Source organism: Hibiscus syriacus, unplaced genomic scaffold (genome assembly GCF_006381635.1).
Source record: "Hibiscus syriacus cultivar Baekdansim isolate YM2019G1 unplaced genomic scaffold, ASM638163v2 tig00110986_pilon, whole genome shotgun sequence".
Lineage (NCBI taxonomy): Eukaryota > Viridiplantae > Streptophyta > Magnoliopsida > Malvales > Malvaceae > Hibiscus > Hibiscus syriacus.
In genome coordinates, this window is record NW_024062940.1 from 58,323 (window position 1) to 202,501 (window position 144,179).

General features: G+C 34.9%; 12 protein-coding genes and 7 pseudogenes across 17 annotated transcripts in view; 9 read left to right on the plus strand and 10 right to left on the minus strand.

Moving 5' to 3' along the window:
- Positions 1-3,962, minus strand: part of LOC120148724 (ATP-dependent 6-phosphofructokinase 3-like) — a 3,975-nt gene extending 13 nt beyond the window's left edge. The window contains exons 1-13 of the mRNA XM_039161754.1: positions 3,390-3,962; positions 3,142-3,188; positions 3,014-3,053; positions 2,775-2,837; positions 2,544-2,681; positions 2,128-2,286; positions 1,959-2,012; positions 1,803-1,871; positions 1,557-1,686; positions 1,110-1,366; positions 956-1,004; positions 665-819; positions 1-294 (exon numbers count right to left, since the gene is read on the minus strand). The exon at positions 1-294 is cut by the window's left edge and continues 13 nt beyond it. Of these exons, the coding sequence (XP_039017685.1) occupies positions 130-294; positions 665-819; positions 956-1,004; positions 1,110-1,366; positions 1,557-1,686; positions 1,803-1,871; positions 1,959-2,012; positions 2,128-2,286; positions 2,544-2,681; positions 2,775-2,837; positions 3,014-3,053; positions 3,142-3,188; positions 3,390-3,500 (1,437 nt within the window). The 5' untranslated portion in view covers positions 3,501-3,962 and the 3' untranslated portion in view covers positions 1-129. The remainder of the gene's footprint in view (positions 295-664; positions 820-955; positions 1,005-1,109; positions 1,367-1,556; positions 1,687-1,802; positions 1,872-1,958; positions 2,013-2,127; positions 2,287-2,543; positions 2,682-2,774; positions 2,838-3,013; positions 3,054-3,141; positions 3,189-3,389) is intronic.
- Positions 3,963-11,920: 7,958 nt separating this feature from the next.
- LOC120148736 (NAC domain-containing protein 75-like) lies at positions 11,921-15,456 on the plus strand. 3 transcript variants are annotated; one of them, XM_039161767.1, is made up of 6 exons: positions 11,921-12,058; positions 12,156-12,333; positions 12,446-13,035; positions 13,154-13,453; positions 13,897-14,043; positions 14,980-15,456. In XM_039161767.1, exons 1-6 carry the CDS (start codon positions 11,936-11,938, stop codon positions 15,067-15,069), a joined length of 1,428 nt encoding a protein of 475 aa, XP_039017698.1. In that variant the 5' UTR covers positions 11,921-11,935; the 3' UTR covers positions 15,070-15,456. The 3 variants fall into 3 exon arrangements, with proteins under 3 accessions (XP_039017698.1, XP_039017699.1, XP_039017700.1); XM_039161768.1 differs by having other exon boundaries at positions 13,900-14,043; XM_039161769.1 differs by having other exon boundaries at positions 13,903-14,043.
- A 10,742-nt stretch (positions 15,457-26,198) lies between these two features.
- LOC120148732 (leucine-rich repeat extensin-like protein 4) lies at positions 26,199-27,335 on the plus strand. Its single transcript, XM_039161762.1, has one exon. It carries the CDS (start codon positions 26,220-26,222, stop codon positions 27,285-27,287), a length of 1,068 nt encoding a protein of 355 aa, XP_039017693.1. The 5' UTR covers positions 26,199-26,219; the 3' UTR covers positions 27,288-27,335.
- A 114-nt stretch (positions 27,336-27,449) lies between these two features.
- On the minus strand, positions 27,450-29,852 carry LOC120148740 (acid phosphatase 1-like). The gene is made up of 3 exons (XM_039161772.1): positions 29,363-29,852; positions 27,831-28,040; positions 27,450-27,729 (listed from the first exon to the last, which is right to left on the minus strand). Exons 1-3 carry the CDS (start codon positions 29,767-29,769, stop codon positions 27,552-27,554), a joined length of 795 nt encoding a protein of 264 aa, XP_039017703.1. The 5' UTR covers positions 29,770-29,852; the 3' UTR covers positions 27,450-27,551.
- A 1,959-nt stretch (positions 29,853-31,811) lies between these two features.
- Positions 31,812-34,758, plus strand: LOC120148742 (annotated as a pseudogene).
- Positions 34,759-37,125: 2,367 nt separating this feature from the next.
- Positions 37,126-38,750, plus strand: LOC120148765 (annotated as a pseudogene).
- Positions 38,751-40,736: 1,986 nt separating this feature from the next.
- LOC120148746 lies at positions 40,737-41,649 on the plus strand. The gene is made up of 2 exons (XM_039161775.1): positions 40,737-41,071; positions 41,184-41,649. The coding sequence occupies exons 1-2, from the start codon at positions 40,737-40,739 to the stop codon at positions 41,449-41,451; spliced, it is 603 nt and encodes a 200-aa protein (XP_039017706.1). The 3' UTR covers positions 41,452-41,649.
- Positions 41,650-43,770: 2,121 nt separating this feature from the next.
- On the plus strand, positions 43,771-45,825 carry LOC120148764 (probable pectinesterase 53). Its single transcript, XM_039161789.1, has 5 exons — positions 43,771-44,153; positions 44,448-44,637; positions 44,705-44,911; positions 44,987-45,222; positions 45,643-45,825. The coding sequence occupies exons 1-5, from the start codon at positions 43,795-43,797 to the stop codon at positions 45,788-45,790; spliced, it is 1,140 nt and encodes a 379-aa protein (XP_039017720.1). The 5' UTR covers positions 43,771-43,794; the 3' UTR covers positions 45,791-45,825.
- A 1,682-nt stretch (positions 45,826-47,507) lies between these two features.
- LOC120148763 (protein phosphatase 2C 56-like) lies at positions 47,508-51,681 on the minus strand. The gene is made up of 5 exons (XM_039161788.1): positions 51,199-51,681; positions 48,758-49,045; positions 48,514-48,619; positions 48,082-48,435; positions 47,508-47,749 (listed from the first exon to the last, which is right to left on the minus strand). The coding sequence occupies exons 1-4, from the start codon at positions 51,673-51,675 to the stop codon at positions 48,125-48,127; spliced, it is 1,182 nt and encodes a 393-aa protein (XP_039017719.1). The 5' UTR covers positions 51,676-51,681; the 3' UTR covers positions 47,508-47,749; positions 48,082-48,124.
- Positions 51,682-67,135: 15,454 nt separating this feature from the next.
- Positions 67,136-68,679, minus strand: LOC120148747 (annotated as a pseudogene).
- Positions 68,680-72,064: 3,385 nt separating this feature from the next.
- LOC120148748 lies at positions 72,065-73,566 on the minus strand (annotated as a pseudogene).
- A 1,581-nt stretch (positions 73,567-75,147) lies between these two features.
- Positions 75,148-79,177, minus strand: LOC120148758 (annotated as a pseudogene).
- A 6,549-nt stretch (positions 79,178-85,726) lies between these two features.
- LOC120148755 lies at positions 85,727-88,574 on the plus strand (annotated as a pseudogene).
- LOC120148756 (sugar transport protein 14-like) lies at positions 87,933-88,616 on the minus strand. The gene is made up of 2 exons (XM_039161784.1): positions 88,292-88,616; positions 87,933-88,208 (listed from the first exon to the last, which is right to left on the minus strand). Exons 1-2 carry the CDS (start codon positions 88,599-88,601, stop codon positions 88,099-88,101), a joined length of 420 nt encoding a protein of 139 aa, XP_039017715.1. The 5' UTR covers positions 88,602-88,616; the 3' UTR covers positions 87,933-88,098.
- Positions 88,617-93,108: 4,492 nt separating this feature from the next.
- On the plus strand, positions 93,109-94,437 carry LOC120148734 (E3 ubiquitin-protein ligase ATL42-like). The gene has a single exon (XM_039161764.1). It carries the CDS (start codon positions 93,120-93,122, stop codon positions 94,338-94,340), a length of 1,221 nt encoding a protein of 406 aa, XP_039017695.1. The 5' UTR covers positions 93,109-93,119; the 3' UTR covers positions 94,341-94,437.
- Positions 94,438-96,294: 1,857 nt separating this feature from the next.
- On the minus strand, positions 96,295-102,951 carry LOC120148753 (protein phosphatase 2C and cyclic nucleotide-binding/kinase domain-containing protein-like). Of its 2 annotated transcripts, none has more exons than XM_039161780.1 (15): positions 101,500-102,951; positions 100,934-101,065; positions 100,625-100,852; positions 100,416-100,541; positions 100,142-100,204; positions 99,791-99,873; positions 99,199-99,430; positions 98,782-99,098; positions 98,555-98,642; positions 98,389-98,455; positions 98,017-98,294; positions 97,840-97,905; positions 97,556-97,677; positions 97,014-97,170; positions 96,295-96,932 (listed from the first exon to the last, which is right to left on the minus strand). In XM_039161780.1, the coding sequence occupies exons 1-15, from the start codon at positions 102,541-102,543 to the stop codon at positions 96,687-96,689; spliced, it is 3,249 nt and encodes a 1,082-aa protein (XP_039017711.1). In that variant the 5' UTR covers positions 102,544-102,951; the 3' UTR covers positions 96,295-96,686. The 2 variants fall into 2 exon arrangements, with proteins under 2 accessions (XP_039017711.1, XP_039017712.1); XM_039161781.1 differs by having other exon boundaries at positions 98,555-98,629; positions 98,781-99,098.
- Positions 102,952-118,775: 15,824 nt separating this feature from the next.
- LOC120148767 lies at positions 118,776-121,710 on the plus strand (annotated as a pseudogene).
- A 2,458-nt stretch (positions 121,711-124,168) lies between these two features.
- LOC120148766 (casein kinase 1-like protein 3) lies at positions 124,169-128,966 on the minus strand. 3 transcript variants are annotated; one of them, XM_039161790.1, is made up of 14 exons: positions 128,741-128,966; positions 128,607-128,647; positions 128,385-128,454; positions 128,131-128,279; positions 127,865-128,031; positions 127,681-127,742; positions 127,534-127,597; positions 127,368-127,452; positions 127,157-127,283; positions 126,745-126,827; positions 126,510-126,567; positions 125,425-125,552; positions 125,048-125,229; positions 124,169-124,499 (listed from the first exon to the last, which is right to left on the minus strand). In XM_039161790.1, the coding sequence occupies exons 1-13, from the start codon at positions 128,814-128,816 to the stop codon at positions 125,056-125,058; spliced, it is 1,284 nt and encodes a 427-aa protein (XP_039017721.1). In that variant the 5' UTR covers positions 128,817-128,966; the 3' UTR covers positions 124,169-124,499; positions 125,048-125,055. The 3 variants fall into 3 exon arrangements, with proteins under 3 accessions (XP_039017721.1, XP_039017723.1, XP_039017722.1); XM_039161792.1 differs by lacking the exon at positions 124,169-124,499 and adding an exon at positions 124,529-124,739; XM_039161791.1 differs by lacking the exon at positions 124,169-124,499 and having other exon boundaries at positions 124,792-125,229.
- A 14,338-nt stretch (positions 128,967-143,304) lies between these two features.
- The window catches only part of LOC120148757 (aldehyde oxidase GLOX1-like), a 2,005-nt gene continuing 1,130 nt past the window's right edge, over positions 143,305-144,179 (minus strand). The window contains exon 3 of the mRNA XM_039161785.1: positions 143,305-144,179. This exon is cut by the window's right edge and continues 399 nt beyond it. Within this exon, the coding sequence (XP_039017716.1) occupies positions 143,387-144,179 (793 nt within the window). The 3' untranslated portion in view covers positions 143,305-143,386.

The following is a 144,179-nucleotide window of genomic DNA, read 5'->3' on the forward strand; positions in this document are numbered from 1 at the left end:
CCTGAAAATCAGCATGCTGAATAGAACACAACAGGATCATTTTAGGATGTATGGAAGAACACTAGGCAGCTGGCTAATTTACTTATTATAATCTACGCACTGCACGTGAGCATTGGTAAACTATCAACTTCAACTGGGGTTGCAGTTTCCATTATCCAACAATGGACTTGCTTCATCGACCTCATCTTCGATGATATCCTTGGGGTGAAAAAAGCTTGGTTGATTCGTTGAAGACAGAAGCCTTGCCCACATCCTATCTGTTATCACAACCTTGTTCTGTTTCTCAGTAATCCGCTGCACACAAAATATCAAACACGGTTTAAGGTCAGCTGCATCCATCTCTTAATTATATCCCCACCTTTATGAAGTCCATACATATATATATATATATACACACATAAATAAAGGCAAATTCTTTGGTAGAGACTTTTGATATAGCATAGTGTACAACGAAGAATTGAATGCAAGTGTTACAAGGAATACTAGAACCTGAACATTGGAATTAACTGACCACCATAAGAGATGATGCATTCAGAGAACCAGAAAGGTTCCACATTGCAGAATGGGTACTAAAATAACATTCTCCGAATACTATGTATTATAAAACATTGATTTTCTTAACTAAATTTCCAAATTAAAGCTCTTTATTTCATTTCAAACTCACGTAGAAAGGTATGTATGTCTGTCTGCCGTTGACAAGACCGCTTGTGTATCCGGTATACCCGGCCATTGCTCCATGAACAGCACTTTGAGCAAGAAGTGTGCAGTAAACATTGTCAGATGCATTACTTGGAATAGCACGAATCATATAAGTAGGATCTGCGAGAAGATGAAAGAAAAATGTTCAGCAACTTAAGCCATTACCTAGTAACTTCAACTGAAAAAGACCTATGGTTTCTTTTCCTCTTGAGAAATGAAATCTTCAAAGAGAATCTTAAATATTTATTCGACTGACCTATATATTTGAGGTTTATGGTCATCTTCCTTTCTTTTGAAAAGTGCTCCTGGAAATGACAGGCAAAAACCAATGAATGTCGCATCAAAAACTTCCATGTTCTAAATCATTACATGTATGTGAACTGTTGCAAAGTCGAAGCTATACGGCATACCTTGATCCTTTGTGATACCCATAGTCCAACATCCTGGAGAAGCTTGTTTCCTGAAGCATCTTTCTGTGTAATTGATTCAGCAAGCAGCTCCTGTTCTGCACCCTCTGCTATCACGAGAACCATGTGGCCATTTTCATTAAGTCGCCTCTCAATGTATTCAAAAAGTCCTCCGGGTCCTTCAAGATAAAAGGGTGACTCCGGTATCAAGCAACAATCCACATCTCTGCTTGCAAGGGTAGCATACATTGCAATAAAACCTGAATATAACTGAGGGTTAGATTGCACTAAGAATAAAAACAATGAACAATCTAACAGTTTCAGGAAACGAAGAAGTATGATAAAAAGGGAATGTAAACTCCTCTTTAGAACAAAAGCATAAATGAAAGGAACAAAACCATCAACTTCACAAGATTAACACTTCCAAGAGATACCAAACAAGAAATTTACCACTGTAGCGACCCATCAACTTCACAAGGCCAATGCCATTCTCAAAACTTTCAGCTTCAACATGAGCAGCATTAATGGCACGTTGAGCCTCCTCAACAGCAGTATCAAAGCCAAAGGACTTGTCAATAACCTATCATGCATGAAAAAGAAACAAATTTAAGAGACCGAGTGGTAACCAAATAAAATAGGTTGCAATTTCTAACAGGTTCTGGTTCAATAACATTTTATACAAGCCAAGAAGATTACCGGGACATCATTGTCAATGGTTTTAGGTATTCCAACAACTGAAACTTTAAGACCACGCCTTCTAACTTCCTGTAAATTATGGAATAAACTTTTTATTTTCAATACGCGTAAACTTGCCTAGAAAATCAATGTCTGCATATCCTATCATAGAATCACCTCAAAAATAACAGATGCTCCTCTCTGAGTTCCATCTCCACCGATAATGTAAACCTACGGTACCACAGACACTCATATGTTAGTTAGATTGGTATGTATTGATCATAATAACTAATTATAGTTCAAATTATTGGCAACACCCACAAATATCATAGTGTTTCTATCAGACCTGATTAATCCCTCGATCCTGAATGCTGTCAACAATCTTTGCGGTATCACGCCCACCTCGTGATGTTCCAAGGATTGTTCCACCACGTTTATGGATATCATTGACAACCTTGGGATCTAAATGCACAGTATTTTTAGCATAAAACCCCCTGTATCCTCCCTGCAAATGCACAAAATTCATTCAATGATGGAAGACATTTATTATAAAACATCTAACCAAGTGAAAAACATATCACCATGAAAATGGTAGGTTGACACATTTAATGAGGAAGTCCATAGAGCAAGTATCTATATGTTTTCATTAATTCATTTAGATGGGATGTTTTTATTAGCAATTTAAAGCCAGAAATTATATTAATGGTTCAAAAACTTCTCTTACTCCAAAAGGAACAAACTCGAGGCCAGATAATCACTTACATCTATCCCTATAACTTTCTTCACACCATACATGTGGTACAAGCCGCATACGATCTCTCTAATCACGGTGTTGAGTCCAGGGCAAAGACCACCACAGGTTACAATACAGGCATGTACGTCATCAGAGTGAAAATATACCTAGGAAACCATCAAATACCCAACAGATCATTGTAAAAACACGATTTAGAGTCCCACCATTCCACATTTCATACATTAGTGTTAAATGCATACCTTTTGACGTGGTCCAGCTCGTCGGAAATGCACTCCTCTGGGACTATCCTTGTGAACAACAATCTGTAAAGACACGAAAATATACGAAAACTACGAAAACTATATTAAAAGTACATACCCCATACGAGTATACTTCATTTTTTTTTTAATTTCTTCTAATATTTGGATTCATACCTATATCTGAATATATGTTGATATACATAGATATAGATATATCAGATATTGAATGAAAGGCTAACCTTTTGAGGAACGGTGTCATCTACATGGACAAAATATTGCCTGGTGGAACAGGGAAATTGATTCAATTAATAGCAGAATCGACAAAGAATATATGTATGTGTGTAAAGAGCTGTGAAATGAGGCTTACTTAACAACTGAGTATGCCGGATTGTCTTGCAACGGATTGGTATAAACCTTACATGTAAAAGGCGAAAGAAAATCAGATATAGACTTGTAGGAATTACTTTAGAAGATATAAATGCAAAAATGGAATCTAGAACTGTAATTTGTGCCCAGAAAAAAAAAAAAAGATACTGGGAAATCGAGCTTATGAAAAGTTAGTTTGCTTTTACTTTTCAAAAGCCATTTCACCAGCAACAAATAAAGTATACTCACGGGAAGATCAGGGATGTAATCCGACAAGTGAGGAACATCTTCAAGAACATAACCACCGGGACCGGTAATGATTTTAGGCTTAGGTGTCTCAGGCCAAGCGGAAGAAGCCATCGAACATTCAATCTTCAAACCACCAGAACTACTGCTGCTGCTGCTGCTGCTACTACCGCTCAAACAACGAAATAAGAACCGAAATTAACCGAACCAACTTTCACAAATTAAAGATACCCAGATTTAACGGGAGAGAAGAGAATCCATTCAACGGGACATGGGGACGAGTTCTTGGAAACGAAGGCAAAAACGAGAAAACCCCATATTTATAGGAGAATTAGCTGTTTGACTACGAGAAAACCTGGTTCCGCCCCTCTCGTGGATTGATTGTGTGGTTTTGACGCTTAGAGAAAAGCGAAAGAAGCTCACAATCGTAGGGCTTTGCCTTTTATTTTCCTTATTGGTTTCCTATCCCAGGTTGTGTTGACTGTACCATTCACAGTGATGAAGACGAAGGTTCGACTTTATTTCTTGGTTAGAAAAACTGGCTTCTTTTCGGGTGTGATTACGCACATTGGATGGACGTTCTTCTTCTTCCTGTAGCCATAGGCTATAGCCATTAGAATCTAAACCAACACCAATCATTGCTCACTACATGTTTAATAAAATGGAAAACTACACCTTTTTTTATTCCTCAATTTTGATCATGTTTATGTTTCAATCATTCAATTTTAAATTTTTTAATTTGGTTACTTACTTTTTGAATTGTTTTATTTTGGTAAAAAGGTATCATATATTCCTATACTTTTGCAAAGAAAATCAATGTGGCCCTTGTTTTATTTTTTTCTCTGAATGTAGTTCTCCAACTCAGAAAATAAACCCAATGTAGTATTCTGACCAACGTTTTTCGTCGTTTATCGGTACTGATGTGGTAGTTCACGGTATTGATGTAGCGATTCACCGTGCTGACATGATAGTTCATTGTGGTTGATTACGTGGAAAATGACATGTCATATGTGTTAAATTGGTAACTTAAACATGACAAATAGACTACCATGTCATCACCATGAACCACCACATCAGAACCATAACGTCAACAATGAAAAATATTGGTCAAAAAGTCACATTGGATTTGTTTTCTGAATTGGAGGGTCACATTGAGAGAAAGATAATAGGAGGGTCACATTGATTTTTTTTAAAAGTATATAGACCTCTGATGCCTTTTTGCCATTTGTTTTTAATCACCATGCCTATACTTGTTTTGGGTGTAATACACAAATGATCTCCGAATATAGAGAATTGTTTTGTTGAGTATTTCGACTATTAAAAGTTATAAGATGGTTCCTTGATTAAAAGATGTTGCTTTATTGAGTCTATCAACTATTAAAAGTTACAAAATGATCACCCAACTATTCATATATTATGAACTCGTCACTTTTTTGTTAAAAAATAATGACAATCTAAGTTAGACGTTCAACTCAAACTATCATCATTTTTAACAAAAATGATGAATTTATAACATATTAATAGTCATATGACCATTTTGTAACTTTTAATATAACAAAAAAGATAAAGCTCTATACTCAGAGGACTATTTCATAAAATAAGCACTTTCTATTAAATTATCGTAAAAGTAATTATTTATTTGTTTTTTAAAATATTCAAATATAACATGTATTAGAGTATACTAATCTCCATGCCATGATGAATTCTTTTTCTACATGGTCATTGTCCCATGGTCGTATGCTGGCATGCGTTTGTCCAATACAGGCAAATGAAATAGAGCTCACATGGTAACGTGACGTCTCAAATAATAATAATAATAATAATAATAATAATAATAATAATAATAATAATAATAATAATAATAAGGGTAAATTACATATGTCATCACTAAATTTTACTATTTCTCCTATTTCACTCACTGTACTTTAAATATGTTCAATTTTCTCACTGAATTTAATACAATTAGCATTTTTTATCACTCCGTCATTAAATATTCAACGGCGTTAAAACAATGTCGTTTTAGAAAAATAAAATTTTCACCAAAACGACATCGGTTTGCATCTATATAACAGTTCATTTATAATGTCGTTTATTGAGAAAACGACGGAGTGATCAAAAATACTAATTGTGTTAAATTCAGTGAGAAAATTGAATGAATTCAAAATACAGTGAGTAAAAAAGAGAGAAGTAAAGTTCAGTGATGATTTGTGTCATTTACCGTAATAATAAATAGCAGTCATTGACACACGTGGCTTCACGGAAGGGGAGATCAGTGACTTCAGGCCTCACGCTTAAGACCCACCTAGAATTTAGCAGTCACTGCATTTTAATTAGGGATACAATTTAATTTGAATTTGATGTTAAATCGATTTTTTTAGGATAAATTGCTTCAAATATCACTCCTCTTTATGTTCGGTTTCGTTTATACCGCTGACGTTTCAATTTTATCAATATTAACACTGATGTTTAAGTTTAATTGTAATTATGCCACCACCATTAATGATTTAACGGCATGATGACATGGTATCTCTGTGCCGTGACATTGCTGGTGTGGCTCTCTCACCAAAACGTCATTTTGGTGCAAATGTTTACAATCCTGAAAATAACAATAACATATACATTAGTTTTGTTAAGAATATAACAAGTTTTTAAGTTAACTTGGTGGTTAGGTGTTTAGTATTAGTTCATGAAGATCTTTTGTTCGAGTCCCATAAAAAACAATTTTTTATCAAATGACTAACAAAATGACATCGTTTTTTAACATCAAAAAAATTACGCCAAAACGGCATCGTTTTGAAACATCATCGTGTCATTAAACTATTAACAACGGAATAACATAATTGCAATTAAACTTAAATATCAGTGTTAAAATTAGTAAGATTAAAACGTCAATGACATAAACAACTTGCCAAGTTTGAGAAGAAACAACTTGTCACAACTTCATAAAGTGATTATAGTTTGTCGTTATTTTTAGTAAGCTTAAGTATACAAAAGGTGTCTAAACTATGTCGTTTTTTCAGTTTAGTGTTTAACCTTTTTTTGGTTCCAGTTTGCTGCCTAATGTTTCCTTCCGTTACTCAAAATGAGTCAATTCGTGACGGACCGTTAAGTTTGATTGTTAACCCATTAAAAATATCACTTGAGATATTTTTTAATATTAAAAAATAATTTATGGAAATAAGAAATTAATTAATCTATTTTAATTAATCTCTTCTTCCTGAAATGCAATACTCATCTCTCCAGCTCAAACACTCATTTCTTCTTTCTCTTTCGCTCCACTATTTTTTCCACAAAAAAATGGATAATATCGACGTTCTTCATGATCGACAATGAAAGTAGAGATTTTTCGTTGAAGAATATGGTTGTTGTTCTAACGATGGAAAACCCATTTTCGATTCAACCCACAAGAGAAAGGCTCGAACCACGATGAAGATTCACTTCGACGACCGTGCAAGGCGAAAGATTTCTAGCTCCACGGCGAATTCAGTTATTAGGACAGAAAATGAGTTTGGTTGGGTCAAAGGTTGTTGTGGGATGAGTGTGACGAACCCAATTATCCGGAAGATGAATTCAAGAAGGCATTTAGGATGAAAAAGTCGACCTTCGAGCTCATTTGCTCCGAGCTCAACTACGAAGACGACGAGAATTTGTTATGAGAAATAAAACAAGAGCTCAACTACGCATCGTTTTGATGCCCATGTATCTACGATGGTCGGACAATAATTCGTTACGAGAAATAAAACAAGAATAGTTTAAGAGTCATCTTTGTCTTTGTAATAGATCTAATTTATCATTTTCGTCTCTATCGTATTTTTATATCAAAATGAATATTAAATCAAAATGAATATTAAATCAAAAAATAATTTTTATTAAATGGTATTTAAGTAAAAACACATTGTTTACTTTTACCATGTATTTTTAGAAATTATTTCTAATATATATATGCAGGATCCAATTACATTGTTTTAATTTTACATCTTTTTAGGACCATTGAATGAAAAAAAAATTAAAGGTTAAGATTAATCATGGCAAACGTGAAGATATTTAATGAAAAAAATAAGGAGTTAATCTCAGCCATCAATTTCTCTCAATTCACGGTCTTAGAAAGATGTAAAACTAAAAAAAAATTTACATAATAGAAGTTAATATATATATAGGAGTGAGCAAAACTCGACTTGACTTGGAAAACTGATTTTTTCCGAATTGACTCGACTTGAAAAAACTCGACTCGAATTGACATTGAATTGTAATTTCATAAACTTGACTTGACTTAAAAAAATTCAAGTTCAAATCGAGTTGTAAAATACTACTCGAATAACTCGAAATTTTTAGTGATTAATAGATTAATTTTTAAGTTTGAGTCAAATCTCTCGACTTTGTATGATATATATAATTCACAAATGAAAAAAATACAAATATATATATGTATTGAAAATATTGTATATGATTATAAAATATCATTTAAATTGGAATAAAAATATCATAATATTGTAAATATTTACAATTAAATTTAAATATAAAATCAAAAATTTGACTTGACTCGAAAAAATTTCAAGTCAACTTTGAGTTATAAAATAAGACTCGTCAACTCGAATAACTAAAAATATTTTGAATCAACTTGACTTGATCGAACGATCACCCCTATATATATATTGGAAAATCACTAATCAAAAAGAGCTATTTAAGTCCCTCAATTGAAATTCCATTTGGGACAACCTAATCTACCTCTAAGCTTTGCTCACATCACACAACTTGACTTATTTTTGGCCCAAGCCTTAGGTCATCTCCGGTCCTCATCTTTACTCTACAACATCTCTATCTCTACTCTAAATATGAAACAGTAATTCATCTCCAGTGCTATCTCTACATTACCATCAATTCTACTTTATTCACATTATTTAACTATTATAATATTAATTTTGTAAATTTAAAAAAATAAAAAAAAATCAGAAAAATTACAAAAAAAAATAATAGTATGATTATTTATCTAATTTCAATGTATTTTTATCTATTTTATAATTTAATATATTTTAATTAAAAAAAAAATTCTAGCGCGAGCTACAGTACCACGCTAGATGTGGTGCGGTACTGTAACAATACTCTATACTGGAGATAGATGTGGTGCAGGGCTGGAGCACTCTACATTGGAAATATCTCCACATTATTGCAGCGTTGGTGATGCCCTTATTATTCTCCAAAAATGTAAAATCAAATCTTTTAAAAAAATAGTAGAGTTAATTGCACATAAGCATCCTTAAACTATGCCCATATGCTATTTTAATCCCCCGATTTTGAAATATTTTAATTTTTTCTCCGAACTAACAATATCATTTCAGATACTTCGTTTTTGTTAGTCTAACAAATTATTTGAGTATTCAATGTCAACTTAGATCCGACGAGAAACATATTTAAATTTCTCGAATCAAATTTTAAACACATGTCTACATGTTGCATGGATAGTTTGGATTTGTCGTGTAAAAAATTGACCGTTTGTAACATTTTATTTATTATTTTTAACACATCAAATCTAAGTTGTTCAAAATTTGATACACGAGTTTTAAATATGCTTCTCAATGTATCTATGTTGATATCTAATATTCAAATATTTTGTTAAATAATAATTGGATACATTATTAAAAAAATAAATACAAACAATTATAATCTATCGTCATGTACCCTTAATTATTTAATTGATGATATATTATGTTAGGATTAAATCGTTCGCGAAAATCGAATCATCGTTAATGTATCAAATAATAATCTTAGAAAGTAATTAAAAAATGGGGACAAAGAAGCAATTATTTTATTTTATTTTTATGTTTATGTTTATGTTTACTAGAATTATTCGGCCCTTGAATAAATGTTATGAACGTGAAGCCTTAACCATCATTTGATCTGTTATAAATTGGGCCCACTTAGTTGTTCCCCTTTCTTTCAAACTTCCCTTACAATTAGGGATGGCAAGTGGTACCATTAGGGTCGGGTTTTTATCAACCAGATCCGACTTAAAAATATCTATCATCCACTTAAATTTGATCTGATTCAAAAATTTTATATCTTACATCCGATTTGATTTGACCCGAAAATATATATCATTCACCAGATTCCAACACGATCAAGTATAAATTAAGGATTTAATTTAAAAATAATAATAAAATTTTAAAGAGATTATATTAGTGTCATCGAGTCGGATCGGGTCAGAGTTTTTTCACATTCCATCGGAACCCGACCTGACACGATTTCAACCCTTAAAAAATCCAACACAATTCGACCCGAACTTTTTTTTTAAAAATCCGACCCGAACCCATTTTTAAAAATATCCGACCCGATCAAATCTGATCGAGTCAAAACCCATCGGATGTGGATGAAATTTCCATCCCTACTTACAACAAGGTCTACTTGTAGTCAAAATTGACCTAATGGGTTAGACTAGTAAAAAAAATGGTATATTATGTCATCTCCAAATTAATTTAAGATTTACAATATTCTCTACAATAACTTGGAACTAATCACATGGGCATGACGAGTTCTAATAAAATATTTTTTTGTTGGAATTTGTCATCTTAATATAACAAAATCGAATAAAATGTATTATTTAGATAAACTCGTCGTGTGGACATGACGAGTTTATTTTGTGTTATAGTATTTGACGTAGATCCCAAATTAAGAGTTGACCTATTGAGTAAATTTTTTTACCCGCTTGGTTTATTGAACCAATTTTACCCTAATTATGCTATAAGGTTAAGGCTTGATCAGATCAAATCAGAAGATGGTTGGGCCTTGTGTAAAAGTTATTTATATTAATATAAAAATGTATTTTCGACACGTATAATATATACATTTCTTTTTTTTGATAAAATTTGTATAACTATTTATATTTTAATTTTTTTCTGTTTCTTTTGTTTTGATAAAATCTTCTAACAATAATAATATCACGTAAATAAAGACACGTTCGATAAAAAATATTTTTGAAAACACGTTTGGTCTATTGCTTATTTTACGTGATTAAAAAAAATATCAATTTAGAAATTAATTTTTAAAGAATATTAATTTAATAATAATATGACCATCGTATTATTTTTCTATCAATGACTCTCTAACTCAAAAAATAAATCCAACATGATCATTTGACTAACGTTTTTTTATTGCTCGTTACAATATTAGAGTGTCAGTTCACGATGATGATGTGATATTCCGTCTGTCATGTTTGAGTAGTCCATCTCCCATGTCATACATCATGTCAATATGCCACTTTAGACTGTCAAGTCAGCACCGTGAACCACAACATCAACACCGTAACGTTCAACGATAAAACCATAAGTCAAAGGGTCACGTTGGATTTATTTTCTTTAGAAGACCAGATTAAGAGAAAAAATAACATGAGGGTCATATTAGTTTTTTTAAAATAGTATAGGTACCCCTTGTCCTTTTTGCCGATAAAATATCCATCTTCGTTTCTTGTTTGAGGGTGTGCCGGTGGTGAACTGGTGATCCATCGAGTACACACACTGTTCCCTTGCCTTGTATATCAAGCAACCCCGTAATTCTCTCTCTCAAATCCAGTAATGGCGAAAGGAATAATCATCACCACTCCATCTCAAAACCCATGTGAGTTCGTTCGTTCTCTTTGCTCATCCTTGTTTCTCCCTTTTACTAAATCCCTCTTCTCATCATATGGTCTCTCTCTAATCTCCTAATTAATCACCTCTCTCTCTCTCTCTATATATATGTTAAAAATAAACAACTGTGGTTTTCCCCGTATATGTATGTATATATATATATATCGTCTTCCTCACTTAAAGGTTTTTTTTAATGCCACGTCCGTCATCATATGGTTTAACCAATGAATTCGAAGAGTATTACTCAATACTATATATATATATATATAAGCTTTGTTTTGTATATTTATGTATGGAAAAAGGTATATATATATGTATATATATTTTAAGTATATAGATACAGATAAGGGGAGCTGCCATGCTTTTGAATGTGTGCAAGTAACAGCTATGAAGACCGTTTCCTTCTTTTGCTTGCTTTACTAGTCAAGAGCTTAAAGAAACAAAGGTGATTGTATGAGAATCCTTAAGCTTTAGAGCAAGCCACCTGGGTTTTTTCAATTTTTTGTGTTTGTCTCTCTTAAACCGCCATGAGCTCACTTGATTCAGCAAAAGGGGGGCTGGATTGAGTGTTTGTAGCTGAGGAAGGGACAACTTTTCCCTTCTTTTTTGCTTCAGGTAAAGTGAGGGTATTCTGGTGTTTTTTGCCCCAAGTGGTTAAAGCATCAGCTGGCTTTTTATCTCTCTCTATATCCCACTGTGTCACGGTTTTCTTTCTCTCTCCCTCTCTATCTTTCTCGAGGGAAAGTGAAGGAAGATATCTTCTCTTGAACCGTAGTTCTCGTCTGGGTTTTGCTTAGATTTTTTTTTTGATTCGGTTTCGGTGTTTTCAATCTGTTTGATTGATGTGTTTTCTATAGAGAAGAAGATAACCGGGACATGAGTAGTTTACCATCGAATAAAGCCGGTTATTTCGCACAAGATTGAAGCGATATGAGCACGAGTAACTTGGGGTCCGTCAGCAGCTCCGATCTCATCGATGCAAAGCTCGAAGAGCATCAACTGTGCGGATCCAAGCAGTGCCCTGGTTGCGGTCACAAACTTGAAGGAAAACCGGTAACGATTCATGTTCTTTTTGCTTCAAAGCCCTTTTTTCCCCCCTTTTTGATCTTGAAGGAAACTTGTTTTTGATTGAAATCATGTAAATTTGCAGGATTGGTTAGGTTTACCTGCCGGAGTTAAATTTGATCCCACCGACCAAGAACTGATAGAACACCTTGAAGCTAAAGTTGAAGCTAAAGACATGAAATCTCACCCTTTAATCGATGAATTCATCCCCACCATTGAAGGAGAAGATGGTATTTGTTATACCCATCCTGAGAAACTCCCAGGTAGCTCAGAATATATATATATATATATAAATAGAATATGCATTGTTTGATTGTAGTTCGTTGCACCTAAGCGAACCTAACTTTGATTTCTTTTGGATTTGATTTCTTGTAGGAGTAACGACAGATGGGTTGAGCAGGCATTTCTTCCATAGACCGTCAAAGGCGTACACCACCGGGACACGAAAACGTAGGAAAATCCAGACGGAATGCGACTTACAAGGCGGAGAAACGAGGTGGCATAAGACCGGCAAGACGAGGCCGGTGATGGTGAACGGCAAGCAGAAAGGGTGCAAGAAGATCCTTGTCCTCTACACCAATTTCGGCAAGAATCGGAAACCGGAGAAGACGAATTGGGTGATGCACCAGTACCATCTCGGCCAGCAGGAGGAAGAGAAGGAAGGAGAGCTCGTGGTGTCCAAGATATTCTATCAGACTCAACCGAGGCAGTGCAACTGGTCCGATCGAACGACGACGACGACAACCGCCGAAGCATCCAATGCCATTGCCAGTGATCCGAATAGCATACGAGATAGTGGCAGCGGGAGTTGTTCTTCTTCAAAGGTCGACGCAATCTCTCCTACAGACGAAGTCGCCGGAGTCGCAGCAGCTTTATCGAGTTATGCCGCCGGTGCCACCGTGGATATCCAACAGTTAAAATTCGATCATTTCAGTTTCACCCCATTTAGAAAAAGCTTCAACGAGGTACCATTTTGCTTCATGCCATTTATCCATCAACTTGACAAATTCTATCTAGGGTTGCTTATATTTTTCTTTCTTCTTAGTGAATTGCTTACATTTCTTTTGAGGTATCTATTTACAGGTGGGGATCGGAGAAGCTTCGGCCGCTAGGGAAGCTTCGGTTCAAGGAACTTGCGAAGAGATACCGGAGCATCTCCGGCATCATCATATGGTTCACGATCATCATCAGCAACATCACCACCACCACCACCAACAACAACACATGCATCATCAGATGGCTACGGCGGCCTTCCACATTAGCACGCCGTCGCATCCTATCTCCACCGTTATCTCTCCACCTCCCCTCCACGACACCTCCATCATTCTCAACGACGATCCCTTCCATGTCTCCAGGATAATGCTTCAAAACGAAAGCTTCCGGGTAATACATACATACATATATCATAATTGTATATCAAATTAATTAACCTCCATTCCACCAACAGATTAAACAAGCTCAGTAGCTCACATTGTGTGCAAACAATATATCTCATGCACAATTCACTGTAAATAGTAACTTTCTCTAGAAGTCACAAATCTGAGTGGTACTTTGCCTTTTTTTTTAAAAAAAAAAAAACCCAGATTTCTGATGTAAATAATCTCCGTGTACTCAGCAGGAACAAAATGACAGTGTTTTACACATGCATGCCACATTTACATATTAAGTACGGTACTTATTAAGCTGAAGCTTTTGTTTTTCCACCTGTCTATTTCATTTCAATGTTTTACTTATAGGATGCATGCAGAAACTGAAACTCTGGGATTTTTACTTTTTTTAATCCTTATTATTCATTATATATATCTGTTCAATGAACAAAAATGCAGCAGCAGCAGCAACAGCATCATCAACAACAACAACAACAGCATCAACAACAGCAACAGCAGGAGCAACATTACAAGCTGGGAGGAAGATCTTCATCAGGTTTGGAGGAACTAATAATGGGTTGCACTTCATCTTCAGATATAAAAGAAGTGAGTATCAACTTTTTGACTCTGAAATCCATGAACTTTCTTCTTGTCATATAATACTCATATATATATGTGTGTGTATCATGTATGTATTAAATACATACATACATATCTATTGAAATAAAGAGAGAAGACAGAGTTCTTTTCTCTTTCTCGTTCTCTTTATCTCTTTTTTCTTTTTCTTCACCAGAGTTTTAGCATGGCATTCAGCATCCTGTAAAGAGATGCACGTAGCTATCATACTACAATAAAGTGCTGTCCAAGAGAGTGCACAGCTTTTTCTTCTCACATAATTAATGGCTTTATTCATGATTTTAGCCTTGGATTATTTAATCCATTTTCTCACTTTAGTGTTTAAACTTCTTAAACCCGCTTTGATACTCGAATTATCATTCTGTCTAAATATGTTCAGCAATTTTGATGGGATTTTTTTAGTAAGCGTGTTATGTATAAATCAAACATATCGGAATGTGAAACCATGAGGCCTTCAAATGAAATAAAACCCTGAAAACATATAGAATCTTGTTTTATATTTCTCCTTAGGACAAAAAAAAAAGCAGTTGGAGAACTAAAGCCTAGACTACTATCCCCTACACCTCCTTTGGTTTTCATTTGAATACATGCTGGTTTACAAGTGCTGTAAATTCTTGTTGGGTTTCAAAAGCAAAGAAAGCAGCTAGTCAGTGGATAACATTCTTTTGGTTGGATTTCATGGGACAGGAAATTTAAAGTGAGGATGATAGCAACATGCATGAAAAAACCCTATTATCATGTCTTGTCTGAGATAGATACACCAACAAACAGTTTTATTATTGTAAATGGGGAGAAGACAAGAAAAGGCAGCTTCTTCATTTTGTTGTGTTTAGGTTAAAACCCTAATTATAAGTTGCTATTTTTCATGATTTAAACATGGGGTTTTGTTGTTGTTTTTTGGAACAGGAATCATCCATTACAAACCCACAAGAAGCTGAATGGTTGAAGTACTCTTCATTCTGGCCTGATCCTGACAACCAGGATCATCATGGGTAGAAGCAAAAGAACGAGAAAATTCAAGACAGAACAAAGGAAATTCTTTACAGACATCATCATTATCATCATTATTACTTGAAGCCTACTGGTCAAGTTCTTTGCAAGGAGAAAGGCCAAAGGAAAAAAAAACATCAACTATATAGGTTTTTTCTCTTTTTTATTCTTTTTTAATGGGGGAGGACCAGAGGGACCTGGTTTACACGTCTTTCAAAGTCTCAAATGAACTAACTGTAAAACAGTCCATGTTGGAAAGAGAGAAAGAACAAAAGGAAAAAGAAGAAGAAAGAAAAGAAAAGAAAAGAAAAGAAAAGAAAAGAAGGGGGGGGGGGAAGGCTGATCTCTACTGACAAATAGGAGTGCCAAAAGCAAAAACAACCCCTTCCCTGCTGCATGAAAATCACCACCATTATGATGACTCAATATCATCTTTATATGGCTTTTCTTATTATTTTATTGTTTCAGGACTTCTTGTATAACTCTACCTTAATCTGTCTCGGTTACTGAAATAAATTTTATTTCGGATAATTACCGGTTATAGTATATAAGGTCAAACCTTTGTAATTTGATCTTCTCTCTTGTAAATTGATTTCCAAAGTCAATCCTTGAAAATTAACCATTGTTTTGATTAATATTGACTATAGATATTAATGTCAATGCTGGTTTTGAACTGAAAAAGTATGTGCTCGGATTATAGTGTCTCGATGAGAATCGAACCCGATCTTGATTTCTCTTAGTGGACCGTCGCTAAGATTGTTCTTAGGGAATTGAGTTTCCTACAAGTCGATTCTCCTCCCCAACTGTAAATCACAACGTCGAACAAACCAATGTTCTTTATACATTCCTTGGATTGAAGATATTGAGATGCTAAAGAAAGGTCTATTATCTCTCATTGTTTGAAGAAAAATCAAGAAAGAAATCTAAAAATGTTAAGTACCTTTTCGATTCTCACGAGACTTGATTGAGTTGTCGCTCAACTATCAGCTAATGAAAAGTTTAGCCAAACATGGTAGAAATTGTACTTGGTGTGTAGAAATAGAGTATAAGGAGAAGAAAAATAATTTTATTGAAATAAACTAAAACAGAAAAAAAAACCACAACCAGTTCTATACTGAATTGTAAACTTGTACCCCCTCTCAAGCTTTACCACTAAGGGGTATTTATAGTCTTGAGTTAACGTAATGAAAATAAAATACTAACTCTTAAAATATTCAAACTCTTAATTCTAACAAACTAAAAATCCTAAATGAAAATTCTATGAAAACTAAATTCCTAATAAAATAATAAAATCTCAAATGTTTGAATTCAATTACAACTTTTAAATTTCTAAAGAATTATGGTTCACCTTGCTTTTCTTCTTTGATTTTCTACTTGGAATATTTAATCAGAGTTTGTGCTTGGATCGAACTTTGAATATGATTGATACCGACTTTTCTCAAATAAATAGGAAAATATGTTTAATTTGCCTTTTAGTTGTTATTTCTTGAAAAATAGATTCTTGCACATATTCAAATTAAAACAACCCAAATTAACACTATAAAAAGGTAACATGATTAATTAATAGCAAAATATTAAACAAATAAAACACTCATCAAATTCTCCATCAATTACTGAATGTTTATCCTCAAGCATGCCTTAATCAATTGTAAAAATCTCAAATCATTAATTTTTTACCTCACAATGTACCAAGGAAAACCAAACAAGCTAATGATCACATCGAGTATCGAAAACAGTATGACAATTAAGTAATTAGGCATAACTAGTAAGAATTTTAAGTAAAAGCCAAAATATTCCAATCATCCATCAATTTCAATGTAATAAGACTCAATACCGAACAAAGATTCACTCAGTATCACTCAAAGTGTTTAGGGTAAAAGAAATTGCTCAAAACCAGGATTAATAAGGATATTACCATAGTCTTGTAAGAAAATAAAGTCTCCACCACTCGTTCGAGCAAGATGCATATAATCAAAGAGTCTTTAACAAGGTTGTAATGGGGCTTAGTTTGGGGTAGGGAAAAGGTCGAAAAATTAGGTTCAATGGTCAAGACAAGAGATGTAAAATATATGAGTTCATGCTACGAATCAAACAAAGTAAACACACTCAAGGAAGCGTAACCAAATATATTTTTTCTTTTTTTTTCTTTTTTTGTTCGATCCAATTTTTTCTTCGAACTGCTTTCTCTTTCTTCTCTTAATTTTTTGTTCATGGAGCAAATCTATCTCATGTCTCGACAAGGTTAACAAGATAGGAGAGAATAAATAAATAAGGCTTCGGGTTTTGTAATATGGTAAAAAAACATAGAAAAGGGTAAAAACTCAAAGGGGTTCACTAGGGGAAATGAATAAATGGGTAGGGAAATTGTTTAATCCTAAGTGCCTTAATTATTTTAAAGCATCAAGTTTCAATATGTGGTCTCGATATGCATTTAATCACAAGTTCTAGAATGTCAAGATCAATAAGACACACTAAATCAAACAAATAAGCAAGAATAAGAATGTATGCTCGTTTAGGCTCAAATCTCACAAGAAGTGGTAATGTGTATCGAGTCAAGAAACATGTCAACTAAAGGATTCAATGAACATTAAGATAAAAAATTTAAGGAAAAATACTAGGGTTGTAAATGAGATGAGACAGATCACGAGCTACTCGAGATCAACTCGATCAAGGCTCGATAAATACTCAGATCGAATGGACTCGAGCTCGAGTTCAACTCGAGTTCTTAACGAGCCGAAACGAGCTACTCGATATTCGGCTCTAAAAGCTAGTGAGCAGCTCGAAAATATAATATATTAAGATTTTATTTTTTAAAAAATAAATTATTAATAATATTAATATTTATGTATTGATTTTTTTAAAAATACATCAAGATTTCATGTATTTAAGGTTCATGTTCGAGTTTAAGTTTGAGGCTTCAATCGAGTTAAGTTTAAGAATTTTTTTTTCATTTCGAGATGCTCACGAGCTTCAGTTCAGGATTTTGAGTTCGAGTTGAGTTTGAAAATTTTAAGCTCGTGAGTTTTTGAGTCGAGTCAAACTTCATTTTAGAGTTTTCGAGTCGAGCTCAGCAATACTCGAGCTCGACTCGGCTCGTTTACACCCCTAGTCCCTACAAGATAATCACCCGAGGGGACACCACTGCAACCACACCATTGTATATGCTCTCACCAAATCAACATAAAAAGAAAAAGAAATAAAACTAGTACTATTGCTAATGATGCATGAAGAAAGTTGATGCAGTTTGCCTTTAGTGACAAACGGTGAAGAAATATTCTGAAATCAGGGCTCCTTCCCTTTGGAGCCATTGTATTGGTACTGATGTTTGCCTAATGAAAAAGTAAATGCACTTTACCTGGTTTTGGCGTTTAAAGGTTTAAAAAACATTGGGATTTTTGCCCTTGGTGACAACTGCAATTTACCCTTCAAAAAGCAGCCATCATTGACATCATTTTGAGGTGACAAATGGGTGTTGCCAATGCCACCATGCAAGTTTACTTGCATGTTTTCTTTCTTATCCATTGTTTCTCTAGGTAAATTACGCGTTTAGTACTTAAACTATCAATTTTAATCTATTATAGTATCTAAACTTTTAATTTTTTAAAACTATACCTAAAGTTTAATTTTTGTTTTATTTTAGTACCCTTGTTCAAAATTATTAGAGAGAGGAGAGAAGAGAATGTGGGGTTTCATTAAAATTCTTTTATTTCCCCTCTTTTCGAATCTTTCAATAGTACATAGCAGCATAAATCACATAAGTACCAGTCTTTCTATGTTCTCTTGCTGCTTGGGAAACTTCTGTACTGCTTTTATATCCAATCCTAGATTCCCTCTCTATATTGTACTACTATTATATTCATACACCCATGGACGAAGTCATGATTTAATCTTAACAAAGATCAGATCTTTTAACATGGATGAAGTTGAGATGTCGATAAGCATACAACTTAAAAAAAATTATTCCTCTATTTTGTTGCGAAGTGTTGTCTTGATGACATTCATTATAGAAAAAAAATCTTTCGTCACTTGTTGTAGATACTTAGATCATAGATTGTCAACGATTTTTTTTATATATGAATTCCTAGATAACTCTATCTCATAATGACATAATTCTGTTCGTAATTCATTCTTTATTCCATTTATATTGGTTTTGAAATTTTGAACGACTCCTATTAGAGTAAAGAAAAAAGTAAAAATTGTAGCAGTTTTTTTCGACTCCTACTAAAGCAAGCAAAAGGATTAAAAATTACAGCAGGGGCCGGGGTCCCCTTGGGCCCCAAGGGCCCTCCGTCTTTGCATCTAGGATGGACATGGGTCGGGTTAGGTCGAGTTTTTGGTCCATCCGACATGACTCGAGAATAAGAGAGCCTCCACCCGAGACCCGACTCGACCCGACCAAAACAAGGTTTCACCCGACCCGAATATAAGACATAGAAACCCGACCCAAAATAATAAAAAAAATATTTTTATTCAACAAAAACAGTGACTTAATTGAAAAAAATTATATATAGAGGGGTATTATTATAATTATCCCTAAATATATTGGGTAAAATTATATATTTTTTCGGGTCGGGCCGGGTCGGATTTTTTCACCATTAACCCGAACCCGACCCGACCAGAACACCACATAAAAAACCCGACCCGAACCCAATTTTTTTTAGAAAAATCTGACCTGATCAAGTCAGGTCGGGTTTAAATGCCCATCCCTATTTGTGTCTACCTAATACATCTGATCAGATCCGGTTAAATTGAGTGATAAAAAATTTGATATCTTCTTTTATTTAAAATTCGACCGAACATAACTTTAAATTTAAAGATAGATAGATAAATGGATAGATAGAAAAAAATTGCATATATGTATGTTATATTTGCCTTTCATGGGACATGCATGAAATAAGGCTAAACTGCATACGGAGGCAGCTTCGTTGTAGTTTCTGGGAGGGAATAAAACATGGAATACAAGGGAATGAGCATAGAGACAAGAATAACCTTTAGTGAAATGACCCTTCATATCTTATTGATAAGGTTATTTTTTCTTGTCATATTATAATATAATATATTTATATACACACACATACACTGTGTTATACTATATCATCTACATCCATTGGTAGTATAATTATTCCTAAGAATGAATGTACCTTAGTACATCATGTGTACATATATGCTACCCCATTTATCTGTTCCAATACAATATCTTTTGAATCAGGCATATATTAGTGACGGATCCAAAAAATATAATAATAGGGGTCTAAAATTTTAATTTTTTAGATAATGAATATGCAAAATATTTTATTTTTTTCTTTTTTCCTTAACACAATAAACTAAATTTAATTTTTTTTAAATAATAGGGATGCACTTACCCTACAAAAGATTAGTGCATCCGCCAATGGTATAAAGTGATATACCCTAAAATGAAAGGGGTTGCTCATTTGTACACGAAGCCTCCAAATATTATGCTACCCCATATCTTTTTTGTAATTTGTTAGAGTTGTGTGTTTCGAATTTTATATCATATATTTGCAAAGGAGGGTTTCAAGGTAATTAAATTAAGGTTGGGAGAATCTAAATATTGTGGTGGCGGACGATATATTGTTAAGTACAAGGACGAAACTAGGATCAAATATCGAAAAGAGACCATCGTTATGTTCAAAATAAAATAAAAAGAATTACCGGGAATTTCTTTTGAAAAAAATGAAGTGCCCAAAGACTAATTTGACTTAAATTTAAACTATCAAGGACCTGGTTACACATGCAAGGAAAATAGAAAAGAACATTGGCATATGTCTTGTTCAACCTATAAAAGGTGATATTCAATTTCTCTCACTTTTGTGTAAGATATTGGATGCTTTTAAAAGAAGGAAAGATAAAAAGAATTTGAGTGTATTTTAGCAGCACTGTTAGGGTTTCAGGTTTGCTGAGATTTGGTCCCATAAAGAAGTTGCAGGTTGAATTTGTGTATGGTTCAAATAAGGAATATCACATGGCAAATCTTGCCTTTTTAGGACCCTCTTCAACGGCAGCACCATGGCCTTACCAGCATGCTGCTTTTCCAATATACGATAATTAAATAATAGTTCGAAACAAAGTATAATACTACAAGAATACATATACTGCTAAATGATTTAACAGGTACCTGATGCTATATCTAACCATAATGAAGTTTCCTTATTTCCCTTTCTTCCTCTCTCTCTCTCTCTCTCTCTCTCTTTCCTCTTTGAACAGGTTCATGATCGTATAAAACAGGAAATAGGTCAACCTTTCATGTGACCAGATCCAGTGCTTTGAAGTTAATGGTCCGCATCGATTTGGTTTTATGTGGTGACATTTCAGCCTGGAAACTGCACGGCAGCTATTCGACAAGACGATTGTACCATGGAGCATCATGTCAAAATGAGACGGGTTTGGCAGCTTACAAGGTTCTACTGTATAATGCAACATTTCTCACCCCCTTTGGAAATACAGGTAAGCAAGAATCCAGATGACCTAAATGCAGAGTTGCTTTCTCTGAAACCGTTTCAGCTAAACAACAAAAGCCATGAAAACAGGGAAGTTTCAAGTCTGCTACTTCTTACCAGGCTAATCAGGACACCTGAAAACCGTAGAATCTATCATTTCTTGGTCCATGTCCACAAAGCATGTGTGTGTTTTTTTTCAAAAATGAAAAGTTTTTTTTTTTTCACGATTTAAACATTTGCACGTAAAACAGCAAAGCTGAATATTGTATAATTAAACTGCTCAACCTTTGAAGACCTGTTCCGGTATGCAGGTGAGAATGAAGATGACCCAAGTACAGAGGTGCTTTCACTGAACAGTTTCAGCTAAACAACAAATGAAATAGGCACCACATAGAATCAGGGAGGTATATACATGCGCTACTTCTTACCAGGCTAATTAAAACACTTGAAGCTGCTAGAATCTCTCATTTCTTGGTCCAGTCCCAAAATACATGCAAAGCATATGCTTTTTCACAAATGAAAAGTCTTTGTACAATTTAAACATGTGTATATAAAACAACAAAGCTGATTGTATAATAGAACATATGGCTGTACATATAAGCCATCATTGAATTAGTCTAAGCAGATAAAGCAGTAAAGGATAATCATACAACAGTACCGAGACTAAGGTGGTATTTGTTTTCACTGTGCAAGCTCTTCAAACCACTTATGTCTGCATCGCGCAGACCACGCGCAGACATTAGGTTTCGCAGACTGTTTGTTTTTTAGAAGACAGAAGCTCTTCAAACGTCTGCTCGAGCTCTTTTTGGTGCAGACTTGATTTTATGTCTTCAAAGGTCTTCAAACATCTTCAATAACAATTATAAAATATATTTATTTATTAAAATAATTTTAAATAATTTAATAAGGTTATTTATTTTAAAATAATTTATTTTAAAATAATTTATTATAAAATAATTTATTTTAAAATAAATTATTATAAAATATGGATTGATTTATTTTAAAATAATTTATTTTAAATAATTTATTAGTATTGATTGATTTATTTTGAAATATGGATTGATTTATTTTAAATAATTTATTAGTATGTATTGATTTATTTTAAATAATTTATTAGTATGGATTGATTTATTTTAAAATATGGATTGATTTATTATTGTAATTGTATGGATTGATTTATTTTAAATAATTTATTAGTATAGATTGATTTATTTTAAATAATTTATTAGTATGATTGATTTATTTTAAATAATTTATTAGTATGATTGATTTATTTTAAAATATGGATTGATTTATTTTAAATAATTTATTATTGTAGTTGTATGGATTATTTAAATTTCAGTATTGTAAAATTAAAATTATTTAAATCTCAGTATTGCAAATCTCTTTTAAGTTTAAAAAATTAGTTTATTTATATTTCAGTTCATTTTAACAGTCTGCAGACGTTAAAAAACAAAAGTATTCTTCTTGCAGACTGCAAACTTTTGATCCACCTCTTCTGCTGCAGATGCCTGCAGATATGGTCCGCAGACTGCAGACCTTTTATCTCTGCAAAAACAAACACCACCTAAGCAGTAAGCATTTATCTAGGAAGTATTTAAAATGAAAAACATGGCAGATTAGGGCTTAATTTGTCTAGTTTCGCCTTCGACTCTCTGGATTGGGAGTTCATCTTGTTGGTTTTGGCTTTTAGATGTTGGATTGAAACCTGCTTGACCTCTCCGCGTTTTTTCCATCTCGTTTAATGGGACCCTTGTTGGTCATTTTGTTGGGGTTAGGAGTATAGGCAAGGGGACTTCCTTTCCCATATCTATTTGTCCTTGCAATGAATGTTTTGTCCAAGGTTTTAGATTTGGCTGTGGTAAAGGGTATTTTTCAATTTCATCCTAAGTGTAGGAGGATTAACCTTACCCATCTTTATTTTGCGGACGACCTCCTCATCTTTTGCAAGGGTTCTTTAGACTCGATGATCAGGGTTGCTTGTGTTCTGGAGGAGTTCTATCGGCTTTCTGGTCTAAAATTGAATGCAGGCAAGAGCGAGATGTTTTCTTCTGGTATTTCCCCTGCTCTTTTGGATGAGATTCAGGGGGCCTTGGGCTTTAAGGCTGGTTGCTTGCCTGTAAGGTACTTGGGGGTCCCTATTGTGGCTCGTAAACTCTCAGTGAATGACTGTCAGCCCTTATTGGAAAATATCAAAACTAAGCTGGGTCAATGGTCTAATAGGCATCTGAGTTATGCTGAGCGGCTTCAGTTGATGAAGTCTGTTCTGATGAGTAAATGAATTTTTGGTACAGACAACTAATTCTGCCTAGTCGGTGATCAACAGGATTAATCAACTCTGTCTGCGTTACTTTTGGAAGGGTGAAGATGCTAAAGCTGAGAGGGCAAAGGTTGGTTGGTAGGTGGTTTGCTCCTTGAAGTCTGAAGGAGGGTTGAGGTTGAAGGATATCTGGTGCTGGAATAAGGCTTGTATCATGCAGCTCATGCGTAAGCTGCTTGTTGGGAAAGGCACCCTTTGGATGGCCTGGGTCCACTCCTATGTGTTAATAGGGGTTGACTTTTGACTTTCTATCTGTAGAATCAATGGTAACTGGTGTCTTCGAAAGATGTTCAAGCTAAGGAGTGAAGCTGTTCCAGTTCTCTCTGGTTTGGTTGGGCATGAGGTTAAGGTTACTTGGATTTGGATAAGATCAAACGTCAGGTTCCTCATGTCCCTTGCCAGAAGCTAATATGATACCCTGGGTATGTACGTAAGCACTATGTAATTGCTTGGTTGGCTATCTTTAGTAGGCTCAGTACTAAGGATAGATTGTTGCGTATGAATATTGTTGTGGGCCGTTATTGTATGTTTTGTTCTTTATCTGTGGAATCTATGGAGCATTTGGGATAAAGTCCTTAGGTTTTACAGTATTGGCAGGATCATTGTGGATTGGGAGCATGAGTTGACTTGGGCTAGCTCCTCAATGAAGGGTAAATCCTTGTTGGCTTTTGTTTATAAGATTGCTTGGGGTGCCCACATTTATAGAGAGTGGTTCGAGAGGATATGTACGTTTTTTTTTGGGGGGAGGGGAGGGCCCGTTCCGTTGACGAGGTCTTTAATGACATTAGAGAGGTTATTAGGATTAAAGGTAAGGGTCGTTGTATAGATTCTTTGAGTTTTATTTGCAGTAGGTATTGTTCTACCTAGGGTATCTCTTAGGTTTTTTTTTTGTTTGTAAAAGAGTCCCTTTTATACCTTGTACTTGGTAGCATCTTTATGTTTTCTTGGATAATATATCAGGGTTTTAAATCGCGGTCGCGGTCGCGTTTTTGGTTATTTCGGATTTATCGTGATTGCGGCCGTCGCGGACACTATTGAGCGCTATTACGGGTGTAGCGGGTAACTCAGACGATGACGAAACCACTATATTGCGGACGAAATCGCGATCGCGGAACGTTTTTTGAAACAATGTAATATACAATAACTTATCCAAAAAAAATGATGTGTCTAGTTTCAAATGTATGAGAATCTAAAAATAAACAATTGAACCCCCAAAAAAAATGAAGGGGACAAGACAGTTTATCTAGTTTAATAACTACGGGGACTAAAAATGCAATTGGCCCTAAAATGTTGGGGGCATATGCTCTCCCAGCTTACACGTGACTCTGTCTCAGATAATTATCAATTTTTATCCATGCATAGAAATTGAACCGCTCCGATAAAAGAAATTGATTTTTTTTTAAAACGATACGTTTGAAATATATGAGTATTTAATTAATTATTTTTAATAGTCAAGAATTCAATAATAAAACGTTTTACGATTAAGATAATTATTTTATAATTTTTAATAATCGAAATATCTAATAAGACAACACTTAATAAACGGGGATAATTTGTATATTTTACCCTTTTCTATCAAATGAATTCCAGCTTTAGGCCAATAGCCCATAGGGCATAGCCTCTTACAGTTGTGGTTGGTGACTCCTAAATGCTTCACCTTATTGAGCATGTGCACTAATTCAAAGTCCACCATAATTTGGTTGGATCCTATTAGCCTACATCTTCCCAGCTTCTCCCTTTGATTTTCCCACTGATTTTAATTATTTCAATTTAATATCACAACCATCATTCAAAGCATGTAATCGTCCAAACAAAATTATAAAAAAATAAGGTTTAAGATTCATTTAGATATATCTACTAATATTTGACCTATAGTATACTTAATTTATTATTTTTGTTCCTATCATTTTTTATATCAATTTAACCATCGAAGTTGTTCAATTGCATTATATTATATTTATCATAACTTAAAACGTAAACCCTGAATCTCGAATCTTAAACTCTAATTTAAGATTTATATTTTAAGGCTTTAAGTTAAATGTATAATATAAAATGATGCAATTAAACAACTTTACAAGTTAAATTGTTGCGAAAATACATGAGTAAAAATAATAAATTTGATATACTAGATGTACAAAGATAACTTTTAGACCTTTAAATATTCATCTAATACTCTAATCTATATTATTTTTTTATTTGTTTCGTCAAATAGAACGTACCATAAAATTTTCAAATTAAATCAAATGAAATTAACCACACTCCAACGCATCAGACAAAGAAGGGACCATTACATGTGAGCCTAATTAGCAACACAACATTACGAGAAAGCTTCACAGTAAGCGTCTCGCTGTCTTCATCATGGGGGGGGGGGGAAGAAGATGGGGAAGTTCTGGCTCTTTGCTTTTATCCTTTGGCAGATAATTCCAAAGCAAGCAGCCGTCACTTTCGGTGGTGGTGTCGGCATTAATATCGGCAATGCCGGAGGTTTTTGGATTGGTGGAGGAATCAACACCAACACCAACAACAACCCAACTCCATCAAACCCTTCAGTGTCAAAGCTGTCCACTGCTTACACTGCTCTTCAAGCATGGAAATCTGCCATCACAGATGACCCGTTGGGGATTTTGGAGACTTGGGTTGGTCCAGATGTGTGTTCTTACAAGGGTGTGTTCTGTGCCGGTTCTCAAGGTGCAATGCCTCCATTTGTTTCAGCCATAGACCTCAACCATGCAAATCTGCAAGGCACTCTGGTCAAAGAGCTGTCTATGCTTACGGATATTTCGATCCTCCACCTTAACAGCAACAGGTTCCATTGCACAATCCCTGAAACTTTCAAATATATTTCATCACTTCAAGAGTTGGACCTCAGCAACAATCATTTCTCAGGTCCTTTTCCTACTGTCGTTTTGTACCTTCCGAATCTTGTTTATTTAGACCTTAGGTTAAACAACTTATCGGGACTCCTCCCTGATGATCTGTTCAACAAAAGACTCGATGCAATCTTCCTCAACAACAACCGGTTCGAAGGTGAACTCCCTCAAAATCTGGGTAATTCCCCAGCCTCTGTTATAAACTTGGCCAACAACAAGTTCAGCGGGAACATCCCTGTGAGTTTTGGGTTAGCCAGTTATAAATTGAAGGAGATTCTGCTGCTTAACAACCAGTTAACAGGCTGCATTCCAGAAGGTGTTGGGCTGTTCTCGGAGATGCAAGTTTTCGACGTGAGCCGCAACTCGCTGATGGGTCGTTTGCCGGACACGGTATCTTGTTTAAGTGACATTGAGGTTCTCAATTTGGCACACAACAAACTATCAGGCGAACTACCTGATTTGGCTTGTTCGTTGAGGAGCCTTATGAATTTGACCGTTGCATACAATTTCTTCTCTGGGTTTAGCCAGGAGTGTCACAAGCTGCTCTTTAGGAACGCCGGGTTCATTTCTCGCTAAATTGCATACCTGGGAGAGACATGCAGAGACCGCGACCGGAGTGTGCGGTGATCTCCATGATCTCATTATAGTGGAAATTAATGTTTTTTTTTTGGCATCAGATTGGCAATCTGGTGGTCAATTTTCCCATTCATCAATTGCACAATCAAAGCTTCTCGAGAGTAAAGTGAGACAAAATTGCAAAATAAACTAGTCATTAAATTCGCACATCAGGAAGTGGAGTTACAACAATAAGCTGCAGGCAATTGCCATTTCTACATCTGTTTATGGTATGTAATACATTGGATTTGGCAATTTAAAGGAACGTTTTGCCACTGCAAAACCCAGCAAGTCACTCCATTGATCTCCAGTGCTCCCATGAATCCTGTAACCTTCATTTACTAGGACCGATCTCCTCTCCGATTTGTATACGGTCGCCGGTATCCCTACATCTGAAGCTCCTCTGTACCATAACCAAAATCCCATCACCCATTATAGTGTTTTTAACAGGTATGGTCATTAAAACCAGAATTGAGGAAATGCTTGCTTTAGAGCTTAACATACCTCAAGATAAGCCCTTCCCACCCGGCATAGCCAGCAAGCTCAAGATTCTTGCTGGTGTCCTGCCTCTGATGCTCACCCCGACCGGTAAGCACGAATATTTTAAACCCCATCTGCTTCAATGCATTATACAAGTTCAAACTCGATGGAATAGCTGGGGCCTTGGCTAATGCCACCCATTCATCCCAACAGCTCTCATTGAAGACTTCTGATCTACATTCATCACAAGATAGACCCAGCAACTTCAATGAGTGTAAGGCACAACACAGATTAAATTTTCGCACAATCGAAGCCGAATGCTGCGATGACTCCAAACATGATCTGTTAATCTGTTTCATTTCCATATACAGAGACCTTTGCACACGCCATAAGCACCACCCACCATATTAGCAATAGACAAACAGAACAAACAACTAGGACCATAGAACATGCATGTAATAACAGCATCATATTCCATTCTGAGATAGGATCCGCTTGCACGGTGAAACTCATTAGTTTTGCACGAAAATATAACTATAGGATGAATCTAAATAAATAACTGAGATTAAAACTTTATTATTCCATTTGTGTAAAACTGATGATTATTATACAGTGTAAGTGAATCCAAACCGATTTGTGAGTCAAAACTCCCAAAACATACCTTGCTCAAGGGATGTATCAAGCATCTTTTGATCACTATAATTAATCTATATTAAGATATATTTTACTTCCTTAAATGGCTGGATGTCCCTTGTTCCCATATGTAATGGGGTAAGGGGGAGGTAAGATAGTAGGCTGCCCCCAACATTAGGTTGAGAGCAGTTTTCGTAGAAGACCTCCAAATTATGAAATGCACTCGATCCCACGACCTCAATGAGCACATCTATTTATAATCATATAAAAGAAAGTTATCTCTCGGAAAAGAATCAGAAAGCATGTCAAGTACATTACATTTTAAGTTGAAGACAACTTAAAACATTTTTTCTTTAAACATTTTTCGATTGTTATAACATTTTAGGTTGCTAAAATATTATAATTTTTATAATATTTTAAATCTCTATCATTTCTTACTCTTAAATTAGTTTATTGTATAGTAGAACTACCAATAAACGTGACTAAAAAGCAAAAGAAAGTGCATCTATATCGAATCTTATCCGACATTAAAAAAAAAGATAAATTATGTATTTAGTACATAAATTATCAGTTTTGATCATTTTAGTACTTTTTATTACTAATATTTAATTTTTATTTTCTTTTAGTATGCTATCACTAAAAACTTAATACATTTAGTTAGTAAACTGTCTATTTTAGTCCGGTTTAATATCTAAACTTTTAATATTTTTTCAAAACTTAATGTTAAATTTTATACAGCTATTCAAATATTTTTTCAAAACTTAATGTTAAATTTTATACAGCTATTCAAATGAAACAAAAAACTAAACTTTACTTTAAAAAAAATAAAAGTTTATGTATTAAAACATATCAAAACCAATAAATTAGGTACTAAACAATTTATTTACCAAAAACTAAAAAAAGGAAAGGATCGATGTACATACCCGAACCCGTGATCCATATAGTATGGCAAATTGGTCAACAACGCCTCGTCGATGTCGAAGATCCAGGCGTCTTTCCCGTCGGGATCCATCTGGACGGTGGAGGCAAAAGAGAGGGAGAAATTCGCGACGACCTCGCAGTCGGAATCGTAGCGTTTACCGGTCATGTAATACTTGAAGTAGGAGAAGCAACGGGAGGGGATTTGGGTCCAAGCCCCGGCGTTATTAGTCTCGGCGGCTAAATGCCAGCTCGCGCAGTAGAGGCCCTCGCCGTCACTGTTGGACCGGCTGTCGACCGTCATCGTTCTCGTCGTCGGGAACCGGATAATAGGGTCGAAAGCGGCCGAGGAATCGGTAACGGAGCCGACGAGGAGGATGAGGAACACGGAGGTTAGCGGCCGAGAAGCCATCGGTGGTGGAAAAAAAATAAAAATTAAATCCGGTAATTCGAGCGGGAGAGTTTATTTATTCTCTCCCGTGGAGTGGGTAATGGTCTGAAGATCTGACAGCCGGCTGTCCTAAAATTTATAACATGAGCATCAATCATTGCTGTGTAGAGCGAAGCGGTGCCGTTTTGGGGGTTCTGTTTTCTTAGCCATACATTTCCTTTTCCTTTTCCTTTTCCTTTATTAGATTGTTTTGGTTTTATTGGTGTGACGATCCCATTGCTGTCGGGGCGGTATTTATAGGGTTAACTATATAAATGATCCTTACACTTTTAGTATTTTTAAATTTTGGTCAATGAACTTTTGAAACTTATATTACAATACATTATCTAAATCTTTCATGATTATAAAATGAATGATGTTACATATCTTAATTAGAGATGATAACGGATAGGGTTAGATTTAATTTTTGGAGAACTTAAATATAATCTAAAACTGATGTTCTTTGCCCATATTTGATCGATTGATCATCCAAGTTTAAGAAAATCTTATTCGATTTGAAATTCTAATTAACATTTTGGATCTCATACTTGAATTGTATATGTAATTCATATTTATTAAATAAAATAAATACCTACTAGAAAAAATTTGAAAGAATGATATTACAATTCTTCCTAAATATATAAAGGTTACTTTTTTTATTAAACTAAAGTGTTTACAAAGTATATATGTTCTAAGTACTATCAAGTCTCAACCATTTGACAATGAACGCTCAATCACCTTTGCAGTCACTGGTGATCGAATCTGTGACCTCTAGAATCAATAATGGTTCCTTTAATTACTGAATTAATTTGGTTCGTGCATATACAAAAGGTTAATTACAATATTACGTCATGTCAGATTAATTTTTTTTTACCCTAAACTAGAACTTGACTCAATATAGGGTTCTTGCATATCAAGATATTATGATTCTATATAATTGAGATGAGATTGATATTAATTCTAGATTGTTTGTATAGTGAGTAAACACAAGTGAATTTCCAGTTAGCTTGGTAATTCGAATATCGACAGTCATTAAATTTTGTATCCGTGTAGATATCGATCGGAAGCAAAGTTCTAATAGGTCGTCAGTGTAAGATTCGCAAGAGAGAACAAGAGTTTGGTAGTATCCATTGAGACCCAGGTGAGTACATGATATGAAGTGTAGTTATGTTAAGGAATTATGACTTGCGAGAAGTCTAATTCTAATATTAGATTATATGAGTAACCAGATGTAAGCATGTAGTGATATGATGTCTAGAGATATAAGAGTCCATGCATATGTCTAGATGTAAATGCATTGCTATGTTTGTGATATATGTGAATGCATGTATGTATGTTAATTATATGATTATGTGTAAAATGAGAAAAGCTATATGACTACAAGAAAATGTGAACATGTGACATAAGTTATGAACGACACAGATAAATAATATGAGATAAGACATAGGTGGTTACATGAGACATGATATGAAAAGAGTATAAGTATATGTGACAAGATATGTGAAAGTGAAATTATATGCGAATATGTTATGTGTAAGTGAACCATGTGATAAAGAGCTATGCGAAAGAACTATGTGATATGAATGTGTAATAAAATAAAAGATAATGCCCATGATATGAGTCATGAGAGCTATAGGTATAGTTGGCATGCCAAGAGTCGAGGGTTACCTATGTCCTTCGGGACATATGAACAATTTACATATGTATTCTGAGACATATGGATGTGGATGTGGATGTGGATGTGGTAAAATAAAGGGTTAGTCGATGAACTGCTCATATACTTTACCCTGAATTTAGCAAGGGTTAGTCGTGTGGATGTGGTAAAATAAAGGGGGAGGTGAACGGTAGTAAAGAAATGAAGTAAAACTCATGGCTTACAACACATCAAACCTTGTTCAAATCCCTTCTTCCTTTATTTCTTTACCGTCCCTTGTGAACAACATAAAAGACAAGCCCCATACCACAATCTCTCAGTCAATAAAAAAACAAACCAACTTCGTTACACAACAAGAAAGAAACAAAACATGCCATGGCAAACTTACGTAGATGAGCACTTCATGTGCTACATCGAGCACCAGAACCTTACCACCGCCACTATCATCGGCCATGCTAGCAGTGTTTGTGTAACACCCCTAACCCGTACCCGACCCGGATACGAATCCGAGGTGCCACATTGACTTTTCAAATCATAGAGAATTAACAAATAAGGATATATTAAATTTTTAATCAAAATAAAAAGGTAGAAAACCTTAATTTAATATAAGATAACAAATTCACGTTCATACTTACATAAAAGCTTTAATAATGTACATAAATACAAAATATGAGTTTACAAAATAGATCAGAGCTTTTCCAATTAAACGTATAATACATGCCAATAGTTTACAAAAGTTCAGAAAACCTACATTCAATTGGTCTTGATCTGATCTTCAAGGTAGTATGCTATCTTCGCCTAGCTTTAATCTTCTGTTTTTTTCAAACCTACGTGTGGAACAATCACACGCTAAGTCGATGACTTAGTGAGGCAAAAACTAAAGAGTATTAACTTTATAGAAGAAATCTTTATTTATTTTATCGAAACATTTCATAAGAATTCCAAAATTATTCTCCATAACAAGAAGGTATAGTTATGTATATTATTCATTTTATATAGATTTGTTTTCAAATGCCCAACGTATACTACTGAGAACTCTAGGTATTTGAGTACATTGAGGTTGTGCACTAATACTGTTACCATAACTCGTAATTTGCACCGAAGTGCCATATATTTGTCCCAAATGACCACATAGGTTTGCACCGAGTGACACATAATTGTCTCGAATGACCACATATGTTTGCACCAAAGTGCCACATAGTTTTGCACCGAAGTGCCACATAATTATCCTGAAGGACCATATAATTGTCCCGAAGGACCACTTAGAACCCTTGACTCTTGGCATGCCAACTATACCTATAATCCTCATACATATACCTTGGGCTTTTAACCACATAATTATTTATCATTCATTATTCAAAGTATTTCTTATTCACATATGCACTTTCACATTGGGTCTTTTCGGATACACATAATCATAAAACATAGCTTACATAATATAATTTAATTAAAACATTGTAAAATATAACATAAAGAAAATTGAAAGGTTTTTTGATCGAAAACATTGAGGTTGGCTTATCGCAAGCCTTCCTCAAATCTAATACAAAACTGAGAAGTTGCACTCAACTTTACCTCACTGAAGTCCTAACGAAGTCCTTAATACTTTTGATTGAAACTTATAATGTCGAGCTGACCAGAAATTGATTATGTTCAACAACTAAACAAAATAATCGAAAATCAATATCATACTCCGAATCACTTATATCCAATCATATTAACTTAAGCTGAAAGAAACACTTGTTTTTCTCATTTCATGCTTAATAGTATCGGTACTACCACTACAGTACCGATACTTCCCTTCAATGGTATCGATACCCCCTACGATACCAATACCATTTTAACATTCTGGAAATTTATGTTGAAAATGGTATCGATACTATACCTATGATATCGATATTTCCAACTCAATATCGATACCCTAATCAACCAGTACCGATACCATCCTTCGAATTCCACTAATTTACCCTTGAAGTATCGATACTATTCTTCCAGTACTGATACTCCATGCCCATAATTGCTATTTTCATTTCGAAAATCAACCAAAATCTTCCTAAATCTCTTAATTTTATCCCTCATTAAGCTTTTAAACTCAACCTTAAACATCCAAATCAATTTGTCTTCATTTACTACTCTTAAACATACAAAATCCCACTAAAACTCTTATATCTAAAAATCATACCATGATTTTAACCAAGTCTTTAATCAATCCTATTATTCCCAACTCTTTAGTTTGATCATTGATAAGTCAAATTCATCACTAAAACTTCAGAAACTACACCATATCAAATATTCATTTCAACCCATTTTACAAATCATTTTTAATTCACTCTTCTTGTTGTTTTAATCCTATACAAGTTTTCCTTAAGCTTATATAACCCCAAGCTTTCATTACCAAACCAAAAATTGAAAGAACCATCAAATTTACAAAACTTACCTTTGATGGTGGAGTTCACAGCAAGAAGAAGAGAGCAAGAAATGGGTTTCATACTTTTCCCTCTTATCCACGTGCTTATCCCTTACATCCTTTAACATTAAAACGACCATAATGTCGTTTCCACTAATCCAAAATTACTATCAAGCCCTCCACAAAAATTCCACATAAATCCTTGAATTTTTCAAACTATTATAATTCAACCATTGAGTTTAAAATTCTTACATTCTGGTCATTGACCCATTGATTGGGATGTTACAGTTTGGGCCAAGAGCGACAAGTTTCGTGACATACTCATCATATTCATGACAACCCCTTTCTTTCATTTCTTTTTCTGATCAGTTCTGATATGATCACTTTATTACTTATAATTGAAGAGTTGAAGAGTTGAAGAGTTGAAGGGTAATGAGATCAGTGACATCATGAAAGACTTCGACTCGTCGGGCCACCTTGCCCCGACTGGCTTACACCTCGGCGGAGTCAAGTATATGGTCATCCAGGGTGAGCCCGGTATGTTATCCGTGGCAAAAAGGTAATTAATGTTTGTCACTTCAGTTATAATTTTATTGTAACATGCAAGGATGAACATAAAATTTTGAAGGAGTATTTGTGCTCGTTAACCCCTCGGTCCATCCCGATGGTACATGTTATGAGGCGATTGATTTTGGGGTGGTGCAGGGATCAGGAGGGATCACGATCAAGAAAATGGCACAGGCGCTAATATTCGGGGTCTATGATGAACCGGTGACCCCAGGGCAATGCAATCTGGATGTGGAGAGGCTGGGAGATTACCTTGCTGAGCAGGGCATGTAGTGCACCTACCGAACCAATATTTTCCTTTTTTTTGCTTATTAAGTTTTGGGTTTCTATGTAATTTGCATCTTCTCCCATTAATAATCCAAATAATCAAAATAGTCCCTCCACTATAAGGTATTATTTTTAGTTATTTTTAATGATATTTAAAAAGTAATTGATATACTCTGTCTATAATATTAGGATAAAGTACACAAATGATCCCTCGATTATAAGATACTATTTTATAAAGTCCTTCAACTATTAAAAATTACAAAAGAGTCCTCCGACTATAGATTGTTACTTTGTTGAGTCCTTTGACTATTAAAAGTTACAAAATTGTCACTGAATGATTCATTATTTTCCAAACCCACCATTTTTTTAAAATAAAAATAGACGCTATTTTGAGCTAAGCATTAACCCAATGATTGTAATATGATAAAATCTAATCACATAATCTCATATTAGTCATCATGCTAACGTCCAACTTGAATAACCACCAATTTTTTTAACTAAAAAGGATGAGTTTGGAACATAATAACTAGTCAGGTGACCATTTTATAACTTTTAATAGTTGAGGGACTTAACAAAGTAACATTCTATAATCGAATGACTATTTTATCATTTTAATAGTCAAATGATTTAATAGAGCAGTACCCTATAATCAGAGGATTATTTGTGTATTTTACCCATAATATTAATAATTATTGTCATTGAATTAGTTCATCGTTACTCAATCGTAAATTCACGTCAATTATATAGATGCTACATCATCTAGAACATGACTCAATGAAAAGTACCTAGAGATTGATTATTTTATAAGAAACACTCCAATCTAAAAAAATAAGGTAAGTTATGCGTTTAATACCTAAATTATTAATTTTGATCAATTTTATTATTTAAATTTATAAAATTTTAAAATCATACCTAAAATTTAGTTTTTGTTTCATTTTAGTATCTATCATTGAGACTTTAGTTTTTGTTTCATTATAGTATCTCGTTCAAAATTTAACGTTAAGTTTTGAAAAAAAACTGAAAGTTTAGGTACTAAAACACATAATCCAGGTACTAAATGTGTTAAGTCTTTAACGATGGATACTAAAATAAAATAAAAATGTATAATTTTAAAAAAATTAAAAGTTTAAGTACTAAAATAAATTAAAATTAATAGTTTAGGTACTAAATATGTAATTTACCCGAAAAATAATGACACTTGAAAAAAAATTAGTTTTTAATCGAAATCATTTTTTTATTCCATTAAAATTTGATTCGGTCTTAAAATTTTAATGGGTATAATATGATTAAAAAATAGTTAAGTCTTGATTATTATCAAGTTTAAGCTTAAAATAATATGTAATATATTATTCCATAAATGGGTTAATAATAAAGATCAAATGTATTATTATATAAATTTATTTAATTATCAATTAACTATGTAACTTGATTTAAATCAATTTAAGAATTTAATGAAATAATTGATAAAAGCAATTATTCGATGAAAATAAAATTGATCTAATTGTTTAGTTGACATAATTGATAGTGTAGCCGAAAAGGGATTGTTTGTGGCTCAAATCTAGGGATGAGGTCCGAAGTCGATGGGTTTCACCTGACTTAACTCGATCGGGTTTTGATAATTTTATAAAAAAAAATTGGGTTTAGGTCGAGGTTTTTTAAAGTTATGCTAGGGTCAGGTTAGATTCGAGTTTAGGGTGAAAAATATATGATCCGACCCAAAATTTTTGTAATTTTACCTTATATATTTATGTATAATTATAATAGTAATCTTTTATATATTATTTTATTTTATTTCAATTAAATTTTTATTTTTATTAAATAAAAATAATATTTTTAATAAATATTTTATTTCGGATCGGATCGGGTCTGAATTTTATCTCAAAAATCTGGTCGAGTTCGAGTCAAGTGGAAGAAGTATATTTTTCGCGTCGGATTTAAGTCGGGCGGAGGATTTTAAATTTCTGAGTCGGGTCAGGTGGACTGAAAATCTAAAGTGAGCCGATCCATGCATATCTAAGGATGGGCATCAGACCCGAACCCGACGGGTTATGACCCGACCCGATCGGTCGGGTTTTTATAAAAAAAAAATTGGGTTCAGGTCGGGTTTTTTTAAGGTGATGTTCGGGCCGGGTCAGATTCGAGTTTAGGGTGAAAAATACCCCACCCGATCCAGAAAAAAATATAATTTTATCTTATATATTTAGAAATAATTACAATAATACCCTCTATATATTATTTTTTTCAATTAAATCATTATTTTTATTAAATAAAAAATAATATTTTTTTATTATTTCAAATCGAATCGAATCGAATTTGAATTTTATCTCAAAAAATCAGATTAAATTCAGATCGAATGAAGAATATATACTTTTTTTTTTTTTTTTTTTGAATTGAGTCGAGTGAAAGATATAAAATTCTCATGTCAGATTGACCCAAATCTAACCCAAAACCGACGCATCTATCTCTACCCAAATCCTAAACAGGTAAGAAAATTGAAGAAAAAGGAATATAGTAGATCTCGTTAGTCCTGCGCTATATCTTCGCCCTGCATTGTTGTTGTCCTTTCAGTCAAAACACTTCCTCACTTCCTTAATTTTTCAAAGCTCTACAAGAAGAAATCAAGGGAAGCTTAGGAAGAAGGAAGAAGAAGTAGAAGAAGAAGATGTCGTGGCGAGCTTATGTCGATGATCACTTGTTGTGTGATATTGAAGGCAACCACCTAACTTCCGCTGCCATCATCGGCCAAGACGGCAGCGTTTGGGCCCAGAGCTCCAATTTCCCCCAGGTTTTTCTTCTCCTGTAAATCTTCCCTTCTTTTTGTTTTTGGGTTTGGTTTCTCAAAGAAGAAGGTGGATCTGGTTCCCATGGTTGATTTCTCTCTTTAATGAAACTATTTTTTTTTGAAGTTGAAGTTGATTCTTTTGGGCTATGATTTAGTAGTTCATGTTGCTGGAGGTGTCGAAAGATTTGATTTTCATGCATAGGAAACCTGTATGATTTCTGGGTTTGTTTATCTTTGTTTAGATATCTTAGTTTTTCAAGCATTAAGCATTAATTGAATCAATTTTTTTCGATTTGAGAATTTAATTGATTTAATTTCTTGATTTGAGAGTTTAATTAGATGAAAAAGAATTGTTCAGATGGTTTTAGGCATTTAGACAGTAGAATGTGATGTTTATTTCCTGTTCTTTTTCCCCATCAACCTGTGCTTATTGGTTCTTGGTCTTATGTTTATTTCAGTTGAAGCAAGAGGAAATCACTGGCATCATGAATGACTTCAAGGAACCTGGATCACTTGCCCCAACTGGATTGTACATTGGTGGCACTAAATACATGGTGATCCAAGGTGAACCCGGCGCCGTTATTCGGGGAAGAAGGTGACGTTCTCCCTCGGTTCTTCGTTTTGCTGCGCTTGTGACACTAACAAATCTCATGAGCACATGCATTCTTTTACATATTGGTCAATGCAAATAGATTTGAAATTTATGCATTTAGATCCGAGTATAGTTTCTGGTTCAACCTTTTGATAAAATTAGTTACATCGATGCTGTGCTCTCGTATCTATTCGGTACACAGTTCGTCTTGTGCTTTCGTAGGAATGGCATTGAGGGGTATACGCATAACTTTCTAGTCGGTATCTCACGTGTGTGTGTCACGGTTGTATTCTAAGCATTTGCCAATTTAATTTCAGGGACCGGGAGGTGTTACCGTTAAGAAGACCAATCTGGCCTTGATCATTGGAATCTATGACGAACCAATGACACCCGGGCAGTGCAACATGGTTGTCGAAAGGCTCGGCGATTATCTCATTGATCAGGGTCTTTAATCTCTTTGGTGCGCCCCTTATTTGTTGGTTTCTATACAAAAGTGCACCTGCCGCCTCATATAGTAACGGTTTGAGTGCAGATAAATAATAGTACTTTCAAGTCATGGGATCCTTGTTCCGGTTACAGAATGGTTGGTGTTTGTAATATTAGCTATGCTTATCATCTCTTGCTTTGTCGATGTACTCGTTTCATGGTTGGTATGATTAAAGAATGTTCGAGTGAAATACTTTGTCTACGTTTACAATGGTGTATACAATGGATGTGTTTAATACATCCTCATTTCACAGTAAAAATCCGACTATATGGGATAAGAATGCAAAGATATGGTATGAAAGGTAAGGGTGTTAAAAAATATTCAACTCGAACTAATCGACTCGTTGACCCATTGATCTGGTATAAAATTATTACGTATTTTAGAGGAAAATATCTGATTTTGTGAGCCGGGTACCTGATCTGTTATTTTTTGTGGATTTTCGGGTCGGGCTCGAGTCGAGTCAAAAATTTATCTTTAACTGGGTACATGCCAACCCCCAACCCGTTGATCTAGTTTCCTTTTTCATTTTATTACTATTTTTTATTTTAAATTAGATTTTTCATTTCTAATTTCAAAATTATTTTATCTTAACATTCTAAATCTATATTTTTAAAAAATTATTTCACTTTATTTTAATTATTTTTTAAATTATTTATCTTAATCTTAAATTATTTAAATTTAATTGAAATTTTATTTTATTAATTTTATATTTTATTATATAATTTGAATTTATAAATGTTACGTTTATGCCATATATTATAAACTTTTAAATTTTATATTTTATATTTTTTCTATGTGATTTTTTTGAAAAAACAATATAAATTTAAAAAACAAAAAAACAAATTAATCGGATACCTGTGACTTGAAAATACATACACCAAAATTTTATGAGTACTCAAAAATCGAGTACTCGCCTCTTATAGGTTGGATCATAGGTTGAATATTTACGACCTAAAAATCTCGAATTTGAACACTACGTAATGAATTAAAGGGATAAAAATGCAAAGATATGGGGATCTACAACAAAATCGTAATGTGGCTGCCTGCCTATAAATTACACTACAAATGGCCACTTCCCATCATCATTTTGCTCTTAAGTCAACTGCCCTAGCCTAACTCATATGATGTCACCAACTTTAATGGGTAATTTACATTTTGATCACTGAGTTTAATTTTAACGAGAGCATTTGGCTTCCACGTTTTCTTCAAAGAATACACTAATCGTGTTTGCTTTTCGGACCATACAAAGTTAGATGTCCCTTAGGTAGAGGACACTTGTAATTACAATCACAGTTAAATATACTTTAAATAGTTTAAGGGGTAAAGTACATAAATGATCCTCCGACTATAAGATATTAATTTATTAAGTTTTTCGATTATTAAAAGTTATAAAATAGTCATCTGATTATAGAGTGTTACAAATGATCACCCGACTATTCATTATGTTCATAACTCACCCTTTTTCATTAAAAAAATTGACGGTATTTTAAGTTGAATATTAACATGCTGACTATGATATGATAAAATCTGATCTTAGAATCTCACATGATAGTCATATCTCAGTCATCATGTTAACGTCCAGCTCAGACAACCTATAATTTTTAATGAAAAATAATGAGTTTGGAATTTAATGAATAATTGAATAACTATTTTGTAACTTTTAATAGTCGAGAGATTTAATAAAGTACTCGATAGTCAGGGGACAATTTGTATATTTTACCCTAATTTTAATTATAATCACTTCTTATAATAAATTTTAAGAGAATGTACCTGCAGTAATATCCAAATTTAAAATCTCGCACGAACGAGATGTAATAAATGAATTGTTGTTATTTATCTAGAGTTCGAGCATTAGAAATATTAAGAGTGTGAACGTTTAATATCAAATTATTACGAATTATTTTTGAATATATATTATATTTTACTTACTCAGATTAATAAAAAAAACCTTTAAACAGTTGGGACATGTAGAATATTGTAATGGCTTTTTGAAGCAAAGTTACTAAAGATATAAACCTCATTTTCAGCTAAGAGAGAGTGAGTAGGATATGGATGCCTTCAAATTTAGATCTTATCCAATCTCCTAGTACAATGGGAAAGGTATATTCAATATGGACCACTAGTGTATACATGATAGTGACAAATCTTGGAATAAAGGGGCAAAAAAAAATCATTTTTAAAATACAATAAATTGATATGGTCAGGATTATCCTATGCTTACATGCCACCACATATATTTATATAGGTATATCCATATGCTCCCTCTTACAAGACCACATAGTTTCACTGGGTTTTCAGAACTCAGATCTTACTTTTGTTCTTGTTCTTGTTCCTGCTATTTCAAGCAACTTGATGATCATGCAAGGGGATGACTCTATATCCATTGAATCCTCCATAGGTGAAAACTCATCAGAAAACTCCATTTCTTCAACATCTTCATCAGACTTGGTTGATGATGCATCTTCTGCAACATCATCATCCAATGGACCTCTTTATGAATTGTCAGATCTCATGGCTCAGCTGCCTCTCAGGTAAGCAAACATAGACTGACATATCAGTACTTGTGAGATGGACCGAGGGAAGATCGGTCCTTTAATATAAAATCTTACATCCATCTTTAACTGCATCCGTCCTTAATTGCAGGAGAGGGCTTTCTAAGCATTACCAAGGGAAGTCTCAGTCTTTCACATCATTAGCAAGGGTGATGAGCATAGAGGATGTTCCAAAGAAAGTGGTCAGAGGAAAGGTGAAACAATGTAAGAGCCATGGTTGGGGACTTGATGGTGGTCAGAGAAGCAAGTCATGTAGTCCAAAGGCTACCATATCAAAGAAGGGTTGCTATAGTAGAAGCTTTTTCATGTCTTCTCTAGGTAAGACTAGTAGTAATAATGTAGTGATTAGTGAAAAGTGAAGGATTATTGAGGTATTGCTGTTTGTGGATTCAAGCGAAAATGGGATTTATCCGTGTAAAGTTATATTTGTCAAAGGTTTAAAGATGATTTATAACCTAATAAGGGGTTTTAAGACTACAGATTAGTAGTTTATCAGCAAACCAGAAGCTTAATTGTGTAAACCCACATGTGTATATGCATTTGCTCATGGCATCCAAGTATGCAACTACAATGGTTGCTGTACAATTTTGTGAAGATTTCATAGAAATTATAGAGGTATTGGTACAAGACATTTGGTGTTAGATTGGTACAAGCCTCTTTAGCAACATGAAAGATATTGTGTCAAACTAAACCTGGGTCAAGAAACCAAACTAGTTGTAGACACTAAATTTGTTGTTATTTAAGTAGTCCAAACTAGTTTTCCATGGAGGACCAAGGAGGCATGCCTGACAGATCCTAGCAACTCTCTAATCTTCATGATGTTATTTTAAACTGTGGTGGTTATACGAATGATTGTTATTTTTAGAAGTTTCAAATTCGAGTATCAGCGATTACATAGTGTTGTATTTGAATATTCATTTGAAAACGAGGGAGGGTTTTTAGAACCGATACTACTACTTGTACAATAATTAAAAATCATTTTAACATAGTTTAAGGATCAATTGTGTGCTTTATCCTAGTATTTTATCATTAATGTAATAACTTCATCAACTTCATCAAATTAGGTAAGACTTATTTCATGTCAATATTATAGAGGTTAAAAATGAAAATAAATGAATGATACACGTTAGGGGTGTTTAATGAGTTGAGTCGTTCGAATTTGACTTAATCAAAGTTTAGGAAAAATTCAACTCGGGTTGACTCGAGATCTTAACAAGTTGAGTCGAGCAAGGTCTAACTAGACTCGATAAGTTTATGAATAACTCTTTATTTTTTAATATAAATTTTTAGTACTTATCTTAAAAAATTATTTCATTAAAAAATACTAATTTATTAATAGATAATAAAAAAGATAAATTATTAATCTATTAATTTTTTTAATAAATAAAAAAAATATTGAATTATTAATTAATAATTATTATACCAAAAATCAAGTCTTATTTATTATTTTAATATATTTGTGTTGTGATTGTTATTTTATATTTTAGATTTTAAAATTGTTTCATACACTCTTTTGATATTTTTTGTTAAATTTATTAATTTATGTTTATATTAAGATATACATAATATAAGTAGATTTTACCTATAGTTATGAAAATAAGTTAAAAATTTCGGTGAAATTAATGAGCAATGAGGCGAACAACGAACATTGAGCTTAACGAGCAACGATTCAAGTTGAACAACAAAATATTTTAATGGACACGATCCGAGTACTGTCCAACTCGCTCGATACTCACCCCTAATATACACCAAACTTTCCCCTGTGCACGAATTATGGGCATAGGAGAAGTTTGTATGATAATAGAAAGAAGGGTCTGGTACAGTTGTTTGTTTAGAATTCTTGGAAATTTGGACATGTGAACATGTCCTAGACTACGTTTCTTGGCATCCTCCCTCCCCTTTAGCTGCCCTGTCCTAGTTTTAGACGCAACAAAATCAAATCAGTGGGTTGATTTAGTTGGCTTCCATTTATAGCATTTTTATCCATATTTTTACCCCACTAATCAAGTATAAAGCAAGACGAATTCTCGTTGGTATAACTAATGATAATTTATGAGAGAAAAAAGAAGAGGGCAACCCCATTATCAGTTGAAGCATATATTCACTACAAAAACAAGGGGATGCCACTCACGGGCATTACAACACAAACAACAGAACAAAAGGAGATTATAATAATAAAGAAAATAGTTTGAATTTGGTCCTCTCCCTTGTGGCCTAGATTGCTTGCTTTTCCCCCCTCCCATGTATCCTTCTCTCTTCTTCTCTGACATCTTCTGCCACCCAAATGGACCCGTGACCTCAACCTTCCATCATTCATTCCCTCTCTTTCTCTGTCTTCATTTTTTTTTCTTTCAATTTTAAAATTTCGTCTTAACTATAATTCAAACCGACTCAAGTCGTACATCTATTTTTTATGGAGAATCTCATAGTAAAAATTGTCTATATACACATAAATTCGAATTCAAAATCTACTTAAGTGATATCAAATTAATTACCACTTGAACCAATATGTTCATCTTTCTTTCTCTATCTTCACAACCAACAAATATATATATATATATATATATATATATATATATATCACTTTTCTGCCTAACAATAAAGTACCTATTAACCAGTATATAAAGCATGATTGGAACTGGCCAGTTCATGAATTGAACCTCTATAAAAGACATCCTCTTTTTGCTCTCATTCTTGAAACCATGCCAAGATTTCAACTTCTTCTTTACATCACCATCTTTGTTCTTCTCTTGAACTCGGGGCACACATTGTGCCGTACCAAATCAGTCAGGGCCAAAATCTCTAGAGGGAAGCAGAGGCAGTCAAATGTGACAGAAACCCATGTCTCGGAGCTGCAGTTCATGCAGTGGGTCAGATTCGTTGGTAGCCTTAATCACTCGGTTTTTAAGTCAGCAAAGAACAAGCTTTTTCCTTCTTATACCCTCACCGTCGACAAGAATCCGGGCGCCGGAGACTTCACCACTATTCAGGACGCCATTGATTCTCTCCCTTCTGTTAACCTTGTCAGAGTGGTCATCAAAGTCCAAGCAGGGGTTTACACGTGAGTACTTTGACCTTTTATACCCTGGCCTTGCTTCGATTGTAGTTTTACTCGTCCTTGTGCTCCTCTGCAAATATCCATATATATACATATTTATAGATTCTAGAGCTTGTCAACATTCACTTGTGTACATACAAATACGAGAATGTTGTCCCCGTTTTTGTTTGTTTTTATGTCTTTTATCTGTCTGATTGAAATCCCCATTGAAATGGTCTAATTCAAGACTAATCTTTTCTTTCATGTAGTTCATGTCTTGCTTGTGAAAGAAGTTGATCGTTTTGATTTGATTTTCAGGGAGAAGGTTAACATTCCACCATTGAAATCCTTCATAACCGTTGAAGGGTCAGGAGCAGATGAAACAATTGTTCAATGGGGAGACACAGCTCAAACACCTGGTCCGAGAGGACAGCCTATGGGAACCTATGCTTCTGCAACTTTCGCCGTCAATTCACCTTATTTCATAGCCAAAACCATAACATTCAAGGTACCATAATTGAACCCAGTCTTGAACTATTTCTTCTTATTTGTGAAAGGAAATAACATCTGTGCAGAACACAACACCGGTGCCACGACCGGGAGCTGTCGGAAAGCAAGCGGTGGCATTCAGGATATCAGCAGACACAGCTACATTTTTAGGGTGTAAATTCCTTGGAGCTCAAGACACTCTCTATGATCACTTCGGCAGACATTACTACAAAGACTGTTACATCGAAGGTTCGGTCGATTTCATCTTCGGAAACAGTCTCTCCCTCTTCGAGGTCAGTAACAACTCACCCTGCATTAACCGAACCAACCCTATACACATATGTTGTCTTTCGGGATGTTCCTTTCAGGGATGTCACGTGCATGCAGTGGCAACATTAACAGGGGCAGTAACAGCACAAGGAAGAGGGAGTATCTTAGATGACACGGGCTTCTCTTTCGTGAACTGTAAGGTCACGGGGTCAGGGGCACTGTACCTCGGGAGGGCATGGGGTCCTTTCTCCAGGGTGGTCTTTGCTTACACTTATATGGATAACATCATCATTCCCAAGGGCTGGTATAACTGGGGCGACCCTGCTCGTGAAATGTAATCTCTTTTGCTTTCACCTTCTCTTTCATGCATGCATATGTGCAACATGATCTCATCATCCATTAGTTAACTAAAACTGATTACATTATTGGATAAGTAGTGGATATACATACATACATACATATATATATATATATATATATGGAAAACGAGTAGGACAAGAAATTTGGGCGGTTACTGATACAGAAACCTGAGGCTCAGAACTGTGTGAGCTTTCCTTTGATCTATTAAACCTACGTGTAATGCACCATTGAAGGCACCCAAAAATATATATTAGATTAGGTAGTGATGGTGATCGGTGATAAAGATATAATATATTTTTGCAGAAGCTATATAGCATGCGCATGCATGATCGGTGGTGCTATAAAGTGTTTGTAATTTTGTATTGAAGTGGTCGGTTTTTGTTTTTGCTTGCAGGACTGTGTTTTATGGGCAGTACAAGTGCATGGGACCGGGAGCAAGCTTTGCAGGAAGGGTTTCATGGTCGAGGGAGCTTACGGATGAAGAGGCTAAGCCTTTTATTTCTCTCAGTTTCATCGATGGCTCCGAGTGGATCAAATTGTAATCATTGGAGACTTCTTGGATTAATTTGTGTATATTAACAAAGGAAAAATAACAACATTTATCATTTAGCCTTACTAATTTTCTGATTTGGTCATTGAAGTTTGATCAATAATACATAAGAGATTCCATTAAATTGGATTATGTTATAAATGAAACCTCATATATTAAATTAAAGAGAAAATTCAGCTTTTAGTCCTCGATACAATTTTTTTTCCGATCCACATTAGTCTTTGAACTTCAATTTCTAATCATTTTGATGTTGTGACACGGTGGCACTCTAAAATGGTGTCAAATGTTACAATTTTAAAGTGAGATAAATTACACGTTTAATACTTAAACTATTAGTTTTGGTCCGTTTTAGTACCTAAACTTTTAATTTTTTAAAACTATCAGTTTATGTATTAAAGGCGTTAAATTTTTTAACAGTGGGTACTAAAATGAAACAAAAACTATATGTTAGGTATGATTTTAAAAATATTGAAAGTTTAGGTACTAAAATGGACAAAAAGTAATAGTTTATGTACTAAATGCATAGTTTGCCCTTTTAAAGTGACGTAACATCATATCAAGTATAAGAATTAATGTGGACAAAGAAAAGTTCAAGAATTGGAAAAAAAATGTTAATCCACATGGAGTACAAATTGTTCTATCCTTAAACCAAAAGGGGAAACTGTAAAGAGACTAAATTCTAAAAATTAAAAGTTGAGGGACTAAGTTTTAAACATGCAAAGAATATAGGATGAGATTAAGGGCCCTAGTCCATTCACCTCATGGATTAATAAGGCCCTGCTCTTTGTGCTTTGAAGGTGTGTGAGAGGATTGTTACAATTGTTTGGGTCAGTTGTGGTTTCCTAAAGAAAGTGACCAAAGTAACCCAATTGCTGAACAACGCCTAAAAAATTAAGGGTTAGTACCTAACATCTCAGTTTTGTTCTGTTTTAGTACTTAACCTTTCGGTTTTTCTCCCCTGATAAATGTGGTTAAACAACTCTCTCGTATGCATGTCATCGTTGCCGTCTGGTTGGCTAGGATCATGATAATATTGAAATGAGTATTATTCAAATTATATTTATAGGCAATTTAAACTTTTAATTGGTCAGATAATTTGCTGTAATTACCTTTGATCTTTTACAACTTGAACATAGACGATTTTGGGGTTAAGATCGAATTATTAAGGTTTAGTTTTAGCCGTTTGACCTACTGTTTTAACAGTTAATTTTTTGCATATCCAAGCAGGCCGGATACGCTCGTGTTGTGCCAATTTAGCTTGGAGGTGAAACCGGGCGCGAGCATTGGACTAGTCGGGAAAAGCGGATGTGGAAAATCAACTGTTATTGGATTAATACAAAGATTTTAAGATGTCGACTTGGGGTCGGTGAGAGTAGATGGTATAGACATAAGAGGATTAGACATTCAATGGTACAGGAGGCAAATGGCATATTCAGGCACCATCCGCGATAACATTGTGTTTGGAAAGCTCGATGCATCCGAGAACGAAGTCGTGGAAGCAGCCAGAGCAGCAAATGCTCATGAATTCATCTCGTAAGTTGTTTACTTTCTAACCATCGTGTTAACTGCATTCGTAACCCAGAATCAAGCTAACATTGCTGCGATAATGTGTAGGGCATTGAAGGAAGGATACGAAACAGAATGCGGAGAAAGAGGAGTGAAACCATCAGGACAGAAACAAAGAATGGCCATTGCTAGAGCTATAATCCGGAACCCAAGAATACTATTACTAGACGAGGCGACTAGAGCTCTCGACGTGCAATCTGAACAAGTAGTCCAAGAAGCATTGGATCGAATCATGACAGGAAAGACCACAGTTGTGATCGCCCATCGGCTCAACACGATAAAAGAAGTTGACTCAATCGCATTTGTTGCCGATGGAAAGGTGGTGGAGCGAGGCACCTATGCCCAGCTCAAGAACCAGCAAGGAGCATTTTCCAAGCTTGCAGACCTTCAAGCATAATCGTACTTGTTAGCTCTTTCAAAAGCTGGAAATGCCATCCCCACTAGCTAGCACGTGCTTGGTTATATATATATATAAATGCATAGAATTGTACTAAACTTCGCTGTAATGATATCAAAACGTGGGGAAACTGGTTATATATATATATAAATACAACTCAAACATGCATAAAGAGTAGTTAAATGGTGGAATTTTGAAAAGCAAAAATTAAATAAAAATTCAAATAAAATAAATAATATACACGTCATTTTATATCCTGACCAAACCTGTTAAAAGTGAGGATTGGACTTTAGTAGGTAGAGAAGAAGGAGTTGGCTTACGTGGTATAATTGACAGGAAAGAATGGTTATTCTCCTTCAATGTTCACTGCCGTGGCTGACGTTTCCTCTTTGGTTTTAAATCGACAACGATGATTGATATATTATCAGAACTGTTGCGTCCTAATGCTATCTCGGTAAGATAATCGGCTACCGCTTGAGCAGGAGAACCTCCGTCTGCCGTCGAATACCTGCGCCGCCGTCTTAGCACGCAGCGAGCTACCCCCCCTGCCTCTTCATTGCTCATCACATCCCACAATCCGTCGCTGGCCAGTATCAAACACTCATCCTCATTGCTCCTGGTCATAAAGGTAATCTCGGGTACTGGAATTATCCATGGCCTTAAATACCGATCACCTGAGCATGATTGAACCAGCTTTGACAAGAGCTAAACAGGAAATCCAAATGAAATAGAAATGTAGCGATGGAGAAAACCTATAGCTCGGGACATTGCAAGAACTCCAAATACCCTAGCGCCATTCCAGTTTATGACTCTCCCTCCCTCTCTTTCGATTCTCATGAGCTCGTCCTGTCTATCAGGCTGAAGTAAAGCAGAAAATAAGAGTGAAAAATAAACGCTTATATCTTCTTTAAGAAACAAAGCTTATTACTAGAACATAAAGTATGACAATTAATCGTTTGTAGAACTGTAACAATTACAAACAGTTTTCATAGTTACCTTCTGATCGACAGTCAACGGAATGGTATCAGTTCCCCGGCAAAGCACTGCCCTTGAATCACCACAATTGGATGTAATAATCTGGCAGCCAGATAAAACTGCAACAACAGCAGTTGATCCCACCATTTCGGGTGCGACTGCAGAAGTGTGGACTTCACTGTCAGCTCTCTCAAAGCTTGTGGAAAACGCCGCTTCCCATCTTCTCCGCCACCCAGAATCGTCTACCACTTCACGGCCCCATTCCTCAGCTATCACTCCATGCATCCTCTCCGCACAAAATTTAGCCACCTATCAACCATTGTTGAAGTTAACATGAGAATGAAGGGCGTCAAAAAATAAAAACCATTGTCTTGAGATGCATACCGACAAAGGTACCTTTTCATGCCAGAGAATCAAACTAAAATATTCATCTTATATACTCTTGTATGAATGTTCGACCGGTTGACCAATAAACTTAATCATGCATTCATTTAAGACACATTAAACTGTCCATATAAGTAATAACAAAACTATACAATATTAGCACTTTCTTCAATTGGAGAAGAAAATAAACACAACCACAAACAATTCAAGTTTGTTTAATAAGTCTGAAGATGATGTTGAAATCATGACAATAGCATGAAAGCTATTGTCAAATGTAAAAAAGGAAAAACTGTGACCTACGAATGGCCACAAAGCGGTTCACCAACCCACCGCCCAAACCCTCATTTTTCCTGGTCTTACTCTTTTAATAGAACCGACCAGTCATCGTCCCCATGCTACTACTTCAATGACTAAACATGGGACAACCAAACAAAACATTTGTTCCCACCTACGTTGACTTTTCTTGTTCCCACAATAAGGAATTTCATGATTCCTTGGGGTGGGGCACCCAGGGGAGTATTTAATACCTTGCATCTATCGTTTCAATGGAACGTATTAGCAGTACTTGAGTTGAGCAGCTCGTGAACAATTCGAACTCGAATCGATCAAAACCCTGTTCAAGTTAGATTTGGGTTAACTCAAATTCGAACTCGTTTCGAGGCCTTACAACTTAAATCGAGAAAAAACCTACTCCACTCGATAGATTTTATTTTCTTTATCTTCTAGTAGTTGTCTTTAAAAAATATTCCATTAAAAATTACTTATGTAATAATAAATAATAAATCTATATAGTATTAGTAGGTTTTACCTATAGTTAAAAAACAAAGGTAAAGTTTCAGTAAGTTTAACGAGCACACGTCGAGTCGAAGTTTTTTAACGAGCACAAGTCGAGCAACAATTTTTTTAACAAGCACGAATCGAGTACTGCTCAACATCAAGATCACTTGCTCAGTAAGCACCCTTAGACCGGACAAAATAATAATAGCAATAATAATAGCAATGAGATTATCAATAATAGGTAATTTTATCCAAATTTTCTAATATAGATTCGAATATTTTGATTACCAATTTGATAATTTATACACGTAAATCGTAAATGTCAAATGCAGACATCACCGACGAAAGCCCAGCAGCCACATAATAAAAAAAGTTCCAAATTAAACAAATAATAACTTGGGAACTAAATATATTAATGGCCTTGACTTATTTACAAATGCTAATATATTCTATATGATGTTTGCAATTCTCAGGAACTTAGAGTAGGGTTGTAAACGAAATGAATTGAGCTTGAGTTTTTTGAACTCGACTTAAAAACTTAAAATAGAGTCCGACTCGGCTCAGCTAAAATTTTAATTCGACTTGAACTTAAAATCATAAGCTAAAACTGAAAATAAAAATGTTAAACGTAATTAGATTAAAACTCAAACTTAAACTTAAAACTTAAATTAATAAAAATTTATATTGTATTCTTTAAAATATCAATACGCAAATATTATATTATTAATAATTTATTTTAAAAAAATAAATCTTAATATGTTTCATTTTCAAATTATTTAAAACATTTCGAATCGTGTATTTAATTTCAATACTTAAAAACTCATATCAAATATTTATAAAACTTTAATCAAATCAATCTATAATAACTCTCCCCTAGGGCAGATTTTATTATTGTTATTTCTTTAAAGAAAACAAAACGCTGGACTTCTTTGGGCAGAAAATGATGTGCCGGTTCTTAATGACACGTGTCCAGGAGGAATGCGAAAGGCTAGACCACTAGTGATTGAAAACGTGTCAAAGCATGAAAAAAGAATAATTGTTTATGTCCAATCAATAGTAATATATTTAATTTATTTAAATTAATTTATGCATTTAATATATTTTAATTAAATTCTTATATACAATTATTATTTTGATTCACCGGTGAAGAACACAATGTGGAGGGACTCTCCCGCGCATCTGCCCTCCATTTTCTCTTTATGGAGCCAGCTAATTAATCGTACTTGAACCGGAGATTTGTTTTCCTTAAGAATCGGATAAAAAATGAACTGAAATTCTTAAACGAGTGGAGAATTGATTACCTGTGAACCACCGTGGCCGTCGTAGACTCCGAAAAAGTGGACAGGAGAGATTTCGGCGGCGGTTTTCGAATCGGGAGCCGTACATCCTCCGACGTGATCGCACTTGCGGGACATGAACGCCGGTATAACGGAGATAGCGTCTTCCATCTCCCTCCGTCTCCCGATCACAGAAGTGAACCCCCATGTCATTCCCTTGTTGCTCCTCCCGACGCACTTCTCCCTCACCGTTACCGCCACATCAAGCTCTTCACAAGAAGGCGTGGGGTCGAACAACCTGGGAATCGCGGCCTCCGTGGTTAAAATCTCACCGGAACTCCCGCTCGCGCCGGAGATATCGCCCGAGCTCGTCGTGCTCCTGGACTCCTCCCAGCTGAGAATAGAGGATACGCCCGAGCTGGTTGAAGTCAGGTCTGGTTCGGAGTGTGAGTTGACTCGGTGGACTCGCTGTTCCTCTTGCTCTTCCGGTGGAGGTTCCATGTGACAGTGGAGGAAGATAAAAGATGGAGAAAAATGGACTTCGGGAGGTGATATAAAGAGGGGGAATACCGAAGAGAAATGCGACACGTGTTAGAAATTTGAGTCGGTGTCACACGCATCCTCAACGAATGCAAAAGCTAAATTCTTTTGATCCCTATAAAATACTAAAACTTTAGATTTAATCCTTAAATTTTAATATTTTTTATTTTTATAATAAATAATTAGTTTAAATTATTAAGATCATGGTGTGATAAGATTAATTAATTTTCAACTAGTTCGACATGAAACAAATATAGTTGAAATATAAAATGTTACTATTTTCTTGAGAGTTCGGGTTCGAGTTTCATTGATATTAGTACTTAAGACGTGAATGTTCATTGTTAAAAATTATATTTGAATATATACTATTTTATATTAACCCTAAATTTAAACATAGCAGAGGGACCAAAACCAATATATAACCAGTAATAAAGCCATGGATAAATTACACATTTAGTTTCTAAATTATTAATTTTGGTGTGTTTTGGTACTTAAACTTTCAATTTTAAAAAAAATTATAAAATTTTTTTTTTATTTTATTTTAGTACTTTCACTATTAAAAACTTTAGTTTTTGTTTCATTTAAGTATTCCCGTTAAAAATTAAAATTAAATTTTGAAAAAAACATTGAAAGTTTAGGTAATAAATGGAATAAAATGATATTTTAGGTATTAGACGCGTTAAGTTTTAATGGCGTGGTACTAAAATGAAATGAAAAACTAAAAATTAGGTATATAACAGAAAAAACTAATAGATTAGGTACTAAACACGAAATTTACCCAAAATATTGAGTCGTACTCACTATCTTTTATGTTTAATCGCTACGTGGCGTTCTTCGACGATGCCACGCTGGTACCGCAGGACATGGTAGACCTCCACGAACAAACCATTAATCGGTGGGGACACAAGAGCTACTGTACACACAACGGGGATACTCACCAGAAACTCCCTGCACCAGCAGGTCATTGAATGACGTGTCGAAAACCCGAATGTTTCGATTGTTGACATGGCAATTTCTATCGGTTTGATTGGGCGTTCGGCGATCGGTTACAAAGCGCCCTTAACTGTTTCCTCGCATTGGATCCCAGATTGCAAATATGCCCGGGAATCTAAGGTTCGTCGTCAGGTGGGTCCCAACCATTCTTTTAAAAACGAAACTACGTGGTGGTTAGGAACAGATACCGGGGCCCACTTATTAGTAGGAATTAGACTCTAGGACAGTAGAGTTGTAGGTTGAAAAAGCGGAGTTTTCAATTTTGCTGAATAATCACAGGAAGCTACTGTGAAAGGGCCACGTCACATGAGCTAGCTTTCAAATAGAGCATTAATGATTTAATTGTGAACTACATTTTGGGTAAACTACAAATTTCATCACTCATTTTAATTTCACTTCAATTTTGATCATTAAAGTTTATATTTTAATTTACGCATCAAATTTTTTATTCACTCTTATTTTAGTCACTCGAATATATTAAATCGTAAATGGAATGACGACATAGCAACCACATATGTTGATGTAAAGTATTTCTATCGACATGTAATCGATGTGCATCTATATTATTTTCTCCTTTTTCTCTCTTTTTTATCATATCGTATCCCTATAAAGATAAAAGTCGTACAATTCCATTATTGTGTCATGTCGGTACTACAATTATTATTCTTTGATGTCTTCTTAAAATATCAACGAGCTTGTTTTATTGTCTTTCATCACTCCATCGATTTAGAATATACCTAATCACTTTATAATTCATAAAACTTAAACTTAAAACTCATGAAATCTCTAACCACTTTTATCTAGAATATCCACCAGTTGATTAACACGAAATCAATATACAACTTTGCATCCTCCTTCTCCACCTCTTAATTTTTAAGATTTGAAAGAAGATGTTCCACCATTTAGAGATCAAAGAACATTCGAAATTAGAGGGTTCTGTACAAAAAAATAAATTTTGGGGTTATTTTATAATTTTTAAAAAAAATAATTCAATCATAATAATGTTGTTAAATATTTAACGTCATAATGATTAAAATAAGAGTAAATTAAAAGTTTAATAATTAAAATATGAGTAAAAAAATTTAGTGGTGAAATTTAGAATTTACCCTTACATTTTTGGGTCAAGTACACAAATGGTCCCCCTATTATATGGTACTATTTTATTAAGTCTCTTGACTATTAAAAGTTACAAATATTCTTTGACTATATAGTGTTGTTTTATTAAGTCCCTCAACTATTAAAAGTTATAAAATGGTCACTTGATTTTCATTATGTCCCAAATTTATATTTTTCTGTTAAAATATTGATGTATTCTCAACTGAACGTTAACATACTGACTGTGATACAATAAAATTTGATTATAGAATCTCAAATGACTATCATATCTCAACCATCATATTAACATCCAACTTAGACAACCGCCAATTCTTTGACGTAAATGATGAGTTTGGAACATAATGAATAGTCGTGAGATGATTTTAAAATTTTAATAATCGATGGACTTAATAAAATATCATTCTATAGTCGGATGACTATTTTGTAACTTTTAATAGTCAATGAATTTAATAAAATAATAGCTGTAATCGAGACTATTTGTGTATTTTACCCTAAATTTACTTACCTATTTGTAAAATAGTTTCCCACTAAAAAAAATCGAATTGAACTTTATTTAAATAATTTATAAATTCAAAAATAATGATCATTAAATTATTATATTATTTAACTTATAATTAGCATCTATATTTGAATTACAAACAAAAGGTTGGGAGAGAGATGGTGATGCAAGCCAAAAAGAGAGATCGTAGGACCCCCTCGAGAAAATAGAGAAGTTCACGCAAATGGAATCGATCAGATCAGATCAAACGGCACTCCGATGGAACGAACTCAGCAATGAGAATCAACACGTGTGTACGGCGGCCCGCCCCCACGTTCCGCCACACCGCGACACATACTCATCCCTCCATTTTTTGTCGCACGGATATTTTCGATTCGAAAAGAAGGTAAAAAAGGCGTTGCGGAAGAGATTCCGTCAAAAATGGATGACCAAATTTTCTTTCTCTTCTCTTCTCTCTCACCCTATTTTCTTCTGTCACTATTGCATTGGCTGCGCTTTCAAATCTCGAACCGACAGAGCGACGCTTAGGTGGAGACTATTGAGGCGATGTTGTTTCGGCGACGGCAATTGGGGGATGAGTAATCAGGTAAGATTGTGTGCCATTGTTGTCTGCTTTGATTACTGCACTTTCCTGCTTGGCGCACCTTTTTTTCCACTATTAGATTGCTTGCTTTACTTGCTCTCTAATTACCTTCTTTTGTGTTTATCCAAATTTCATGTGTCTATGAGAGTGAGATAGAATGAGAGTAGCCAGAGAGTAAGAAACAGATAATGAGATTGTTTTAAAACTTTAATCTCTCCATTGACAAGAAATTGCTTGTACTAAGACACCAAACCACAATTTTCACATTGATTTATGCATGCAAATAATCCCTTGATTTGGAATCCTAACCTGGTAGCTGAGAATCAGATTTCTCTTCTGACAGTTCACTGGCAACCAGCTTTGCTCTTCGATCTACAACTTCAAATAAATCTGGAATACAATGGAAATTTACCTTCAATTACTATCAATCATTAGAAAGGAAATGTAGGCGACACTTTTACAGATGGTTGGCCAGCATTGCCTAGAGTCCAAACATTTTAGAAACTATATCACGAGCATCAAAATCAACCCATAATATAGAGTCTAAACATTCACAATCTCAAGCTATCTATCAGATGCAGGTCTACTTATACTAGAGAACAGATCAAGATTCCTATCTAATTTCCCAACTCTGCGTGATGGCCATAATAAAATGGCAAACAAACCGCATATGTTTTGGCTCATAAATTTCATAACAAACAACCATAAATTTCATAACAGTACATCAAAAGGGTATCGAAGAGAACACACCTATAAAAAAAAATCGATACCAATTAAGCCTTACGCTTCCCACGGTCAGAAGTACTAGGTCCAATGGAATGGAAAGCTAAAATAATAACATTATGTAACATGGATTCCAAATAACTAAACAAAAACACATTTTAAAGTAACGGTCAAAGTCAACAATAAAAAGGTCAACGGTCAAAAGTCAACCGTTAAAGTCAACGGATTGGATTAGTCAACGGGTTGAGCCAATCAACGAGTCAGATTATCAACAGGTCGGTCGGATGATCGGTTCGATCCAAGGGTTGATGACATGTTCAGTCGGTTCAAAACGCACCAAAATTTCCAGAAAATTAATTCAAAGCACAAGAAACAAGTCGATTTATGGAAACAACGTTAGAAAATGTGTTACTTAACGAAACCCGAAACTATTTCCTCCCGATAATGCCAACGTCGGTTGCAAACGAAAAATGGTGACTACTGGACAAACGGGCACGACAAATGAAAAACGGGATATCGGAGGTGTAACCCACAGCCAACGGATCGACGAACAAAATGAATTAAAGCCAAAAGCGATACTTACGTTTTGTTTTGAACAGAGAGAGAGAGAGAGAGAGACTAAGGCACGATCGGGTGTTCAGTAGGAAAATGAGAGAAATGTGAAGGATTTACGTTTTAAACCCACCTAGGGGCATATTATGCCTTAAGCCCCTTAACTGATAAGAAATTACAAATAACAGAAATATTTTGAAACATTTCAGTTAGACAAAAAGAAAGAGATGTTACACTGAATCGAATTGAAAGAGAAGAGTCCATACTTCGGCAACTTTGGACCACGAAGCATAGATTTTACCAACAAATAGTTGGTCTAGTGGGATGAATCTTGATTGCGAATGGAGTAAACTGGGTTGAGAGTGCCGCTTTTACCTCTATAATATCCAATTTAAATTAGTCGTGACAATTTATTTACATTTAATTTTATATAATTTTTTTAAATTATCATTTGACATTGAACGTTCACATTCTCGGTATTCTTGGTGTTCAAACCCAAAATCTCAATGAGTAACAACAATTTCTTTACCACTAAAATCGCTTGGTTCGTGGGCATTTATTTATTATTATATATAAAAGGTTTGTAAAAAACACGTTTGGAAATAATACCTCAACTCTTATCAATTAACCATTTTAGTACACTACATTTATACAATTCTAATACGTCAGTTAACATACTAACTGACTTCCAACTAACTGCTAACTAATTAACAAACTTGCTAACTAACTCTCAACTTCCAACACTCCCCCTCAAGTTGGTAGTCCAAAGACATCTTTGACTCCCAACTTGGAAATTAAATACTCATGCTGTCGAGCTCCCAAAGCTTTGGTTAGAACATCTGCTAATTGATTTACTGTTGGAACATAAGTTGTGCTGATCACTCATTCTTGTATTTTTTCTCGGATGAAATGGCAGTCTATTTCTATATGCTTTGTCCTCTCATGAAAGACTGGGTTTGCCGCTATTTGCAGTGTCGCCTTGCTATCATTAAAGTCTGACTGGTTGGAGATCCTTTACACCCAATTCTAATAACAGACCTCTTAGCCAAACAATTTCAGCCACGAATAATAGGTGGAAATGGAGAATCGCCTTGAGTAAAGAGAGCAATCTCTCGATGTATGACAACTGTCGTTTCAGTGTCAAAATAAATTCCTTTTTCTCAATTAATAAATAAGGAGATACGTGGTATAGAGAAATAAGGGTCGAATCCTCAGGGACTTAGAAAATCACAAATTTATGTTTGAATGGTTTTTAACCAGGCGAAAAATAGTAAAATGGGGGGGTTTGCAATATGAGATTTAAATGGTAAAAATATGGTAAAAATCGCCTTAAGCTTCGCTTTGATTCAATTTCCTTTATATCATCGAATAAGATTTTCTCTTCGGGATTCACGTCGGTTACTTTGTCTACAATGGCTATCCCCGTGACTCTATCTTGTATACCGAACACCCAAGACAATCTTTGATTCTGGCTTCGATAATTGATTCTAACGACATAAATTGTCGTAGATCAATTACCGTTTAAGTTCGTAGCGTCCGACTCAGATTGTTGCTTCTATAACCGTCAATTCCGATCTCAATTCCCTCTTGGCGAAACTATCTCGTCAAGTGTGTTCCCAGGAAGTCGAATTGCTTTCTATAAGCCGAATCTTCCTCCCACACATTTAATCGCAACAACCTCTTGACCAAAGTCAATCTTTGATTTTGAAAACGGTTTTGATTTTGAAAAATAAGCGTAGAGATTGAGAGAGATATTCCGAAGATATTAAGGGAGCGTTTCAATTCTCCCGTTGGAATTGAATCATCGCGACAACTCTCGGCTTTTGAAAAGTTTAGTTAAGCATGACAAAAGTCATACTTAGCATTTTGAAAACAAAGCTTGAAAATAAAAGAAAAAAAGGAAAAACTTGAAAAGTAAAAAGAGAAAACTTTAATAAAACTAGAGAGAAAAGAATAATGTAATTTTAGTGATGATTTTAGGCTTACCCCAAGTGGGTATTTATAGCCTCTCAAAGCCTAAAGGATAAGCAAAGAAAATAATAAAATAATACAAAAGAAATTGTTTTAAATTTAAATTCAAACTTAAACTAGTCTCCTAATGCAACTCTACTCGTCAATCTTCCAGAAGGCATGCGGATGAAGTCTTCTAGAAACCACCGCTGACTGGACCTTCTAGAAACTACCACGTCAGACGCGTCGTGCCCAGAGTCGTGCCCATGTCTCCAGCCGTGACCAAATAATAAAAAAATGCAGAATTCGCCTGTTTTGTCACAAATTCTAGAAAGTAAGAACCTGCACGAAAATAGGCATAACACAACCAAATCAACAGTAATAACTCCACAAAATCGAAGAAATAACGAGCAAAGATTAACTATTCTAAACACTCATCAAATTCCCCCTCACTTATCTCATGCTTGTCCTCAAGTATGATTAACCAAATCAGTCAAAAACTTCATTAAACGTGTTTTTTGTCAGTTTCACATTCAAGGAAGCAAGGTAGATACCACAATAACTATTTAAGTCAAGAAATCAATCAATTGAACATCACCAATTGGAGTAAGTCAAGTGCAATTGTAATATCCATTCATTCATTAATCTCAATGCTCATAACTCAACACCTTACCGGGATTCACTCAAATCACTCGATGTGTTTGGGGTAAAGAAACTCTCAATGTCAGAATTGACATAGTATTACCATAAGCCGCAAGTAAATCAAATTTCCACTACTAATAAACAAAATGCATAATCAAAGGGTCTTTTATTGGTTGTAACGGGGCTTAGGTAAATGTGGGAAAAGGCTAAAATTCAAGGCAAGGAACTAACAAATAATAATCTCAACTCCATCAAACATTAAGCACACAATATAAAAAGACACTCAAACAACAAATTTCTTGTAGAAATGCATTTTTTTTTTTTTTTCACACTTTTGTTGTTTTGTTTTCCATTTTCTTCTTTCATGTCTTTTTTTGTCTTTTTCTTTAAACAACTTTTTTTTCGAACTGCTGTTTTTTCTTCTTCTTTATTTCATTCAACATTTTTTTTCGATGGAGAATACAACCGTAAATTATTCACTTGCCCTGAAAAAGGTAGAAAAGAGGGTTAAATAAAAAGGCTTGGATTTATGAATATGGTGAAACAAAGAAACGGGAATAAGCTCAAAAGTTGTTAGCTAAGGGGAAAATGCATATGTAGGCTTTTAGTGGGAAACGAAATGGTTAATCCTAAGGTGCCCAAATCATCTTTAAGCATCATGTTCATGTGTATCTCTACAGTATTAACATGCAGGTTCTAGAATACCAATGCCAAATTCGACACACTCAATCCAACAAAAGAGAGCGAAAATAATATACTCGTTAAAGCTCAAATCTCACCAAATGTTTCATGCATTGAGCTAATCACATTTCAACCAACAAAGTCATGGAATATCACAAAACACCAACTTATCACAATTCATACTATTCTCTATCAAGAACGTCCTAACTTAAATAATCATGTGTTCCCAAACAAGCATAGCATTCCAAAATTTTCAACAAGACAAAGACAATCAATGAAATTTTCGACAAATCCAACCAACACATACTAGCATCGAAACATAAAGATAATCAAAGGGAAATTCATCTTACACTCTATTCCCCCTTACTTAAAGCGTTTACCTCAAAACGAAAATTAAAGTGCAAGAGAAAAAATTAGAGTATCCTCGGATTTCATGTCGATTTTGCGTGCGCACTGTCATGGAGTAGAGAGGAGCGGGTGGCGTGGAACTCGTTACCAAAGGCGTAGGGTTAGTGATGATGTCGGCGGTGAGGAGAAGAAGGGGGAAGGTTTTGTGTTTATTTGGGATGCCTATCGAGTTGATGGGTTTAAGTTTGGTTTCTGCCGTGGGGTGTCTGAATTGAAAGTAAATGGGGTTTTTTTTTGTGGATAAGGGGAGTTTAAAAATTAAAAGGTGATAGAGATAGGGATGGTGGGGTCCATGGTAAAGGAAATTGAAAGAGAAAGAATTGAGGAATGGTGGGCGACAGAAAGATAACAAAAAGAGGAAAGAATTTTCAAATGAGTTTTGCTAACATGCGCTGACCTTCAAAGGGTTGTACTAACGTGCACTGTTTAATGAAACAGTCCGCACGGGTCTTTCCTGTTCCACTGTTCTGCATTTTTTTTACCACTGCTCTAGGGTTTCGAAATTAGCACTATTCGACTGAAATTTTTGCAATTCTTCGTCATTTAAGTTTGAATAAAATTATTCGATTCCTGTAAAAATAAAAAAAAATTAAATTAAACATGCTTGAATGAATAAAAATAAATGAACAAAAAGTAAAGATAAAAATAAAAATATACGGAATTGAACTATGGGTTGTCTCCATGAAGTGTTTTGTTTAACGTCGTTAGCTCGACGACCTGATTCAGACTACAGGTTTCGTGACAGACACTTCCACTTCATTCACTTTTACCAACTAAGAAATTCTTTATGAGAAATTCAAAAATTCTCATAAAGATTTCTTCGGATTTTTTCCAAATTAAAATTCTTGTCGAAAAGAATGTTCGTCAAAACATCTTTTTACCAAAAATTGATTCTTCAACAATTCATCGATGGTTTCGACATAATTTTGGTGCCTGCAAAAGGGAAAGTGATTCTTTAGTGTTTAAAGGAGTTAAGATCAAATTCGAATCAACAAATGAAATATTTTTAACTCCCTTATGTCGTCTTTTTATCATCCGATTCCTTGCATAAATAATCAAACAAAGTTAGATTCATCATTAACAGGTTTAATTATGCCAACAAAATTAATATTATGCACGTTATCCGGATATCTCATTGCTTTATAAACATCAAACTTTATGATCTCACCGTCGAATTCTATAGTAAGAATACCGCTGCGAACGTCAATTTTTGCATTTGTCGTGCTTAGAAATGAACGCCGAGAGGATTTCAGAACCAATGTTGCTACGATATTTTTCCATATCAATCACATAAAAATCAGCAAAAAAATTAAGTTTTCTACCTCTACTAGAACATTTCTATGAGTCCTTCAGGATAATAATTGATTTGTCGGCTAGCTGAACTGCAACCTCGTCTCCTTCACAGGCTTGGTGGAAATTAAATATAGACGGAGAGGCATTACATTGATAGAGGCACCTAGATCGCACATAGCTTTCTTGATTTTAATCGCACCAATTTTACAAGGTATTGAAAAACATACCTTGGTCTTATACTTCGGTGGAAGCGTCGTGGAAAACTGCTGAGATGTTCGCACCTAAATCCACTTTCTCGACCCCGGTAAGTTTCCTTTTAGTCGTACAGAGATCCTTCAAAAAACGGCAATACCTTGGAACTTTCTGGATAACCTCAAAGGAGAGGTTTGTTAACTTCCACCTTCTGAAGTACGTCTAATATTCATTTTTCTCGGCTTTTTATCCTTTTTGACTAACCTCGATGGAAAAGGTGATGGCACGTCATAGGGAGATGGCGTCGAATCGTCCATTTGTTCTTCATCATTCTTTTTCTGGGATCTTGTGTCAGCAGTCTTCTTCTCTTTTTGGACTGCTTGGTTGATGGAATAGGTGGCGCCACTATTGTACCACTCCGAAGAGTGATGAAACTGACGTTCTCCCTCGGGTTTACTTAGTTTGAGACGAAAGCTTACCTTGTGATTCCATGCGACTTACGGTTTGAGCCAGTTGGCTCATTGCTTGTCTAACTCTTGTAAGTGGGCTTCGGTGCGATTCTAAAACTTTTCATGCTAAAGCGCTAACCTCTCGACAATTGATTCTAGTGATGTCTTCTGCGGCTGTTGTTATGGTGGAGGTGGTCTCAATTGATAGCTTGATTTTGGTCTTGGGTTCTGAGCATAGCTGAAATTCGGATGATCCCTCCATCCTGGGTTGTATGTATTGCCGTAGGGATATAAGCTCTTTGGGGAGGTCCGAGAAATTCTTGACTGCATTGACTTGAGATGTTGTGTCATCTTGAATCAGGGACAATCGTCTGTCGGATGATCAAGCAATACATATATTCCACATACTCGTTTTGCCATATCTTTCCTGAAACAAGAGAGTTTACGACTTCAGTTAGCTTATCGATTTTATTTTCTAAGGAATATGAACTTATCTCATTAACCCTTCGAGAAGGTTCATTATTTGTGCGAAATTATTGGGAATTTGCAGCCATCGTCGATATAAGTCTCTAGCCTCAGTAGGAGTCATATTCACCAAGGCTCCCCTGGCCGCATCAATCATCTTCATTTCCAGGGGAGATAATCCTTCATAAAAGTATTGAAGGAGTGTTTGTTCAGTTAACCCATGTTGTGGGCAACTAGAACATAACTTCTTAAACCGCTCCCAGTAGTCGTAGAGTGACTCTCCATCAAACTGCTTGATTCCAAGTATTCTCCTTCGTAATTCACTTACTTTTGCCACAGAGAAAAACCTGCTAACCTCGATGGAAAAGGTGGTGGCACGTCATAGGGAGATGGCGTCGAATCGTCCATTTGTTCTTCATCATTCTTTTCTAGGATCTTGTGTCAGCAGTCTTCTTCTCTTTTTGGACTGCTTGGTTTGATGGAATAGGTGGCGCCACTATTGTACCACTCCGAAGAGTGATGAAACTGACGTTCTCCCTCGGGTTTACTTCAGTTTGAGACGAAAGCTTACCTTGTGATTCCATGCGACTTACGATTTGAGCCAGTTGGCTCATCTGCTTGTCTAACTCTTGTAAGTGGGCTTCGGTGCGATTCTGAAACTTTTCATGCAAAAGCGCTAACCTCTCGACAATTGATTCTAGTGATGTCTTCTGCGGCTGTTGTTATGGTGGAGGTGGTCTCAATTGATAGCTTTGATTTGGTCTTGGGTTCTGAGCATAGCTGAAATTCGGATGATCCCTCCATCCTGGGTTGTATGTATTGCCGTAGGGATTATAAGCTCTTTGGGGAGGTCCCGGGAAATTCATGACTGCATTGACTTGAGATGTTGCATCATCTTGAATCAGTGGACAACCGTCTGTCGGATGATCAGGCAATACATATATTCCACATACTCGGTTTTGCCATATCTTTCCTGAAACAAGAGAGTTTACGACTTCAGTTAGCTTATCGATTTTATTTTCTAAAGAATATGAACTTATCTCATTAACCCTTCGAGAAGGTTCATTATTTGTGCGAAATTGTTGGGAATTTGCAGCCATCGTCGATATTAAGTCTCTAGCCTCAGTAGGAGTCATATTCACCAAGGCTCCACCACTGGCTGCATCAATCATCTTCATTTCCAGGGGAGATAATCCTTCATAAAAGTATTGAAGGAGTGTTTGTTCAGTTAACCCATGTTATGGGCAACTAGAACATAACTTCTTAAACCGCTCCCAATAGTCGTAGAGTGACTCTCCATCAAACTGCTTGATTCCAAGTATTCTCCTTCGTAATTCACTTACTTTTACCGCAGAGAAAAACCTGTCAAGAAAAAGATGAGTCATTTGAGCCCATGTAGTAACAGAATTAGGAGGAAGATAAAATAACCAATCCTTAGCCGAATCAACTAAGGAAAAAGGAAAAGCTCTAAGTTTTATTTGGTCCTCGGTTACTCCCTGTGGCGTCATGCTGGAGCGGACTATGTGGAATTCCTTGAGATATTTGTGTGGATCCTCGTTTGGCAATCCGCGGAATGTAGGGAGGAGAAGAATAAGGCCAGTTTTCAACTGGTATGTAGTTTCGCCTAGGGGAAAATCAATGCTCAAAGGCATTTGTTCAGTAGGTGCCGCGGCTAACTCCGAATAGTAAGTTCGGCCATCAGATTTGTATTACCTGAATTTGATTATTCTTCTAGATTTGATTATTGTCTCATTCTTTCCTGAATTTTCTGTGCGTGGAGTCTCCTAGCTTTAGCTTCGATCTCCGGGTCGTACTCCACTAATGTGCCCGGATTAGTCCTGGTCATAAATCAAAAGCAAACAAAAATTAGTAACTTTGGCGAAGTCCCCGGCAACGGCTCCAATTTGACAACTGTCGTTTCGGTGTCAAAATAAATTCTTTTTTTCTCAATAATATAAGGAGATACGTAGTATAGAGAAATAAGGGTCGAATCCTCAGGGACTTAGAAAATCATAAATTTATGTTTGAATGATTTTTAATCAGGCGAAAAATAGTAAAATAGGGGGTTTGTAATATGAAATTTAAATAGTAAAAGCGAGTAAATAAATTAAATCAATTAAAGTAAAAATAGGATGATGAAGATTGTGAATAAATATGGTAAAATTCGCCTCAAGCTTCGCTTTGATTCAATTTCCTTTAGATCATCGAATAAGATTTTCTCTTCGGGATTCACGTCGGCTACTTTGTCTACAAGGGCTATCCCCGTGACTCTATCTTGTATACCGAACACCCAAGGCAATCTTTGATTCCGGCTTCGATAATTGATTCTAACGACATCAATTGTCATAGATCAATTACCGTTTAAGTTCGTAGCGTCCGACTCAGATTGTTGCTTCTATAACCGTCAATTCCGATCTCAATTCCCTCTTGGCGAAACTATCTCGCCAAGTGTGTTCCCAGGAAGTCAAATTGCTTTCTATAAACCGAATATTCCTCCCACACATTTAATCGCAACAACCTCTTGCCAAAGTCAATCTTTGATTTTGAAAAACGGTTTTATTTTGAAAAATAAGCGCAGAGATTGAGAGAGATATTCCGAATATATTAAGGGAGCGTTTCAATTCTCCCGTTGGAATTGAATCATCGCGACAGCTCTCGGCTTTTGAAAAGTTTAGCTAAACATGACAAAAGTCATACTTAGCATTTTGAAAACAAAGCTTGAAAATAAAAGAAAAAAGGGAAAAACTTGAAAAGTAAAAAGATAAAACTTTAATGAAACTAGAGAGAAAAGAATAATGTAATTTGAGTGATGATTTTAGGCTTACCCCAAGTGGATATTTATAGCCTCTCAAAGCCTAAAGGATAAGCAAAGAAAATAATAAAATAATATAAAAGATAATTGTTTTTAAATTTAAATTCAAACTTAAACTAGTCTCCTAATGCAACTCTACTCGTCAATCTTCTAGAAGGCGTGCGGATGAAGTCTTCTAGAAACCGCCGCTGACTGAACCTTCTAGAAACTGCCACGTCAGACTGTGTCGTGCCCAGAGTCGTGCCCATGTCTCTAGCCGTGACCAAATAATAAAAAAAATACAGAATTCGCCCGTTTTATCGCAAATTCTGGAAAGTAAGGACCTACACGAAAATAGGCATAACACAACCAAATCAACAGCAATAACTCCACAAAATCGAAGAAATAACGAGCAAAGATTAACTATTCTGAACACTCATCAATGTAAGAAGAAGATTCATGACCCATCAACCTTGCTGAAGCGTTCCTTCAGATCTTTCCAAACAAGTGCTGCAGTGGAAGCGAACACCAATCCCGCAGAGAGGTCAGCACTTACCGTGTTCAAAATCTATGAAAGAACGATTGCGTTACACTGATCCCACTGAGGTTGCAATAGTTCAGTGAAATCACCCCGAGCACAGTCACCATCGATGAACCCTGACTTGTTCTTCGCTAGCAATGCAATACGAATCGAGCGGCTCCAGAGATTGTAATTCTCAATTCCCGTTAGCTGATGCGAGACCAGTACAGTCCCAAGCGTATCCGACGGATGAAGGTAGAGAGGGTGCGTGAAATCAATCGATTCCATGGAAACAAAGAAAGAAGGGTGCGGAAAAAAAGGCAAAGAAAAAAAAAACAGAAAAGGTCGAGCCACACGAGACCTTTCCTCTGATACCATGTAAAAAACATGTGTGGAAATAATACCTCAACTCTTATCTATTAACCATTTCAGTACACTACATTATATACAATAATACGTCAGTTAACATACTAACTGACTTCCAACTAACTACTAATTAACAAACTTGCTAACTAACTCTCAACTTCCCAACAGGTTTATATATTTTATTAAATTAATAAAGTAATGACATGTATCATTACCCACTTATGAGTGAATTATAATTAAGTCAAATATATGCTAACATGAGGTTTCAATGCTTTTGTTTTACGTATAGTACCTTTCTATGCTTCTGTTTTTCTCCTCATTGTTTTTATAATTCTTCTCTTAATTTTCGAGATTTATCTCTAAACGGAATAATATCTTCTAATTTATTTTGTTATTAATATATACAATTTAAAAGAATTGTGTTAATCTTAAACTAAGACGAACACAAATCACTTGAAAGGTGATGATTTACCATATCCTAATAAACCCATTTTATCTTTTTACAGTGTAAATAATAAAGATAATAAGATCGTGGTATTTTAGGTAATGGTAAATTTGCAAAATTTCACTAAGTTACAACTTTAGCTAATAAGGGCCTGTTTATTTGCCTCTAATAGAATCGTTCATCATTCAGCGTGTTTGTTTCGTACCTCTGAATAATTCAGTGTTGACTGATTCAGCAAAACAGTGTGAATGATTCAACACAGAAGTACATTATGAATGATTCAGCACAGAAGTCATTATGAATGATTCAGCACAGAAGTACATTATGAATGATTCGAGCCATTATCAAATAGCATGTCACATTCAGAGTTAATTCATACAGAACCTCTGAATTATTCAGCATTTGAATCATTCAGCGCTTAATCATTCTGAAGTAAACAAACAACCCCTAAGTTAATATATCAAAGACTTTAATGTACACTACTCTTTGGTGATCCATGGTTTACTTTTTTTCTTAGGTCCCGTATGGTGTAATTTTTGACGTACTTCTTTCGGTTAGAACACAAATTTAAATTAGATTAGAAGATCTTTCTCGTTTTTGTAATATCTGATCTAAGTTAGATTAATAGATTGGATAACTGTTGGTTATAAAACGAAACAACGAACACTGAAATAACATTGATGAAGCTTACCAAATGCATTACGAACTAGGAACTTTTAGGCAGGAACTGGGATTGCTTGCAAAGGTTCAGCACATCTCACCTTCAAGCTCCCAATCAAAGCAGTTTATAAGAGACCCCAACATCAAATGCAACATCCGGTTTGCCAAAGGTAAACCACATATTCGTCGTCCAGCGCCGAACGGAATGAACCCAAAATCCGTACCTTTGAAATTGATTCTAGACCCCAAAAATCTCTCCGGCGTGAAACTATCCGGGTTCTCCAAATGCTCGGATCCCTTCCGATGGCCCATACGTTAACCAGCAATTGTGAACCCTTCGGAACTTTGAAACCGCAAATGTCAGCATCAGAGCCGGCCCTGCGCGGGACTAACAATGGGGCGGGAGGTACATCCGAAGACTTCTTTGATGATGGCTTGCATATGGTAAGGCGATCTATGTCGGATCTTCGATTGGATTTCCTTTTCCGATTGCTGCTCCAATTCTTTTTTGGCTGTGAATAAAACACGTGGGTTTCGAAGTAATTCCGTCATCGCCCATTCTATTGTGTTTGATGTTGTGTCGGTTCCGCCGACGAATAAGACCTATCACCGAACATGGTTAAATTACGAATCTAAGTAAAAACGTTCTATGATCCGATCTAAAGATAAGAAATTTACTAAAAGCAAATGTATGACTTGAGTTCTGTTAAGCTCCTCGAGACCGTCTTCTACGATGTCGATAAGAGTGTCCAAACATCATTTGACGCAGTAGAATCCTTGGATTTCTTGATTCCAATCTTTCATCGAACATGTCGCCGAAAAGAACAAGCAGCTTCCCGAAATAAACGGTCATCCGGCGCCGTACACCTTGTGGGTCAAGCTTTCTAAGCAAAGGGAAATAGTCAGCCAAATTAGGTACCCCCCGCCTCGTGATTCATATCCGAAACTGTTTTCTTGAATTCTTGAGCATAAGATGAATTCGGATCAACCAAATCTATTGAAAAAATGGTGTTGGACAGCAAGTTAATCGAAGCATCAAAAGCAGCTTGGCCTACGTTAATGGCCTCACCTTTAAGGTAACTTCTGTGAACAGTGCCGATCAGTTCATGAATCTTCTCCCGACGCAGGTACCGGTTAGCATCGAGTTTCAGATTAGAGAAAAGATGGATAACACAGACTTTGCGAAGAGTTCTCCAAAGCGGCGAAACGGGTATAAACGACAGCCCGAAATCGATAGATTGGCAGGCTCGGAGAGCATCGGGAACGGTTCGGTTACAGAACACGAGGTCCTGTTTTGTAGTACTTCTTTTGCGTTGTTTCCGATGAGACGACGACGGTGAATAAGCTGCCGAGTTGGAGACTCATAACGGGGCCATGAATTTGAGCAAGCTTAGCCAATGATCTGTGGGGGTTATCCCCGAGATCCAAGAGATTGCCGACGATTGGCAGCCGCCGTGGACCGGGTGGGAGCTTGCTTTCACTTAATTTACTTCCATTTCTATATGAGTTCAAAGCTCGAACCAGGAAGAAGACAGTCAACAAAAAACATAGCAAGAAACTCGTTAAGAAATCCATCTCTCTCCCCCCCCAACCGAGATTAAACCACCACCACAGCTTTTATTTTTGGTAGGATAAGGTGATCACCCACACAATTTAAAAACCATGTGATACATATCTTATATATGTGACGCTCACTGCATGTATAAATTTTAAGGTAAACTTTGTATTTAGTCATCTAATTATTATTTTAATTTTATTTTAGTCTCTTAATTATTTTTTTTCAAAATCATCACTCACGTTATATTTTAGTTTTATTTTAGTAATTTATTGTTAAAAAAATAATAAAAAATAATGTTAATGTGTCACCATAATATAATGTCATGTTATTATTAAAAAAATATAAAATATCACTTTAGTAGTTTTGATCACTCATTGTTAAAAAATAATGTAAATGATATTGATGTGCCACCATGATAATGTCACGTCATTATTAAAAAGTTAAAAAAAATCACATCAATAATTTTATTAATTTTTTAATGATGGATAATCAAAATGAACTAAAAAAAAATTTTGTGATAATTTTAAAAGATAAATCAGGTGACAAAACAAAACATAAGTGATAGTTGAGTGACTTAATATATAATTTATCCAAGATTTTAAACTAAATAATGCGATATATTTTTTATAGAGATCGTAACGAGTCGATTAAGAATATATATTGGGTGAACTACGCATTTAGTACCTAAACTATTAGTTTTGATCCGTTTTAGTATTTAAATTTTTTATTTTCTCAAAATCATATCTAATGTTTAGTTTTTGTTTCATTATAGTATTCCACAGTCAAAACCTTAACACATTTAGTACCTAACTTATAAGTTTTGGCCCGTGTAGTACTTAAACTTTCAATTTTGAGCAAGGGTACTAAAATGAAATAAAAGCTAAATTTTAGGTATGGTTTTAAAAAAAATAAAAATTCAAATACTAGAATATATGAAAATTTATAATTTAGGTACTAAATACATAATTTACTCATATGTATAGTAAGATTCACTTAATACACAACTTAGTTATTACATATATTTATTTTTATTATTGTCAGAACCGTCTTTGTTGGGCCCTCGGAATTGGGCTTCGACTTAGAAAAAATGGATTGGAGTTGCCACCGACCTTTTTAAAACGAATTTAGGTAGGTCGGACACCATCTTACCTGATCTGCGTTTTACCAGAAATATGTCGGGCTCGGGAGTCGGTTACGGTCAAGGAAGGATTAGCACCCTTGAACCGCCCTTTCGGTACCAATTAATTTATCGTTGTCTTTAATTGCAAAATTAAAACTTAAATTAGAATTTAAAAACCCGATTCAATTGCTTACCTTTGATCGATTGTGATCCTTCTAAAAAGGTCAAAAAATGTTAGATAAAATAATAATAATAATAATAATAATAATAATAATAATGAATATTAAATAAATCATAGAGAAGAAAAAAAGAAATAATAAATCAAAAGAAAGGGAAAAAAAGTAAATAAAGAAAAAAAGGTTTAAAAAATAAATAAAATTAAAGAGAGAGAGAAAAAGGAAAAAAAAAAAAAAAAAAATACAATTTTAATAAAAAGAATAATAAAAAATAGAAATAAGTTAAATAAAAAATGAAAATAAAAAAAGGTTAAAAAATAAATATTAACAAAGAAATCGAAAAATAAGTGAAAATGATCAAAATGCGAAGTTCTAAGAAACAGTGGCAGAATCAGAAAAAAAGGAAAAAAAGAATAGTGGCTAAATTGAAACATGCGAAAAATACCTAGCCATTTCGAATAAAACATAAATTTGCGACCAAAATGCAAACATATTAAACTCGGAATCTAAATTAAAATGATGAAAGTTATATTCAATTACTAGAACATAACTGTACAAAATATGAGGATCAAAAATGAGGTTTACCCACTCCTAAAATTGCACAACAATCCCTCCCCAAAACAGCGTCATTTTGGGAGGGACATAAATAGGGATACAATGGCTCAATGCGAGCCTCAGCCTTCATTTCCTTTTTTTTCATCTCCCTCTAACTAATGAGAGAAAGGAAATTCTCTCCTTTTTCTCTAATCTGGTGAACACTCGACCACCGCCCACGGCCTTCTCACCGCGCCGAACCGCCGCTCTAGCGACGGTCAGGCAAACCCAAAACACTCTGAGACACTCACCTTACCCCCGAGTTCCTAAATCTGAACCCCAAAACGTCAAAACCGAACTCCCTCGGCCTAGATCTAGGTTTAAGTCTTTGGTTTTTTATCTTTGTTCTTGAAAAAACCGTCGGTTTCCCAGCGAGCCCTTGGTTTCGACGTGTGGTTGTTCTTACTATTGTTTTTCTTTATTTTTAGTGTGTCTCTTTGAGTTTTGCTTCGATGTTTGGCTACTATGGTTTGTTTTGGTTTGTTGTTTTTGGTGATGGTTTTTCGAATCTGTGATGTTGCTCGATGATGGTGGTGGACTCACTGTCTCTTGGCTTCGTGTTGATGGTTCCCATTCTATTTTTTGTTGTTAATGTGGTTTTGGTTTCTGGCCGTTTGGTCTTCTGTCCCTTGGTCTCACTGATCTCTGGTTGTGATATTTTTGTTCGATGTGAATGTGGCTTCCTCCCCTGTGTTTACTGTGTTTGGGGATATTTATACCCTCTCGTCGATGAACGTTGTCGAACTTCGGGATGGTCAGTCCCGTTTGGTGGCACGATTTTTGGTTTATGGGAGACTGGGCTGTTGTGACTCGATTCTTGCGAGATTTCCGACTTCGGTCACCTGGGATCTCGGTCGGTGGACGTTTGGCCGTTATGCGGATGACTTTTCATCCATGCGGCGCTTCTCTGCTTGGATGAGTAAACCCTAATTTTAGGGTTTGGACTAGTTCAACCTCAACTCTATTGGACCCAAATAATGGAGTTAGACTTGATCCTGGACCTGGACCATAAAACAAGATAAATGAAATTAAATTAAACGAATAAAATGAAAAGAAATAATAATAACAATATAGCGTATATAATATATAAAAAAATATTTTTTTAAACTATATATTATATTTAAAAATGTTTTTAAAACTATATTTATATAGTTTTTAAAATGATTTTAAAAATATAATACAAGTTTTCAAAATGTTTTTTAAGCTATATATTATATAAATTTTCCAAAAATGTTTTTTAAAAACTATATATTTTCAAAATGACTTCAAAACTATATATTATATAATTTTCAAAATGTTTTAAAACTTATATATTGTATATAAGTTTTCAAAAACGTTTTAAAAAATATATATATTTTTTCGGAAACCATTTTTGAAAACTATATGTTAAATTTTTCAAAAACATTTTAAAAAATATATATATTATATATATATATATATATATATAAATATAATAAATAAATAAAAAAAACTAAATTCAACGAAAAAGAGTGTCTACAATTATTATATTATCTTCAAACATGACGTACATATTTTATTAAAGTATTAAAATTTCTAGACAACAACCGGGATTGCTAGTCAAGGTTTCGCCATCTTAACCGCTCTTCCATGTCAATATTCCCACCTTCAAGTTCCCAATCAAGCAGTTTATAAGAGAACCTATCATCAAGTGCAGCATTCGGTTCGCCAAAGGTAACCCCGGGCATATTCGACGTCCACCAGCGAACGGAATGAGCCCAAAATTCGTACCTTTGACGTCCATTTTAGACCCTAAGAATCTCTCCAGCATGAACTCATCTGGGTTTTCCCAAATGCTTGGATCTCTGCCGATGGCCCATGCGTTGACCAACACCAGTGATCTCCTCGGGACTTCGAAACCGCAAAGGTCGACATCAGAGCCAGCATTGCGTGGGATTAATAATGGGATGGCAGGGTGCATCCGAAAGACTTCTTTGATGATTGTTTGTAGATATGGCAGACGATTTACGTCGAATTCCTCGATTGGTTTTTCTTTACCGATTGCTTGTTCTAGTTCCTCTTTGGCTTTGAGTAAAAACTCGAGGGTTTAGAAGCAATTCCGCCATTGCCCACTCTGTTGTGTTCGATGTTGTATCAGTTCCGGCCACAAATAATACCTGTCATACGACATATATGCACATCACACGAGTGTAAGACAATCATTTATAAGGAGAAAAATTAGAGGAAGATAATGAAAGATTACCAAAAGTAATTGTACGACTTGAGTTCTATTAAGCTTCTCAAGACCGTCTTCTACAATATCAATAAGAGTGTCCAAAACATCATTTGACGCAGTAGAACCCTTGGATTTTCTTGATTCCAATCTTTCATCGAACATGTTGCCGAAAGGAACAATCAGCTTCCCGAAATAAACAGTCATCCGACGCCGTAGACCTTGTGGGTCAATCCTTTTACGCAAAGGGAAATAGTCGGCCAAATTAGGTACGCAGGCCTCACGATTGATATCCGAAACTGTTTTCTTGAATTCTTGAGCATGAGATGAATTCGGGTCAACCAAATCCATTGAAAAAACGGTGTTTGGCAGCAAGTTCATCGTGGCATCAAAAGCAGCTTGGCCGACTTTCTTTCGTGAACATTGCCGATCAGTTCATGAATCTTCTCCCGACGCAGGTACTGGTCGGCATCGAGTTTCAGATTAGAGAAAAGATGGATAACGGACTTTGCGAAGAGTTCTCCAAAGCGGCGAAACGGGTATAAACGACAGCCCGAGATCGATAAATTGACAGGCTCGGAGAGCATCGGAACGGTTCGGTTACAGAACACGAGGTCATGGTTTTGCTGTACTTATCTCTCCTATCGTATTTTCGTATTAATTTAACGCTCGAGTAATTCAATTATATCATTCTATACCCTATTCCTAACTTAAAATCCTAAATATTAAATCTAGATCCTAACTCAGGGTTTAAAATTTAGAGTTTTAAGTTAGGGTAGGATATAGAATGATGTAAATAAATAATTTTGAGGGATAAATTGATGCGAAAATACGATAGGGACGGAAATAAAAAACTGGGTCTACTGCAAGACAAATATTTGACATATGATTGCAGTGGATGAGAAAACTTATCAACTTATTGGGGTTGATTGCCCTGGAAACTGAGCTGAAGATGTTAAGAACCCGGTGTTAGTGTGGATGACTGGTTTCCTTTTTGTTGTCCATAAGGTATAGCTCTTTTTGTTGTCCGTCGATGTAGCGATTAATCAGGAACTTATTGGAAAGGAGATTATATTCTAATTAATTTATCAAAGTAGATAATGAATAACAGGTGGTCTTTCCAGTCTAACAATCTTGTATTTATAATATCAATGAACTGCTGCTTAAACAATAAACTTCTCTGTATATGTACACACACGAAAACATACATATATCTAATATTACTTCAAATTATAATTCTGTTAATGTGGACGAGATCCAAAACAGTTTTTGCTGAAGTTTGGGGTCCTAAAAGATATGATCGGGTTTGCTTTCAAGGATCATTTGTTCTTCTAGTCAAATATTTCGGATCTAGCTCGTCTCAATATATGTCATCACATATTTGGTTTCCCACTTGGATTTAGGCCATCCATCTTAGGTGATTTTTAGGTTCATTCTTTGTTTATTCTAGTCAACAATGTTGAACTACATTACATTTTGCTTTAATGTTTATAAAATTTAATTTATTTTTAAATATTTCTACTTAATTCTTGTCGTAACTAAATTTCAAGCTTATTATTATTGAATAATTTTATAGGATATTAAATTTGAGTAAATAGAGTAGATAATGATATTTTCAAATCATTTAACTTTATTGGAGTCTGTAAAATGAACGCCTACACATTTGTGGCTTTTGTTTAAAAAAAGCCATTATATACTCAGTTAATGGCGGCGTTTGACGTAAAAAGCCACTAAAAATCATAGCATATAGCGGCGTTTGGGTAAAAAAGCGCCGCTATATCTCGAACTCTTTGTAACATTCAAGTAAAAAGTGCCGCTATATATCTTGACTTTCTGTAGAGTTTGGGTTAAAAACATCGTTATATAACTTGACTTCTTGCTGTGTTTTATGTCACAAACGCCGCTAACTTTTGTGACATTCGCTTTAATGGCGTTTTTGTCGACGCTAGTAATAGCATCGCGAGGATTTTTAGTGGCACTTTAAAATGTCGTTATAAAACTAAAAAAACACCGTTAAAAACCTATTTTGATGTAGTAATATATTAAATGTCATTGTTTACTTGTTGGGTTATTTAGTTCATCTGGTTAATTTATACGGAAAACAACTTTTTTCATTATTTAAGTAAATGACCCACAAACAAGCTTATTTAGTAAAATAACATCATTCAGAACACCTGTGGTTAAATGAATCGTTGTTGTTCCTAGAGGTTATGAGTTCGAGCACCAAGTATTACAGCATGGTGAATGAGCTTTCATTGTCAAATGGTTGAAATATTTAAGAACTTATACTACTTTATAATTACCTTAGCTTAAATAAAAAATAAAGTAAAATAGCATCATTTAGCATCCAGTCTTATTGGCATGGAGTTTTCTTCATGCATGTATTTTCATGGAATAAATAATTAGGGAAAAATATTTCAAGCTGCGTGATCTATGCTGATACTGATATGTTGAGCATATATTGAGTTGGCTTTGATGCATGCTTCATTTTTGTTGAATGTTACATATTCTTCTTTGTTTAATTGAAATGTTCTGTCCTAATACGTTATTGTTCTGCAGTTTCCTCAAGTCTCTTATAGTACCTCAGAAGAATTAAAGAATTTGTTAGAGTTTCTTTGGCAAGTTGTACGTCTTCTTAAGGAACTTAGCCGCCGTTTCGTCCTTCCGGTAACACAAAACTCGCAAGAGTGTGTTTGGCTCCGTGGGACTCCATTGACCAGAGGTTGGTGGCAATGGAAGTTTGGATTTAGCAGAAGAACCATAACTCCCCGTGGTCATGTATTTGAACTGCTCAATCAGGCTGTCGGTGTCGGTATGAAATAATGGGAGGACGGGTTTAACTGTGGTTGAAAACTTTTCGATCAAATCAGCCGGAAGTCCGTCCCCGTTGGACCAGAATAAATCTGTCAAGAACCTGAAATCTTCTGCTATTGTTTCATAGTCTTGCAGGCTGAAAGCACGAGCAGGGCCTCCGGCAAGTAAAACCAGGAGGAAACCATCGAAAGAAGCTTTCATTACTTCAGTAATAACTCGTGTTCTGACTCTGTCATGCACAGTTAGTGAAATTACCTCCAAATAGTGCTCGAGCTCCTGGAGAAAAGGTTCGATTCTAGACGATGAAACTTCCCCGACATACAAGCCGTCCCAGAGGACATGACTTAGATCATGGAAAATGACCTTATATGCAGTTGCCTCACACAGTTGTTGGATCCCTTCCAAACAAGCAGCAGCAGAAAGTTCAAATGCTTTCCCCATCCCATCGATAACATTTTCAACATGAGGAGATTCAGAATTTCTAAGATGCGCAATTGTCCTTTTCGCCAAGACATTCAACTCCGTTCGAATATGCTGAAGAGTATTAATACGACAGCACAGCTGGGGTATCCCGAACAAGTCATTACCATTTGTCGTCCCAACCTGAGATTTCCTACTCTGAACTCTTTGAAACTTTTCTTTTTTCTTAAATACACCTGGAAATTTTGACCGTGTTGAACATCGAGTTAAAGCATACATCGAGGGAACAAAACTACTTCGGGTCCCTGTAGATCAGAAGACAGTTTATTTTCCTTTTAGTCATCTTCGAAATCGATAACTTCAGAAGAAAGAACGAAAAATACGTACCACAGCTGGACGTAGCCTTTGATATATAATGCTGAAGACATCTGTCAATACCATAGGTTAAATCAGGAAGCAAGGAAGCATGTATAGATATTGGTAACAAGAAGAATGCTTCTAAAGCTTCATCTACGATTCGCAATACTTCAACAGCAGAGGGAGCAAATCGTTCTTTATTCGCTCGTGGATCCCATACCTACAAAGAGACGAGAAACAGAAATGTATAGCAATGGATAATCAGTATAAGTTATAAACATAAACAAAACTTTCCAGCTAAACAGTTTGCATCTTCCGATTTTCCGATTATGGAAAGACAACGTAAGTCGTATATACCTCAAGCTGCAGATTCCTGTCAACCCATTCCTTCAGTCTGTCCAATCTAGTCTTTATCCATGATTTCACCAGATTCGAAACTACAGATTCAGCCTCATAAGGAGGCATTTCCCTTATGATTGACTTTCCCCATCCTCACTTTCCACCGAGTTCTCAACCGCGATTTGCACCAGATCTTTCTCCAATTTCTCGGCAGCTCTCAGCACTCGTAATATATCGGGCGTCAATTCACCAATTTCGGAAACAAATTGCTTCAGCTCATTCCCATAGCAGGAATGAAGAGTGGCTACAGCCACACCTGCCGGAAGAGGATGCCACCTCTTTAATATTGGACTAAATATCGCCTTCTCACTGAAAGCCAGCGTAGTGACATCCTGTGCAAGACTGGAAAGAAAAGGAAGCTGATTTTGCTGATTCTTATTCGATGAACGTTTGCTGGCCTTCACCTTCTCCATTATCTGTCTAAATACATTATCAATATACGCAACCTTGAGTCTCTTTCATACAGAAATTTAACAGGCAAACTTGGTCTAAACTCAAAATATATAATTTAAGAGCTAACAGAACAAAGATCATGGTTCAGTAAGATACATTATTGATAAAAAGACGATGATGCTACACTAGGAAAATTTCGGGAACTTGCCTTAACGAAAGCAGTGCGGAGTGACGATCGTATGTAAGTATCAACTCTCTCGTGAGCCACATCGATTTCCTTCCTTTTCTTACGGTACTTGAGCGAGATGCCTTCTACCATTATCTTTGCAGATAGAACTCCCATAGAAACAACACATTCCATTAACTCAGTGTTGTCACTATTGAAATAATTGTGGTAGGCAAGAAGCTTTTTCTCGGCCCAACCTAAAATTGCACTCAGAGTAGAACTCAATATCTTGGAGTAATCCGATCTTTCATTTCCTTCGAATCCTTTTCGACTTCCATCAACAGATTATTGGCAGCAAACAACAGATCGCCTTCCACTTGACCGGTAACCACGTACCGGTTAAACAGTATCCACAAGAAACAAAGATTATGCTGCATCTGGTTCATCCCAAGGACTACCCACGTCTTCTTTACGAGTTCAAGAACCTCATCGACTTCCTCAATAACCGATGTTTCATCATTAACATCGAAACAAGCCTCTAACAGCACTTGGTAGATTTTGAGGTTCAATGGGAGTCCATCCGCCCAGTGGCTGGTCTCGGAAATAGAACCGTCAAAGGATTGTCTACAAGCAAGAGATAAAACAATGCTCCGGAGGGTTTGCATCGATTCGTTGTTTTTCCCCGTCTCCAAGGGCTCCTCCAGCACTCTGCGGATGATCTGCCGTAGTCGCTGCGGAGAGTTGTCGGCCTCGTCCAGTGGCAAGAAAGGATGCAATAGTAATCCGGCTTCAAGAAGCTTCAGATTTCTCCTCTGCCAAGCTTCGAATTCGCCTTGATTCGGAAAGTCCGAAGATTTCAGTTGCTGCAACATCTCAAGTGGCAATACTATCGACTCTGTCCTTCTCCCAAGCTGGTAAAAACGAAAATAATAATGATCATAATTGAACTCAAATTTCATAAACAATCCCTATAATCAACAATTTGAATTAGCCCTTTGTGTCCGCTAATAATTCTATGCAGAATTTATAACTTTTCGCAGTAAAATGGAAAGAAAACAAATTTTACGGTACTGTTTTTACTTTTTAACAGACCTGAGCAGCAGCGATTCTCAAAAGAGCTCTTCGAACCCTGGAATCCGTTTGCTCTGAAATTCCCAATTGAACCCTCAACAACTCCCCAATTGTAACCGCCTTTTTGACTCGTTCCGAGTCCGACTCGCTGCTCGCTTTCCTCCCCCGAGACGATCTCAATCCCAAAGCCTTCTTCACCTTACTCGCCGCCGTCGACGTCAACGACCTCTGCAACGACGCCGATGGAGTCAAACTCGGAGACGGCGCCGCCGTCCTATCCGAATTCCTCTCCGACTGCGATATGTAAGTCAAAGGCTTCCCACCTGTAGTCCGACAAGCACCGACCAGAATCTCGTAAGCCGTCTCCCGGAGCTCCGATTCCGATAAATTAGTCGCCAACTCCCCGAAAGGACACGTCAGCGAATCGGTAAAGTAAGTAGGCATGGCCTCCGTCGTCGTCGTCGTCGTCGTCGCCTGATGATGATTGGAGTGTCGTCTGGCTTGGCTGGAAGTTCTTTCCTTTAATCTACCACCCGACATGCTTAAAGAATTAAATTAAACGGGGTTAAAGATGAAGGGTTTAATGGGATTCGTTCACTGGCTCTCTTTTTTCTCTCTTTTATATTAGTTAAAGATTATTGCTTCACTTTAAAGGAAACAAAATCAAAGCTCTGCAAATTATCATTAAACAGCAGAGAGAAACAAAGTTAAAAGAACAAAACTTTAGACGGAATTTTGGACAGTCAAAGAATTTGGTATCTTTTTTTTCTCTTTTTCTTGCATAAAAAGATAAGAAAGAAAATCGGATGAGAAATTAGAAGAAAATAAATAAAACGATGGTACCGCTTTCTTTCTCGGCAGCCAACCAGACCGAGTCGGGGAACCGCGTACGATAGTTTTTTTCTTTCTAGGGTAAATTACACCATTTTCCACTGAACTATACTATATCTCCTATTTTACTCACATTACTTTCAATTTATCTAATTTACTCACTGCACTTTTGAATGCTCTTGTTTTGATCACTCTGAATTATTTTATTATCATTTTTGTAAGACATGATATTTTTTAATATTTTTTAAATAAATAATTAAAAATAAAAATAAAAATAAAAGATGGTCGGACCACCATAAATGGTGGTCGTTCTGTCACAAATTTCATGGATCGGTTGTATTGACCCCTGAATTTGAATCTAGTGGTTGTTTCACCGAAAAAATATCCCAAAACTCGTGATTCTCGATTGAACGTTTTGCCTTTGTCACTTTAATCTTTAATTCATGGACTTCATAGTAAGTTCCGACAAAATAGAGCTCGATTTATACTCGAGATGACTAGGAAAAGCGACGCATAAAATTTGGGATCGAACGATACCATTTACGGTGGTCTGATGTGGCATCCGATCATTTTATTTTATTTTTTTATTTTTTTATATAAAATAATAAAAAATGGCATGTCATACAGAAATAATAATAATAAAATACTTTAGAATTATCAAAACGGAGTAATTCAAAAGTTCAATGAGTAAATTAAAAAACTTAAGAGTATGATGAATAAAATAGCAGACAAAGTATAGTTTGGTGGGAATGGTGTAGTTTACCCTTCTTTTTAATTGCTGATTTTTTCTTTATATCTGTTTTCACGTCAAATATTTTTAAAATTTTATTTTTAGGTCTAATTTTAATTTTAGTCCTTACACCGTCCATAACATTTTAATTTGATCCCTACGCTTTTGATGAGAAAAAATCCTTCTACTCAATTCGGACTAAGTTCATAACTTATATAGTTCAATTATTAATCATGGAATTTAACCTTTAATTGCAGTTTTGGAAAATGTCCAAAGTGTGTATAAAAATATACAAATAAGCAGAAGGATATTTCATAATATTTTATTCAACTGTTGTAGTCATGAACCTCCCCAGTCCCCACCTCAAATTCATTAAGAAAATAAATACCATGTCTTAAATTAATATTTGAGTCACATACATGTAGCTGTTCTTTTCAATGATATTAATTATTATACAAAATTAAAAGGGGTTAAGTACACAAATGGTCCCTTGACTATAAGGTATTGCTCTATTAAGTCTCTCGACTATTAAAAGTTACAAAATGATCTATAGGGTGTTGCTTTGTTGAGTCTCTCGACTATTAAAAGTTACAAAATGGTCTCCCGACTATTCATTATGTTATACACTCGTCCTTTTCTGTTAAAAATCGATGGTATTCTCAACTGAACGTTAACCTATTTGACTGTGATATGATAAATTTGATCCCAAAATTTCAACCGACTTTCGTATCTCGGTCATCATGTTAACATCCAACTTAGATAACCGTCAATTTTTTAACAAAAAGGGACGAATTTGGAATATAATGAATAGTCGAGTGACCATTTTATAACTTTTAATAGTAGAGAGACTTAATAAAATAACATTCTATAGTTGGAGAACTATTTTGTACCTTCTAATAGTCAATAAACTTAATAAAGTAGTATCCTATAATCGGGACTAAAAAGTATCGTACTGTTTTTAACTATTAAAAATAATAATAATTTTAATTTATCAAACAAAACCTAAATATTTGTATTTTAATCAACCTCTTAACAAGTACCATATTCATGATTAGGCTTTTTTCTGATTAACTCAATATACAACAATGATTTCATCTAAGGATGGACTTAGGGCGGGTGAGGGGCGATGATCCCTTAAAATTTTAAAATTATCATATATTTTAAATTTTCTATGTATTTTCTATTAAAAATATATTTCGTCCCTTAAAATTTTATAAGTTTAAGTTTACCCAAAATTTTATAAATTCAAATTCGCCCCAACATAAAATCTTACGTTCGTATGTGATTTCATCTATTAAAATACCATTAAATTAAGGTTATAAAGCAGGAAGTACAATAATCAAGCTTAGTTGGACATATTTTTTTACCATGATAACTGTAATTTGTTAATATAAAAGATAAATTGAATTGAAATTTAAGATTATGTTTTATATTACATCTTAATCGTAATTTTAGATTACGATTTAATCATGTTTATAGTATAAAAATATATATATTCATTTTTAGTGATTTTTTAAAGTTTATAATAACTTTTAAAATGTAGGGTAAATTGCATAAATAATATTTAAACTTTTAAGGCTCTTGTATTTGGGTCATTGAGCTTTTAAAACTTATAATACAATCATTATATTTTTAGTTTACTTTTATTACCGTCACTTTTGTCAGTAGACGTGGTATGTTAAGTCCTCTTCTATTTCAAAAATTCCTAAGTTTCCCATATTTAAAATTGATAATTGTCATTTTTTATTCATTGTTTTTATCGTCGTTCAATGAATTTTCTGATTAAAAAGATTATTAAACTACTCTTATTCTCTTTAATTTTTTCATTAACTTGTCAAAAAATTTCATTCCAACAAAAATAAAAACTAAAACTTGTTAATCGCCACTATCATCGTCAAACTAACTTAAAATTGAATTATGTTAATCTTCTGGTCAAATAGAACCTTCATATTATTGGAATTGACTAATGACGGTTCATTTATTAGAAACTCACCTAAAATGTATGGGTGATTTTCCATTTTCCATTTTTTATTTATTTATTTTTATTGTTGTTTATTGCATGCTACTATTGATGCTTGTGGGTGTGAATAATGATCAACCAGTGGCTGTGTAATACCCAAAAATTTAAAAGTGACTAAAATAAATTTTGAAAGTTGATGACTAAAGTATAAAATTAAAAAAGTTTAGGGACCTAAAATATAATTTTGAAAAAATTATATATTTTGCTCCCATAAATTGATAGTTTACCTTAAGAGAATGATTTTTATGTATGTCATATTTTTTATTCGAAATTTGTAGAAAACACTATTAATCGATAAAGTTCGGTAAAATAATCAGATATCTGAATCGAATAAAAGATTTATAAAAATTTGAAGGATGTTAGTATGAGGTTAAAAATGTTGTTTTAGTATTTTTAATGTGAAGAATTCGAAGTAGATTAGTTAAATTAAAAGAATTTACCATGTTTTAGTGAAATAGTGGAATTTAGTGACTAAATCGGATTTTTGGAAAATTAAAAGGGCAAAGAGAAAATTTGAGAAATGATATTTTTATAGTTATTTATTAATATTAAAATGGAGATGAAGGAGCGATATGAAAGTTAATACTTGAATTCATTAATGTCAATTTAGGCTTTTTGGCCTAAAATGAATAAAAATTCATTTTTAACTGCATTTTAAAGGTGAAATTGGGAGATTTTTTTTCAAGGAAAACTCATGAAAACTCTCTCTTCTTCTCCAGCTGCTGGACGTCCTCCATAGCTAAGGTAAGCAAAGTTTGTTTTCAATTTTTAGCCATTTTAATTAGAATTAGGACTTAAGTGTGAAATACAAAATTGTTTCTCATTAAATTCTCTACAAATTGGTATAAGTATTACCTTGTTTCATGCTGAAATGTGAAAATGGGTTTTTATGGTGGATGAAGGGGAAGTGAGAAATCAATGAAATAAGATTGGATTTTGATGTAGAGAGTGTTGTGGAAGCATAAACAAGCATAAAAATTGATTAAAAATCATTAAGGGACCAAGTTGAAAGCATTCGGTCATGGTGGATTTGAATGAAGAAATGTTGATTTTTGATTTGTTTTTGTTATGGGAATGATTAGAATGAATGGAAATGAGTTGTAGGTGATGAAACCAAGCTTAAATCAAAGTTGGAGACCATTAATGAAAGTATCCAAAACTTTCGGCCATGGAGAAAAAAATTAGGAAATTTTGTATAAAAATTTCTTTTGGGTTTAAATTAGATAGAAGAATGATTTCATAAGGTTTGAATTAAGTTTTGAATTAATTTGGATCAATGTTAAGTTTAGAGGATCTTTTTGCAAGTTTTGAGAAATTGGAGGATTGTAAAGTAAATGTTGAAAATTTAAGGTACTATGATGGAAATAATAGTTGGAATGATGAAAAGTTGAGTTTGGTTGATTTGGAAGTTGAGTAATTCCTAGGGATTAAATTGCAAGTTTTTTGAAAGTTAGTGATGAAATTGCGAAAGTGCAAGATTAATGTACTAATTTGGAAATATAATGAAATTTGTTGAGTATGATGGTTGTAGGGATTAAAGTGAATCGTAAGGACCAATTTGTCAAGTTTCGAAATATGGGGGTTTAATTTGAAGAAATGTGTAATTGTGGGTTAAATGTTAAATTTTGAAAAGTTAATTGATTTTAAGGTTGAGAATTATTATTTTCAAGGACTAGGAAGGTTATTTTTGCAAGAGTCTAGTAGAATTGATTTAGTTATAGAAATTAGCATCGAATATTTATTTATTGAATTTTATCATATTTTATACGAATATGTGTTAACAAGTTGGTTACATATTAACATATGTTCGAAATTGTTTATGCCGGATAATTAATTTTTAAGCATATCGTGATTGGAATCGAGAACAAAACGAGCAAAAAGAAAAAGGGAGTTCAAGAGTGAATTTGGTTAAGGTTGATTTCGATTTCGGGGTAGAAATAAGTATCGAATGTTCCTTAATTTTTAGAATTATGACTCGAATTTAATTTTATTATAATAGTACGAGTTCTAATGTATGTGAATCATTTATATGTTGAAAATCGATGATCGAGTAGTTCGTGATTATAAGCAAGATCAAAATGAACCGGATACGAGGGTTATAAAGGTGATCGTAGTATAAGCTGGTGAGGCACCAGGTGAGTGCAATTTACTTATTTTATATTTGATATGAAGACGACTTGCAATGAACCAACCTCGAAGGTTTTCGATTGAAACAATTTGAATCATTTTATGAAATATCTTTATACTGATTTACTAAATGAGTTTTTATATGATTTTGGGTTTGAATAACCCAAATTATTTTATTCGGTATTTTATTTCATAGCATGTGAATATTTTTGGGTATGAACTGCCCATATATGATTTTATATAAATGGTTTTATATTTGATTATATGGATGAATGGTTTTATATGCAAATTAGTAATTGATTTATAACAAAGCCCACTGTACGAAAATGAGGGTTAGTAGTACAATGACATGACATGAGGTGAAGTGAATCTGAATATGTTTTTGATATAGCACCAGTGTGGATCACTCGTGATCTGACTCGATGTACTTTGGTGGTGCACAAGGTGGAGTGATTTGGTGCATCTGATTAGCTTTATATGTGTATTATATAGCACCAATATGGGTCACTCGTGGTCTAACTTGGGTATTTTAGTGGTGCACAGGGTAGAGTGATTCGGTGCAATATGTTCTAACAATAAATTTGAAAAGAAAAGTGTAGTTTGCAATGATATGAATTGAAATAGAAAATTACAGTCTTAATTACATATTTTTATAATAAATTTTTAACATTTGATTTTATACATGTTTTATTTTATTAATGTTTTTATATGATACAAATATTGTCTATTTTATACGTTAAATATTTTTATTTTATTTTATTTGGTTGCCTCACTAAGTGAAAATTTAGCGTGTGAGTGTTTCACATGTAGATGCAAGCTAGAAGGAGAAAATCAATCGATTTTCAAATCATTTTCTAGGAATCAGTTATGTCACCAGAATCAGTAAGGACATCATATCTATTAATTTATTTGGTAATGACATGTATATCAAAGAAGTTTTTAGCTGCTCGAATTCGAGTTTCTTTAAGATATTTTTATTTAAGTTATGAAGGTTTGGTTTTACAAAAGATATTATTAATTATGAATATTGATTTATTAAATCGTAATTATTTATGATAGAAACGATTTTCAAATCAATCAATTTTCTAACAGTTTTAATTTAAAATATATTACAATATAAAACTGTCTAAAATGTTATCTGAATTAATTTAAATTTGATATTTAAATATTAAATTATGATTTTATGCGATTTTAGTTTTAAAATAAAAAAATGTTTCTTATGATGATGTGATATTTTTTATTCGTATACGGATATATGAGTTACGGGTGTTACATGTTGGTGTGTTTAGGACTTGAATGAAATGATAAATGATATGTGTTTAACAAACAACGATGACCAAAGAGAAAGTCGAATGGCGGTGATGTTGCAAGTCAACTATTGCTAATTTTAAAATTGTTGAGCTTTTCAATGAAGACTTTAACGTGTCATGTCATTTTTTCTTGACTACAATCGACGATAGTGATTATAATGAAAGATAATTAAAAGTTTAATGAGAATGTTATAATTTTTAAAAGTTTGATAATCAAAATATAAATTATCTAAAGGTTTAGAGACCATTTATGTAGTTTACCTCAAAATATATTGGTAAAGCAGTAAAGCTTCCAAATTCAAATTACCCAATCGCTAAACGGTTACTTTTACAGTAAATTACACAGTTTTCCCGCCAAGGTATTTGACTCATATTAATTGGAAAAACTGTAATTCAAAAGAGTAAAAATGAGAGGCATGCAACAGCTTCGGCGAGCAATTGATTCATTATACGCCGGCGGTCAATCGGCGGCAGAGGCGTAGACGCCGCTCGTGCTCGAATGCCTTCGAGTCAACGATGTCGGTCAAGCCAAGAGACTGCAATCTCACATGGATCGTCACTATTTTATACCCAGCTATACGTTTCTACATAATCGTCTTCTCCATTTGTACGCTTGATTTGGGAGAATTTCAGATGCTCGAAACCTGTTTGATAAAATGCCTCAGAGAGATGTTGTCTCCTGGAATACGATGCTTTCTGTATATGCAAAATCAGGGTCTGTTGTGAATTTGAGAGCGCTCTTTGATCAAATGCATTCTCGTGATTCTGTTTCTTATAATACAGTGATTGCGGGTTTGGCTGGAAGGGGGTTTTCGAGTCAGGCGCTGAGTTTTTTTGAGGATGCATGGAGAGGGATTTGAGCCGACGGAGCATAGTCATGTGAGTGCATTGAATGCGTGTTCACGGTTATCAGATTTGAGGAAAGGGAAACAGATTCATGGTAGAATTTATGTCGGTTGTTTGGGAAGGAATGTTTTTGTTTCGAATGCTTTGATTGATATGTACGCCAAGTGTGGCGAGATTGATAGAGCACGGTGGTTGTTCGATAGAACGATTAATAAAAATGTAGTTTCGTGGAATTCATTGATTGCTGGTTATTTGAAAAATGGGCAACCTAGGAAGTGTATTGATTTGTTTCAGGAGATGCAGGTAGCTGGTTTTAAACCTGATGATGTCACGGTCTCGAATGCTCTTGGCGGTTATTGTCAAATTGGATTGGTAGAAGAAGCAAGTAAGGTTTTTAGCATGATTAAGATAAAGGATAAAGTATGTTGGACGACAATGATTGTCGGTTATGTATGTAATGGAAAAGAAGAAGATGCTCTGAATTTGTTTAGCAAGATGTTAGCAGAAGGTGTCAATCCAGATGGTTTTACGATCTCTAGTGTGATTAGCTCCTGTGCAAGATTAGCCTATTGGCTATTTGTGTAATGGTCAGGTTGTTCATGGGAAAGCCATTCTTTTGGGAGTTGATAACGATTTGCTCGTGTGTAGTGCTCTTGTTGATATGTATTGCAAATGTGGAATCACCAAGGATGCCTCGGTTGTTTTCGATATGATGCCGTCACGAAATGTAGTTTCTTGGAATGCCATGATAAGGAGTTATGAGCAGAATGGTCAGGATTTAGAAGCACTGGCCATTTACAAAAATGTTGCAAGAACAGTTGAAACCTGATAATATTACATTTGTGGCCGTTCTATCTGCATGTAACCATGCTGGTTTAATTGAAGAAGGATGTAGATATTTCGATTCTATCAGTAAATGGCATGCATTGGTGCCCACTTTGGATCACTATGCATGCATGATCAATCTCTTTGGCCGTTCGGGTTGCATGAGAGAAGCAATGGATCTAATTAACAATATGCCCCATGAGCCAAATTCGTTAATATGGTCAACCCTTCTATCTGTCTGTGCTATGAAGGGTGACATGGAATACGCGGAGATGGCTGCTAAGCGTCTCTTTGTATTGGAGCCCCTTAATGCAGGATCTTATATCATGCTCTCTAACATGTATGCCACTCGTGGAAGATGGGAAGATGTGGCTTCAGTGAGATCTCTCATGAAAAGTAAGAATGTCAAGAAGTTTGCAGCTTACAGTTGATCGAGATCGATAATGAAGTTCACAAGTTTGTAGCAGAAGATGCATCTCATCCCCAAACAGAAATCATATACGAAGGACTGAGAAGACTGATTAAGAAATTGCAGGAAGCTGGCTTTATGCCCGACACGAAGCTAGTTCTTCACAATGTGGTTGAGGAGGAAAAAGTTGCATCCATTTGTTACCATAGTGAAAAACTTGCTCTTGCATTTGGATTGATTAAAAGCCCCATGAAACAACACCGATAGGATTATGAAGAACATTCGTGTTTGTGGCGATTGCCATCAGTTCATGAAGCTTGTGTCTAGAATTATTGGGAGGCCAATCATCTTGAGAGATTCGAACAGATTCCATCATTTCATTGATGGAAGTTGCTCTTCGACCAAATCTGTCCTCCAAAGCCATCGAAACGAGTGTAGCATCGACAAGCATTCCACTTGTTAAGACAGAGGATATCAGTGATGCCCCAGATCTGAAACCCAAGGTCTGAAACATGACAGGAGCATAGAACAGAATCGAGTTCATGCCAGTGATAATGCTCTTCGAGCTTTCCTTGTTCGGCAAGACTGTTAGGGGTCTCTGGTAATGCCAGCCCGCCAACGAACATCAGGGTAGCCGGGACTGTAGTTAAACCGAGAGATAATCTCCAACCCCAAGGATGGATCTTGTCTGTTTTGTAGTTAATCAAGTTTGCTATAAGGATTCCCATGCAGGTTGTGAATTGGAAAAGCTGGTTCACGGCTCCTCAATGCTTGGCCGGAGCCATCTCGGAAAGGTACAATGGAACTGCCTGCAATGCATCATGAAAGAAAGAGTTAGCGACTTGAAAAAGAAAAACCACCATTTTTAGGGTCGAAGAGGTTTGATCTTTACTTGATTTCCAAATCCAATGCTGGCGCCGAGAAGAATCCGGCCAATAGATCAACATTCCTATATTGACTGCAGCTGCATTGATAACTCCTCCTAGGAAGATGCTGACTGCACCGACGAGAATGCTAGTTCGACGTCCTTTCTTCCTCGTTACATAGGAGGCTCCGAACGTCGAGACAAGGCCGGCGAAGTACAGCGAAGACGTGAAGGGCGTGAGGAGCTGGTTGTAGTATTTGCAGTAGTCAGTTTCATGGAGATGTGCTTGCTTCCTTTTATATATCTTTGGGAAAAATTCCTCCAAGAAATCATCCATGGAAGTCACTCCACCGCAACCAAAAGTAAAGGTAGCTATATCATCCTCTTGTAATATACAAAATTTTCTCGGAAAGTTTCTTTCTTTCCAAGATGTTAAAAGGCTTCATTAACATCTTCAGTAAATATGGAAGACAGGTTACAAATCTATGAAGATTTGAACATTCGTAAACAATCAGTAAATGCTCAAAACCCAGAGATACAACAGGCTGAAAAAAAAACAATGAATCAAAAGGAAAACAACAGTGAATCATTTGACAAAAAAGAAGGAAAAAATATGACCAGAAACCAAGATCATATCAAAAAGAGATCCCCAGTAGCAGCAACAAGGCAAGCAAATATAAATAATTGGTAATCTTGTATTCATAAAGATGAGCCTCTTCAAACTCCCTCGTTCGTTACCGAAACCTCCACCCGCCATGGAGGAAAATGCGACGAATAAGAGAAAAGAAACAAAAACTGAACTCTGGATATTGCACAAGTCGAATAGTAAGTCCAAGACAGAAAAAGGAAAAGAAACCCAGAAAAGAGCCAATAATCGTCAATCTAGTAGGTATTATTAGGCCCTCGACGAGTGGATCGAGCTCGAGAGCTCGACTCGATTTGAAAACTTTAATATAAATTCGACTCGACTCGAAAACTATCAAATTCAAATCAAATTTTAAATACATAAAAATCTTTTATTAATATATAATTTTTTTGAATTGCTCAAGTAGCTCATTTCGACTCATTAAAAACTCGAATCAAACTCGTCGAATATTTATCAAATGTTGATCGAGTCCTCGAAACTACCTTCTATCTCTTTTATTTATAGCATACTATTTTATGTCTTATCATAAAGGACAAGCTGCGAAGAAAAAATATATATAAGCCAGGAAGACTATTTAACATACTCATGCAAACTACTAAACAAAACCCTAAACCCCACAAGTTGGATTTTTTTTTTAACATTTAGTGTTTATCTATAGATTTTTACAGCTAATTTTAGTTATCCACAACTATAAATTGCTTAAGCATTGACTTTTTCTTTTGGCTGGAAAACAAGTTTTAGGATTATTTGCAAAATAAACCCTCAAACTATATATTTTGTAGTTTTTGTATTTTTTATTTAGGTACCTAAAACATTTTTGTTAGACAAATTATATACTTAAACTATAATTTTATAATGATTTTAGGGGTTCGAATCCTGACAATTGAAGAAATAAATTATGTTATGAGGATTGTCTTTGCCTCTACAGTACCCGATCCAGATTAGTTGACTCATAGACCAAAAACCGATGGTTATACAATATATATATCTTCAGCCAATCAACCTAAGATGGTAAGATACTACACCATCATCAATATTACTCCTCCCCCACATAACTAAGATTCTTATATTGAAATAAAATTTTCCATCTTTTTATTTTTTTTCATTTAATTTTCATAAAAATCTCGAATTTCTTTTATCATTCACTACTTCGGATCTATAAATTTGATCATTCAATACTTTTGAAATTGAGACTTGTAAACAAAAAAATATTTAAAATTTACCAACTATTTAAAATTTGGGTAAATTACACCAACCATCACTGAATTTTACTCTCTCTTATTTCACATATTGTACTTTAAATTCGTTCAATTTCCTCACCGAATTCAACACAATTAACATTTTTGGTCATTTAGTCGTTAAATATTTAACGGTGTTAAAACAACGCCGTTTTAGAAAAATAAAATTTTCACCAAAACGACATTGTTTTGTACCTATATAATAGCTCATTTATAACGTTGTTTAGTAAAAAATGGTTGAATGATCAAAAATACTAATTGTGTTAAACTCGGTGAGAAAATTAAACGAAATTAAGGTGCAATAAGTGAAATAGGAGAGAGTACAAAATATTTAGTGATTGATTGATATAATTTACCCTTAAAATTTAATTTAGTTTTAAATATAATCAAAATCAATATAATTATTAAATATACTTTAAGAAAAAGAGAAACATGAAAATTTAACAAATGTTTATCAAATTAAAGTTAACAGTCAAAGTGGCATGATTTAATATAATAAAAAATTATCAACAATTAGTTGGTCTAATAAGATGTGACACTATAACCTTAAGTAAGGTCATGAATTCGAATTTTAACGATTGTAAATGGAGTAAATTGAATTAAGATGGTCGCCTTTACCTCTACAGTATCTGGTCCGAATTAGATGATCAATATCATATACGAGTGGTTATAAAAAATATAATAAATTGATATTCAAACCACAAATTACATCTTTTTCAAGGTGACGTGAATAAAGTATACTTTCACTAACAGTTATATATTAGTTATATATTAAAAATTTGGTAAATTAAATTAATTTATAGTTATTTTTTTAAAAAAATAGTTAATTCTCATCTAAAATTATTTCAATAATTAAATAATTAGTTTAATTAAAATTCAGGGTAAACTATAAATTTCATTACTAAACTTTACTTTTTCCCGTATTTCACTCACTTAACTTTAAAAGTTTTTAATTTCCTCACTAAACTTAAAACATTGAGCGTTTTTTATTATTCCGCCGTCAAATAGTTAAAGACATTAAAACAACGTCGTTTAAAAAAACAATTTTTTACCAAAAAGGCATCATTTTGCATCTATATAAAAATCTATTTCTAATGTCGTTATTCATAAAATGGTTGAGTGACCAAAAAACTCAATGTATTAAGTTCAGTGAGGAACTGAAAAGATTTAAAGTATAATGAGTGAAATAAGAGAGAGAATAAAATTCAATTATCAAATTTGTAATTTATCCTAAAATTAAATATAACAACATATGTAAATGTAATTTAGGGTGAACAGTTATTCATCCAAAAATCTAATATTTTTATATTGATTATATATTTTATTAATACTGTTTATCCTGAAATTTTATATATTTTTTAGTTATGCTTATATGCATGATTATCAAATTTTTTCTTGAATTTATTATTAACTGAAAAATAAAGCTAATCATTTATATAATAAGAAAGGTTCATAATATAAAAAATAGCTTGAACTGATTGTCTTATGTAAAAAAAATAGTTTTCTTTTATTGGTATTCCTCTTATCTTTTTTTTTTATTTATCGGCAGTGACATTAATTTTATTATGATTGTTGACCGTCGATATTTTTTATTATTTTTTTCTTTTATTTATATTGTATCTCTATTTTTTTTCAATAAGTCTTCGATACATTTTTATCTACTGTTATGACATATTTTCTTATATTTTTTGGCATGTTTTTAAGTTATTTGACCCTTTTTTCATTTATATTTTTCTAAAGGTTGATTTGACATCGTCACGACTGATTAGAATGATACTTAACAGATATCTTATTGAACTTCCTTGCTTTGGACTCTCGATTAGATGTGGATACCTAATTTACGTTTGTAGATAACTTTTCACGCCGCTCGAGTCTGATTTACCGTTTATCAATGATTTTCAATAACTTAATCACCTTTTGTGATTCGTATGCCGATGCGAACCACAAAAGGATCAATGATTTTTAATTTTTCCTTGTACAAACTCTTATGTTATATTAAGTTGTTAATTTTGTTTTAATGATTATATGAAATTTTCATAATTATATATTTAATTTACTATTGTGATTGTAAATCTTTATTGTAATTTGAGATATTTATTATTTTGAATAAAATTAGTTGATTTTATATATAAAAAATTCATAATATATTTTTTTTCAATAACTTTGATGCAATTTACAAAGTTTTAACATCAATGAGCGTAGGGATGGGCATGAGTCGGGTTGGATTGGATTTTCAGTCCGTCCAATCTCGTCCGAAAATTTTAAATCTTCTACCCGCCTTGAATCTGACCCAAAAATATATCCCTTCCACCCAACCCGGTTTTTTAAGATAAAATTTGAACCCAATCCGGAATAATATATTTTTAAAAATATTATTTTTATTCAATAAAAATAGGGATTTAATTGAAAAAAATAATATATAGAGGGGTATTATTGTAATTATCCCTAAATATATATGATAAAATTATAATTTTTTTCGGGTCAGATCGGGTCAAATATTTTTTTTATCTTAAACTCAAACTAGACCCGACCCGGATATAAATTTAAAAAACCCGACCTAAACTGTCGAAACTCGTCAAGTTCGGATACCATGTACAACCCTAAATGAGCGTGGTTATTTATAGCATGATTTGGTTTTTATGACAGCATAAACAGACGTATCTTCAAGACAACAAAGCTCACCGAGAAAGATTCCAAATTTTGTATTCAATGAAGAAAGTCTCCCCACTATGTCATCACTTCTGAAAGTCTTCCATTTTTATATACCTTAATTTCAATATAAAATAATAAAGCAAATAAACCGCCAAACATTGAAGATAACCACCGGAGTCAGGACCATGCTTAACTGCCCACTTGGTCTTCTAAAATATTTGCTCCCAATAATATATCATATCTGTATGTATATGTGTTTGTATATACGTTTTTCCAGCTGAAAATGCCTGCAGGAGAGGAGTAGAATTCTGGGTTTTCGATGATTCGATTAACAGCGACCGGTTTCGTTCTTTTTCTCCTGTTTTTCGTCTCCGTCGACGCGCAATCGGCGTCGAATGGGACCGATGCGATCTCAGGGAATGCTGTGTCGAATTTCCGACCGAGTTTGGCGGTTGTCATAGGTATACTCTGTGTCATGTTTGCGTTGACGTTTTTCCTCCTTGTCTATGCCAAGTTCTGTCACAGTGCAGCGATTGTTCATGCCGATAATCGTCGTCGAACACTTCGTCGAACGCAGTCTCGGTTCTCAGGGATCGACAAGAAAGTCGTGGAATCGCTTCCTTTCTTTCGATTCTCTTCGCTTAGAGGATCGAAAGAAGGACTCGAATGCGCGGTCTGTTTATCGAAATTCGAAGATACGGAGGTTCTGAGATTGTTGCCTCAGTGCAAGCATGGTTTTCACATCGATTGCATTGATCAGTGGCTTGAAAAGCACTCGAGTTGTCCTCTTTGCAGGCAAAAGATCAACGCCGATGATCCGACGATCTTCGCATACTCGAATAGCATGCGGTTCTCAAGGGACCAATCCGAGCTACAAGAGGACCCGAATATCGAGCTCTATGTCCACAGAGAGCAGGAGAATCACGGCTCATCAAGGTTCAGCATTGGAAACAGTTTCCGGAAAATCAAACAAGATGATATCGAAAGCGAAGTGCTAATCCAAGATGATGATGACGATGATGAAGGGTTCCATAAGTTTAATCATAAGATCGTTATGTCGGATGTTTTCTTGAAGAACCGATGGAGCAGTGTGAGTTCGTCCGACCTGATGTTCTTGAACTCGGAGATGCTCAACGAGTTATCGAGCAACCGGTTTTCTTCCCTCGACATGAACAACGAGCAGTTTACCGAAACGACAATCGAAAACGACCGAATCGTGAAGATCAAAAAGGAATTTGAGATGAAGAGATTGCTAAACAACCCGGTTTCAGCTCCCGGTATGCCTTTGACATCAGATTCAACAGCCACTTCATCTAGGATTGTTAATCAAACCGAGAAAAGATCAATGTCAGAAATCGTAGCTCTATCGAGGTTTCGAGATGCCGGTACGAGGAACAGAACAGGCGAGTGTTCAATGCCTGAAACTTACACAAAAGAGGAAAGAACAAGGCGGCTTTGGTTGCCAATTGCCCGAAGAACAGTCCAATGGTTTGCCAACAGAGAAAGGTCTCAGGATCCAACACAACATTTACATGTTTGAATGTGCCGATTCGGTGTAGATAGTTTAATTTTGTGCATCATTTCAGTAGGGAAGAGCTACACAATTTTCATTTTTCTTTCTTATTTTGGTTTCTATATAATAATTTTGAGTCGGATTCTTAATTTCTGAAGATAAGAATCCAAGTACTCCACCAACAGATATATGATTATTAGTCGGTTCTTATGTAATTATCAAGACTCAGCCTTACTAATTCAGTCTTTTTACTATGATTTGTGGCTGTTTATTGACTTTTATTTCAACGAGAGAATTTGGTTTAAGTAGTAATCAATTTAATATCCTTTAAATAAGAATTCAGGTTCGAATCTTTGTGTATGTAAAAAAATTTCGTTGAGAGACTCACCCACTAAAATCAACTGTGCGATTCGAATTAGTCAAGACGAAACTTGAATTTAGAGGGTAACAAAAAAAATTGACTTTTTATTTTAATTAATTAAAAATCAGTTTTGTGCAGTATATATAATTGAACTTGAGCAGGAGGAGCCTGCTTGCCAACCTGGTTTTCTGAATAAACATGTTAGTTTATTTAAAAGGTTGAACCAAAGAATCTTATTTAAAAAAGCACTTATGATCCGCCAATGAAACGATGCCGTATTGTTGGTGATACCCAAATATATAATACAACTATTTGTTTTCAAAAAATATCTAAACGGAACAATACAGTTCGGTACTTAACACTACAACATCAAAAGCATTTTATTTGAAAAACAATTTGTACGTAAATACTCTCAATCATTTGACAATAAATACTTACATACCTTGCAGTCGTTAGGGTTCAAACTCGATACTTCTAAGAATAACAACCATTCTTTTAACTATCGAGATTACTCAATTCATGCGTTCTAGGTAATTTTAGAAAAGATAGGAACACATCAATTGAATAAAAAAGACAAAATCAATGACATAAGAGACGATTAACAAAAGATTTGACTCACATCTAAATATATCCCAAACATACAAGCTATATCAACTTGGATACAAATGGCGACATATATATATTCTTTAACTTATATGACAAGAATGTAATTGCAATTGCTACGAGTTAAATCAGATGTTACTTACCAACCCATCTTTTGAAAAAATATTGTTTTCCCGAGTCACTGGCGTAAGATCCGGTGTTTGCTTAATCCGTTGTAAACAAAATACTACTACCTTTTTACGTTTATTTATTAGATTCACAATTAATTATATTTATTTTATTTTATTAAATGTATATAAATTCAATTAAAAAAAATATTGTAAATGAAATGAAACGAACCGAGTTAAAAGTATCGTTATGGCAAATGTTATTGTTTCTTAATCGAAATACCAGCAGAAGTACCTGGAAAAAATGCAGTCCAGTCTACTGCAGCTGCTTGATAAGGATCTTTTAATGCAGCTAATAAACCTGCAACACCACGGAAAACCTGAAAGGAGGTCCAAGGCAGTGGTCTAAATCGGTATGCCATAGCCGCAACAAGTTCCTATATCAGTGCTTCAGGTATAAAATCTCAACAAACTCATACAATCAATGAACATGGAAGATTAAATTCGACGATAAAACTAATGGATGGCAGCATATATCCCTGTCCAGAGATTATTTTTTTCTAGTCCCTGCAAAAGAAAACCGCATTACCTTCACTGTTGCATCGGAGGAGCTCGTTCATTGGTGTAGGTAAATAACTCCTCTAGAACGCTGCTTGAATTTCTGGAAGCAGGTTTACTACACCAGCCAGGCAATGAATCCGTCTTCAACATCCTTGTTCCCATACAAAGCGTGTTCTTAGCTATGCATGGACTCTTCATTTTCCCTGCTAGATGTATGTGCCCGACCTATATATATATATCCTTCATAGGTAATGAAAATACCTTTGCAACATGAATTACAGAGGTCAATCATAGACCGGAGTTCTCAAACAACACATAACATTCCATACATCTACGGATATGATGACCCAAATGGTAAATGCCAATTAATTATCTACTGCCAATGGCAAAGTAATGTAGACATCTTGAATTACAAGGAACCTCATTAACATGTTTTGCCTATTTACAAAAGCGGGAAATTCGTATGGATGTTTTAAAATCAAGATCCTAATAACCGAGCAATCAACGGAATTAGTTAGCTGGCTAATTTTGGAAACAGAGGACGGTGGCGTAACTGAGATATTGTTCCACTGCGACTCTGGATTCATGGCATCGAGAAAAAGAATCATGAGGTCTGCAACTTTACACTTGCTGTCCAGTTTCCGACAATCTGGTTGTCAATCTCACCGCATGGTATAGTAATCGGATACCAAACTGTTAACAAAAAGCAGAATTATGGCAAGCCATATATATAATTCTTTTTTACCATTCATCAAGCCACTCAGGAACGTTGAGGTCTCCTATATCTTGAGGCGGGGAAGCAACACCAACAGGGCAATCCTCGGAACGTATTTCCAACTGTTGAGCTACACGAGAAGCTAACTCGTGGGGAACAAGAAAAGTTCGATCTCTGATCCCTTTCCAATCAACACTATCAAACCACGGATGGCTTCTAACGGAAGAGGAACCATGGCTTCCCAGTCTTGTACTTTCATCAACTTCAAGTAACTGAAAGTTTATTGTAATACAAACATGTGAGGGGTTCTATGCATCGAGGTATTTATGCAGAAGAAATGGTAATAAAAAGACCTTAGTGATTATGTCAACAGCTTCGGGGCTTAAATTATCTGAAAGAATAAACTGTCCTTTAGCAATCTTTGCAAATGTATCAAGCTCGCTTTGTCTCCATGATCCAAACGGCATTTCACCTTGCAGCAAGAAATAGATCAGCACTCCAAGGGCCCACCTGCAATGTTAAACATTTCAAAAGACTAGTTTCATAGAAGAGGGGGAGACAGGAAGAAGAGAACACCCGATCAAACTGTGCATATATTTAACCTCGTTGGCAAGAAATTGTAAATTAAGGCACCACCATGCCACCCCTCAAAGGTCTACCATGTTGGAAAGTTCTCTTTAAACCCACATAAAGAATTCAAGAACTAAACAAACACACTAGGTTGAATTAAATCTCTCCATAGTGGCGGTTACCAATCTCTATTGTGAACACTCTTGGTTCTTTAACAAGTTAGCAATGTAGTATTTTGAGTTATTTAATTATGCTCCTTTAGATGCTAAATAAAACATGAATAGGTTTATGATACCAGAAAATGGAAAACGGTATGTATTTTTACCAGTCAGCAGGAAGACCATGACCCTTTCCCTGAACTACCTCTGGTGCTAAAGAGTCGGCCATTCCGCAAATTGTAAATGTTCTCTCATTAGATAACTTCTTCCCAAATCTGAAGTCAACTAGCTATAACACAGCACGGCAAACCAAAATAATCAAGCTTAGCTAATTATGATTTGGAACCATTATGAGTAAAGAAAGGGGCAACCTTTTGGTAATGTATAACATTAGACCAGTTAAAATATGAATGTAAACACGATGTATAATACAACATAGACTGGCACCTACCTGTAAATAACCTGTTTTGTCCAACATTAAAACATCAGGAGACACACCTCTATAAAGGACGCCATTCTGAAATTCAAAATGAAATGTGGATGTAGAAAGACAACTGTAAGCAATAAACAGATGCACAAAGAATGCGGAAACGAAGTGAAAAAAAAGGACTGCTTATAGAAATCTGACCTCATGTAGATCTTCTAAGGCAGTAACAACAGAGGCAGCACAGAACCTTGCTGATATTTCATCTAGAGGGGTGTGAAGTATTGAGGCCAAAGGGCAGGAAAGACATGTATTCAATAGAATTGCTGCATGGATTTGATCAGCACAAGTGCATAGCACCTCTGGCACACAAGCTGCAGAACTCATACTCTTCATCAGCTCCTTCTCCTTCATAACTTGTGCTCCTTTTCCTAGTTTTTTAACCTTCTGCTTTGAAAACCTTTTCAAACTAAGCAAGTTTTCTGCAAAAACTCGTTACAAAGGATTATTTCATCAATTTTAAATTACCATTCCTGAGCAAAAAAGAAACACATAGATACGTAAGAACCATCCAACCTGTGTCTCTTAGAAGTACAAGCCCAAGTTCACTACAGTCAGTGGAATATAAACATGTTCTCCACTCCTGCATACGAAATTAGATAAGTTTAAGAGATTTCTCTCTTTATGATAACATTTTGCTAACCACACACACACGGTAGAGGCAGAACTAAGAACTTCTTACCAATTGAGAGATACTAACTTTAGCAAGAGTCGAAATATCAATTTCTTTGACAGAAGCCTTGGGCACATCTGGAGAATAGTCTGGAGACCTAAATGGAAACAAAACAAAAATGTCATTCTAAATGAAAGTTACCAAGGTTGATGGTGAATATAAAATGAAACACATACTAACTAGAAAATAAGAGGAAAACATAGATGCAACATTTAGTGCATGAGACTAAAACATACATAAGATCATCCTGGGAATGCTTTCTCAAAGGACCAACAACTGAATCAAATTTCTCCTTTGTCAAAAGAGCACACGTGACATCACCCACTGCAATGGCACTTAAGGAACCAATCTGTTGCCCAAGAAGTGTCCATTCCCCAAAATAGCTTCCTTCAGTCTTTTCAACAGACAATTCTTTGCCAGTCTGTTGATCATTGTCCTCTTTTAGGATATCAGACTTGAGACTGCAGACACTTGGACAGCTTAACAAATCATTATCAAAAGTAATCCTCACTTGCCCCTTTTGGATAATGTACAATGCAGAGAGGGCTTCATTCTGCAAACGTGCACAAGAAATATAAGAAACAAGAAAAAAAATATACACTACGAAAAATGAAACAGAAGGAAATAAAATACTAGAAGGAGAAAACATCTACCCTATTAACTATGGCCTGCCCGCTAGAAAAGGAAACTTCAGAAAGAGAATCTGCAACATGACTCAGCTGTAAAATTGTCAATCTAGATAGAAGATCCACGGAGCGAAGCAACTTCAAGGATGACAAATTTGAAAACTCAGACATCAGAATTCCGCGAAAGTCTTCTCGTTTTAGAGCCCAAAGAGTTCCACTTGTCACAGCACGCACAGAGGCTTGGAGGGGCTTATTGTACCTGTATAGCAACAGACAAAATTATCATGGTCAGCAGGTTATACCATTTTTTTTCTCCAGAAAGTGTGGTAAAATTTTCCAAGCCTCAAGAAACCAACAGGTTTCACAAACATCTAAAAAATATAAATATCAACCAAAATTATAAATGATAAGTGCTTCAGCAAATTAGTGCTTTTTTTGCTACTCCACAAAAAATAGTGGTAACATGTTATTCTTTTTGTTTACTAATCTACATCTATTACATGCTTTTTAAACACGTAATGCAGTTTTCAGTAAGCAAAACAATTTGTAAAGTTGAGAAAATAGAATTAGAGAGTTCTTTATTAACTAGAGATGAGACATGAAAAAGAACAAAACATACATTAGTGCCAGCTCACCGAATGATGATAACTTCTCAGCTGTATACTTCTGCAAAACCCTTGGCACATCTCCATTTTTATCTTCCTGTCAGTATAGTTTCTAGTTAAGAACTTACTGAAAATAAACATATATCTATGAACTAAGAAATCGTTAATAATAACAGAAAATAGTGATAACTAGAATTAGAGCATGGCTAGACAGAGCCAAACTGCAGCAAGTAATCAACACATTTGAAATGAAAAGTAAGTTCAAACTCATAAGACAAGTTTGGGCCTCAAGAGCTTTGATAGGTTTAAACATAAATAACTTTTAATAAATATATATATCTACATATATAATGATTAAGACAAACCTGGGTTGCTAAGACCTCAAATTCTCCACTTCCAACAACATAAAAGCAGTCACCTTCACCACCCTGCAAATAATACAAAAATCAGAGTCTTAACTTCAATTGTAACACTGTCAAAACTACCTCTAGAACCATCCTTAAGATATCAGGTCCTTCATGCCTAGTATGTGAAGCCATGGAAAATCATTTAAAGACGTGTTGCTTGTGCAGCTAGACAAAAACATCAGAATTACAGGAGATAGTAGCAGTAAATGAAATTAAGTGCAAAATAACTAACCTGTTGAACAACAATATCCCCAGGTTGGACCTCAACTCTTTGCATGCAATCCAATAAAACATGACACTGTGAATCATTTAATTTTCTGAATAGGAAATGGTCGTGCAATGCCTGCTCTATATGTGCCTGTAACACATAAATACAGAACAGCTTAGGTGAGAAAACACTTTAGTGTATACAAAACAAATAGAATATAATAGACGGCTTACCTCTTCTTCCCAAGTTTTCCTATGAGCAGGAGGTGGCGGAACCCAGACTTGCCCATTCTCCAATGAACTCTCAATAGCACGAAGACGAGCCCGTGATATGTCATGCCTTGCACGGTGGTTGCTTGAACTCCAGCTAAAAGTTGAAGGAGATTCTGATCCTGTTGCCTCTAACACTTGAGGAACAGGAGGCCGTAAAATTGTAGCAGGCTTAGCTGCTTCGCCATTAGCCTGAAGGGAAATGCCCAATGAGAAACAAACAACAACACAAAGACAAGAAATACATTTGACAAAAAAAGAATGCTCACTTACACCAGCTAGCCCATTAATATGCACAACAATTACAGTAATATCATCAGTACGGGTTTCATACTGGAGCCAAAGTCGATAAGATTCAGCCACAATTGCAGCACAAGCATCACGAGGATCCTTGTATTTTGTAACCTGAATAATATTGAGACAATCACTGATAAGGAAAGAACAGAAGAAGGAAAACCTAAATTTTGGCAGCGAAATGCACATCTAAGAATAAGTTCAAATAAAACATTCTAAATAGAAAGATGATGAAAAGCATTAAAAATTATCATTGTATTTATATGAATCTACAAATAGCAAAAGATAATAAAAAAGAAAACCTTTTACAACCAGAAATCAATGGACTGTACTTCAGTAAATTATTTTTCTTGGTTTGTATCATTAATGATTACCAGTAACCAATGCCCCATATATATATAAACTGTAGCTCCTAGATAGTTATCCCATTTCAACCGAATATTAAGCAATCTACGAACAATATGACTAACCCCAATCATGAGCCTTAGTTTATTTACTAATAAAAAACATTTTATATATTTCAAATGATTCCCTCGTTTACTTACCATATCAATCACAGTTTGACTAGAAAGGAACTCGAAAACCCCATCACTAGCAAGTACAAAGAAAGGATGATCTTCAGTAAGCTCCAACACGACAATCTCCGGATTCGCCACGACACCAATTGTCTCAGCAATTGAATCCCCAATACTCCTTGTAAAAGCCGTTCCAGGATACATCCCATTCGGCACCCAAAGCCTGGGAGGATCACCATCATCGCCTTCCTCAGTTCCCCAACACTGCACATCCGGATTCTTCAACCCTTCAATTTGATCTAATGTAAGCACTCGCGCTCCACAAAGCTTCACTCTCTCCAGCTCATCAACTCGAAACGGGGTCTGATCAATAGACAAATCTACGGCTGCAATTTCTTTCCCTCTTTTTTCAGCTATAACCGCTCTCGAATCACCAGAATTCGCCACGTATATCGTCCTGCCACGAACTAAAACCGTTATAGCCGTCGTTCCGCTCATGCTGTCATCCAAACTATCAGCGTGTAGCTGCATATTTGTCGCCAAATAAGCAGCATGGCAAGCTTCGATGGCATCGACGCGGAACTTACTATTCCTCAGTAAATTCTCGCATAATTTTCTTTTCACGAATTGCGAACACTGAGCTCCGAATTCACCGTGGCCGTCAAAAACGCCGAAGAAATTATCGTCGGGATTTGTTCCAAACGGAGTGTGGATACAAAAACTGTCCTGATTAGCTTTATCTAAAGCATCTGGATAATAACCTCTTTGAGATAAGTAAGAATACTTAAGCTCGAAATTGCCGGAGGGGACCGAAACGGTTCGAGAACCGTCCGACGGAAGGAACTGAGCTGAAACCCTAGAGAGTCGAGTAATACCGAGCTCCGGGTCACCGGCTCGGTTCAAGCTTAACCGAGAGTCGATTTGGTCTCTGGTTTCTTCTTCTTCGTTTGAAGATGCGGGCGAGAAAAAGGCAAGCTCCGCCGCTTTTGGCCTTACGCTTTCTGGCTCTTTGACCCTTGCATCTCTCGGCACGCAAATCTCGCCGATACAAGCTCGGGAGTAAACGCAACCCATCACTCTACTGTTTCAAAAGCACACACACACACACACACAAGTTCGAGAAGTAAACAAGTTCCGAAATTGAACAAATGCTTCACTTCATCGCCGTCTCGAAAATCAACACTAGATTTGTTTTCCGTTGAGATTCCAAAAAACTAAACGAATTTTTAAGAATAAAATCTAAAAGATTTCCATTCTGTGATTTGTTTGGATCTCCTCTGATTATGCAGTAAATGCCGCTCTATAACAACTACGAAAAACACATAAGAGATTCGAATCAGAGAAATTGAACGAATATTTCAAACCGTTTTCGAAATTTGATAACTGAAATCAAATTAGCTGATCAAGAAGAGGAGAAAATCCTGATCTACTGTTTTGAAAAGCCGTTACAGAGAGTTACCAATGAAAAAGCAAATCAATGACACTTAAATTGCTATTAAAAAATATATTATAAAAAATATTAAAGATACAAATATATAAAAATATGAACAGAGACGGAGAGAGAAATGCAGGTATACTAGAGTCTCAGTTTCGTACTCAGTGGATGACTCGAAAGGCGCTCTGACTCACTCATAATAGGGAGCGTAAGTTAGCGTAACGAAATTAAAGAGCGCCTCATGCGTAAGGTGCACAAAGTACTATACTACGTGGAGTTTAACAAGTTGGGTGTGCGTAGTGTTCCCCATCACAGGGACGACAAAACGACAGTGTTTGGCTTACGCGCTTGTTCTGTATCAGTTTTTGTTTCTATGCTAATAACAGAGTATTAGACTTTAGGGCTTTCAATTAGAAAATAGTCTTATATCTTCTTTTAAACATAAATAATTAGGAAGCGGGGCGGGCCGGGGCGGGCCGGGTGCAGATACCCTTCACTTATCTTCGTACTCACATAATATTTTAATATTCAATACTACTCATCATTCACGATAGGTAAAATTTTTAAATTCCTACCCCTCCTATGTAGGTATATTATCAAATTTACCCCACACCTACTACTCAATTGATTACCTATCATTCATCTCGTACCCACATGTACCCATCCATACTTACTTGCCAATAACTTTACATATTATAACAGATTATATAAATCACTATCTTCAATTCTAAAAATATTATACTCTAATATTTGATTAAACTATAAATCATGTCATATAAAATCTTAAGATTTATAAAATAGTGTCTAAAATTATACTTAAATTCATAATGATCCCAAATTTATATGATATATAGTTAATGGGCGAGCGGATGTGAGACGGGTGGATGCAGGACGGGTAAAGTCTTAAACTCATCATCTACCCACTACCTACGGTGGATATAACTTTTTACATCCACATCTGCCCACTACATACTAAACTTATACACATATTTATCCTAATTAAAACGGGTACAATGCAAAATCTAAAAAATTATACTCATCTTCATCCCTACCGATTCTCATGAGCAACCATTTTACGTTCGTAATTGTGATTTTAAATATTAGTTTTTTTATAAAAAAAAATTAATATTTTTATAATAAAATGATATTTTAAACGCGTTGAAAAAAATTATATATTAACATAAAAATACAATATTTACACTAAAAAAATAACAAAACGTACACATTATTTGTTTATTTCGTTTTATAACTTTTAAATACAATAGTCAATGGTCAATGCATGGAAAATACCAAGAGACATGCCTTGTAAATTTAAATTTAGTTCTAGAATAGGGTTTAATTTTTTTCCCGAAATTAAATAGGAGACTGAATGAACAACGCTTGCAAGAATTAGATGATCGTAAACTAAAATGTTTTTTGTTTTTACTCTCTTTTTCTGGTTTCCTTTGGAATGTTTCTAATGTCGCTGTCATTCTTTAAATACTTAAAAATAAATAGTCCATTCATTTAGCTTTTAAAATTAAGCTTTGAAAGTTTGCCCCAAAAAAGTTGAAAGAGCTTTAAGGCTACGAGCGGGTATTCGATCGAGTCAAATTGAGTTAAAATTTTTAAATTATTCGAGTTGTATTTTGTAATCCAAATTTAACTTAAAATTTTGGCTTAAGGGTCACCTTTGTCATTGTAATAGATCCAATTTATCATTTTCGTCTTTATCGTATTTTCACACCAATTTAACTCTTAAAGTTGTTTAATTACATCATTCTATATTCTACCCTTAACTTAAAACCCTAAATTATAAACATCGAAATATAATGATGCAATTTAGTAACTTCGAGGGCTAAATTGATTCGAAAATACGACATGGGCAAAAGTGAAATTGAGTCTACAGGGGCAAAAGTTACCCTTTTGCCTAATTTTTGTTTAGTCGAGTCGAGTTATTTGAGTTTTTATGCTAATTTTATTATAATTATTTATAGTATTACGGTAAGGAATAAGGATTGGTTCTAATTTTATTATAATTCATACTCTTTTTTCACGTTATAATGGTATTTATTATATTCACAATACTATATTCTAAAATTATAAAATATATCAAATACAATCTAAAATTATAAAATATATTCACAATACTATATTCTAAAAAATATTTTTGAGAGTAAAATATTGATTAGAGTATAAGGTGGCGTTTGGTTGGATGGAATCCCTTGGAATTGGTGGGAATTGGAATCCAATTACACCACTTTCCCATGTTTGGTTTAAGTTTTTCAAGAGAATTAGAATCCATGATGGAATTCAATTCCCTTGCTGGAGGGAATTGAAATTTGACCATACTACCCTCATCAATCATTTGATAACTTATTCATATATTGAATAAAAATATTTTTTTATTATTTCGGGTCGGGTGAAACTTTATTTTGATCGGGTCGGATCGGGTTTTTTTAAGTGTGATATTCGGGTCGGGTTCGGTTTTAGAGTGAAAAAAACCGGACCGACCCGAAAATATATATAATTCAGGTCGGGTCGGATTAAGTCACTGGTTTTATTAAATAAAAATAATTTTTTTATTATTTCGGGTCGAGTCGGGTTGGATTTCTAATTCTTATATTCGGGTTGAGTCGGATGAAACTTTATTTTGTTCGGGTCGGGTTCGGATTTAGGGTAAAAAAACCGGACCGACCCGAAAATATATATAATTCGGGTCGGGTCGGGTCAGATGAAACTTTATTTTGTTCGGGTCGGGTCAGGTTTTTTAAGTGTTGTATTCGGGTCGAGTCTGGTCGGGTTTTTTTAAGTGTGATATTCGGGTCGGGTTCGGGTTTAGGGTGAAAAAACCCGGACCGACCCAAAAATATATATATAAATTTTACCTTATATATTTAGGAATAATTACAATAATACCCCTCTCTATATATTTTTTTTCAATTAAGTCAATGTTTTTATTGAAAAATAATATTTTTATTATTATTTTGAGTCGTATCGGGTCGAGTTTCTAATTCATATATTGAATAAAAATAGTTTTGGGTATATTTTTTGGTAACTAATTAACATACTCCGGTTGGAATGTATCGAAATATTGCTCTATCTTTTGGTAACTTACTAACATATTTTGATTGCGATGATTTTAACTTATAATGTTTATTAGCATGATTTTTATAATTTATTGAAATGAATAATCAATCAATAAAATAAAATTTTATTATTATTTTATTATTTTTTATAATATATTACTACATGTAAGTTGGAAAATAAACTAAAATAAAGCAAAAAAATAAGAAGGGCTATTCTGTCATTTTACATTACTGAAATCAAATTCATCTGACATGTCTACGAACCAAACAGAATATGGAATTGGATTTCAATTCCATTTCCTGCCAACCAAACAGAATATGGAATTGGATTCCAATTCCTACATATTCCAATTCCTTTACAGATTCCAATTCCCTCATAAACATTCCAGCGAACCAAACGTCACCTAAAGGAGTCAAGAAATTGATGGGTAGAAACAATTTGAAAACAATTGTAGTCAAAAGATCAAATTGAGTAAAATGCAAAGTTAAGGAACTAAATAAAAACGAGAGTATATTTGTAGTAAAAAAAATAAGAATTGAAGTTACATAGGTATTTTATAGTAGTGTATGAGCATGTTGTTCAAATTTGATAAAAAAAAATCTAAAACAAAAGATGAATTGAAGAAATAAGAAAATGAAATTTCAATGACTAAATTAAAAAATAAAAAATTGTTATAAAAAGAGGAATTGAAAGTACAAATGTATTCTACAATAATTTAGTTGCATGTGGTTTAAATTTGATAAAAAAATAAACTTAAAATGAATGAGGAACTGAATGAATAATAAAATCAATGACTAAATCGTAAAATTGTCAAAACTTTTAGTCAAATTTTTAGTTTTCTGAGTAACTCGAAATTTCCAAATTTCATTCAAACTCAAAAACCAAATCGATAATTTAAATTGACTCGAATAACTTAAATAATTCATAATTTAAAAAATTAATTTTTCGAGTGAATTTGAATTTTGTTCACCCCTATTCATATAAATATATTTGCATTATTATTTTAAATAAGTACTATTAACTTTGAATAAAAAACTACTTCCTAGATGATCTTACTGTTCAATCATAAAGTTACTTTAATTTATGTTATTAAATTATTTATTTAAATTTGGTTATTAATATTTAATCTATTAATTAATAAATTTAAATGAAATATTATAAAAATTTATTATGATAGTATTTCTTTTAATTTAATTTATTTTATTTATAATTGATCCATGACCAAGACCAACTAGTTGTTACTAGTTCGGATGTTTATTATTTGATTTTAATCAAATTAATTGATTAAAATAGGATTTAATTGAATAAATTAATTGATTGAGTAATTGAATATTAAATTAATTAGTGATTAGCTTTTAAAAAAATTAATTATCAATTAAAATTGAATTTCTTATATGATTGGATGAAGGTTCAATGTATTGGAAAATTTGTCCAAGCTTCCATTATTGTAACAATCAATATGATTGAATTTTGGATTGAGAACGCCAGCCACGTTGGATAATTATCACAGTTCCCCCCCCCCTTTATTACTTTTTCACAGAGGGACCCACATTTTTAGTTCTTTTCACAGTGGTCCCTTGTTATCTCGTAATCTCAACATCATTCTTCTGTCCCCATGTGTGAGTTTGCGCCTCTAACCGTTTTCTTTTGTTCTTTCTTCTTCTTGATTAACATGTTTGGCCAAATTACTTGCCCGGAGTTTGGTCCATAACCTGCTTGTTTGTGATTTAATTCTATATTTAAAATAAGAATTAATTCACAAATTGACCCTATAAGTTTAGATACTCTCCCATTTTGCACTTTAAGTCTTTTTTGGCCTGTTTTGACCCTCCAAACATACTACTTTTTTTTATTAATCTAACGTAAGTACAAGACAATATTTGTTCAACGATAACTTTTAATCTTTTAACATTAAACGCTTACACCTCTGACATTTATAATGCTCAAACCCAAATCCTCAAGGAATGACATCAGTTCCTTTACCGCTGAAGCCTCTTGATTCGTGAAACACATTATTATTTTTCTTAATCTTTTACTATTAATATTGAATGATATTTTTCTGCCTTTCCTTCGCAAATTTGTTCTCATTTTTCTGGTTGATATTTTGGTATACAGCAAACATTGGCATGAACACTTGGTTCATGTTCGACGGGTGTTACAGAAGCTGCGTAAGAATGGGTTTGTGGCCAAGCGCAGCAAGTGCACTTTTAGCCAGATATCAGTTTAGTATTTGGGCCATGTTGTGTCTCGAGTCGGTTTCGCCGTGGATTCCACTAAGGTTGAAGCTATCCGTCATTGGCCAATTCCCACTACCCTCAAAGAGGTTCGCGGATTCTTGGGCATTGCGAGTTATTAGTATTACCGTAAATTTATAAAAGGCTTCGCTTCATAGGCATCACCAATTTCGAATTTGTTACGCGAAGGACATACATTTCAATGGACGCCAGCAGCTCAGCAGGCTATGGATAAACTCAAACACCGTCTCTGTTCTCCCCCAATTCTTAGTCTTCCCCAATTCGATAAAGAATTTCAGATTGAAACTGATGCTTCGGGAACGGGAATAGGGGCCGTTTTGACACAGGAAGGTAAATCTCTAGCCTATTTCTGCCAGAAACTTAGCCCACGAATGCAGAGTGCGTCGACATACAATAGGGAAATGTTTGCTATAACCCAGACTGTCGGGAAATGTCGTCAATATCTAGTGGGTCGCCGATTCACTATTCTCACGGATCAACAATCCTTACGCGAGTTGAACCAGGAAACTATCCAAACCCCGGAGCAACAACGTTGGTTGTCAAAGCTCATTGGATATGTGACTTCTAGATTCGTTATTGCCCCGACAAACTTAATAATGTGGCCGATGTTCTTTCTCGTGAGAATGACGCTTCTCTCCTGGCCTTATCTCGACCAATATTCGGGTCTTAGCAGACCCTCGAACAGTTACTGTTCACGATTCCGCCCTGGCCAATATTCGAGAAGCTATTCGCGCAGGAGTATACTGATTATACGGAACAAGATGGACTGATGTTGTTTCAAGGAAGAATTTGTGTTCCCAATGAAGTTGCCCTTAGTTCCTTACTCCTGCGAGAATTTCACTGTTCTGCGGTTGGAGGACATGCTGATATCACTCGGACCATTCAACGTTTGGCTGCCAACTTCATTTGGCCGGGCATGCGTAAGGCCGTACGACAATTTGTAACGGAATGCGAAACTTGTCAATGCATGAAAAGTGACAGTTTGGTACCGGCTGGGCTATTGCGGCCTCTTCCAATTCCTGATCAAGTATTCGAAGACATTTCCCTAGACTTTATCGTGGGATTGCCAAATTCGAATGGGAAAGAAAATATCCTGGTTGTGGTCGATCGACTCACCAAATATGGGCATTTCTTTGCTCTTCCCCGGCACTTCGATAGCAAATATGTGGCGCAAGTTTTGATTCAGGGAGTTGTTAAGCTTCACGGTATACCACGTATGATAGTCAGTGATCGTGATTGAATCTTTCTCAGCGATATGTGGCCTGAAATGGCTAAACTTCAGGGAACGAAACTATGCTTGAGTTCCGCCTACCACCCACAAACAGACGGTCAAATGGATCACTGTTTGTGTTTGAATCTTATGATCGTGATGGAATCGCTGTCTTGAGATGTATCTTCGGTGTATGGCTGGTGATGATCCGAATAAGTGGGAATCTTATTTAGCCTGAGCAGAGTACTGGTATATCACTGTTTACCAAACATCTGCAATTCCGGGCACTATATGGTCGAAATCCTACCACCACTCTATCGTACTTGGATGGTAACGCTGCAAACTCTCACGTCGACCACGAGTTAAAAACTGAGATGAACTGCTTCGAGTATTGAAGCACAATTTGATTCAGGCACAGGGCCGCATGAAGAACTAAGCCGACAAACACCGTCGTGAGCTGGAATTCGACGAAGGTTCATGGGTCTATGTGCGACTTCAACCGTATCGACAATTGTCCTTACGTATAAGGAAACACCACAAACTTGGTCCTCGGATTTTTAATCTTGTTTATGAAAATTTTAAATTTGTTAGTACTGATATTCATTTTTAAAATACTAATTAAAAATTTTATATCTATTTATGAAATTAAAAGAATTGACTCATCAAATAAATTATCAATCCCGATATGTAATCTTTTAAATATTTTTTAATTAATTTGACAATAAACACTTAATCATTTTACTGCAGTCGCTGGTATTCGAACTTATGACATCTATAAAGAATAATGATTTCTTTAACCACTTAGATTAGTTGATTCGGTATGAGATGAAGGAGTTGAGTGGGCACTTGGGGGACACTTTTGTATTTATTTATGAGCTTCATAAACAATAAACAAAGTAGGCAGATAAGAGAGTACAAAAACTTTTGTGGCTTTGAACAGTTTTCAAGGTTTCTTTTATTCAATATTTTATGGGATATTTGTTTAAGATTATGAGTTTAAGAGACCGTGGGGGACAAATTGTTGACTTTTGTTGGGACATTGGGTTTCTCAATGGCACAAAGCTGCATGCAGATATGTAATGGATTGGATCAAATTTTTTATTAAATTAATTTAATTTGAAAATTATATTTTTATATCTTAAATTTGATTTGATTTTAGTTTAAGATGATTTTATTAATTCGAATTTTGAGATAAAAACTCATATTCACACTTAACACCACTCAAATATAAAAAAAACTATTTTTGTTTGGTAAAACAAGTTCCAAGTGAAAAAATATACAATAATGAGATGATAGTAATTATATCTCTCTCTATATATTATTAATATATGATGCTCGAACTCAAGACTTTTAAGAATAATAATCATTCTTTTAACTACTTAGATCATTTGATTTGTGCATACAGGCAAAAGTAACGAGATAATGCTCTCAATTTTTTTTTCACGAAATAATACTCTCGCCAGATTAATTGTTGAGATAGGGTCGCCAGGTGCTCCGGACGACGTAGATGTGTTGATGTCAAAGTCGCCATGCTCGCCGTTCTGCATGCGGGGAGGTCGCCATGCACTCCCACTGTGGTGGTCTTTTGGAAACCAACTCCCAGCAGAAAGAATTCGATTGGGACAAGCATGGCCAATGGGTGTTCTTCTGTTACCAATGAGCCACATGCTTTAACCTGATCAAAGAACAGAAAATTACATGTCGCTGGGAGTGCATGGCGACCTACCCAACGTCGCCCGGAGCACCTGGCGACCTGCAATAAGACTGTAGAGATCACCCTATTTCAGCAATTAATCTGGCGAGAATAATATTTCGTGAAAAAAAAATTTGAGAGCATTATCTCGTTGATTTTGCCGTGCATACATATAAAGTAATGCTTAGAATGAAAAAAATGTATCATAAGCAGGGCTGTAAATGAACCGAGTCGAGCTCGAGTATTGTGGAGCTCCACTCGGCTCAAAAACTCTAAAATATAGTTTGAAATCTTGCGAGTCTAAAATTTTCAAATTCGACTTGAAATCGAAACCATGAATCGAAGCTCGTAAAAGTTCGAAATGAAAACAATTCTTAAACTTAACTAGATTGAAACTGAAACTCGAACCTAAACCTTAAATACATTAAAATCTTATACTACATTTTTTATTAAAAAATCAACACATAAAATGTTAATATTATTAATAATTTATTTTAAGAGATAAAATCTTAATATATTATATTTTCAAGTTGCTCGTGAATTTTTCGAATCGAGTATCAAGTAACTCGTTTTAGTTCGTTAAGAAATCGATTTGAGCTCAAATTCGAGTCGAGTATTTACCGAACTTTGACTGATTCGATCTCGTGCAGCTCACGATTTATCTCGTCTCATTTACGGCCCTAATCATAAGTCGGAAAAGGAAAATACTGTAGATGAATTTATAAAAGGTTCTCATCTTTCTTCCTTGTTAAATGTGGAGCGACAAGGTTCTCTCACGTGTCGTCGTTGTTGTATGTCCGACTTGTATTCGTGTCCGTATAGTTATGTGACTGTGTCCTTAATTCAATTTGAATTGATTATGTTGTTTGAACCTATAATTTACATTAGCTTATCATACAAAGAACGGTGGCACACATTCTTTGCGTTAGGCACCAAAAGCAATGCTCAAAAAAGGGAAGAGAAAGGAACATTGTAGGCAACTTTGTTGGCCAATAAACGGTAGAGAAGCCTAAACCAGGGCCCCTCGGAAAGGGGTAGTTTTGTCTTATCGCAGTCTAATTTAAGATTAAAAACAATAAAAAATCATAAAAAGTTTTTCAATAAAAAATATTAAAAAATATTAATATTTTAAATTACGTCTAACCGAAAATATTATGATTTTTTTTATAATTTTTCGATGGTGTCTTTCCTCCCCTAAAATTAAATTGTCTTTCCTTGTACTCTTCTTTTAGAAAAGGGATTTAGACTCGTGAACAAGGTTTCTAGATATTTTACACTTTTTCATATGATTTAATTCAGATTATAGTTATTTTATTATAATAAAATTTTAATTTGATATAATATAATCATTTATTTTTAAAATATGATTTAGTAGGGAGCGATTAATCATTATTAATTGCTACCTTTATATTGGTGGTGTAAAATTTTATTACTCTTAGGGATGGCAATGGGCCGGGTTCGGGTCAGGTATTGGTATTCCCGTCCTCGTCCCCGTTTAAAAAACTCATACCCGTCCCCGCTTAAAAAATTGCGAGGATTTAAACGGATATCCCCATCGGGTAATTGAGAAAAACCGTGGGAAAATTGGTATCTCCGTTTAGCATAAACGGTTATTTAAACGAGTATCGGGTCGGGTATCGGGCCGAGTATATATATATTTAAATTAAAATATATATATATATTATATATATTTTTTTAATTTAAATTAAATTTATTAATATTATAAATATATATATAAAATAATTATTTTTAATATTTATCGGGTCAGGTATCGGGTCGGGTATCAGGCCGGGTAATCGGGTAATCGGGGCGGGGATTACCAAACCCGTCCCCGTTTAACATAAACGGTTTTTTCCTATCCCCGTTCCCGTTTAGCATAAATGATTTTTCTCCGTCTCCGTTTAATTCAATTTTCAGTTTTTCCCGTCGGATTGGAGTTTTTTTACCATCCCTAATTACTCTTATTCAGTCATAGAGTAGTGTGAAAAAAGTAAAAATTAATTGTCAGCTAAAAAAATTGAATAATAAAAATTGAATTTATTTAATTAAAACAATAAGAGAAATTAAAATTATAATGTATTCAAGAAAACTAGAAACGATGATGAAAAATTAATACATAAAATAAAAATATTAAACCTAATGAATTGAAAAAAACGAAACATCCCATTAACAATGACATCCAATATTAAAATAACTTAGTAACTTTTATAAAATTTATTGTCTCTATTGAAAGAAACGTTTTACGAAGTGATAAAAGAGTGGTAACCGAACAAAACAATTTGGCAGACCACTTCGCTACATAATTTTGATTATATCGACAAACAAACTTTTACCAAAGAAAGGATCTGACAATATGTGATCACCAAAAAAATCAATTAGAAAATAAATATATTGAGGATATTTGTGCAAACACTAACACGTTCGTAGAGATATGCGAAAAACTTACTGCGTCATAAGAACATAGAAAAAATATGACACAAGAGTATAGAAAAACGTGTCGTAAGGACAAAAATTATTATTTAAAATTGAAAAACTCAAGAAAAAAAGTACGTAGTATGAAAAATAACAATAAAAAATAATAATCATTGACAGTCAACGTATAATATTAATATTGATCCAACTAAACAAAAATCAAAGGAAAATAAAAAAAAAGGACATAAAAATACGGGTAAATTACATTGATCGTCATTAAACTTTGCTCTTTCTCTTATTTTACTCATCGTACTTTCAATTTTTCTATTTTGCTCACTGAACTTTATAGATTGAAACATTTTGCTCACTTTGTCGTTATTTCTTTAACGTTGTACTGACGTGTCATCTTTTGTTATTATTTAATATAAAATAATTAAAAATGAAGGGTTAATTACACCATTCCTCATTGAACTTTACTATATCTCCTATTTTACTCACCCTACTAAAAAATAAAAACAGAGAGTGGTCGTATGCCACCGCTAGCCACCGTCGACCGCCATAGATAGTGGTCGTTCTGTCCCAAATTTCATAGGTCGCTTCGCATCGACACCTTGAGTCCGAATCATACCTCAATTTTGTCGAAACTTGCTCTGAAATCCACAAATTAGAGGTCGAACGTGAGGAAGCCGAAATGTTTTACTCGAGATTCATGGATTTTGGGACATTTTCTTATGAAACAACCATCAGATTTAGACTTGAGGGTTGAGGCAAACCAACCCATGAATTTTGAGATCGAACGACCACCATCAACGATGGTAAACAGTGCTCGGAATGAAAAATGACGTGGTAGCAGGCGGCGGCAACCGAACACCTTATTTGCAAAGTAGAAAGAAAATGGTGGGAAAGAAAGAAGAATATTCAAAATGATGTCGTTTTGGTGTATATTTGATTTTTTTCAAAATGACGTCGTTTTGATGCTTGTGTCATGTCGTAACATCGTTAAAAAGTTAACGGCAGAGTGAGCAAAATGATTCAATCTATAAAGTTCAATGAGCAAATTAAAAATAATTAAAAGTACAATAAGTAAAATAAGAGAGTAAAGTTGAGTGAAGAACAATATAATTTACGGTAAAAAATATTAAGAAGAAAAATTGAAGTTACACCATTTGTTTTCTTAATTTAAAGTTTTGAACGAAAATAAATAAAGATAATTTTATAATCATCGCAAATTAACCTCACTCTCCATCTTTCACTGCAGTGACAAAAACATATAGAAAGGAGTGGAAGAGAGAAATTCTACGATTACGGTCACAGACGGGGCCAAATTGGCCCATTAGGACAACCGTCTAAATAATTTAGCTCATTAGGGCACCCAAACATTTAATTTGGGATCTACGGCGTGACGAGTTCCATGAGATATAATTTTTTAATGGGCCATGTCAAGTGGGCCCCATATCCGGATTAAAAAATATTCTTGAGGGGCTCGTCACGCGGGTAATTTTTTTTAATAAAAAATAATATTTTATTCTGGAATTTGAGTAATACTAGTAGTATCGATACTACCTTGTGAGTATCGATACTTTCGTACCGGTCTAAAAGGGGTACCGATACCAAAGGTAGTATTGATACTTCCATTACCTTTGGTATCAGTACCCCTTTTGGACCGGTACAATTTTTGCATTCTGGAATTTGAGCAATGTTGGTAGTATCGATACTACCTTGTGAGTATCGATACTTCTGATACCTTTGGTATTGGTACCATATGAACAGTATCGGTACTACGTGTACAAAAATGTATTTTGTGCTCAATTCCAAGTAAAATGAACTTTGAATTACTTTTGAAAACTTTGAAAACTCTTGAACAAATTCAATTCAAGTCCAAAAGCATTATGTCTTAATTATTATATCAAAATATAGTTCAACATTTTGTAACGCTTATTTTAGCGTCCAACATGATATTTTGGAAAATATGGAGAATGTTTTCTGTTACGACCTTCACCTCTGCAGTGACCACAAAGTTTTGGTTGACCTGGCTCTCTTTGAGGATCATCCATATCGGTATGAATTCGACTAGATTCAGGTCGACCCTGTAACTTTATACGCAATCGAGGATTTGACAACCATTCCTCAGAAATTGTGCATATAAGCCAATATGCTTCATTTGGGAGGTACTTGAAGTCACACCTGTAAACGTTGTGCATAGTGTGCAGGCTATAACAATAATCAGCATATAAGTATGGGTCAATATTGATGTGCATACATGCAGCAACAGCGTGAGTGCATGAGAACCTAAAAGCTTGAAATCGACCACAATCACACCATCTTCTATTCAGATTACCAGTGTATGTTGTAGAATTACCTCTCTCATGTGGTCGAACTAGAGCTTGGATAACGAAATCAGAATCATGTCTGGCAAAATTGTTGACAAACATTGATGTAGCATGTGTTTGATTCTTTTGCATTGTCTTCTCTAAATCTGGAGCCCAATTTCTCCCATCCCTAATCATGGCATCAATTTGTGCACTTTTGTCTGCCCATACTTTACCCAACCTAAAGTAAGTATCCCTAATAATCTCCCTAATAATATTTGCTATCAGGAGATGTCGAGTCCCTTTTAGCACTGAGTTGATACATTCAGTAAGGTTGGTAGTCATATGGTCGTAACGTCGACCCTCAACATCATATGTTTGTAACCATCTCTCCCTTGGTATTTCAGCTACGAACTCATACACATCATCTCTGTATCTTCTCAAATTTTCAAGTCATGCACGGAAGTTTAGTTGGAGTAAAACATTAAAAAACAATAACTTAAATGTTACTAAAATAAGATTAATGAAGCATAAATATAATTAATGACAAATGCTAAGGTACTTACCTATGTTGATAATCTCCTTTTTGATTTTTTTCTGCTTAAACCTCGTCGTTGCATTCAACGCGATATGACGTATATAATATGAAGGATATGTGTGAGGTGACATCCATCTATTTTTGGGTCTAGCAATTGTGCTTAACAACCCTGGCGATCGATCTGAGATCATGTAAACCCCTTATTAAGTGACAACATGGGAACACAAGTTGGAGATAAAAAAATTCCAAGTTTCATCTGATTCATTTTTAACAATGGTGAAAGCAATGGGGAAAATATTTCTGTCTCTATCTTGTACAAAGGCTATCATCAAGACGTGTTTGTAGAGCCCATACAGAAAAGTGCCATCGACTTGAATCATTTGTTTGCAAAATCTAAACCCTTCGATAGCTGGCTTAAACGCCCAGAACAAGCCACAAAAAATTATCTTCCCGGGGATAACGTCTCCCTCAAGCGTGACTGCAGGATGAGTATAATACCTAACAATGGTTCCAGGGATGAAAAATTTCATTGCTTGCAGCAGACTTGGTAACTCATTATATGACTGATCCTAATCACCATACAACAAGGTCATTGCTTTTCGTTTAGCCATCCATGCCTTGTAATAAGTCGGAAAATAATCAAATGTATTTCAAATGGATGCCACTAACACAGAAACGAGCACTCTTGGATTTTTTCCACCAACAGCTTCAGATGTTGTGACTTCCCACAACATCTTCTGTTGTAGGTATGATATTTGTTTCCTCCATTTACAGCCAAACATCATGGTGTATACACCTTACAAAATAAGTTTTTTGATCCGACTCCTCGACATAGAATTGAAGATGAACTTTGATACAATACTCCTTGATTGATAGTTGTCTATTTTTTGTTTCAAACTGAGACCTAATAGCCAACTCAGATGACCGCTCGTTTGAAAAACCCAGTGGGCAGCACATAACTATGGCATATCAAATATTTCAGGATTCCACATAGCACGTAGTTAATGCCTTGCCCAAACATTTGGAGCATTCTGCAATCCTTTACATCGTGAAACAGCTGCCTCCCATACATCCACCTTAACATCCAAACCTTGTCCCTCTGAAGCAGCCTCAATAATATCGGACTCATCAACTAATATTGTGTCGTCATCGTCTACCAACGGAATAATGTCTTCATCATCCTTGCTAAATTCAGCAAGGCTTTCACCGAACCGTCCAACAAGGTTCTCATCACCATAACTTTCATGTGGTTGATAGGGTCATGCTTCTGATGAGGTCGGAATATCAGATGCATTCGCCATTTCGACGTACATCTCCACCATATTATTATCTGATGATTAATGAAGTCCAACCATAACAACAACATCGTCATCATCAAGCTGAACTTTTCCATAAGTCATTGGATTTGAGGATATTAGGTGCCGATAACTTAAACATGAAATATAAGCTTCAACTTTTCTTTGAATTTTTTGCTTCATTTGCGATATGATACATCTATAGGGAACATCATATTGATCGGCCTGTCTGACTTAAACACAACACCAACATCAGCTTTTAGAATTTTGTCATTATAATTGACAACTGTGAAGAATTTTGTTGCTCATTGTTTGAAATGTTTTTGAGATGACTATCCAGCTCAGTTGGTAGAGCACAAGGTTCTTAACCTTGAGGTCGTGGGATCGAGTCCCACGGAGGGTATTTCATAATTTGGAGGTCTTCTACGGAAGTTGCTCTCAACCTAGTGTTGGGGGCAGCATACTATCTTACCTCACCTTACCCCATTATATATGGGAACAAAGGATAACCATTTTTTTTTGTTTGAAATGTTTTTGGTTAGATGAAATGAGATTTTTTTTTTGCAGGAAATTGAAGATGAAAGTAATGTCTAAAGTAAGAGATTGAAAATGATGTGCATAACTTAAAGGGAAGACATATTTTTTCCCGTTGGAACTCGTCACGCATTGAAAATTTTAACAAAAATTCTAACGTTGAACAACGGTCAATCTAACAGTCAAAAATTTGAAAATTATACCCGTTGGAACTCGTCACTCCGACGTGACAAGTTCCGTGGGAATAAAATATTTTTTTTAAATTTTCTTTTAAAAATTACAAAATAAAAAAATATTTTTTTATAGGTGTGACGAGTCCCTTAAGAAATTTTTTAATCTGGGTGTGGAGCCCATTTGACAGAACCCATTTAAAATTATATTCTATGAAACTCGTCACGACATTATTAAATTTGTCGTAGATCCCAAATTAAATATTTGGATACCCTAATGGGCTAAATTATTTAGCCGGTTGCCCTAATGGGCCAATTTGGCCCACAGACGGGTTCTAGGAACATCACAGACTCATCGTTTAGAAGAGACAGTGAGCTGATTTAGTTTTTACTTTTTAGTATAATAGAGACACCAATTCAGGAGGATGGTGAGGATAATTTCCATGGCGTCCTCAATACGACCTTCGCTCTCGTCGTTTAGGTTCGCCGGTGGTGTTGCGACTTCGCGCTTTGGCGCGTCAATCTCATCGATTCGCCTTCCTCCACTCTTTCGTCTCAGCAGCTGTAAGGCACTATTTATTTTTTTTTCAATCAATTCATTGCCGTTATATGCCTTAGAATTCACTTATTTATTCTGTAGTTTTTTATTTTTTAAGGTTAATTTACGTATTGATTGAAGAATTAAATTGAAATTGAGATTTCTAGTTCAACTTCTGGAGTTCATTTTAGTTTCTCTTAAGATTTCAAAAGTAGATTTTCAAGGAATTTCGAGTATAGTACTAAATTGCGGTTGTTGTATTTGTTTTGGATTTTATTATGATTTGTTTTCAAAAATCGTAATGTTTTTACATTGCTGATTACGGTTCGTGATGACCTTTCAAACAGTTATCTGCTTACAATGATTGAATTGTTGAGTACCATGATTGAGTTTTTACAATGACCTTTCAATGTAATCTTTATGTTGCGTTGCGGTCCTAATTTAGTACTATGATTGAGTTATCTGCTTACAATGTAATTATTGAATCTGTTTGAAAAAAATATTGATTTGTAAAAATAAGTACCGGTGATATGTGGAGATTATGATGAATTTTATAGAATGGGAGAACTGAATCTGGATGGATTTGATATTATATATGTTCTCATTCGAACTTTTATCCAGCTGTTCCTCAGTCGCAATTCTTTGGCTTGAAAGCTTCAAAGATTTTGAAAACTGCGGGAAGGGTGCCTCCGGTGGGAAATGCAGTACAGGCAAGCACAGCTGCTGCCCAAGAAACTGCCCTGGAGTGGGTTAAAAAGGACAAACGAAGAATGCTCCATGTTGTTTATCGAGTTGGTGATTTGGACAGGACTATCAAGTATGTCTGTTCACCATATTATTATCTTTACATTTCCTTTGTTAATAATCTTATGGTTGGAATCGTTGAACCAAACTCGAATGTGTTGTGGTTGCAGATTCTATACCGAGTGCTTGGGAATGAAGCTGTTAAGGAAACGAGACATACCGGAAGAGAGATACACCAATGCCTTTCTTGGATACGGGCCAGAAGATTCTCACTTTGTTATTGAACTCACTTACAGTAACCTATTATACCACCCTTTTGCTTTTTCTAAACTTTGATAAATAGTAAATTTTGCAAACGATTAGCGTAGACAAGTATATATGAGTTCAGTTTGGATATTCACTTTCCTCATCTTGATACCAGATTATGGAGTTGATAAATATGATATTGGAACTGCATTTGGTCATTTCGGTATTGCTGTTGAGGATGTAAGTTCGAGCTTTGCTTCCTAAAATTGTTTTAACCCCCCCAAACCCCATTTCTAGCAAGATGTAGACTGTAGTATCTTAGAATTGCTATTCTGGTATTGAAAGCAGAATGGTTATATTCTCGATTGATTAGGTTGCCAAGACTGTGGAACTTATAAAGGCCAAGGGTGGAAAAGTAACCAGAGAACCCGGTCCAGTGAAAGGTGGTTCCACTGTAATTGCATTTGTTGAGGATCCTGATGGTTACAAATTTGAACTGATCGAAAGGTGGCCTACTCCTGAACCTTTGTGCCAAGTAATGCTCCGTGTCGGTGATCTTGATCGTTCCATAAACTTTTATGAGAAGGTGAGAATTGTTGCAGAAACATGCCATTTTCTTTTCAGAGTTACTACATTTTAAGTCCTGTAATATGTCTTAGTCTCTATCTTCTTTCGTTGCAGGCCTTTGGCATGGAACTTCTACGGACACGAGATAATCCGGAGTACAAGGTAATACTATCCTCTATGTTTATTATGGCGAGAATTGGAAAAAGGAAACGAAAACAAGTGGGAAGACTCTGGGGAGGGGGAATAATATAAAGGGCTGCAATTAAGGATTCGAGTATATCTGACATTGGTTTATGAATTTCCATTTAGTATACGATAGCCATGATGGGGTACGGACCCGAAGATAAAAATGCGGTGCTTGAATTGACTTACAATTATGGGGTCACTGAATATGAGAAAGGAAATGGCTATGCTCAGGTAGAAATGCTTCTGATTTCTTAGCCTTTATTTCTAATATACGGGAATAAATTAAAGCCATATTACTCTCATCACTACAGATTGCAATCGGCACAGATGATGTGTACAAACTGCAGAGGGAGTTAAACTTTTCGGTGGAAAAATTACCCGGGAACCCGGTCCATTACCCGGCATTAACACCAAGATCACAACATGCTTAGATCCTGATGGTTGGAAGACGGTATGCCTTTTGAAACATTTATACATTGATGCTGTTATCTGAGACCCGAAAAATTGTCGTCCGAAACGTTTGAGATGCATCTCACTTGTTAAAGAAATAAAATAGGGAGGCAAAATTGAGATCCGTTTAATCACATATAGCCGCTATCATCTTGCATTTATATTTTCGATATTAGTGAAATTTCTTCTCCTATACTTATGGTTTTTCCCGTTTAAGATTTTCATATAAAATCTCGGTGTCTTTTATTTTGATATCGTTTTTTACTGCATTATCTTGACGTATAGTATAACAATATATATCTATATAATTGACTAAGTTTGCTCTTGAATTTTGCAGGTTTTTGTCGATATCATCGACTTTCTCAAGGAATTGGAGTGAGTTTTGATCGCATTCTCATATGATCCTTTTAACACTGAAATTCAGAAGCTCGAAGGACTTGCGGAAGAAATTTCCATTATAAGTATCAGTTTCAGTGTCAAATTCAACTCTTATAGTTAACTATAGTCTATATATACACTTCATATAATTCAAGTCTATAGCATCTGTAAGATAAGTATTATAAATTTTTTATTTCGTCGGGTTTTTTTTTATTTTTTATTCTCTCTGTTATCACGCAAAATGGTTACAAAAGTACAGCAGTGTGTAGTTCCCTCTCCCAGGAGCCCAAAAACTCAATCTGCCTCGTATCTGAATTCTCATGCGTGACACTCTTTCTTACACTTCGACATTTCTGTGCTCTAATTCTCACGACAATCATGGTGTGAGTCACCCTAGGTCGAGCCGAGTAGAAGCACAAGGCTTGAAATAGGGTCTCCAATAATCATTGTCGAAGCACCCTAGGTGATAAAGGCTGCAGCATCAGTTCCGTGTCAAGAAAACCCAAAGATGTACGGGCTGTTCGTCTGGCTATTGGCACCTATCTTTTAGATGGTAAGTGCTTCAAAGCTTTGGAATTTGATGAATCTGACATGATGACGCTGTACATAATCTTGGTATATAGATTTCTAAAATGGTACGTCTGATGGAATAAGTATATAAACGTAATAGTCATGGTCTTTCTTCTTCTTTGGTTCCGGTTTGGAATGTTTGAATACGGCTATGTATTTATAAGATAAATGGTATGATTATTATGAATGTGTACCAATCATAATGTGAAAATCTGAAATTAAACCATTGATTTATTCCCTGTAACTAATGATGTTTTATGACAACGGAATGAAAAAAGAAATCTCAATACACTATTTTTTTATGTTGTGCTCGTAATTGTGCTTTACATGTTTTTAGTTTTTATGTATAAAATGGGAGAAAAATAAAATATTATTATTTAATATTAAAAAAATTTAATTTTACGAACCAATTTTATGACAGTTGGGTGCACCCAAAGTATTTAAAAAAATAGCGTTGGTGTCAAAATGATCATCGCTTTTAAAATTTCGTCAATACGATCATTTAACTATTTAAGTCACATGTGTTAGTCAACACAATTGGTATAATTACACATTTGATCCTCAATATTTTTACATTTGATCAATTTGATCTTAATTTTAATTTAATAAATTAATCCTTTAATAAGGAGATAACACTTGTCATCATACGATTATAACACATGTCACAGTTGGCACGTGTAATCAATCAAGTGTTTACATGTGTCGCAATCATATGCCGACACATATCACCACTTAATTGAAGAGTTGATTATTAAATTAAAATTAGGATTTAATTGATTAAATGTTAAATATTAAAGATCAAATGTACAATTATACTAATTGTGTTAGTGTTAACTAACACGTTAGCACTCCCATCAAATATTAATGGCATATAACTTAAATGATGTCAATTAAATAATTTTTTTACTACATAAACCAATTAAATAATTAAATGATTCTATTGACGAAATTTTGAAAATAGTGATCATTTTGGATACCACCACCCCATAGTTAAGTGATATGTAGTCTACCCAAATTAGGTTCTTTAAACAAAATATATTTATGAATGCAGCAAAATGTATTGAGAGTGAATCTTTACATTTACCCGATTTAAATTAATCAATCATTCGATCAGATAATAATAATTATATAAAAGTAAATTACTACTGTCGGTAGAAAGAAAAAAAAGACTCGTAGCAGAAAATTCACAAGCAAAGTTCGGATGAAAAAATGTTTCTCAATTTTGAAGTTTTTGTTTTTAAATATTATTATTGAATAATCTTACTAAGTATAAATTGTAGACTTAAATCTTTATATTTTTAAAATTTCTATCCCAATCTAAACAACAGTAAGACAATATGAGTATTATAGAAACATAAAATAATCAACTTGGCGAATAAAATCTAAAGACCAATTCACCATTACTCGGGACCTTCAGACGAAGACCGCTCGGGAACTAAATCTACAACTATCGCATTATATAGAGACATAATAAAATTGAACCAGAAACAAGCCTCAGCTTAACCGGGAAATTTAAGAGATCGATCTAAGGTTCAGTTCTAATAGAGAGAATTTAGACTAATTCCACACGACAAACTGATCTCAGAACAACTCTAAACCAGGGGAATAACTTACAATTAACAACTTTCATAAATGGACAACTTAAGAACGGGATCAAACACGGTTTACACACATTACTCCAAACATTTCTGACCTTTTATATTTTTCGCAAAGTTCGCTCTGCAGTGCCCGGTTTTACCGACATTTTAGGACCAACTACGGGTTAAATTGCACCAGTTTTCTTAGATAAAATATTACTCACAAGTGGTGGTCAGTAGCTGTGCATACCTGATGGCGCTTGAAGCAATGCTACTGCCATCTGGTTTCGGATGCACGGGATCTCGAGACCTGACTGATACTTGTGTCAATAAACCGAAAAAAGAAATCTTTAATTCAACAATTGGTGAATTGGAAATGTTTAACCCTCCACCTGATTCAAAACTTCAAACACCACATGAAATAGCTCAGAGTCCAACCTTAACCACGAATTGCTCCTCGGATCTCTGGAATCCGGGTGGCCACAGAAAAAGCAAATTGTAGTTTTACTTTCGTTCTTCATTGACTATATCTGAACAGCTTCTATTGGGGTTTACATAATACGACAAGCTTGGTAGTTACATATTGTTGGCATACTGCCCCGTCAACATTACAGTCTATCTGAGGCGAGCTGCTCTCAAACTTGACTAACCAATTCCACAAAGCCTGTAGATAGTAGCAGAATCGAAGACTTAGGGCAAGATATTACCATCGCTAGTGCCTTCAGTGTTCACCTGTCAGTATTTAGCAGCCTTTACTAGATCTGCCACGGTTAACATGTAGATAAATTTTTGTCTCAAGGTCTTTAAATCCATCCCTTAAATTGAGATTTCCCTAATCTTCCCTTACGACAGCACTGTAGGGCAGAAATGTATACCGCACATTAGAATGTAGGTCCCTCCCTACCTTAGATGCTACTTAAAATCAAATTTAACATTCAACTACAATAAACTAGCAAAACTTCCATCCTCCATATCATATAAATTTTCTCCATTTCTCCTTTTGACAGTAGGTCCCTCCCCACCATTGATACAAAGGTTGCTGAGGTCATTTATGACATCTATGTACAGGATAGGAATCAGACGAGCTCCAGGATCTGTTTTTCATAACAACAAATGTTTATAATATGGAAACTTAACATTCTAAGCGAACAAAATATAAATCTCCATTTAGCAGCAAATTTGCAGGTCCCAGAAAATGCGCACTAGATGTATCAGAAGAAAGAATAAAATGAAATCACTGCACACCGCAGATTCCTTAGATGTATCACAAGAATCTCCCTGACCAGAATCATAGCTAAAATATTTTTAGCATGTTTGATCATGATGCAAGAATACCGACATTAACCGCATTTGGATAGATGTCCAACTTAATTACAAACTGATCTATGAGCTGATAAATTACCATTTTCATCATTTGGCAGAAGAAATGCGCCGCAATGATGAAATCAAACTACTTGAAGGTCCGATTTTGTTTCCCTGTCCACGGCCAGAATTAGCAGTTTCAGGGAGAAATGTTGATTTATGACCATTTCTTTTTGAGGTGCCAGCAGGTGCGAAAGATGAGGGTGTGTGAGAGTCAAAAATCTGCCCAAATAAACATGAAAACTTGAATAATGCAAGATGCTACAATGCAACGCAATACAATACAAAATTCAAAAGCATGAAAAATATTTCTTAAATAACACAAATCAATGACAGCCAAATCAATAAATATATACACAAAAAGTGAAGAAAAGGTAGCATAGATTTTCCATATTAATTTTGAAAGAACACACTTACATTTTTATCAATAGTAGTATCAGAAATCAAGTTGTTTCCTGTTGCTGGTTTAAATTGCATGCGAACACCATGACCCGAAAAATTGCTTGATCTATTGATGTCAGTTGAGTAAGTAGCATTGAAGCCTCCTGGCAGTTAAAGAAGAATCCAGTCTTAATTTTATTTCCCAGCAAAACTAACATTATGAATAGCAAAAATTTTAAAATCATTCTACAGATAACGATTTCTTAAAAAATTATTCATATTATCCAGAAATTTCATAAATGATCAGATATGTGCTTCAACAGCATACGACTAATTATCCTAGTTACCAGTTATTAAAAGTGACAGGGCATCTTGTGTATACCTTAAGCCTCTGCCCAACAAAAAAGCAAAATAAAGGTGAGACCATCAGAGATAGGGTATCAGAAATCTACAAAACCATCAGTGATTGTAACCTATTTCAGGAACCAAAAACAGAATTAGTAACTTGATGGAAGTGTGCCATTTCGTTCTTTAAATCATGTTTTTAACCAATGTAATCTTATGAATGTATAGAATTCAGTCTCCAGAAAGAAAGAATAAAAAAAGTACTTCACACATTAGACTAGACCCATTGACTTGTGAATTTAGAAAATCTCTCCTTTAAGATAAGTACATGCTTAAAGGGCAAGCATTTCTGAGAAAGAAAGGGATTTTGAAATTGTATGGATTTTGTTAATGAGGTTTCTATAATAACCACTAACCACACTGCAAGAAAGGAGAGTAAATAAAGGTGGCTTTCTTAGTTAATTGTAATGTCCAAAAGTCAACTAATGTAAAGAAATTTTAGATTAACTTTTCAATATTTTCCAGTAAAGAAAACAAATGCATGCTGTTCACAGACCAAACAGACAGGAAAAAAAGAAAGTGATCACAAATTTAAAGTTCTTCCAATCATGATGATTTAACCTAGTTACTAAAGATACCATACTCCTCTAATTAGGACCTAGGAGGTCTCAGCTTTTGACTTATTACAGGTCTTCTAGGATTCTTTTGTCCAATAGATAAAGTCCTCAAAACATCATTAAGTCATTTGAGCACAAAGCACATCAGCAGGAGCTAACCTTGATGATTGTCCACACCAGCTGGTAATGGCCGACTACTGCTACCTCCAGGAGTTGGCTGTAATTTGGGGAAATATTGTCTTGTTAGAAAGAACGTTCCTTAATAAAGGAGACATATACCAGATTAGGATGCCGGTTCTACAATTTAAAGCAGTAGATACTATATAAATACATTCTAAACACAAAGACAAACAATTTTTGTTAGAATGTTAAGGAAAAGGAGTAAGATACTAACAGACAATTGAGGCTGAGATCTACTTTTCTGGGCCTGCTGGTACTTGATGATTGTCCAGTCAAATATGTAGTCAAACTCATAACCTACCACAAAAAAAGAACCGAAAATTATTTTGCAGCAAAACATACACATAATTTTTCATCTATACTCAGGTCATCATCATTTACTAGTTCAACATTCTGATAGTTAGTCCAACAAGCCAAATGGCTTAGGCCCTTTTTCTTCGAAACAATGAGTCCTTCGATGAAAATATAAGACATAAAAACATAGCATATGCCAACAGTAGAAAAGTTTTGACCACCAAGCAATACAAGCAATTGACAATTTCAAGCAAGTGGGTGTGAGTGCAAATGCTATGAAAGTCAAGGACTGCTTTCTACAGAAATAATAGGTATGATGCATACAGCACTACCTTCACGAGCAAATAAATCATGGAACAGACGCTTCAAGAATCCATAATCAGGTAGTTGATCAAATGTCAAGGAATGACAATAATGGAAGTATGAGGCAAACTCCACAGGATGAGACTTACATAGAACCTTGATAACAGAAACAGAAACCATGTCAATCAAATCATAATTGAACCACAATACATAACTAAAAAAGCATAAATGCAGACACACCTCAATAGGAGTGGACACCTTCTTCTCACATATTTTATCATATTTCCGCTTCTTTGTGGCAGCTTTCAAACCTTGCCATGGAAGGCTATATCATGGAAAATTTTGATCAGTTTAATATACAGCAACATATACCAAGGCATAAAGTAACTGAAAGTAGATTCTCTACCTTCCTCTAAGAAAATATAGAAGCACATAACCAAGTGACTCCAAATCATCCCGCCGGCTTTGCTCTAGAACATAAATATCATAAATAAATATACAAGTAAATGAATAAGTGCTTAATCCATCTTGATGCATGATCAGAAAATATCACCTATTCCATAATGTGTGTTGCAACTTGCATAACGTGCAGTTCCAGTTAAATTCTTGTTTTCTCTGTGAGAAAAAATTGTCATAACAGCAATTCAGTACTGATCTATTACATAACAATACTGAATATATCTAGAAATTCAAAGAAACACAAAGGTGGGAAATAACAAACTACACTAGAAAACTACCTATAGGGAATGTGGCGATTAGTTACGGAGTCTCGATATCTTTTCGCAAGCCCAAAATCAATTATGTAAACCTGATTTGCTTTGCGACCAAGTCCCATGAGGAAGTTATCAGGCTTTATATCTCTATGAAGAAATCCCTTCGAGTGAACATACTCAATTCTTGTAATCTGAAAGTATTCAACAGTCAAAACACAAAAGTAAGTAGCGATTTATACAACCAATTCAAAAATACAATCAAAATGAACATGTCACAAATTTTAGTTCACCATTTGATCAGCCAACATTAAGACAGTTTTCAGTGAAAACTTCCTGCCACAGTACACAAAAAGATCTTCCAGGCTCGGTCCCAGCAAATCAAGAACAAGTACATTTTCTTCCCCATCAACACCTGACCATTTTGTGCTTGGAATTCCACCTATGAATAGATCAAAATCATCAAGAACAACTCACCAATTTGCAATTCTTAAACGCTTCAAAAATTAAATAAACTAGTTATTCTAAATTGTAGTAAGGCACTTACTTCCTCCTTGTAGGATATTGTACAATTTGGCTTCATAAAGCAGCTGCGGATGCTTTGTTCTACTGTTCTCCTGTAACAGCCAAAATTAAATTAATTAATACAATTTAAAATTTTAAAAACCGAACAATATCCAATTCTATCTCACATTTCTACACCAAGAAGAATAAACAGCAGCTAGATCATGATTCATGAATCTAAAAACACGAATTAATGAACACTTACGATCTTAATAGCGACGATCTCAAACGTATCAATATGTGTAGCTGCCGAAACAAAATCAAAATCATAAAAAATCACTTCAACAATACATAGCATAAAATATGAAAAAAAAGTATAAATATTAGGATGAGACGAACCGAGATAAATTTCACCGAAGGATCCACTACCGATCTTACGGCCGAGCTTGAATTTACCACCGATGATTCTGTCCATGCTTCAATTGGATCGACGACTCCGATCAATCAGATTCAGATCATTAAAGACAGAGCAAGAGCTTAGAAGGATTTTGATAGACTTTTTTGTTTTTGTTTTCCCTTGTAAAAATCTGAAACCACAAAACAAACGATAGGAAGGAACTGCGTCGATTTTGAGAACGATGAAGAACGGATACACATAAATTTTTTTAAAAAAAGTCTGGAGGGTAGTTCGGGGATTTAGGGTATGTGAGAAATAAGCACTTTGACCTGTTAACAAAGTGATGTATTCTCGTAATAAAAAAGTAAAGCACCTATATTATCACTAATTATATTGAAAAGTTATTTTAAATAATGAAATAATTATTAAATCTATAAAATAATGATAATTTTTAGTGAATTTAAAATTTATTTTATAATAATTTAAAATTAAATAATATTTTATATTATTTAATAAAACCCAGTGATTATTTATAACAGTTTGATAATTAAATTTTATAAAATTATTGGACAGAAGTCTCGAATAAAAAGTATTAAAATAAAAGGGCGGGGTGGTTAGGTAGGTAATTTAGGGTTTTGGGGTGCTTTTTGCTTTATTGGCAACGAATAGGGATGGGATTTGGTCGGTTTTTTAAGGTGGTGCTTGGTTCGTTGGAATGTTTACGAGGGAATTATAATCTGAAAAGAAATTAAAATCTGTCAAGAATTGGAATTCAATTTCATATTCTGTTTGGTTGGAAGGAAATTGAATTGGAATTCAATTTCATATTTTGTTTGGTTCGCAGACATGTAAGATGAATTTGATTTCAGTAATATAAAATGACTGGATTGCCCTTTTGTTTTTTTGCTTAATTTTAGTTTGTTTTATAAATTACATGTAGCAATATATTATAAAAATTTTAAAAAAAATAAATTTTAATTTTATTGATTGATTATTCATTTCAATAAATTATAAAAGTCATACTAATAAATATTATAAGTTAAAATCATGTCAATTAGAGATTGTCATGGGTCGGGTTTTTGGTCCACCCGACCCGACCCGAGAACTAGGGAACCTCCATCCGAGACCCGATCCGATCAAAATAAAGTTTAACCCGACCCGACCCGACCCGAATATATGAATTAGAAACCCGACCCGAAATAATAAAAAATTATTTTTATTTAATAAAAACAGTGATTTAATTGGAAAAAAAATATATAGAGAGAGGGCTATTTTTATTCCTAAATATATAAGGTAAAATTATATATTTTTTGGGTCGGGTCGGGTATTTTTCACCATAAACCCGAACCCGACCCGACCCAAATATCACACTTAAAAAAAATCGATGCGACCCGACCAAAATAAAGTTTCACCCGACCCGACTCGAATATATGAATTAGAAATCCGACCCGACCCGAAATAATAACAAAATTATTTTTATTCAATAAAAACAATGACTTAATTGAAGAAAAATATATATATAGGGGTATTATTGTTATTATTCCTAAATATATAAGGTAAAATTATATATATTTTCGGGTCGGGTATTTTTCACCCTAAACCTGAACTCGACCCGACCCGAATATCATACTTAAAAAAACCGACCCGATCCGACCAAAATAAAGTTTCACTCGACACAACCCGAATATATGAATTAGAAACCCGACTCGATCTGAAATAAAAAAATATTCTTATTTAATATATTGAATAAATTACCAAAAGATTGATGAGGGTAGTATGATCAAATTTCAATTCCCTCTAACAAGGGAATTGAATTCCATTCATTCTTGGATGAAATTCATTTTCCCTCATTGAATGCAAAGTTGAAGCCATGAGATATTCCAATTCTCTTGAAAAACTTGAACCAAACATGGAAAAGTGGTGGAATTGGATTCCAATTCCTCCTAATTCCAAGGGATTCATGCCAATCAAGCGTCACTTAAGGGTATTGAAATAAATTAGCTAATTTGTTCGCCAAATATTATGAGGAGTATCTAGGGAATAAAAATAGGGTAAAGTACACAAATGGTTATCCAACAATAGGTTACTATTTTATTAATTCCCTTAACTATTAAAAGTTATAAAATGATCAATCGATTATTTATTATGTTCAAAACTCGACATTTTCTGTTAAAAATTGATTTTATTTTGAGTTGAATGTTAACATATTACTTCTAATATGATAAAATCTGATCTCAGAATCTCAAATGTCTATCACATATCAGTCATCATGTAAACATTCAACTTAAAAATTATCAAATTTTAATAGAAAATGATGAGTTTGAAACATAATGAATAGTCGGGTGATCATTTTATAACTTTTAATAGTCAAGGGACTTAACAGAGCAATATTTTATAGTCAGATGATTATTCTATAACTTTTAATAGTTGAGAGACTTAATAAAAAATAACTTATAGTCGGAGGACCATTTGTGTACTTTACCCTTAAAAATAATGTCGACGGGCAAATCTAGAACACCATTAAGGGTGCGTTTAGTTCACAGAATGTAAGATTACCAGTGAGAATGTAAGATTACCTGGGAATATGATTACTGAGAATGTTGTATTTTGTGTTTGGTTGGTTTAGCATGAATGTAAGATTACCGTGTTTGGTTAAAGGAATAAAAGATTATTGAAATGTATATTTGACCAAATTGTCCTTATTATATATTTGTTTTTTAACAAGTTACAAAATATTTATATATTTTCTTTAAAAAGTTTAAATTCATAAAATTTATATATATATTTTTTACAAAGTTGAAAATATAAAAAGGTTTAATAAAAGAGTAAAATTTTATTTTAACCCTGAACTTCATATAAAATTTTAATTATAGATTTTTATTATTCAATGACTGAAGAAGAATATTTTTTGGGAAAATTAAGGGCATTTTAGTCAAAAACGCCGATAATCTAACAATACCTAAGGAATAGGAGATAATGACATTCCCGGTAACATATTCTAAAAAATCTACTATTGGTAATAAAACATTACCGGGAATGAGATTCCCGGCCAACCAAACATGAAAATGTAAATTCTATTCTTATATGAATCTCACATTCCTTGATCTAAACACACATCCATTCAAATGTGTGACGCCACACATCCGTACACCGCCAAAACTCCTATTATAAATAAAGATCCTTTGAATCTTGACGAATTCAAGGTAACTAGTCATGCTAAAATAATTAATTAAAGAAAAATCAAATTTAAAGTGTCACATTGTATTATCATTTTCAATAGTGGTAAAGCACAATTAAAATAGTTGACACCAGCATGACCTAAAGAAGGTAGATAAGATTGATCATCTTTTAAAAATTTAAAATTATCTTACATATTTTAAAATTTTTATATATTTTTATATCATAAAATTTAAAATTATATTTATCCCTTAAAATTTTATAAATTCTAATTTACTCCTTTAACATATATAATCGTGTGTACCGTCTTTGTCTTTAAAAATAGAGAAAATCGCCTCAGTGACCAAAAAAAAGTTATAATATACGATTTTAACCAATTTTTTTTGGATTTGCCAAAATGACCAACAAAATCGCAACGCGATCCCCAGAATCGCAAATCAGTTTCCAAAATCGCAACGCGATTCTTGAAAATCGCAATGCGATAGTACAAATTCGCATTGCGATTTTCCAAAATCGCAACGCGAATATGAAAATCGCAACGCGAACACATAAATCGCAACGCGTATCCGTAAATCGCAACGTGTATCCGTAAATCGCAACGCGTATGGGTAAATCGCAATGCGTATCCGTATATCGCAACGCGTATCCGTAAATCGCAACGATAATCCGTAAATCGCAACGAGAATCCGTAAATCGCAACGCGATATTTAAAGCGCCATTATAATCGCTACGCGTATTTTATTTTCAAATTACAAAAACGAATATTAAGACAAAAATCCCGTAATCGCAACTCATAACCTAAAACCTAAAATCACAACTCAGTCCCATCTCCATCTCTCACTCTCTACGGCGAAGAAATCCGTCCCCATCTCCGAAGATTTCCGTCCCCATCTCCGGCGAAATCCCTCACAACCATTCACGGTCAGAAATCCCTCACAATATTCAGAAATGGAAAATCAACCTCCGAGGGTTAGTTTTTTTAATTATTTTTATTTTGAAATGTTTGCATTATTGTAGGTTTTCATATTGAAACTGATGATAAGTTTACTGTTCATTTCAATAATAGATTAACCATTTCACTTAGATTTCATTTCGCGTTACGATTCTGTCGTTGCGATTTTCATTTCGCGTTGCTATTCTCTCGTTGCGATTTTCAAGTTAGTATTTGTCTTTGTCTTTGTTCTGTCTTTTGGTTGAAGTAATGCAATCCATTCAAGTTTCAATTTGCAGAAGAATCGCAACGAGATAAATGAAAATCGCAACGAAGAATGACTGTCGCAACGAGAGAAATGAAAATCGCAACGAGATAATCGCAACGCGAAATGAAAATCGCAACGAGAGAATCGCAACGCGAAACCAAAATCGCATTGCGATTTTCATTTCGCGTTGCGATTCTCTCGTTGCGATTTTCATTTCGCGTTGCGATTCTCTCGTTGCGATTTTCATTTCGCGTTGCGATTCTCTCGTTGCGATTTTCATTTCAACCAAAAGACAAAACAGTGTTGCAAATTTTAGTTTCAAGAATAAACTACTACTTTTTATGTTTATTGTTTTTTGTATATCTTCACAGTGTAGTTTTTGGTATATCTAACTTGGTATGTTTATTGTTTTTGTAGAAATTTTTTTCGGCTCAATTGACCTTGAGAAATAAAGTCAGCCTGGCCACTACAATTGCTTCGAAGCTTTCACCTGCTCAAAGATAATTGTTTGAGGAAACCTGCTTCGGGCCATGGCTGAGAGTACAGCATCCGGGTGGAGATGCTAATTTGACACATTTATGGCTTCAGACCATGACATCAAATCTACCCGACAGTATACAACGTGGTGAGGAAGAGATTTGGTTTCATTTTCCACCAGCGTATACTTGTTTTGGGCGGAAGGAGTTCTGCTTAATCACTGGTCTACGATTCGGACACGATGATGTAGGCCGGTACACTCGTCATATCGCCCGCCCATCATGGTTATCCCGGGTTTTTCCGGATGAGTCAATGGAGAAGCCGAACCTACATGTCGACGACCTGAAGAAATTGTTTAATAAGAAAGCTGGTTTCACTCGGATGGATGACGTCGATGTTGTCCGAGTATGCCTTCTACTACTTCTGTATGCCGGCTTTTTAGGCAGAGAGGCCAGACAACCTATTCATCGGAGCTAATAATATTGGTAGAGGACCTGAATGCATGGAATCTGTTTCCGTGGGGTTCGTATATATGGAAAGCTACCTGGACTAAGTTGTCGTCTGCCTTTGATGACCGCAAAAGTTTGCGGGGCGATGGGTCCAAATACACTTTGTCAGGCTTTGTTTGGGCCTTTAAGGTAAGAATTTCTATATAATGTTTCTAAAATTATAATTAATTATTTAATATTACTAATTTTGTTATTATATTGTTTGTAGATTTGGATATTCGAGGCTTTCCCCAGCATGCGTACATATGCAATAAAAACGTCAAATGATATTCCCAGGCTATATTCCTGGAAAGAGGAAAACTCTGTTGGATTGGGAAGACTTAATACCATATGCGACAATAATAATAAGTTAACACAAATACTTTCATATAATATATAAACAAGTTATTAATAGTACGTTTAACTTTGTTTGAGTTTTTATATTTTAGGAGGCCAACATTCCATTACAAAGACTGACACCCACGGAGGAGAGCTTGCCACTGATTGGTGGCAAGCTAGTCAGAGTTTTTTTGATGGCACGGATGATGAGCAGCATCCACTTCCTCCAATTCGAGAGCCATCACCTCACCTAGAGCCATCACCGATCCACCCGACTATACACCTCTAGAACGAGAGCCATCACCTATCCCGTCACATCATCGAGCCTCTTCTCCACCATCACCTCATGATAGGCGACCGGCAAAGATGCCACGACTCCTATCTCCCTGTTCTCCACCTCCACCTCCACGGGATGAGTCAAGGGAGTTACGTGATGAGGTCAATGCCTTGCGTGAGGAGATCGGTACTCTACGCGATAACGATGGTGCATGGCGTGTGGAGGTGTCAACTTTACGTGGTGAGGTTGCCGCTCTACGTGAGATGATAGTATCGTTGCAGAATGAGGTTCATACTCTACGCAACGAGGTAAGTTTAAGATTTTCCATATTTAACTTAATGATAAATTTACTCGTAATTTCACTTAGATTAGCCATTTCACTTAGATTGCTTAGTTAATTTGTTCGGTTGCTGCCAATTCTGCTAAACTGTGTATTCTTTAACACTGTGAAATAGTATTTGTCTTTGTTTTGTCTTTTGGTTGAAAGTAAATTTGTTCGGTTGCTGCCAATTCTGCTAAACTGTGTATTCTTTAACACTGTGAAATAGTATTTGTCTTTGTTTTGTCTTTTGGTTGAAAGTAAATTTGTTCGGTTGCTGCCAATTCTGCTAAACTGTGTATTCTTTAACACTGTGAAATAGTATTTGTCTTTGTTTTGTCTTTTGGTTGAAAGTAAATAAATTTGTTCGGTTGCTGCCAATTCTGCTAAACTGTGTATTCTTTAACACTGTGAAATAGTATTTGTCTTTGTTTTGTCTTTTGGTTGAAGTAATGCAATCCATTCAAGTTTCAATTTGCAGAAGAAGAAATAGTTTACTTTCGCAACACGAAACTTAAAATCGCAACGCGAAACCAAAATCGCAACGCGAAATGAAAATCGCAACGCGAAATGAAAATCGCAACGCGAAATGAAAATCGCAACGCGAAATGAAAATCGCAACGCGAAATGAAAATCGCAACGCGAAATGAAAATCGCAACGCGAAATGAAAATCGCAACGCGAAATGAAAATCGCAACGACAGAATCGCAGCGATTCTGTCGTTGCGATTTTCATTTCGCGTTGCGATTTTGGTTTCGTGTTGCGAAAGTAAACTATTTCTTCTTCTGCAAATTGAAACTTGAATGGATTGCATTACTTCAACCAATAGACAAAACAAAGACAAATACTAACTTCAGGGTATTAGTTTGAAACATATTTTTCTTTGTTATCTGATGCATTTTGTGAACTATGATAGAATAATGACTTGGGTGAATACAATGCAAGTTTGAAACATATTTGTCTTTGTTTTCACTGTTTAAATATCATGTCTGTTTATTTACTGATTTTTGTATTTAATTATTTAGCGCCCGATAGAGTGGATGCTTTACGTCGGGTTATGCTTGCACGACGGAGTTCACGCATCAGACAGCGTGCACGTGCTATTAAGTCTCCGTACACCCCAATAGTGCGAAGACACCGCAAGAAGAAGCCCGACTCGCCTGTCATCCCTCAAGAGTCCACTCCTATCGTTGAAGAGGCCCCCCTATCATTCCTCGAGAGTCCCCTCCCACCGTTCAAGAGGCCACTGTCATCATTGAAGAGGTCCCTCCCCCATTCAAGAGCCCGATTCACATGGCGTCATATGTAGGCTTCTTGAGAAACCCTCTGACGTGCCGGACATGATGGATTCAAGTTGGCTCTCGTATGAGTTACCGGCCAGTACCATACCGGTATCTGAAGAGGAGAGGGAAGAACTACCGGACACAATTCTGGATAACACCCTTTGGGCTAAGACCGCAGTTGATTTTATCTACATGAGCGGAGCCAGGGGTGTTTCACTGACATATGCAAGCTCACCGATGATATCTATTTGTTGCTTGATCGGTCTTGGTGGGGCGTATTATTAGGGGTCGAAGACAATGGCTATTTCGATGGGGGGGTAAGTCTTATATTTTTCTTGTATTTCAATTTGATTAATTTTTTTTTTAAATTTATGTAAGTCACTAATATATGTCTTTTTTTGTAAAACAGCATATCGATGCGTGGGTGACACGTCTTCTAATAATAAGAAAACTTAAGAAAAATAAAAATATACGATATACAATTATGCCGACGTCTTTTCACGCCGTTCACTTGAAGAATGCACGAGATGAATCATTTGATTTGGGCAATGGACAAGCTAAACTTTATCCTGCATGGTGGGAGGTCGATAAGGTTAGTATTTATTTTAGATTGAGTTTAAAGGTTTTATGAAATAAGTGCGCAAATGAATGAATTATACTTATGATTGCAGGTGTTTATCCCTGTTTGGAACGTAAACATTGGATTCTCGTCGAGCTTCAGCTCCCATCCCTTAAGACAATAGTGTATGACAGCATGATAAATTACATATCATTGGCTGATTTAAGAGATGTTATTAAGGGATGGAGCTCTCATTTGGCTAAATTCTTGGATGCGATCAATTATTGGACTCGTTCTGGAAACAAGAAGCCAAAGAAGCTCAATATTACAGTTATTAGAGACGAGACCGCGCCACAACAAACGAGCGGAGCTAGAGGAGATTGTGGTCCTCTCGTATGCTTGGCGTTGGAGCGTTTGACGACGGGAAGCATCAAGTATCTACCTCCCACCGATAGAGATAGAGCTGCAGTAGGCTTGTGGTTTCGGCATTATATGGCTAAATCGATATATACGAGACGCTGCCTACCTGCATCCGCGTTATAAAAATGTCTATAAACAATTGGTAAGTTTATATACTTTTGGTTTGAAAATGTTTGGTTAAGTACCTAGAATTCAATAATTTGCTGTTTGTAGGTTTTAGATGTGTAGAAAGTGTTGTTTGAGCAAATGTTTGGTTTCTGCAGGTTAATCTCAGAAGTGAACTGCGTGAAAATGATGTATGGCTGCAAAAGTTGATTCAATAGTTTAATTGATTGTTTTTTGATTGTTTAATTGATTTGTAAAAGTTGATTCAATAGTAGATGATCGGAAATAAGAATTATTGCTTATTTTTTGATTGTTTAATTGATTTGTAAAAGATGATTTGTATAAGTTGATTTGTGTAATTGATGCGAACATAATTCTTATTTGTGCTTGTTTAATTGATTGAAATGTAATGGTTGATTTTGTTGATTTCAATCTGCATTATGTTGAGGCAAAAATGACTATCGCAATGCGAAATGAAAATCGCAATGCGAAATGAAAATCGCAACGAGAGAATCGCAATGCGAAATGAAATCGCAACGAGAATCGCAATGCGAAATGAAATCGCAACGAGAGAATCGCAATGCGTTTATAATTTCGCATTGCGATTCTCTCGTTGCGATTTTCATTTCGCATTGCGATTTTCATTTCGCATTGCGATTCTTTCGTTGCGATTTTCATTTCGCATTGCGATTATCTCGTTGCGATTTTCATTTCGCATTGCGATTATCTCGTTGCGATTTTCATTTCCGCGTTGCGATTTCATGTTGGGATTTTCATTTCGCATTGCGATTCTCTCGTTGCGATTGTAATTTCCGTGTTGCGATAGTCAAATGCATGCCTAATAGTGATAACAACTGAATAACAAGGTTGGTTAAGTCAAAATGGTTGGCCTGAGTCATTAATTCAACTGAAAATGTTAAAAGTTCACACATAAAATCCACATAATACAACGTTTGCATTTAAAAATCACCTAAGTTAACAGTCCCAAAAGGTGAAGCCAATTGTGATTGGGATTTGGAAGATGATTGCCTTTTGCTTGACACCATATGAGCTTTGGATTTTGATGAGGATCCATATTTTGGTAGAGGAAAAGATGATTTTGATGGCACTGGTGATCCACATGTCAACCTTGTATGACCACTTTCCTTGCACCGACTACATGTCGATCTCTTCTTCTCTTCACCCTTAGACGGTATACGATCGTGACTTTTGGTCGGCCAGGTAGCCTTCTGTCCATGGCTGGTGGCAAAACTTTTGTAAGTCATCTGGTATGTCCCACTCAGAAGGATGTGGAATAGGGTAGACAATCTCGGCATAAGTCTGTCGATAAACTTCTGTAGTGTAGCAATCCATAGCGTATGCGCTTGAATCATCTTGGTTTAAATGAAGAGCAACTTTTATAACATGGCCACACGGATAACCAGATGTTTGCCATTTCATACAACTACACGTTTTTGCATTTAGATCGACTAGCCCATTTAAGTTATTATCCAGTACTTGAAACAAAGTGTTTGAACATGGTTCAACTCTCCATGACGTTGACTTCACAACACGTTTCGTTATCTTTTTTTCAGTCCATGGTGTAACACGATGTTCCAATGTTCCTGTAAATTTAAATAAACAATACTTAGTAAAATATAAATATGATAAGTTACGAATTCAAAGAAATAATACCTGCATGGTTTCTTTTCTTGTAGTACCACTGTTGAATAGAGGCTCGAAAAAACTCCATTAACATAGTAATGGGTAATTTCCGGGAATGACGACTTAGAGCGTTGATTGATTCTGCACTATTAGACGTCATGAAACCATATCTTGCTCCAAGTTGATGTACTCTTGACCATCTTTCAAACCCGACATCTTCTAGTGTTTGAGCACACTGAGGCAAAACACGTCTTAAACAATTTATATGCTTATTGAAATCCACTTCCCGATAAGCTTTTACAGCCTTCCAGTATGTCCATTTGTGCTTTTTTATACCAGCAGACCTTGATTTTAGATTTCTATACAAATGAACACCACAAAGTCCATGAAAAACATCTGGGAAACACCTTCTAACAGCGTTGTCAATTGAGTTTGCCCTATCGGATATGATTGTCAGATTGCTAATAGGACCTATGCAATCCCTAAGATGCCCCATAAACCATGTCCATGAATAAGAGGTTTCAGATTTGCCAACCCCGTAAGCTATTGGCAATATCCCATTGTTAGCATCCATGGCTACTGCTAATAAGTTTACTCCAAGGTATCGACCTTTCAAATGTGCTCCGTCAACTATATAACTGGGCGCATGCAAGTAATAACGAACGAATCTACAAAATAATATACACAAGAATATAATCATTTAAATGTGAAATGCATGTAACTAACAAAATGAGTCAACAAAATTATATTGATTTACTAACCGTAGCACCAATGGCGATAAACAGCAACTCAAAGCGTCCATCTCTATCTGTTTTGATATGAGTTACCGACCCAGGATTTTTCAGCTTTAAATTGTGACAATAAGCCGGCAGTTGGGCAAACGATGCTTCTGGCGACCCCCTCAACAATTCCAAGGCATAACATTTGGCTCTCCAAGCTTGAGAATATATATACTAATCTTGAACCGAGCATTCATGTCAGTCATAATTTCATGTCCCCGATATACCCTGCCATTCAAAAACATTAACTCAGCCAGAAAACCACCCAACACCTTTTTGTTTGCCTGTCTATGGTGAGGAAAAACTTGGGTTCTTGAACATGTATGTTTATCAATAAAAGTCCTAACTTGAAACATTTCGCAATCTTTTATTCTCTTTGCAATCATACGCCACGTACAGTTTTTGTCAATCATACACCTTGTTTCGAAATGATCTTTGCTTGATTTGTTAACTTTTAGTTGATAGCCATCTTCCACACATTTCGTATACAAAGCTATCTTCAAGTCTTCCTTTGTATCAAAACAATCATCTTTCTTGATACGAATAACTTTTGTGTAACAATCAACTGTTTTCTTTACCAACTCTTCTTCCGGTATCTGAAGTAATTCTGGCATATTCCAGTTATACGCCCGTGGCATTTTCTTTTCTTCGGGGACTTTTTCTTCTTCTTTTTCTTCTTCAGGATTATATGAATTACAGAATGGATGTTCAACATGTTCATTCACAGTCGTAACTTCCTCCTCATTATCATCAACAATACATTCTTCGACAACGGCTGTTTCATCATCAAAATTCGGGTATTGACCAATATCAAAATCATTACACGCAGGGTCTGTTTCTTCTTCTGAAACATCATCAAAATCCGTGTATTGACCAATATCAAAGTCCGGATATTGACCAAGACCAAATTTCGAATACTGACTAGTACTCACAATTTTTTCTGTTGGCTCATCATCGTCTAACTGGTCAATACGAAAACCGGAATTTGGTGCTGAAAGTTGATTGGGATTTGGATTAGAGAAAGGTTGTGGGTTTTGAGAAAAACTTAGTTGATTACTACCCGCTACTGACCCAACAATACTACTTCTAGGTTCAACAACATACAATGTAACATCATCTTGTGAAACACTAATGTAAGCAATGAATCGTTCAACATCTTCATTGTCGGTTAACAAATAAACTTTACCATTTCTCTGATAAGATAGCCTAAATCCACTTAGGGGCTCTAAATTCAATTTATTTGAAACACGTAGCATTAGAGTTTCATAAGTTAACTTTTGTAAAGACAATTTTAGTTGAAGATTCATGGGTAAAGGCATATATTGTAAAACACCATGAACATTATCCCATGACCCTCCAAAACAAATCTATCCAAACATGATCAACATTAGATGATTTCATGGTTGTAAATTAATTTACTAAACAGACGAGCTGCGAAACTAAAACCTGTTGCCGGATTGGGAAGGATGTCGTTGGATATAGGAACGGATGTCGCCGGAGAGAGTGATAGATGGAGATGGAATGAGTTGCGATTTAGGGATTTAGTTATGATTTCAGTGTTATATACCCAAAATTTCAGTGTTGTGATTTACAGATTCTCGTTGCGATTTACGGATTATCGTTGCGATTTACAGATTCTCGTTGCGATTTATGGATTATCGTTGCGATTTACAGATTCTCGTTGCGATTTACGGATTATCGTTGCGATTTACGGATACGCGTTGCGATATACGGATACGCATTGCGATTTACCCATACGCGTTGCGATTTACGGATACACGTTGCGATTTACGGATACGCGTTGCGATTTATGTGTTCGCGTTGCGATTTTCATATTCGCGTTGCGATTTTGGAAAATCGCAATGCGAATTTGTACTATCGCATTGCGATTTTCAAGAATCGCGTTGCGATTTTGGAAACTGATTTGCGATTCTGGGGATCGCGTTGCGATTTTTATTTCGCGTTGCGATTTTGTTGGTCATTTTGGCAAATCCAAAAAAAGTTGGTTAAAATCGTATATTATAACTTTTTTTGGTCACTGAGGCGATTTTCTCTTAAAAATATACACCAATACATGTTGGCTTACGCGTACACGCCAAATGACAGTAAGACACCACTGGCTGTGCCTTTTGCCTGCCTACCAAACATCACAACGCCTTGCTTGAGCCGCCAACATCCATTCTTATCATGTCGTTCCACACATATGTAGGCTGATCAACAAAATCGAGAAAATTGAAAAATTGACACGAATCGAGTAAAATGGTTCGGTTCGATTTGGTTTTCGGTTCGGTTTAAAGGCTTTATTTTTTTGATTCGGTTCGGTTCGAGTTTTCCATATTGAATCCATTTGTTCCATATTGAACCGAATAGGCAATTTTTGTAAAAAAAATTATAGTTTCAAGTGATTTTTTTATTGAAAAACCGATAAACCGAATCGAACCAAACCGAAAAACCCGAACCGTTAAAAAAACCGAACCGAATCGAAAAAACCGGTTTCGATTTTTTTCAGTTTTTTAACTATTCAGTTTCGGTTTAAATATTAAAAACCCGTTTATTTCGGTTCGATTCAATTTTTAGTAAAAAACCGAACCGAATACACCCCTATACATATGTACCAAATTTGACGTAAAATCAAGCATCATTTTCGTAGTGTTAGAAACAATATTCATATTTACTTATTATTGTTATTGTTGAACGTGTTTCGTGTTTATATATATATATATATATATATATATATATATATATAGAAGTAAAGTACATAAATGATTCTTCGATTATATGATATTGTTTTGTTAAGTATCTCGATTATTAAAAGTTACAAAATATTTTTTTATTATAGAGTGTTTCTTTATTAAGTCCATCGACTATTAAAAGTTACAAAATTATCACCCGACTATTCATTATGTTCCATCTTGTTATTTTTCTTTAAAAAATTGACGGTTGTTTAAGTTTGACGTTAATATGATAAATGAGATATGATAATCTTTTGAGATTTTGGAATCATATTTTATCATATCACAGTCAGTAAGTTAATGTTCAGTTAAGGATACCATCTATTTTTTAACGAAAATGGACGAGTTTGAAACATAATGAATAGTTGTGTGATCATTTTGTAACTTTTAATACTCGAAGGACTAAACAAAGTAACACTATATAGTCAAATGATTATTTTGTGACTTTTAATAATCGGTGACTTAATAAAGTACCCAATAATCAGGAGACTATTTGTGTTCTTTGCCCTATATTTTAATATTTATTATGTTTTCTTATGAGATAATTTCTCAATAAAATATTTTAACTTTTACCGTCTAAACTATTATAAATGATGTCATTATAATTCCATAATATATTATATTTTGATTGTCATATTAAAAAGTTACCAGGAACTGTGTTAATTTACACATTTATTTTGATTGATTTAACTTCAAAAGAGTAAAGAAATACAAAATATCGGTGCCCATAAAAGGCAAAAAGAAAAATGAAAAAGAAAAGCAATAGAGAGGAATTAGATGCAAATTTGCATCTCAGTGATGAGACATTGGATTTAAGTCTTTGTTGAACCGGAGCTCTAAACGAGAGGGCTTACTTGTTCACGTTAATCCACATGGCACGGCGGCAAGGCACCCCATTATAAACCACGAAGAGCATGTAATAACCGGGCGGAGCGACGTTGCCGTTGGGTGCTCCTTGAAGAGAGATGACGGAGACGTCCTTTGCGTCTTTGTCTTTTTTCACATCGGAAATTCCCAGCCTAATCATCCTTTGGTTCATCGAGATACCGTGTGTCGTAAATGGAGGATTGTAAATATTCACTTGAAGCTTCTGCATGTCAAGGTTCTCATCGCCACCTTTGACTTGCAGCTTGAATGGCATTCCATAATTGATCCTCTTGGCCTTCTTATCGTATACAATCTCGGTTCGGAAACGGTCCAACGCTGGATCGAAGTAATGCGGCGAGAATTTTTCGACACGGGTCTCGGTCGGGAAGAGGGCGACATCTAAGTATCCGTCGTTCGTGTTGCTTCCGGCGATGAGGATTCTAGCGTCGGGGAGAACCGCCGACGTTGAGTGGTACATACGTGGAATAGTCGAAGGATTAAGCTCTTTAAAACTGGAACTGGCGACAGAATACAAAACGGGGACCAGATTCGGGTCCCTGGCATTTTCCCACCCAGCGGAGCCACTCTTGGCGCCGTTGACGAGAAGCACATCTCCAGTCGGAAGAACCAAGGCGTCGCCCAAAATACGAGGCGATGGCATTTGCAGGATCTTCCAGGTAGCTTTCTGCATTTGGCTGATATCTATGAGACCACAGTCCTTGGTCGCCGGGGGAAACACTGGGGGTCGAGTTAAATTCGCCAACGTAAAAGCGTTA

Excerpts from the sequence above, each read along its gene's own strand:
- LOC120148736 (XM_039161767.1), top strand. The coding sequence starts at position 11,936 with ATGAGCACGAGTAACTTGGGGTCCGTCAGCAGCTCCGATCTCATCGAT. Across the intron at positions 12,059-12,155 it reads ACAAACTTGAAGGAAAACCG|GATTGGTTAGGTTTACCTGC; the intron begins GTAACGATTCAT and ends GTAAATTTGCAG. Across the intron at positions 12,334-12,445 it reads CCATCCTGAGAAACTCCCAG|GAGTAACGACAGATGGGTTG; the intron begins GTAGCTCAGAAT and ends GATTTCTTGTAG.
- LOC120148732 (XM_039161762.1), top strand. The coding sequence starts at position 26,220 with ATGGGGAAGTTCTGGCTCTTTGCTTTTATCCTTTGGCAGATAATTCCA.
- LOC120148740 (XM_039161772.1), bottom strand. The coding sequence starts at position 29,769 with ATGGCTTCTCGGCCGCTAACCTCCGTGTTCCTCATCCTCCTCGTCGGC. Across the intron at positions 28,041-29,362 it reads TATATGGATCACGGGTTCGG|ATCAGAAGTCTTCAATGAGA; the intron begins GTATGTACATCG and ends TGATGAATGTAG. Across the intron at positions 27,730-27,830 it reads TGGGAAGGGCTTATCTTGAG|AGGAGCTTCAGATGTAGGGA; the intron begins GTATGTTAAGCT and ends GTTATGGTACAG.
- LOC120148746 (XM_039161775.1), top strand. The coding sequence starts at position 40,737 with ATGGTCAGGATTATCCTATGCTTACATGCCACCACATATATTTATATA. Across the intron at positions 41,072-41,183 it reads ATGGCTCAGCTGCCTCTCAG|GAGAGGGCTTTCTAAGCATT; the intron begins GTAAGCAAACAT and ends CCTTAATTGCAG.
- LOC120148764 (XM_039161789.1), top strand. The coding sequence starts at position 43,795 with ATGCCAAGATTTCAACTTCTTCTTTACATCACCATCTTTGTTCTTCTC. Across the intron at positions 44,638-44,704 it reads CCAAAACCATAACATTCAAG|AACACAACACCGGTGCCACG; the intron begins GTACCATAATTG and ends ACATCTGTGCAG. Across the intron at positions 45,223-45,642 it reads GGCGACCCTGCTCGTGAAAT|GACTGTGTTTTATGGGCAGT; the intron begins GTAATCTCTTTT and ends TTTTGCTTGCAG.
- LOC120148763 (XM_039161788.1), bottom strand. The coding sequence starts at position 51,675 with ATGGAACCTCCACCGGAAGAGCAAGAGGAACAGCGAGTCCACCGAGTC. Across the intron at positions 49,046-51,198 it reads ACGGCCACGGTGGTTCACAG|GTGGCTAAATTTTGTGCGGA; the intron begins GTAATCAATTCT and ends AATGGTTGATAG. Across the intron at positions 48,436-48,513 it reads TGCAATGTCCCGAGCTATAG|GTGATCGGTATTTAAGGCCA; the intron begins GTTTTCTCCATC and ends AATCATGCTCAG.
- LOC120148756 (XM_039161784.1), bottom strand. The coding sequence starts at position 88,601 with ATGGATGATTTCTTGGAGGAATTTTTCCCAAAGATATATAAAAGGAAG. Across the intron at positions 88,209-88,291 it reads GCATTGGATTTGGAAATCAA|GCAGTTCCATTGTACCTTTC; the intron begins GTAAAGATCAAA and ends GATGCATTGCAG.
- LOC120148734 (XM_039161764.1), top strand. The coding sequence starts at position 93,120 with ATGATTCGATTAACAGCGACCGGTTTCGTTCTTTTTCTCCTGTTTTTC.
- LOC120148753 (XM_039161780.1), bottom strand. The coding sequence starts at position 102,543 with ATGGGTTGCGTTTACTCCCGAGCTTGTATCGGCGAGATTTGCGTGCCG. Across the intron at positions 98,295-98,388 it reads TGTACTTCTAAGAGACACAG|AAAACTTGCTTAGTTTGAAA; the intron begins GTTGGATGGTTC and ends GAGTTTTTGCAG. Across the intron at positions 97,678-97,839 it reads ACAAAACAGGTTATTTACAG|CTAGTTGACTTCAGATTTGG; the intron begins GTAGGTGCCAGT and ends GCTGTGTTATAG.
- LOC120148766 (XM_039161790.1), bottom strand. The coding sequence starts at position 128,816 with ATGGACAGAATCATCGGTGGTAAATTCAAGCTCGGCCGTAAGATCGGT. Across the intron at positions 128,648-128,740 it reads CTTCGGTGAAATTTATCTCG|CTACACATATTGATACGTTT; the intron begins GTTCGTCTCATC and ends TTGTTTCGGCAG. Across the intron at positions 128,455-128,606 it reads AGATCGTCGCTATTAAGATC|GAGAACAGTAGAACAAAGCA; the intron begins GTAAGTGTTCAT and ends TGGCTGTTACAG.